Source organism: Tetrao urogallus (assembly GCF_951394365.1).
Source record: "Tetrao urogallus genome assembly, chromosome: 4".
NCBI lineage: Eukaryota > Metazoa > Chordata > Aves > Galliformes > Phasianidae > Tetrao > Tetrao urogallus.
The window spans coordinates 9984115-10089007 of NC_136817.1; the positions used below are offsets into that span (position 1 = coordinate 9984115).

General features: G+C 40.6%; 3 protein-coding genes across 3 annotated transcripts; 1 reads left to right on the forward strand and 2 right to left on the reverse strand.

Annotated features, from left to right (window-relative positions):
- Nucleotides 1-4838: 4838 nt before the first annotated feature.
- Nucleotides 4839-40523, reverse strand: MGAT4D (MGAT4 family member D; the record flags this gene model as incomplete). Its single annotated transcript, XM_079534062.1, has 15 exons — nt 4839-4865; nt 5336-5448; nt 6513-6591; nt 6713-6791; nt 7609-7802; nt 8629-8736; nt 11550-11680; nt 12568-12679; nt 16138-16213; nt 17575-17688; nt 18934-18980; nt 21432-21565; nt 28106-28240; nt 30989-31150; nt 40433-40523. 15 exons carry the CDS (start codon nt 40521-40523, stop codon nt 4839-4841), a joined length of 1602 nt encoding a protein of 533 aa, XP_079390188.1.
- Nucleotides 40524-46175: 5652 nt separating this feature from the next.
- ELMOD2 (ELMO domain containing 2) lies at nt 46176-52223 on the forward strand (the record flags this gene model as incomplete). The annotated part of the gene is made up of 8 exons (XM_079535148.1): nt 46176-46320; nt 46749-46777; nt 48281-48375; nt 49159-49288; nt 50158-50291; nt 50825-50893; nt 51520-51653; nt 52066-52223. The coding sequence occupies 8 exons, from the start codon at nt 46176-46178 to the stop codon at nt 52221-52223; spliced, it is 894 nt and encodes a 297-aa protein (XP_079391274.1).
- A 9155-nt stretch (nt 52224-61378) lies between these two features.
- TBC1D9 (TBC1 domain family member 9) lies at nt 61379-103114 on the reverse strand (the record flags this gene model as incomplete). Its single annotated transcript, XM_079534971.1, has 21 exons — nt 61379-62104; nt 63037-63137; nt 63274-63348; nt 64143-64229; nt 65488-65553; nt 69246-69486; nt 70593-70661; nt 70784-70882; nt 72164-72293; nt 73545-73830; nt 74711-74828; nt 76580-76794; nt 78195-78345; nt 78791-78961; nt 80583-80789; nt 82939-83146; nt 84417-84678; nt 85452-85680; nt 87198-87316; nt 91048-91158; nt 102988-103114. The coding sequence occupies 21 exons, from the start codon at nt 103112-103114 to the stop codon at nt 61379-61381; spliced, it is 3798 nt and encodes a 1265-aa protein (XP_079391097.1).
- Between the last annotated feature and the right edge of the window lie 1779 nt (nt 103115-104893).

Below are 104893 nucleotides of genomic sequence, written 5' to 3' on the forward strand. Positions count from 1 at the left end.
CTCAGCTCAATTACCACACCCGCTCCCCCTCCACCCATAGCCACAGAGCTCGGCTCCGCTCCGCCCGCAGTAACGCACGGGCAGCACAATTCCCGCCGCCGCCGCGCTGCCCCTCACCTAACGGCCAGCGCCCAGCAGCCCCGCCCGCCCGCCCGCCTTCCCCTCATGGCCGCCGTTCCCCCCCGCCCCAGTTATAAAACAGGCGACGCACTGCGCGCCGGCCCGACGCCGGCATCCAATCCCCGCGGGGCGAAAAGAGGCCGCCCCGCGCAGCCCCGTCCCCGCGGCGGTCGGATTACCGGCGGCGAGATCCCCTTTGCGCCCCGCCGGCGCTTAGCACGGATCCCGCTGCCGGCGCAGCTCTAGCCGCGCACGCGCTGGCAGAGCGCAGCGCGGCGGGCGCTAAGGAGCAGGTGCTCGCGCCGCTCCGCCCCGGCCAATCCGCGCGCGAATCGCGACCCGCACGAGCTCCGCGGGAGGGAGGGATGGGGGGCGGGCAGGTGGCTGCGCCAATCGCCGCTCGGCCCGCGGCGGGCTCCGCGCTGCCGCTGCGCTTCGCCGCGGCGACGGCGCTGGGCGCTGTGGGGCGGCGGGTGGAAGGCTGAGCGGCTGCGGGATGCGAGTGTCTCTTCCGCTGTTTGCTGGGTGCTTAAATGCTGTGCCTTGCATGAGGAAAAATTACTGAAGGAATGGCAAAATCCATTCAGTTAGGCTGGAAGTTGAAAGCAGCATGATTTTTTTTTTTCTTTTCCAGCCAAACGTTACCGTCATGGTTATTGGGAATTTAAATTGGCTTATCATGGCATTTCACAGAATCACAGAATGGCCAGAGTTGGAAGGGACCTCAAGGATCATGAAGCTCCAATCTCCTGCGACACACAGGGCCACCAACCTCCCCATTGAATACCAGACAGGGCTGCCCAGGGCCCCATCTGACCTGGCCTTGAGCACCTCCAGGGACGGGGCATCCACAGCCTCTCTGGGCAGCCTGTTCCAGCACCTCACCACTCTCTGTGAAGAACTTCCCGCTGACATCCAATTTAGATCTTCCCTCCTTCAACTTGGTATCATTTCCCCTTGTCCTGCTGCTATGTACCCTTTCCAAGAGTTGACTCCCCTCCTGTTTGTAGGCTGCCTTTAGGTACTGAAAGGCTGCTATGAGGTCACCCCACAGCCTTCTTTTCTCCAGGCTGAACAAACCCAGCTCCCTCAGCCCGTCTACATAGGGGCCGCGCTCCAGTGCCCTGATCATCTTTGTGGCTTTCCTCTGGACCCTCTCCAACAGCTCTCTGTCTTGTACCGGGGGCTCCAGACCTGGACACAGTACTCCACATGGGGCTCACAAGAGCAGAGTAGAGGGGGACAATCACCTCCCTGTCCCTGCTGGCCACCCCTCTTCTGATGGAGCTCAGGATCCCATTTGCTTTCCGAGCTGTGAGGGCACACTGCTGGCTCAAGTTAAACTTTTCATTCATTAAGACCCCCAGCTCCTTCTCTGCAGGGCTGCTCTCAAGGACCGCTCCTTCCAGTCTGTTTAGATGCCTAGGATTCCTCCGGCCCAAGTGCAAAACCTTGCACTTTGCTGTGTTGAACCTCATTAGGTTCACCCGGGCCCATCTTTCAAGCCTGTTGAGGTCCCTCTGAATGGCATTCCTTCCTTTCAATGTGTCAACCACACCACACACCTTCCATCATTTACCAGTCTGTACACAAGGCCTCTTTCTCCCCCACAAATTGAATCATCTTGCTCAGATGAACAAAACCCATTCCTCTAAGTAGAGACTGCCAAGCAATCCAACCCCATTTCAGCAGCAGCAAAGCTGTTGTATGAATGCCATTCAGCCCTCACCCGACTCTGCAGAACACCAGAGGTGTGGGGTTGCTGCCCCCACTGATGTTCTGGCTTGGCTCAGCTTGAACTCATGAATTCTGGCAGCAGTACTGGCTAAGCCAATTTAAATCATGAGGTACGGCAGGAATATCTTCAAATGTGCAGCATGAGGCACAGACAAAAGCAGTGCCTTGTGATATATGCTAACTCAGCAAAATCTTTCACTGTTTTGCTGGTTGAGCTGGATGTTGGCCTTTGATGCACAACGCTTGCTTTACTGTGGTTTATGCCTACCACATATTAGTTTGCTAAGTAGCCTAAATCCCTCAGAACTGTTGGGAGTTAACACGAGAGCATGCACAATGAACCATAAATGTAAATGCTTCTATTTATTTTTGTGACATTCTGCCTTCCAGGGCTGCTGTAAACTAATGCAGAAGCTTCAAACTTCATTTGATTCTATTTGTATTTTATAGAATCAAAACTTAAGAGTGCTGTGGGTTGTTTCAACTACAAGCTCCAAAAATGAATGTAAACATCACAGCTTAAACACAGTGTATTTATACAGTATTTATCACACAGAATCATAGAATCATAGAATGGCCTGGGTTGAAAAGGACTGCAATGATCTTCTGATTTCAACCCCCGTCCATGTGTAGGGTCTCCAACCAGCAGACCAGGCTGCCCAGAGCCACATCCAGTCTGGCCTTCAATGCCCCCAGGGATGGGGCATCCACAGCCTCCTTGGGCGACCTGTTCCAGTGTGTCAGCACCCTCTGTGTGGTGCACATAGAAAAGCCACGTACTTTCTTCTCTTAATAAGGAGTAGCTAATGTTCCAAAGGCTCTGTTAAACCTTAATTCAAATCCTTCTTTACTGTACTTTTCAAAAATGGCACCATACTCCTACACAAGCTTCACTCTTTAGACACCTCTAGCTAAAAAAAATACCCAAGGAATATTCTTGTGCAATCCATCATGAAAAAAAAGATGAAAACTGTCCTTGCAGCTTGAAGTACACATAAATCCTTTTGGAAGCATCTGGAGATTTCAAGAGTTCTGCTTATTGCAGGATTATCCTACTTGGATACTGTTACTGCTTGTTGTAAGGCATCTGTGAATTGTTCATCTGGAATAAGTAATATTTACGTAAAAAAACAATAAAGTTGAAAGAGGGGAACCTTAGTCTGTGTAACAGATCAGAGAGCCAACAAATGCATGGCTTAGAATAATAGAAAAAGTTAATTTTGAGGAGAATTGTACTTCTGTTACACTCCATTGCCTTAAACTTACTGGTGCTATAACATACACTACTTACTTATCAGTCAGTTTAGGTTATCCAACATTAGGTTGGATGTCATGGGGGGAAGCTCTTTACTATGAGAGAGGTGAGGTGCTGGAACAGCTGCCCAGAGAGGCTATGGATGCCCCGTCCCTGGAGGTGTTCAAGGCCAGGTTGGATGGGGCCCTGGGCAGCCTGGTCTGGTATTCAATGGGGAGGTTGGTGGCCCTGCGTGTGGCAGGGGGTTGGAGATTCGTGATCCTTGAGGTCCCTTCCAACCCCTTCCAAGCCATTCTGTAATTCAGTCCTTCACTGAAAATTCAGAGTCCTTCTCCTGAGGTTCCTTTCATCATACAGTTGAGCCATGGTTCCACAGACACTGCAAGAAATCTCTTGCTCCTTAAAGCACAGGAAAGCATAGGACTCAGCAAAATTTTACTAAACAGCGCGTGTGTAAGAATTAATTATTTACTTTTGAACATTTACAAGGCTCATGTACATTAAAGTAATGGGAAGCGTGTTCTGTGATTGCAGTGGCTGTAGTTTGACCACTGGTGTCACCAAACCCTTTTGAGTGTTTTTGGCTAACTAAGTCTCCCTCTGTGTACCTTTAAGTACTTGAAATTACTGCATTAATTGTTAAACTGCACTGAATTTTTAACCTAGTGAAGGCTGCAATACCTGGTCCACAAAATACATACGTACATGTGTGGAGCCAAAGACGTGTATGTGTACTCTCAAGAATATTGTAAGTTACCAAACTATTTTCAGAGGTTCAGGTGCTAAAAAAGTGATAAATGAAGTCTGCACATCACAGATGGATGTTCAAGGTGTCGTTTCCCAAAAACACCTCAAGTGAGACTACTGCAGTTTGCCATTTATTTTCAAGTTTGTGCCTAGTTTTGGCTTGTGACCAGCATAGAAGTATCAGGACATACTGATTATCAAATGGCAGGATACAAAATTTTATTTAAATAGATATTCTTCCTACAAAAATATAGTTACACGTGTTACACCAATTATTTCCTGTAGTTAATTCAATGCTCAATTCACAGAAAAGTTGTACGAGCCTCTGTACAATACCTCTTTGATTTTCAAGTTATTCAAATGGTAGCTAATAAGCGATTTCCATTTAAAAATAATAAAATTAAACATACCTTTTGCTACATTAAGGCTAAAACGTGGTAAGTTCGAGACCCACTTCCATATTGCTAAGTTAATCCTTTCTCTGGTGAAGTGTTGTAAGTACTTGCATGAAATACTGACAGTTTTTCCTTCAGTTCTAGTTTCCCTTCAAAACTGACCAGTGTTCTTAACGCAGTTGCAAACCACGTCCTTAATATTCCCCCCAAATGTTGATATATTTAGTTCTAGTGAACTAGAAATACACTGTCCTGTTTTGTCCCTGAGATTGCCTGTAATGCCTGTAATGTCAATTGCTTACAGTGATATGTAATGCTGTCCAACTGAGACAATTTTTGTACAGAACAGCTTAACAGCATTTTATGGAAGTTTCTAACATAATGAGGTTTTGCATAGCTTTTAATATTTCTAACATAAGGATTTAATAATTTTTACAAGTTTTTAACAATGATCTCCACGCTGCCAATACACAGTATTGGGTCTGGATTTTTTATGTATCCTCTCAGGTTTTTTTTGCTGCTAGATTAGTCTTCAAAACAAGCCTGTGACAAGTAACATGTCAACAGTATACTTTTTCCAGTTCTCAGTTTTCAGACATCTTGATAAGTACCTGAAAAAAACAACAAAAATCCAAAAGCCATAGACCATATTTTCTGAAGTGTATTTTTTCTTACTTCCAAGTATGACTACAGCAACTGTCAGTGATTGCATTCCACTGATAGGTTCAGACACATTCAGATATTTGGTTGAAACTTGCAGGAAAAACAACAACAAACCAACCACGTGGTCATCTGAAAATATTTGCATACAGTAATTATTAATATCCAAAATGGTGGAATCCTCTGGTTTGTCATCACCCAAATTCTAGTGGCTGTATTACAGCACTGCAAATAATGGTCAATTATTCCATTTCAGCACTTTCTCTATGAAATAAATTCTCATCCACTTAATAATTAATATAGTTCTCCACTTTTTTCACAGAGAATCCAGCTCCAAATTAGATAAAAACTAGTGACTATCAACTCTATGCCGTAAGAGAAATTGAAATCAATCTAATAAAGCTTTTATTAACAGACATACCTCACTCAGTATTGCCCATACAGGGGAATCAGAATGGACTAATAAACGAATAGCCAGTATTTCTCCTACTGATGGATCGATATTGCCTTCTGCAATTCCATTTTCAAAAGCCCCTAAACGAAAAATAAAGCATAATTACAAGTCCCTATTAGATTAAAATTTTCTTTTGTAATGTAATGTAGAACTTTGTGAAAGTTCTACATTAAGAAATAACTCTAGAACGTGAGAGGAAAATGTTTGGAAAAGGTCAAACTATAGCCACTGAAAGGCAATGCTTATAAATAACAAGAAAGAGCTTTCCTGAGGAGTTGTTCTAGAAAGAGATATAAGGAATCACGTATCAATTCTGATACACTCCTTCATCAGCTCTACACTTTTTAACTAACCTTGTCAAACTGGCAAATGAAACAGACAAATGAAAAACACTCGTTCCATGTGTGATACTCACATTCTGTGAACTGCACGTAGAACTGTGAATTGACAGCATTTGGTTCTGGATCTTTCATTAGATTGAAACAACCAAGGGGAGGTGAGGGCAAGATACAGATTAAAGCAAGCAAGAAGTGATGATGAACTGAAAATGGTTCATTAGGAAAAAACAGCAATTATGCGACAGAACAGACAAAAGAAAAGTGGAAGGAAATCATGTCTCCCAGTGGACCATTTTTATTCACATAATGGCATTTTAGTTCAGGTAACACTAGGCAACAAGCCTTGGCAGATACCTGGTGAATCTGCAGTTCAGTCAAGCACTGCTCTGAAGGGGAACTTTGTGTGCCAAAATGCAATGTGTTATGCTTCATCATAATCAATATGAACTCCTTTTTCTTTAGCTAAGGCTGCAAAATCCAAACCAGAAACACTTATCCTATTAAAAACTTTGCAGAGGCTGCGTTGTTCTCATTGTTGACGATTGCTATAGAGCCCTTCCGACATCAGTCGTTCTGTGATTAGATGCCCTGCCTTTGGGCACCGCAGCTACGGCCCTTCATTAATCAAAACAAAATAGGTGCAACATCTCATACTACAATACACAATAGCACAAAGGCTTCCTATCCCTTACGAATTTATACACTGGAAAGTTGCATTCCTTACAGAGCTAATGAAATTCTCAAGTGCAAACCATTTTATATGGAAGAAAAAACGTCTGTTTTTAAAGCAACAATGAACTATTTACCTATCTTTAAATATCCATCTTTGGTTGCAGTGTAGTTAAATTTACTTCTGTTGCCAACCAGTACTTTCCTTACAGCTTCCTATAAGAAACAAAAGAATAAAACCTCAGCAGCACTTTCTAGAACACGATCCTACAGGCCAAATATCATCTGTAAAATGAAATCATGTATTATATATTGCAGTTGGAAGTAAGAGACTTACATCAGCTGGCAACACTTCCACAGTAGTGTCATATAGTATATCACCAGGGTAATCCATATTTCCACTTCTAAAAAAGTATCTGATTAAAAACAAAAAGGCGTATTATTTGGAGTAACTTTAAACGTTAGACAAGTTCTAGAGAAGTAATATTTTCCTTCTCTGAAGAAACCTCTGAAATACCTTCACTTGAATTAGTTGTAGGCTAGAGAGAACAGAAACAGGCATTGAAACTTTCTGATGCGTCACCAAACCATACTAGGATATTTTCATTTTAAACAAAACAAGCATTAAAACCGTCTTTCTCTGGGAAAGAGGGAATACAAGCATTCCCTCTTTTCAGTGCTCAAAGTCTGAGTCGATTCATTTTTCCACGTTTAAATAGCTAAGGAAGTTCTGTCCTTGAATTCATTCCTATCATCCCAAGGCCTACGTAAGTTGGGGCTTCTGGAATACAGGGGCACAAAACATCTCAGAACTGCATATGCTAAATGCCAAGAGAACCCCCTCTTTATCGACACAGATCAGTTCAGGTGCTCTAAATAATCCTCAACACTTGTTATGGAGCAAAAGCACCGCCAAAGCCTAAAACAAGGATCTGCATATTGGGGTGGGAGGATCTCTCTGAATGAGAAAAAAACATTTAAGGTGAAACTTGGTTATTCATAGAGATGTCTTAAGTTACATGTCTGGCTGTGACCAAAGTGTTTTTATAGGCAGTACAGATGTATTCAGTACAGCCAACGAAACAAATCCTGGATTTCAAATCCTCAAGTTTTAAATCCTCAGTGATCAGGCTATGCTTTATGCAAACAGTTCAACTTTGGTGATTTTGAACGGACTCAGTACCCAAGCTGTATATATGCAGTCTGTCATAATCCATACCATGTAATACTCACTTTTCTACTTTTAGTGGCTTCAGAAAGGTGAAGCTGATATAGTCCCCAGCCATTGGAGATGAAGCCCAAAAATAGCCTTTTCCTTCATAAACATTTTCCAAGGTATATTGCTGGTATATTCTTAGACTTGTAGCCAGTTTTGCAGGCGGATTATTATGTGCTTTATGTAGCACACTTTTGCCAAAGTCTTTATCCTGTTGGATATAAGAAATGTAATTTCACCCCTAAAAGTGTGATGAAAACAGTGCTCCAAGTTCTTGAATTACCACGGGTAGCTATTCCAGAAAACACTTACTTTAAAAATATACTATCTTTTTTGTGATAGAAAAACAACATTCATTTCAAAGTTATCACTGTGATTCAATGTTATTTTGTAAACGGATCAGTAAAAGAAACTTCTCCAGCGTAGGCTATTTTGTGGTTATCTACTACGCCTTCTACCAGAACATTCAATAGCAGAGGCTACCTAAACATTTAGTCTGATCTAACACTGATCTTGTGAGCAGTCTAAATGGCACTAACAGAATGGCACCCACAATCCGGTGCTTCGCTGCTCATCCTTATCAAATACCTGGCAGATATACTTGTTTGCGCTCCAAACTCTCCATACAAATCTACTGCAATCAGTAGAATCATGCCTTTGTCCTACCAGTATACTTCTCTTATCAATAATCCTTTGTATTGGTAATGTTGACTATTAAGCCAAAACAGACCACCATAACCATTTATGTTTGTACAGCACATGAAAACTTATGCTGCGAACAGGGTTTCTACACATCAGGCTGCTCTGACTGATGCAGGTATTTAGACCAGAGACCAAGACTGTTTGTGCAGAAGCAGTATGCCCCATCTGCAATTCAGATGCCAGAACAATATTCTCCCCGAGAACTGTAAGCTAGCATTTCTAGGATATGGAGGTGCCACCTAATGCTGAAGGTGCAATGCTCGATACCAAACTGAGAAACAAACCAAAACATAAGCATATAACTTGGAACTATGGCAATCATTTCTTATGCTTACTTTCAAATTTTGTATCTTCCCAGACAGTGATGAATGAAATCCCATATGCTGGAAGAGAGATGGCTTAGCACGGATACGTAACTTTGCCTTTTCCTTTTCACAGTGTGCCTGGAAAAAAAAAAATAAAAGAGGGTGACATTTTATTTAAATAAAGGAGATGCTAGCTAACTTCCATAGGGCAATTTCATTACGTAGCTCAGTGTATGGGTTCAGGTCTTTTTTTACCTACATATACATGAGTAATCCTTAGATTAGTAGACATTTTATCTCAAATACACTTTCCAGACTTAAGCTCATCTTAATTCCACTTGTGGTGCAATGTAGATTTGCAGGCTCAACCACTATTAATTCAGGGATTTGTGCCCTGTGTATCACCAATCACACCTCAAGTGTAAAATACACCTCAGATAGAAAGCTGGTGGATTTTTCTAACTGCTTCTGGCAAATTTTCTTTCAACTCCTGGCTTTGCCATATGATTCTGCTTTGACCAAAACCAATCCTCTTGAGATAGATTCCACTTACGTTTCTGCTTTGGCTCTTTCTGCTATGTATGAGAATATTATAATATACTGTACTAAAGTCTATGTCACATATCTATTGTTTATTGTAGAACTACTTAAAGCCCCTAGATACTGTATTTGTATCCTTGTTTTCCAGTGTAGACACACTTTGTGACATGACATATACCAGGGAATTAAATAACCGTAACTGGTACCAGTTTCCGTGTTTCCTGCTTTTCGACTGACAGCTCATCATTTGTTTAAATGAAATTGCTGCACTCTATTCACAAAGCATCACGGTTAGATACAATGAAACATACATCTTACAATAATTAATAAAGCATAATGAGAAGGAACAGTGCAAAGAGTTAGAATTAGTGTCCCCAAGACTCTCAGTTCTGCCTCAAAATAATTGCATGAGTTCAGAAGATCATTTAACCCCTCTACATCACAGTCTTTACATACTTAGATGTGAGAGGATAATGTGTTTACCTCTTCAATAACGTGCTTCCAATTCTATAAAAGAAAACACGTGGCATAAATTACATCAATGCTAGACATTACAATCCTCACTCAACTGGCTTAAACAATAAAACACAAAGGGGATTTCTAGTTCTTAAAGAAGTACTAATTAAAAGTAAAAACTTAAAAAAAAAAAACAACAACACCTGGAAGGCTCTTAACAGAACCAAGTATTTTATGTGTGCCCACAGCAGACGTTCAGCAAGACAGTGTAAGAACACAGTATATGCTGACCCTCCCACGAGGAACAGTGTGATCAAGTAGCAACCACTCTCAGCTGCTCCAGAGTGGGAAAGTGTGAAGATTTCTGTCATCTTGCCTTTTCTTCACCTACAGGAAACCCTAGCTTTCAAATCGCTTTCAGATCAACTTCATTTATACAGGAGGAACAGCAGCTGGGATCCCTCTCATTCTCCCAGCCTCCATTTTCTGTATGCACGTGAATAGTCCTAGCTCGTTTCTAGCTTTGTTCCGTCACTGGTCATTCCTTTGCAGGGGCAGCACAAGACTAGTTTGACTCAACATTTTATTTTTGTTTTTTTGCTATGCACAGCAACTGAAATTGAAATGGCAATAACGAAGTTCACTAGAAATTCAATGACAGCTTCTCTGCTTTGGTTTGGCCAGGACAGGCTCACACTGCCTGCCTTTCAGGAACATAGCATTGTTTCACATATGATTTATACACAGTATAAGGGAGAAGAGTCATTTCAGAAATGAAAGCAAAATGTTTAATTAGTAGGAGTTGAGGTCGGTACACGTGAGGCGCATCTGGAATGGGTGGTATTAACATAACGATGTCTTTTTTCACTCTTACCAGAGTTAAAGCAAGAGCCTAAATTAGAGGTACTTAAGGATCTAGACCGACTCTAGAGTAGCATTTCAAAGCTTAATCCTATCTGCACAAACTGGGAATAGAGACTCCTCAGTGGCATTGCTGAAGTATAAAATCAGGTACCTTCTACTGTCCCCAAGTTACCTCTGCTATACAGTAAAACTGAAAGCCTGTTGTTCAGCTCTCCTTAGGCTCCTGTTCTGCACAACTGCCATCTGTCTCTTCTTCCTTACCAATACAAAAATAACATGTGTGCAAAGAGGTCATGTGGGGACTGACTACACTAATCAAACCAATCTTGAACCTTAAAAATACAATGGGAGAATTTCCAGTCATTTCTACGTGGCATAGTATTGTTGTACAGGAGAAGTGTGAGTAGTGACCAGCACCAAAGGCCAGTCAAAGAATGCAGAAGGACATAATACTTAACATATCATCAAATTCACCTGTCATGCTATAAGTGCTATCCTTTGCAATTCAACCAACACAACTGTTTCTTTCATTTTCAGTGAACAGTATAATTTCATCCTTTCAGTCTACGCATTTCCCTCAGTTTTGTCTCGTTTTCAGGCAAAGAATCAAGTTTTTTCCCAGGCAATTAAAAATTTCAAGTAAAACACTTATGCTCTGCTGCTGGAGAGAAAGGAAATTTTATGCAAAATTCAGAACTGCATTTTTAAGATTGTATGCTGTCCTGACTTGTGAAAACATCAGAAGTAATGTCATTGGAAAGTTATGAGAAATGACAGTCCTGTATTCAATGTCACGTATTCAAAATCATCTTTGATGCTGCAGGGTTGTTCTAAGTGAGCAGCTGCAGCAGACAGGAGTTTGCACTGGCCGTATTCTGACCTGACAGATGTAAAACAACTCTGATATGAAAAACTAAATTTCTACAAGTCATCCTCTTCCTACGCCCTAGTGGGCTCCAGCACAGAGCCATACTATGCAGACCTGTATCAGCTCTTGTACTGAGAGGTTTTCATGCTGCTTCTGGAAGCTAAATAGTGTCTTGACAGAGACTGAGTATTACTTCTGTTCATAAACGCATAGACATACTTACTGCATCCTTTTCTGGATTGCACACTTTGACCCAGAGCAGGTGGTCCAGAAGCCAGTCTATGGGCTTATCTTTATAGAACATCAGAAAAAATTCTACTATAAGTGGCAAGTCTTCTGATTTAAACAATTTTCCTGAAAGCAAGACAAGTTGGATATTTCAGTATTTTTATTGCTGCACAGTAAGCATTCAACAGCTTTATGATCTGGAGTACCCATGGCCTTAAACACACAGACGCAATCCTGACGTTTAATGGGAGTTTTACATAGGCTTCTGCTTTGGAACTTAACTCCATTCCATGCATGAAGACATTCTCACACAGTCAACCAGGTGAGTAGACAAGCATGCACTTATATCCTGGCTCCAACATAAATCTGCCAATTGTTTCTATCCATGTTTCAGATGAAAAAGTCTGAGCAACCTCTCAAATCGTTAGGCATACGATTTCAGGGGCAATTATATACTGACTATATTTAGGTTAAGACCTCAATAAAAGCCTTTAAAACTCTATCAATATTCATTTAGTATTCTTGCTGCTTTTATTAGCAGATTTTGTTAGATTTCCTTGTTTGACCTAACACTTACAGGTGTTATCACAAATAAATCATGTTGTAACCTAAGAAAAAAAATGTAAAACGGAACTTACTATTATAAAAACAGAAAAAGAAAAAAGAAAAAAAACTTTACCACAATATGGGCTGCATGTTCTGCTCCACAAAGGAAAGAAAATAGATGTTTTACAGACTGCAAATTCCATTTGTGAAAAGAAGGCTGAAGGAGCACACAGTGCCCTGATACAGAACAAACCGCTTCTTACAGGAACCCAACAACTAGACTCTGTGCTGCATTAGAAAGACAGAGGCAATGAGCACAGAAAGTAAATGGCTTCCAGTGGAAGCTTTCCTGAAGAGACAGTTAAGTTCTGATATCAAAGTCCTGACATATAAGAAACGTAATTCTGAATGAGATCTGCTTGAACAGCTCCAAACAAACTGACAACTGCTGAGGCCTTAATACTTACCAATAAATCCAAGCTGGGAGAACTCAAGAACCATCCACTCTTGGGACTGTTCAGCAGCAAAGTTTTCTATGCTTTGAATGTAATCAGGTTTGGCTACAATATCATCCTCCAGCTGGGAGAAACAAAAAGAACAAAGCCAACTGATGGTTTTATTGCTTGCAGAGGCGGTGGTGGAGTTGCCCCATGTGAGTGATAATCACACGATGACTGGCTGCTGCACAGGCTGTAGCGAAGCTGTGCCATACTGCAGTGGATTGCTGTTTTGCTTCTACATATCACTGTTTCGGTATCATTCATTAAATACTTACTTCTCATGATTGCTTCTCTTTCACTTACGAAAAAAAAAAAACCAAACAACCGTAACACAAAAAGATAGAGGTTAAGGAAAACAACAGAGAGTTTGTATCAAAGTTGTACAAGCAGCGTAAGTAAACTGGGAAGAAAAGCTTTTAAAGCAGATGGCCTGCAGCTTGACAGATTAGCCCAGGAAGACTCTGTTATACCTAAAAGGTGAGGGAGAAGTGGGGACACTTATTGACATGCTAGTGCAACACATTTCAGGGAGTACATTCTTCATCATGGAAGAAGAAACCTGCAGTAAAACAGCAGAAATACAGAGAACTTCCAACACATCGTGAGGGCTGAAACTGAACACAGCAGCAAAGCCAACTAAAGGACAGTCAAAAAAGGAAAATGGTACCCATCAAGGAAATGGGGAAAGACTTGGCAGTTTCTGCACTGTTTTCAGAGAAGAATGGGAGATATGAAAAATAGAAACTGTGCCAGTTACTAAATCTGCAGATAATGACTCTGAACAAAGAGATTAGAGGCAAAAAAAATAAAGGAATGTAAAAAAATAATTTAGGAGAAAGTAAATCAGGAGTTGAATGTGGTATGAATGAGAAAAACACAGGAAGAGAAGTCGAAGCCTTCAGGAAAAATATTGTTGGAGTGCAGCATATCGATACAATTCATTTGATCTAACTGCTGTACTTTATTGCTTCTGGTGTTCATCTGATAGCATTCGAATCTGGTTAACAGAGCTATATTGGTAGAAAATGAATGCTATGGGGAATAAAAGGTTTCCTGCTGGTTTTGCACATTCAACAAATGCAGCAACAGAAGCCTAAGGGAGCAGGTCCACAGCTTTAAACTGAATTTGGTCATTAGAAGTATACAAGCGTAAGGCTGGGGAGGGAGAAATGGGTCACCAACAGTGAAACAAGGAGGAAGTAGAACAAAATTTAAAGACAAGATGAAGAGATTTGCTTTGAGTCCTGCCAGCTTATGCTGATGCTAAGTTACAAAAATACAGGAGAACTGAGGTCAAAGTTAACTGTTAATAACAAGATCTGAGGTGGAGTGAAGGAGACAGTAATACGGAAGAGAAAACAACAACACAAAAAAACCCAAACCAACCAAACCCAAACCACCACTAACACTAAACGTAAAGTGAGGAGAGCAGGGAATCAAAGAGAGTTTCAAAGAATCCTCAAAGACAAACTGAGTGAACACAAATAACTAAAAGGCAGAGAAAAGTATCTCAAAAATACCTTCATATCTCACAAAAACCTCCTTACTGAGAAGCACCAGAAGAAAACACACAGAATAAAAATATAGAAGCTGGAATGCAAACTGGTTGTGAATGTAGCTTTGACTAGGGAGAGGTCTGAAACGGCCTCTTCCAGAGCTGACAGTTGACAGGGATCATTGTCATTATAATGTATATGACATTGTCATATGTCATTATAATATATAATGACAATTATATTGTCATTAGACAATATAATTTGATCTCCTATGTAGCACATGCTAAAAAAAGTAAATTAACTGTAATTTAACTGAGCCCATGATCTGTGTTCCACTAAGCATATCTGCTTGAAGAGCGTTTGCCATTGCGTAGGGATTTCAGTATCCATTATTCTTTACAGTAAGTCACATTCTACGCAATTACCTTTCATACACTGCATCTACATTCTACTTCAGATTTTTCTGGTTTCAGCTTACAGCCACTTGTTCTTCACATGCTCTTATCTGCAAAAGGAAGCTAAGAAGTGGCAATACAGAGCTTGATCAGGAAGTTGGAGATTAAAACTGTCTAGTTCATTTTGCCCAGTTGCCATCAAAGAGCTGCCTAAGAAAAGTTAGAATCAAGAAGCAACAAGAGCTGTAGCGTATAAGGGCAGTGCAGGCATCTGACAGGAATGCATCTTCCTTTCTAAATTATACTACTGTATTTTTCTGTTTGAATCACTGTTCAGCAAATCTGAAGACTGCTACGCTGAAAAAATCTCACTCTCTCATTTTGTACAGAAATAATTGATTTATTAAAATCCTGGGTTTGTAGTATGAAGAAAATGTCTGATAAAAATACACTTTTATGAAAGTTACTCAACTTAAAGCTCTACCAAATAGGCGGCTTGACTTACAGCCTACATATCTCTGTATGTTGTATGTAAAGACACAATGCAGCTCCCCAGTCTCCCTGAGGAAAACCTTATGAAGCAAAACAAACAAACAGACGAACACCTTAGCAATAATTCAATTAACTGAGTCCCAAGTTTATAACAGATTTTAACTAGGGATTCTAATTGTTCTAATGTTTTATGCTTGCTCACACAAATGTTGACAGAAAACACTTCCCTACAATTGCTGCAAAAATGCTTTCATATGTAAGATGTTTCAGAATGAACTCAGCCCACAGGAACATAAAGAACAAATACATCTCCTCACAACTAGCCCTGGATTTGGATGCCTGATTTTTAGCTATGCTAAAATCCCATGAATTTGGCTCTGATATTACTGAAGTGTCTCAACTGGCCCTGGTAAATTCCAGGAAATACAGTGAAAACCATTACTTCAAAATGTTCTTATTAAGAAAACGTCAGCATAATTTCACTACAATCAAACCAAGTAAGTCTTCATCTGCACTTTCTGGGTTGAAAACTCACTTCTCAGAATTGCCACTATTCCTGTTGTTTCTGTGGGTTTTTTTTATCTCATGGTTCTACAAAAGCTGCCTAAGTCACAACAGTGTTCTACAGCTCTGTCACTGTGGAACGCAGATCCAGGATAATGGCTAAACCTAAGTGCATGCATGGGGAACGTACGAATGCATGGGGATCTTATAATCTAACACTAAATCATCTGGTGAATTAAGGATTCATACAAACCTGCTGCATAACCTTGTCACTGGCGTCTCTACACTGCAATATTTCCTTATCTGGAAAAGTCATCTGAGGTCTTTTGGTTCTTCATGATTTGGGCTATAACCTGGACTTATTACCATTATTCTGCACCAAATGAAAATACTCTCAACTCTGCCTCTCTTTACCTAATGCTTCAGTTACCTTATCATCACATGTCATGGAGGTACAAAGGGATTTAATGAAATAATCAAATACGTAGCTGCAAGATATGTATGCAAACACAGAAATAGATAGATGTTTCTAAAGAACACAAAAAACACACAGGAAACGACATTTTTATTGAAGACTTAAGAAACAAGAAGTCAAAAGTTAATAATCAATAGAGATGTACTGTAGCTGCTTAATGATCATGTGAACATACCTGTAAATAAAATGTTCCCTTAGGTTGAGCATACAGCATTAAAAAGCTATAATCCAAATTCTGTTTCGTTCTCCACCTAAATATAAGCAGTACATTCTGAAAATCCTCTTGGGTAATTTCCAAAAGTTACTTGTATAGTAAAAGCATTAGAGCAATAAAATCGTAAGGTTGAGTATTCTAACTCACTGATAAGTGAACAAGAAGAAATCGAGTAGTATTTTTGATCTAAAAATTTTCTTTTAATTGGTGTAGATCAGCAAATAATTTGAATTCCCCATAGAAGTTGATGTTAACTAAGCAAAACATTTAAATCTGTATCAAGTCATGCTGAAAATAAACATTCTAGATGTTTAACCAGTAGATTCATTTCAAATGACTTAAGGAGCCTATTCACTGCATTATGAACAGTAGATGTCAATACACAGTTACTATTTAAAGATCATTCACAACATTATAAAACTGAGTGCTTTTACTGATTGAGAACAGAGAAGCAGGTAGGCAAAAATTTTTGATTCTGAAAATAAAAAAATAAAATAATTCATTTTCTGATTTAAATGCAAACACAGATTTTTCTCTGTGAAGTACAGCATCTCATTTCACCAAGGGAAGAAGCTGGTACTCAATATTCAATGCCAACTATCAGTACATAAAACAATTAACACCCAAGTGCACTCCCAGTGTACCTGATTCAAAACTAATCGTACCTGAAACTTAAGTACATAAGAATGCTTATGCTCTGGAAAACAGAAGGTTTATCTATAAATCCCTTACACTTGTTGAGTTCAACCAACCTAAACTCTAAGCACTGCACACCTCTTGATTATGTAGCTCTTAGGCACCCTACTGCTTTTTTGCATAAATTACAGTTATTCTTGGTCAAAAGAAAATTATTTTCCTCCAGTTGATCAATTTTGTTAGGTTATAATCCCAGCTTTAGTGAATTTGAACAAAATTCCCAGAAGTTAAATCATTAACAGTACTAAGAAACGTCCATCATCGCAAGTTAGATCATTAATTAAACCCACATTTATTGTTACTAGTTATTAAAGGAGTCACACGGGCTTTTCTTTGTGCATTCTCAGATCCTCTCCCTTGTTTGTTTTTCATTTATCACTTGATTATCTAGCCAGTCATCTCTTGGAATTATCAGCTTTAAAACCCAAGGGAAGCCCAGAGACAGGACACAAAGTAGAAGCCCTGGCTGTCACTATGGAGCCCATGTGCGGCATTAGCTCTTAACAAGAACTCCTTCTATAATGTTTCAAATAAATAAATAAGTACATAAATTGAGGGGGTAAAGGAGGGGGGAAGAGTACACTTGAGGTCCATTAGCTCTGAAATACAAAAACCATATCACCTCAAACAACACTGACTTGAATAGCTTTCCATTTCATACTCTTAGAGAAGAGTTCTTAGGTTTTACTGAAGCTGTCTTACCTTACTCTGTCCTCCGAATCCCCAAATGTTTTCTTCACGTTGGAAAGATCTGGATAATAAGAAGCAGGAGGAGAAATAATCTCTAGGACTCCAGACTGCACCTCTCTGGGGAAGCTATGAAGAAAAGTTTAGAGAGACTCCATTTTTCAAAAAGATTTTTGACTGTAACCACACACAGTGGCTCCCAAATATTGCATCTGCATCTCCAGAAGTGGAATTCACAAGTCTAGCAAAGAAAATAATCACACATATTGCCAGGTAGGGGCATTAGGAACCAAGATGAGATCCTTGACAACCATCAGAACAGGCAGTACAGTATCTTTTTCAAGTAACAGAAAACATGAAAGAAAATATTGAATTGAAAATCATATAAAAATATAGCAGTAATTAACAACAAAATTAACTACCTAGAATTACAGCAACTGTGCAAGAACTACCATGTTCCTTACTCTTCCTCAATCTACTTTTACATCCCAACCTAAATGACACTGTCTTTTATGGAGGTCTGGCATGGAGGTTTAGGTCTCAGCTCTGTTCTTCATCTTAAAAGTCACTGAAAAAGCATATATCATCTCTTGCTTTCTTTCAGATAACTGCAGTTCAGGGCTTTCAGCCTTACCTGTGTTGTGACTGTTAGCTACGCTACACCACTTCTTAGAAAGCCCCTTTCATCAGACCAAATGAATCTACCAATGAATGTGTTCTTCTATGCCAGCACTGCTTTCTAGTAGTGTTTTTCTCAAGCTGCTCTAAGGTTTTTCACAGCTGTAAATGTCTATGTGAAAGAATGCAAAGCAAAACTGCACTAGGATCCAAGCCTTCTTTTGTTAATGCTAATGTTAATTTTGCATGGCTAAGAAAATCCATCTCATGTTACCCATCATTTACTACTGCTTCACATCATGTTATAATCTGATTGCTGCCCCAAATCCACTGCCTTCATGAAATAGGGGCTAACAAGGAAACAAAACCACCAGAAAATATGATAAACATCAGGACTGTAGGGCTATGAAGTCAGGGGGGACTGAATACATGTAGCCCCAAGTGGTTACAATTGCATCATAATGTTTACAGAGAAAAGACTTAGGTTCAAGTAAATATTTGTCGAGAGACTTGAGCTGAGACCTCATTTGATTATTTAAAGCATATTTATGAACATAAAAAGGAAAATAAACTAATATATATCCTTGTGCTCTGAATTTATGATACACATGCTAAGACTGCACCTTTGTCTCATTTCTTAGCAGTTCTATTTCAGCATGGTAGTACTATAATTTACTGCTGAAATGCTCTAATTGTTCCCATAAAAGCTCACAACTTGTCTATCAGCTGCTGAATGTCGCACTGCACAGGACTTACCTGGTTTTAATACTTTCTGCAACACCGTTAACATATTCTGCATTCACCTAAAGAAAAGAGGAGGGCTTTCATTTCAACTCACTCATTTTTGCATTAAGCATTAAGCAACATTTTGAAGGAAATATTTACATGAAAGCACTTCATTTCTATTCTCTAATGTATTTCTTTAGATACGAGAGCAATGTGTTACAGTTTTATTTCCACTACAGGGCAGTATGACATTTTGTTTGTTCATTACTTCTGCAAACAGCCAAGCTATTTTCTGCAGAAACTGCTCTACAGCTTTCACTCACACCAGAAAAGCACAGCTGTGTAACTGTCACTAAAAGGAATTATTTGGGATCAATCATCCAAATATCATAAAAAAGGCCTGTGCCTGTTGAGAAAAGTTGCCTAAGTAAGATTTTATAAAGCTAACAACGCTTCAAATGTTTATTTAGTTTCTTCTCAGTATAACAAACTTATGGCTCTTAGTCTGAAAACTTTGAGGATATGCTCGTTCTGGTGCTCCTATTTCATGAAATTAACAGTTCTGGTATGGAAAACACATCTGTTAAATATGAGGCTGCTCCAAAAGTAGTGCCTCCCATTTTATTATGTTGGCCCATGGCATCAAAGACAGATGTTGGTGGTACGGCAGTAGAGCCATTACATGTTGTTGCTGTGCAACAGATGGCAGTAGAGAGGCGCTCTAACAAAACGGTGTCTGATACAGAAGGACGTACGAACCAAAAGGATGCTACCCAACTCCCCCGTAAGGAAAAAACTGCACATGCATCCGTGCCTGCTGAACGTTTATGGAAACCAAACAGTAGATGGTGGTGGGTGGTGCGTTCTCAGCAGTAGTGACAGCGGGTTGCCTCCACTGGTGCAGATTTTATGAGAATGCATAGCTAATGGTGGGTTCCGTGCTGAAAATCAGGGTTTTGTAGCTGAGAGTTTTCTCCATCAAATAGTGGTATTGAATTCTTTGTATCTGTTGAAGTTTCCATGGAAATAAATAGGAGGCATTACTTTTGGAGTGACCAACGTACATTACGCAGTGCCGAATTTAATGAATGTGTTCCCAAAGCCATACAATATCTGTCTTAGCAGTTAAGATAACTTTTTTTCTGTAATACAGAAATGATCATTACCGGCTATACAACAAAACTGTAGTAAGTGGGAAAAAAATGTGATAAGAAAAAAAAAAAAACACACACCAGCACTTGTAGGCAGTAAATTACTCTGAGTTAATCCAGGAGTGTAAACATTCACCTTGATCTTTGGAAGCTTTGTGGGAATAAGGAAGGTGTGCATTCATGATCAATGAACACACCTGCCCTTCTCCTGTAAGTACATGTTCTTATCACCTCTCATATCAGTACAGTTCACCTACTGAGATCTACTGCCTGGCTGAAAAATGAAAGTTACATGAACCTGACTTTGGGGATGAGAGAAAGGGGAGACACTGACTCTTGCAGCAGCAGTTTCATCTTCAATAAGCTGAACTGGACTGTTAGTAAAACCTAAGCTACAGTTTGTTAAAAAAAATGTACTTTTACAACTGTCCACAGAGAGAAACTGTATAATTTCAGAAGTTAACTCTTAAAAAAAAAAAAAACAAGTAACTCTCTGAAGGACTGTAATAGAAGGTTTATCTAAATGGCAGTTAAGATTTATCTAAAGCGTAGACTGCAGGGCAATTTCTGTTGACAGTATTACAGTTGCAAAAGCTATTGTAAATTGTTACTCAACTGAAAAATAAACTTTAACTCTTAATGAGTATCCACATGTATTCACTGAGAAGATGTTCATTATGAATACATTCAGTTCATTTGAGAAATGCAATGTCTTCTATGGAAGGACAAAGAACTATTAAGAATAACTTTCGAGTAACTGCAGCCTTTCACCTGCTGGCAAACGTCAACAGATCTCTTCTGTATTTCCTTCCTCTTTGCTCAAGACAAATTGAAATGAAAAAGCAAATCACTCGCCACTAGTACTTTACCTTGAGAACTGTTCACTTCTCCAAATCTGGATTATTCTTGTTTCTAAACAATTTAAAACAACTTTTTTTTTTAACAAAAAAAGTCTCCAACGTGCTAAGGTATATGCTAAGATATAAATATACATATGATGTCAAAACAGAAGATAAATAAGCTGTATTTTTTGTTACACAGAATAAATGTACTATCTTCCTGGAATCATCCTGTGAAGAACTTGTTTTTCATACTTTCAGTAGCCTACGATTTTCAGATAAAATAATAAGTTTGTATGATTTTTATACCAAACTTGATTGCATCAGCTGCGTTTATAAATGTAATATGAGCATTTTTCCCCCTTCAGACATCTGAGTTACAGTATTATCCACATATGAAGACTGCCTCATCCAGCACTGAAGAAATCCTTCACAAAGCTGAAGGCACTACTTAGCAATACCTTCTACACTTCCATACTAACACAACAATTTCCATGTTGTCTTTCTATTAGCACCCTGAAGCTTCTCACAAACTTACCTCTGCTACAAAGATGATGATTACACAGTCATTCTTCTGCTTTTCAGAAAGTCCATGCAATAGGGAACGAAGCGTGCTCATCAGGTAACTCTGTTTTTCCCTTTTCACAGTAGGAACACCCATCACCAGTGAGACTGCAAAGACAGAAATGAATAGTCAAGACATCTTATGTCAAGTGACTGTAAATTCTATTTTAATTCTGGTTTAGATAACTTTGGGTCATCTGACTGGAACTATAATGTTAGAAGATAATCACTACTGTGAACATTCATTGATTGGTTTATGTGGTGAGATTCAGTACTGCTATAGGAATATGACAGCATTTGTCTTGCTACCAGGAAGAAATATATCCACGTATGCTTAGGTTAGAGATACCTATGCCTGTGTTATAAGCACCAGTTGCTGCTACATAGATAATAAATATTTGGTAATACAAAGCTATTTCTGGCAAACACCTTTATCTGCTACTGAGTTTCAGAAGTGGGTACTGAAAAATAAATACCAATTTTTGGTATGGAGTTTGAGATCTGAGTAACAAGAATTAAAACTACACTGCTTCAGTGAGAAAGTTCTCACAGGTCACGAAGGTGGCTATCTCAAAAAGAAATCCACATTAAAAAAATCTTGAGTAGTTTAACTGTTACTAATTAATAGCTTTAATGTAGCGAGGAGAACAAAGAAATGTATGCATAATCATTATTAAGAAGAAAGGAACTTAAATTGACTCTGACAAAGACTGACCTTGTAGTGGAACAGTGTTATAACACTAGACTGTAAGAAGGACTTCTCCTTTTCTTATTGGTGAGGGTATTAGTGAGTTCAGTGGCCTAATACAGCTCAATAAACCTAGGGAATTCTTAGTCGTTGCAGAAAATTCCTTTTCACAAAAAAAAAAAAAAAAAAAAAAAAAAAAAAAAAAAAAAAAAGACAAAAAAAAACCCCCACAAACACAGGAGGTTGGTATGGAAGTTAAGGGTTCTGAAAGAAAGGAATAGGTTCTATTAGTGACCTGCTCCAGACTTCATCATCAGGGCCAGCATCAACTTAAAAACACAGATGTTCCATGTTCCTTCCCAGCACACATCTAGCTAAACACCAGGCTTTTCTTTGTTCTTACACTATGAAGGTCAACATGCACACAACAGCAAGACCTGACTGCAGTCTTGCTATTGTGATTTTCACTTACAAAGAACTAAAAATTCAAAGTAGAGCATTTTTTCACAGCTTACAGCTGAGTACTTCTGGCCTGCAGACTCACACAGATCTGTCAGCACTCCAGTAAGAACCACAGTACTAAACCATGCTGCTCCAACTACACCTTCTAGTGAGAAGACTGTAGAAAGTTATCCATTGTCAATGGGCCCTGCCAAGTCATTTCTGAATCAAGTTGGAAGTGCTGCCAAAGTTTCTTCGCATTAAATCTGCCCCACAGAAAAATCAAAATCAAAAATACAAAATAGTAAAATAGTTTGTTAATTCATTGCTTGCTTTCTGCCTTTGACTACCCTTTTTACTTACAGCTTAACTGTTAGAAGACGCAACTTAGAAATTTGTATTACAGTTCACTGCAACTCATCACAATTTGTGCAGTCATCAGTGGATTGCTCAGATGGATTAAACAGACTGAATTGTTGTCTCCATGTTGTCTACAGCATTCTGAGGGCACTGGGTCTGCTGTCTCAGGGTCTTTCATTCAGGTCCCACAGGGTTTCATACAGTCTTTTTGTCCACCCCTGCAGGGACTGGGAGTCTGTCTTCAGGGCAGCCTTAAGAATACCATTATTACATTCGATGAGGCCTGCCCCCGTTGGATTATACAGCAGTTGGAATCGCCCTTCATTGTTATTTTCTTCTGCCCAGAGCCGTATCGTCGCATCAATAAAATGAGTCCCTTGGTCACTCCCGATGACTTGAGGTGTCCCGTAGGCAGACATCAGTTTAGTGAGTACCTTGATGGTATATGCCTGGTTTGCTTTCGGTACTGGATAGGCCTACAGTAGCCCACTTGCAGTGACAACGCAGGTCAGGGCACATCTCGCCCCCTCGAAGCAAGGAAGGGGCCCGATGTAATCGACCTGCCATCGCTGGAGAGGATTGTGTCCTCTAGCAAGAAGGGCTGCTGTTTCAGGCAACGCTCTTGGTCCTATCTTGGAGCAAGGGCCACAGTCCTGGCATGCCTGGACGATGTCAGGTAGCTGTATGGGCAGCCCCCACGCTTTAGTAGCTGCCCACACTGTCTTTTGTCCAGCATGCCGTAGCTTCTGATGTAACCAGCGGGCGATGTTCTCAGATGGTGAATTCTCAATCCATCGAACTCGGGCCAGCATGTTGGCTTCATCATTTCCCGGTGACTGTAGGGGCTGATGAGCAGAAACATGGTAGACATGTACAGTCCTGTGTTTGACCGTATTCCATATGTCTAACCACATGTCCTTGCCCCAGATCAGCCACGCATGAATAGTCCACTCCTGGATAGCCCTCTGTGCAATCCAAAGAGTGAGCCCCCAGTACAAAGCCCAACTATCTGTGCAGACATTCAGGATACCATCACCAGGTTCCTTGGTTATAGCCATCTACACGACTCGCAGTTCTGCCCATTGGCTGCTCTGACCATCTCCCCTCATCAAACCAGATTGTCTCAGTAGAGGGATGGTACGTTATTGCTCTCCCCTTGCTCGGGTTGCCCTTGCTGGACCCATCTGTGTACCAGGCATCTTCAGGGATAGGATGCTTTCCCTCCTGAATGGGACTCTTCTCTGGTGGAGCGACCAGTATTTCTTTTGGTGTATCACTGTGATACGTTAATGGGCCTAGGATCTTCTGGAGTTCTTCTTTCAAGGGTGATGAAGACAGACTGCTCCTTTGGCTGAGGTAGGTGACCCATCATGCCACTGTTTGTGCTTGAGCCACCCCTGTCTTAGGAAGGTGGGTCAGATCTTTCACCCATCCCTGAATCGGTACAGTGATCTTGACTATAACTTCAGCCATTTGAGTTATTGGCTCTACTGCCTGTAATGCTGAATACGCAGCCAATAACTGTTTTTCAATCACACTGCATCTTCCTTCTGCTCCGTGCCAAACCTGAGACCAGAAACCAATGGGGTCTGAACAGAACTCTGGCGTTGCCACAGGCCCCAACCGAAGCTGTCTTGAGTAACCTGAACGTCCAACTCAGCTGGGAGGGTAGGATCGAATATACCCAATGCCTGGGCTTGTTTAACTGCCAGTTTCACCTGTTGGAAAGTGTCTTGTTCTGTTTTCCCCCAGTCCAATAGGTGCCCCTTTTTCGTGAGCCTATATAGTGGCCTTAGCAGCTGCGCTAGGTGGGGTATAAAGGAACGTCAATAACCCAATATACCTAGAAACTCTTGCAGCTGCTTCAATGTTGTAAGGACTGGGAACGCGTGAACCTTATCTATAACAGCACTGGGTAGTACTTAGGTCTTTCCTGACCAAACGACCCCCAGGAATTTTACAGATAGGCCCGGACGTTGCACCTTTTGGGGATTTATAGCCCATCCCTTCTGTTGTAAATAGGTGATTAACGACTCCGCTGCCTGTCCTATTGCCTCCAGTGAGTCGGATGTCAGCACGAGATCATCAATATAATGATATAAGTTAACATTATCAGGTTTTTTCCAATCAGCCAGGTCACGCGCCACTAGATTACAACAATATGTTGGTGAATGCACGTACCCCTGTGGCAGGACCTGAAAGGTCCACTGCCTGCCTCCCCACGTAAACGCAAACTGATCTTGTGATTCTTCAGCAATTCGGATATTGAAGAATGCATTTGCTAAATCTAGAACACAATAGTAGGCTTTTACCTCCCTTCTCAATGTGTACATTAGGGAGGCAATATTGGGTACGGCTGCATGAATAGGCGGCGTGACCTTATTTAATTCTCTGTAACCTACCATCATTCACCACGTGCCATCCGACTTCTGCACTGGCCGTATGGGGGAATTCTATGGGCTGTGAGTAGGTCTTATAATGCCCACTTTTTCTAATTCCTGCACTGTTTCTGATATCTCATCCTGCCCACCCAGGAGCCTACACTGTCTGACGTTAGTAAGCCAGCGCTTGTTGAAGTTTGAACTCTCCCATGGTTGTCTAGAGAGCCAAACCGTATAGAATATCTATGCCCAAGATGTATTCCTGAACTGGGGCAATAGATACCTTAAACTCCTGGGGTGGGAGACACTCAACTCCCAATTTTAGCCATGTTTGGGTGACAGGAATAGTTTGTCCCCCAAAACCACCAATGGTCACTCTGTCTCCATGAAATTTGTTTGGTTCTCCGTAAATAATTGATGTTTCTGCTCCAGTATCAACAAGTGCCATAACTCTACGGACATTTTTCTGGGACCAGAATATCATTAACTCTACACAGGGCCTCTGGTCCCGTCTGGAGGCACTAAGGGGACTAATATCCCTCGTCACACCATGAACTGGGCCAAAGTCAAGTCTTCTGCTTCGGGTGCCTCAGGCATTGTAGCCTGAAGCACCTGAGGGGACCTCTTTTTTCTATTGGGAATAATGAAATCCTCTAAATTCCACCTTGTTCTTGGCACAGTTCCTATAACTCTCACCCTCGGTTTCTTTGGGTAGTTTTGGCATCTCTGATTATCCTTCAGCTGTCTCCACAGCTGAAGGAGGATGTTATTGGGCTGGCAGTCGATCTTCGCAAATTGGACACCAGCCCAAATAAGGTTGTTAAACATTTGTTTTCACAAGACCCTTACAGGCCCCAACTGAAAGCTCTGCATGGGTGGCCTCTTGGTTTTAACTACTGGAAGCACTTCTGCTTCTTCCACTACTGGGATATTGCGCCGAGTGCGTAAACGCTCTGTCTCCCCCAGATCAGCTAACTGGGCAACCTGTTGAACCACAGCTTCTGAGGTCACCAGACAGTTTAATACAGAGACTAAGGTCCCATAAAGGTCAGAAGGAGCCTGCTGTAAAATTAAATCTCACATGCCTGCTGAAAACTTCACCATATCTGGGCTATCAAATGAGTCCTCGTATATAGCTTCTCTCATGCCTAATCATGAATATAATTTTGAAGATCCTCCACGGAGGACCATAATCCTGTGTTTAATAGAATATCTGTTTTGTTTGGCCAAACCATGCGGCATGCTGCTATTAACCAGTCTATTATTGAATGATTCTCATTGCTAAACTGGACAGCAGCGTATAGTCTCTGCCTGACAGCAGCGTGTACCGTTATGGTGGCCAGCTTTCATATTTCTGGTCCATTAACCATGACGCTTTCTGCTCCTGAATCCCATAACCTAAGCAACCATGCAGGTACACTCTCTCTTGGCCTCCGTCAAAATGGCTGTACCATATCCATCAGTTCTGTCGGTGCATATGGCCTAGCCGTTGCATGTAAATGCGTTTCGGCAGGGGGCCATTGGTCAGGCGGCATCCCTGCTGGTCTCTCTTGCACTTTTTTTGTCTTTTGGGTTATAATAGGACAGAGATCCAAGGAATCAACCCTAAGTGGAACCTCTAGATCTGACTTAGAGCTTTTGTTTTCCTGTTCAACCAAGTCCATTACTTCAGAGGTGTGGTTACTATCTACTGAAAGACTGCAGACCTGACCTAGGGACTGTAAAATTGTTTTTTATCCTGTTAATACATTAAGTTCCTGTTCCAATTTCTCGGTACGAGCTTTTAATAGCTGATTTTCACTTTCTAAGGTGTCTGATATTATCTCAGCTTGATTTAAGGCATTTAACAGTGGCCATGCCACTGTGGATGCAGCTAACTGCCATTCTTTTGTGGTTAGGATATCTCTATCTTACCCTTTAAAGTATTCTGCCAAGCGGAATGGGGAAATATTCCCTAAAGTACACAGGGGACCCCATTTCTCAACTGTGGTTGCTAACTGGTAACAAGAAGATGCCAGAAAGCCTAGGATCTGTGCAAGGATTATTTTATCTAGAGGAATGATGTTCTCCCCCTTGACCCATTTATAGATGTTCCACAAAAAAGCCATGAAAAAGAATATATTTGGCCTGCCTGGCTCGCCAATTGTACAATCAATGAAAACACAGATGATATAGTATATCCAGGAATTTGTCTGATGTAATTATGAAAACAGAGTAAGGAAAAAAAAACCAAACACTCACCCTATCCTGAGCTTGCGTAATAAACTCCAATGGAGCGGCTCTCCAGAAGAGATCCTTCCCCACTGACAGTCAGCTCTTAAATGGGCCTAGGAGGGGTGCAGCCAGGCTCCACCCCTTCCTGCAGCACAGGTGAATTGCCTTCACCTGTGCTCCCATGGCTGACTCAGTGCTCGCCTCAGGTGATCAATCAGAGGTTCAGGCCATGATGCAGCCCCATACATGCGGGGAAAAAAAATGTCCAGCAATGCTTCTCAGCTATATGAAAATGTGACTAAACATGAAAGAATATTGTTTATCAATTATGATTACTTTTGTCGACATTTTAAAAAGCTTACCAGAGTACTTTGGAGTAAGGACTTGAAATTAGGATGGGAGTGACAGAAGTCCTTTTGCCATTTCCATTTATTCAGTTTGGCAAGTTTATAAGATCTTCAGAGAAAAATCCCTCCCAACTTTGAGCATGTGTCATAGCTAGAATTTAGTACAAACTATGAATAGAATCTAAGTATAAAACACAAACTGAACTTTATTTCTTACCTCCAGTTCTCTGTTGTCCAATAACAACATTTGGAAAAATGGCATCTTCATATTCTTGGAGGTGAGGTAGGTAGTAGTACAGGTTTGTAAGATGCACAGGGAGTTTTCTGGTGTCATTTAATACTTTCATACCATCTTAAAGAAACAACAAATCCACAGGTAAATATAAAAAATAAAACTGGCAGCTATTATTTCACCTATCTGAACTAGCTGTTATTTTAGCTGATTACCACACACGAGTTTATTCCATCAGAATCATTTGTCAAAAACGATTATTTGTAACACACTGCACAATGATTAATAATTGCCCTGCCTGGTAGTCGAGTCCTGTTTTAGACTCATGGAACTTTTCCAGTTTCTGTGATCTATCTCAGAAATGGACGTGCCAAGATCCCACAGATGAGTGTGCAGTAGCATGCATCAGCACTCACGCACTGCAGTCACCATGAGCCCCTCCTGTGGCACACCAGTGGAGAACAGCACAGCACAACCCTCCCCACAGATACCATTCATTTCCTGGCTTCTTTTCCTTCATACGTGCATTCCTGAGTGATCCAGTGGTGGTAAACAGTCTTTAAAATAAATTGAATAAAGAGTGAACAACTGAATTCTAAAATCATTGCGGATGTACTTATAAGCTGACAGAAGAAAACTATGCTGACTGTAAGATATCCACAGGAGCTGACAGGATATGTATGATGCAATTAAAAAAATTAAAAAAAGAGGTATTTGAATGGACTGAAACAAAGACTACATTTCATCGTTGAAAGAAAAGTGAAAGAAAGCCCCTCCTATGAATTTATAGATGGTAGGTCTTACTTTCAGAGGCTGCCTCCTCAAGATACTTCAGCAGTTTTGCAGAGTGGCTGGTGCTCATGTGCTTCACAGTATCAGAGCAACACCTTCACTACTTTTTGTAAACAACATGACATTAGCACCCTTCCAAGCTGCAGAAGAACTGAAAACCTATAGAGTCTGCAGCAGGGCAACAGAAAGCTTATTGACTTAGAAAGTTATGAAAGAAATGCACCTAATGTAAGGCCTCAAATTTACCGGTGTTCAAAATTACTTAATACAAGCCCTACAAATCACCATAACCTGCTTTACTCATTCATCTTTGCTCAGTGAAGACTTCCCAAAGGGCCGAATGTTTGAAGTATTTCAATATTCAGAAGATAGTCCCACGTAAAGGTAGGAAATCAGCAGGGATTCCCTGTCTTACTGTTTAATTAAACAAAACAAAATCCAACAACAAAAGCAAAATAAGCAAACAACAACAACAGAACACCCCACAAACAACCACACAAACAGAAATATCTACCTCCAAGTATTTGGGTATGAAAAAGAGACCCACAAGTCCTTCACCTTGCTTCGCATTAAACATACCAGAATTTTGTGGCATATCAACTTCTTTTTGTCGCCGTGTAAATACCTTTGCAACTTCATAGGACTTTCCATTTCTATTAGGAATTAGTATCTATCAAGGGCTGCACAGGGGACTTCAGTTGGATTGTGTGCAATGAAAGAAAGAAATGAACTAAAATATCAGCAAAAAAGTAAAAATTAAGAACATTTGGCAATTTCAAGAAATTGCTGCTTTGAATACTATGAATGGACAACTTTAACACTTGCCTGTATTCAACAGGAATAAAGAACAAACGGAAGAGGGACTTGCATTTCCCTCTGCTGCTGCTGTGTGCATTAGGCAGTAGGTTTTTGTATGCAGTATGCTGTACTGTTAGTGGCTGACAAGGCAATTTCTAGTCTGACATTCTGATGGCTTACCCACAGTAAAGCATTTGCTTAGATGCATCTGAACAGTCCCTCTACATTAATATTGAAAAAACAACCAAAAAGAGACAGGGAATAACAAGATAAAAAAAAAGCAACAACAACAAAAATCAAGCTGACTCCACAAACCAGGAATGCATTTTGTTCTTTTTTCCTGTACCAGTCCTGGATAATTCTCTATTCTAATCAGATACCCATCTGTTGTACTGAATACAAACAAGGATCTTAAAGAAATAGTTTACAGCAGCACTCACACTCTTTTTCAAGCCAAAGCGTACTGTGGAATGCTTCCAGGGCAGAGACTCCCTTTGTGATTTTCCTTCTCTCCCCAGGGATGTAGCTTTTCTACCCCTGAACAGGGAGGAAAGCAGATCCTACAGCATTTCTTTTAGGGAAGAGAACTGATTTGTCTGATTGTTGTATGTAACTACCAGTTTGCAGATGGTGATGTACAATAGCCTGTAAGACAATGATCTAATATGTTTAATTAAACAATGGGAAGAAGCCAGGTAACTAGAGTCAACTTAATTTCATTTTGGTGTTGCTCTTCAAAAAGAAAAGCAAGAAAACATCAATGTACAGCATCGCCTCCTCAAAGGTTTTCCTTTCTTTTCTAAAACTGACTTCACTTCCAAGGATGGTGGAACACATGAGGGAGGAGGTGTACCTGCTTTCCAGGTTAGACACAGTCCCAGTACTATCAGAGTGTAGTTACATAATAAAAGCTGGAAGAAAACCAGCTTATTCAGTGCTCTGTAGTTGGCAGCAAGAGTTCATACACTGTAAAAAGCTAGATAACAATATTACAGGTTTGACTTGTGCTTTCCCATTACATCACTGCAGTCAGTTTCCTTTTTTTTCCTCCCTTGTTTAGTTACTTAGTTCCTTATTTGTTTAAATGCTCTACTTGTTAGATGCTATTTAAAGATAGGCTACAGGTTGCTTCACCACAGCTTTTCTTTTTGTTAGCTACTTTTCTCTGCTGATACCACTGATCGATGATTTTTCTTCTCATGCCAGTTTTAAAGATACACAAGCACACAAAATATCTGATTTTTAACATACAATACAGTTTTTTTTACACATACAAACCTGTATGATTGGTCGTCGAGTTAATTCTTTTTGCAACTATATGTTTTATTTCATTGAGGGCACTGCTCAGCTCACGTGATCTTTTCTTATTTTCTTTTTCAGCATACAATAGTCTTTGACGAAGTTCCAGGAACTGGTGTTGGTACATGTCTAGGTCATTTCCTGCAAACAGAACATAGTGTATTTGCAGAGCTGAGTTAATATTATAGTATAAAGCAAAAACTTAAGAACAGGAGACAGTCCAGAAGAAGACATGATGAGGGGTATAGAAACAAAGATGCTGCTCAAAGTGTACTCATAGAAGCCTGGAAGAAAATTCAGAAGTAGAATCTAAGGAGCACAGCTGGGTAAAGGCTTGGAACTGAAGCCACAAATTAGAGAATAATGCCACTAATAAGGAAAAAGTCAGTAAAGACTCTGAGTTACAAAGGAAGATGCTACCCAGTAAACCCAACATTTTCCATTAAGTGATGCATGCAGATGATTCCTTGTCACACTGAAGACTGTAATTACATAACATTCCTTTGTAGGAAATACTGGAGAACTGGATCTCACGACAACTCCATGAATAATAACATCAAGAGAACAGGCAGGATTCCAGAACACTGCTGTTCAAAACTACGTTGTTTCCTCAGGGAAGCTACCATACAAATCAAACATCACAGTAATAACCAACAAATATTTTACTGTTCATCAAATCAATGCAACATAATATGAAGAGATCGTCCCTCCTCCCAGAAACAAATTTCCAAGGTCAACTACTTAAAAATTTTTTTTTTTGCTAATGGAATGCATTAGAGGAAGCACCGAATTTCACAGAATCACAGAATGGCCAAAGTTGGAATGGACCTCAAGGATCATGAATCTCCAACCCCCTGCCACACCCAGGGCCACCAACCTCCGCATTTAATACCAGACCAGGCTACCCAGGGCCCCATCCCACCTGGCCTTGAACATGAGGTAAATAGTGGATTTTTAAAAAGTTTTAGTAAGGGAAAAAAAAAAAAAAAAAAAAAAAAAAAGCTTTGAAAAACAAAGGAGGGGATTCATTAAAATTGTTCTGTACTGCTGCTTTTTTTTTTTTTTTTTTTTGCCTGGGTCATGAGGCACCAGGCTACAGAGCCAGAATCCCAAGCAGCTAAATTATTGACACACCTAATTATTGGCACACATCTCATCAAATGCTATATAGAAATACATTATCTTCTTTTATGCTTTTCTTTTGCAATTGTGTTTCCACTGCCATAATCCAACCTTTTGCTTTCTGCTTCAGAATGAAGAGGAATAAAGTGGAAACAGGAGTTAGAAAATGATTTAGGTGACCGAAAGACACATGATCATAGTGTTTTAGAGCAAGAGATTCCAAACAGAGTATTAATACATGTAAACATGGTGAAGACTCAGCTGAAAATTTGAAGACGAATTCAGGAGTGTAAATTAAGCACACAGTAACTGAGGAGCAGCTTTCTTTAAATTGCTATTGCCTCTGTAGAAGCTAGATAGCATCGAGTGCCAAGAAAACAGTGGAGGTTTAACCTTCAGACCAACTTCTATGTGCCTTCTGGGAAGATGCAAGCAACAGAGAAAAAGCTCACAATCTTAAGATAAATAGACGTTATCCCAAGATGTAACTCAGTGCTTTTGACAGAGGGAATTAATCCTCTTCCAGTGATGGTGCTTCACAATTAAACTCTAGAAAGTGTCATCCCATTGGCATTTCCTAAGTGGTAATAGCATAAAATAAAATTCCTTCAGTACAACTACATTAGAGGAAAAGTCAGTGTGGAAAATGCAGGTGAATAAAAACATTGCAGTCTCTCTCGTTAATATTATTTTGGCTATCTACTGTCAGTGTGACTAAAACCACCAGTGTCACTGCCAGGATGACATTTTAGCCAGCACCAATTCATGGTATTTTTATTTGCTTACTCAGAGCTGGACTGATCAAAAAATCCTACATCTCTGGCAAATAAAATGTCAATACTCAGTTATCACCAAGTACAGCCACAGAAGTCAGCACTTGTAAATGCCCTTATCTATTTCTTCAGGCCAGAAGAGGGAAACCACATCTGGGTCTTTCAGAACTGAAGTCTCCGTTCAGTTCAGCCAATACAAGAGTCTTGACCTACTTACTCAATTTCGACAGTGGGGAAACATAGGTTTGACAAAAGGAATGTAGTATTTGCTCATCCTTAATGAGTATGTAATTGTACACAAATTGGAACATGATAATAACATGCCATTAGACTATTTATAAATAAGTAGTACAATGTATTAGTTATGTTTTGGGGGGAAAAAAAGTTTGGAAAGCAGCACTGAACTTTCTGTACTTTGCTGTGTAAGAAGACACTGTCATAATCAAAATTTATTATTGATATAAGTTTAGCAAACTATGAAGATAAAATCAGAAATACTGGGAAGCTAAAATACTCTAAGTACTAAAAGGTCATTAAGTTGAAATGAATTCTAGCATGCACGTGACAAGCATTGCTCTAGTCTTCTAAATATCCACATAGAACCAAAACAGTGTCTTCCAGTAGCTTGGTTGGAAACAACCACGGAGCATTTCCATGAATATAACTCAGGCAAGGCAAGAAGGGCCAGGAGGAGGAAGCTTCAGATATATCACGAAGCGCTACGTCTGTCCCCAGCAATAGTCTTGCATAGCAGGACCTCCTCCCTGAAGGCTTCTATCTCCAACTGGTTGGGACTGTGGGGTGAAAAAGACAAAGTAGCAAGAAATCTTTTATGATTTTTTTTGTTTTTATGATAAGGGTGGTGAGGCACTGGCACAGACTGCCCAGACAGGAGGTGGAAACCCCGTCCGTGGAGATTTTCAAGGTCAGGCTGGATGGAGCTCTGAGCAATTTGACTGAGCTAGGTGTCCCTGCTCATTGCGGGGGAGTTGGACTAAATGACCTTAAAGGGTCTCTTCCAACTCAAGTGATCCTATGATTCTTCTAAGAGGACCTACAGCAAAACTACAAAATAAACAAATAAATATAAATGTTTCCTCTCTCCTTGAGGAACTGGCAAAAACTTTGATGTGTTGAAGAAATCCCACTAGGAAATTCCAGTGAAGTTACATTGACTAAAAACCAGGGGAAAAAAAAAAGGAAAAAAAAAAATCAGCCAGATTCAGAGACAGCATTCAAATCTTTTAAATACATCTTCAACTCTACTACAGTATTTCTTCTGTTTACCATACTGTCATTGTCATACTGTACATTTATGAGTGCAGCAGATCTAAGAAGGTAATGCTCGAATTGGCTTAACTACAGTCTTGTGTTATCCCCCAGTACTTACATAAATATAACTTTCTGCACTGGCAACCAAAATTATATAGAAACAGTGCTAATCTTTAAACGTACTCACACTGAAAGTCTAATAATTATTTATCTCACCTCCATCCACACATAACTTCCTATCATCATAAATGCTTCCATTACTAACAATAGATTTCTTGGAATATATAAGAGCTCTGGAAGAATAACTAATCAACATTCCTTCCTACTCAAGAAAAAAAAAAAAAAGGAGTTAAAGGAAAATCAGGAGTGCCAGAGACGGTGGAAGAAAACACCCCCATATCCTAGCAGTTACTCTTCTTATTTTTAATTACAAGCTACACTCTTTGCCATACACACACACTTTCTTCTGGAGACTGCCTTCTTTGAAGAGAACTAAATATACGCACGAACTGCAAAAGATCTTGCCATTAGCTTCACTTGGAATCACTGCTCCCTGCTCAGGGTAATGAGGCACATTAAACCACTGAGGCATGCATGGCACTAATAACTGTGGCGGTTTATTGTCTTCCTGTAACTGATCTAAACTAGAACAGAATACCAAGATTTCTGAATCTTGCAAAGCGTGTAACAAGCTCAGTTTTGTTTTCCTAAAATTAGGAAGACAAATCCTGCAAACAATGCCTCTGTCTTAGCTTTGAACAGTCAGTTCTAGTACAAACACTCGATTCAATAATGTGCTAAAGTCCAAGGGCACATAAGCGGCCTTCCAGGTAAGGACACCTCCCTGAATTTGTGCATGAGATTTAAATATCTTTTTAATAGCACTACAACACGGTTATTGTAGGCTAGAGATAAGCACGGAAGTCTGCCATGGTATCAAAGGTATTTTCACCTGTGCTGGGTACGTTCATCCCTTATCTTTAACCTTGAACAGAACTGGGGTAGCTTCACACGTTTAGCTTTAGACACGGGACACAGCACATCTTAACGTACATCTTAGATCTTCAGGAGCTTCTGAAGTCAATCAGTGCTCATGGTGGTTTATTTTAAGCAGCTGAAAAGGGAAAGCTGATTGACTGGTGTTTCCAGTCATCTATGTGCTAATAGCAACTACACTGTAGAGGTTATCAGTATGGCAGGGTCCAGGAAGTAAAAGGAGAAAATGCAGACACATCCCAGTTGGCTGACAGAAACCTTCGTCCAGCTGTAATGCAGTAATGTCACACCTGTGACTTTAGCAGGCCAAACCATGTGGCTTAACACACCCCGAGGGTTCTCTCACCAGGTTCTACTGCTCGCTGTACAGAAACCCAGCTGAGCAAAGTAACTGGGAAGCAGCGTGCTGTCCCAGTGCATCCACTTGTCTTTGACTATATCCACATTGGGAGCTTCAGGACAGTGGAGGAACATTTTATTAGCACAGCGACAGCAGGTAAAAGCAGAGTGCCAGCAGTTTTGTGCGAGAAGTTAGGATTCCTCCATAGAGGATCTAGGAAGAGCATCAAAACCATTTTACAATACTAAAATGAACAAACAAGACAAAAGAAACTTGAAAAAGTAATAGGCAGATCAAGGTTAATTACTGAATTTTAAAAATCAAATGAGTAAAGACTTGCTGCTGTTTTTGGCAGGGAACACATTTTACTAAGCTCATTTACGTACTGTATCTAACTGAAAATAGAAAAGCAAACATTTCAAAGAAAACATGGGTATTGATAATACTTTCTAAGACATTAGTAAACAGTGTTCACTTCAGATCTGAGGGTTTTTTTTGCATAAAAGAAGGAATTTTAAAATAATCAAAACATTTCTGTGTAGGAAAGCAAGAGTGTTGAAATAAGTAGAAACATAAATCAAATGGATACAACGTGGTGTTTGCACATAATTTGTATGGTTTTAATATAGTGAGGTCAGCAACATAATAAAGGTTCTTAATAGCAGTGGAAAATTCTGATTTGAATATGGGCTTTATCAAATAAATAAGCAGCACTCATTACTTTGGATAATTAAAGTGGTTACTGCTTCATTCTGGTTACTATTTTAAATATTTGTACTGGTTTGCCTGATGCAGCAACAATCACCCATTTATACTCACTTCATTAAATGCATACCAACTAACTAAATTATTTTGGGATAAAACTGTTCCTCAAGATTGAGTGTGGAACATGAAGAAAGCATGAATGTCACATGTTTACACTTAAGTACACGTTGTGATGATACACACACAGCAAACGAGAAGTAGTCAGTCATCTTCCTTACACCTTCCTCTACAAATAATAACAGTAACTGGTTTAATTTTGTACTTGAACCTTTACAGAAGATATGACTGTACTCCTTCCTCTACTTTTAAGGACAAGGCAGCCACTATTTCACCTAAATTAATAGCAAAAAGCAGCAGACTATTAACTCAGTGAATCACACATTTCGAAGTCAGTTGAACTCTATACAACTTCAGTAAGTCTCGGATACAAATTTTGGAATAAACATGTGATCAGTAATACTGAGCCTCAAGTTCCACTTACGGTTTCTCTTTGTTTTTATTTTATTTTAAACACTTCAATGGAGAAACACACAGAGAAACTGAGTAAGCAGTCCAGGGACTGGAAGAGCACCTTTCCTTACTACACTGTGCATTTCAGTCACATGCTGACTGCATGCTGAGCAAACCTGTGTGTGCAATAACTTCTCTACACATAGGTAACTCTGAAAGTAACACCTCCTCTTCATTTCCACAGAAACTACAACAGATACGAGGAACACAGCAACACTATTTGACAGAGCCAATTCTCAGCTACGAAAACACTATTTTGCAACGCAGCCTCAGTGTTTGGTCTCCATAAACATTCAGTAAACGTCATTTTGCCACTGCTTAATTGAAGCTTTAAGCCAGAGCATGCCAGTTAGGTCTGGACAGGAAACCTGCAGCGAGCTCCATCACAATCCACAGAATCAGATGGGGAGCTCTGCTTGGGTGCACTGCAGGGGCCGGGCTGCAGAAGCCACGTGTCACATCAGGTAAAAAAGGTTATTGGAAATAAAAAGAAGAAACGTGTAATCTGCTGTTTGTACTAGCGTGTGCATTACATTACTTCAGCTGCAAACAAGTGACATTCAGCAGAAACATCTTTTTAACCCTTTGCACCTCTTCTCTCTCAAGTTGAGCTTTGTGAAATACTGAAACATTTAATATATTAAACTCTGGAAAACCCTAAGCATACTTCTGTGAATGTGCTTAAGTGTGAACAGTTCCTTCTTTTCTCTCCCTTATCTCAAAGGAATAACTATGGAAATCCAGGTTTTACAAAGTTTATCTCAACACACATATATTAACATGCTTGCACATATATTAATATGCTTATATGTGATATCATATCTTAGCATCACCTTCTCCTAACTTCCAGGCAAATATTAATGTACTTGGATTAATTATCCCACAAATTTAGGTGAAGAGGGTAGCAATACACTTTAAATCAATTCAAACTGATCTAATGCTGTTATTTTCACAAGTGCCTTTAAGAAGCACTGCCACTTGAGATGATTCTCTTCACCCCACTGCCATGACTTCTGTAAACCCCTTGTTACTTGTCACATCACTGAGGTTATTTCTAATTTGGAAATAGTCTTTTCAGAGAACAAACTTCCTGTGAGTTCATAATGAATTTATAATGTACTCTTGGCTTTCAAAAAAAATCCGTGACCTTCTTAGGCTTACTCTTCTACTTTGATGCACCTGTGGTATTCTATGCAAGACCCTAACTGAAACTGTACAAGAAAATCACTACATACATTGTTATTAACACACATACTATTTTCCATAACTATAAATTTTCACGAGTCTTTATATGAAGGAACATAATTCTGGCCAGGTGAATTAATAAGCAGGTTGTAACTAGGTTGTGTAACAGCAGAAACATCTGCATCATCCTGGTCACAGCCCTCCTTACCCTCAGATGCAAACTGCTTGCTTCACACAGGTCTTGCTTAGGGCCTTGGGAGGGACCAAAAAACACAGATCCAAACCACGCAGGATGTGGGACAGGTATTGCTCCACCAGTCAACAAGGCTGGTTGGTAATAGCAGCCCACATCTGCGAGCACTCTAGAGAATGCTAAAAGAATCACCATACAAGTTTGGACAGACAAACTGTAACATGATTTGCTGCAGATGTGGCCATTACCAAATGTCTTTGTAATGACTTTTATCATTTTCCTGCCACAAGAAGCAGTCAGCCTGCTGAAGCCGAAACCTCTGCTTGTACCTGTTTATAAAGTAAGGGAAAACTGAATGAGAAAACTTTTCAAGTATAGTTAAAATGTTTATAATATTAGAGGCAAGAATCAAAGTCCACTGAAGCTTAGTGACTCTGTCAGATCCTAAATGTTCATTTCTAAGGGTGGAACTGATGATGAACATTGTCCCTGCAATGCCAGTCTGTGTTACCTGTAGTCGCATTACACCTCACCCTTTCAATCAGAATCTCCCTAGGTAACTAGCACGTTAGTACGGGGCATTTTAAGGTCTCTACTTCTGAGCTGCACTGAAATCAGCACAGAGTCTGATTCACACTTCTATCTGATACCGAAGGGTTGGAATGCTACAAAGTGCACAACAGTATACAAGGCTATTAGATATCACTTGTATTATCAGAGTACATAGGATCACTATTTTTGAGCAGCGATGCCTTGTTAGACAACAAACCAGAAAGCTCATTTACAACCTCAGAGTTGTAACACCACAACTCAAGAAACCATGGATGACCAGAAAGCAAAGGGCATACTTCAGTGATACACACCCTTCAAAGACCAAGAACAGCCTAAATGGTTTAACAGGCACATCAGATAAGCAAAAAAAAGCAAGTGGAGGTTGGAAAAAAAAAAAAAAAAAAAAAAAAAAAAAAAGCTAAAGAAACACATTTGACAAACTGGTGAAAGAAATGGGAGCTGTGACAAGCAATCGGACAGCACCTGACCTCTCAGTAACAGGTGAGGTGAGTGAAAAGGGCATTAGGAAACAAACAAATCACCTTTGAGACCAGAGCAAAGCAGAACTCCTGCAGTGCTCTGGGTGTACCTCAAGAAGTAAAATGGGGGGAGCAGAGGTAAATGCTCGCTGCGGGAAGAAGCATTCATTTCAAGCCCATGCTTAGGCAGGTCCTCTGCTTTGACAGTGAGGCAGTGTTTGGTTTGCTCCCAATCTTTCTCGTATTGGGAAAAAAAAAAAAAGAAAAAAAGAAAAAAAGGAACAACACTTGGTGGTTTGTGGGGTTCCAGGTGGCATACATGGGAGACTGCTATCTTCTAGCAATGCTCAGGAGCACGAATGGCATCTTTCCAGTGAAATTACCAGCACAAACTAACTTACCATATGTTCCTTTAGATAAGATTATTAACTTTTTGCACATCTGTGAGATGTTTCAAGTTCAAGAGAGAATGCTTCTGAGCATTGTATTAACATTCAGAGCAATTAAAAGCTTGTTAACAACACCGGTGTTAAAATAACTAGCAAAGTTATATTATCTGAGAGGAGTTGGCTATGGAGAAGGAGCCATCTGCGGAGACCAATATACAGATAATAAAAGGAACAATAAACACACCCATAAAAAGGTACGAACCTAGCAACCCACAGCACACCAGCACAGAAGGGGCACAAAGGAAGCTGAATAAAAACGGCATTTTAGCAAAGGTGTCACAAAACATGCCACAACAGAACAGTGACAGGGATGTTAGCTTAGGACAAGCACTCTATCATCTCTTGGATCTTAGTTTCTTAAGAGATGTCTATTTGTGCTTTCTCTTACCCCACTGTTAGCACAATTGCCACTTCAAGTGTCAAGTGCCGTAAGGTTGACATGAAGTGACACAGGCAGGAAGATCAGCACTGCTCAGCAATATTCAGCGTTGCGTTGCAAGTCCACTTCTATTGCTCACAAAAACGATCAATATAAGCAAAACGGAGCAGAGGACAAGAGTTTTCTGTGTAATTAATTAATAATTGGCTTACTTTAAATCTTCTGCACCCGTAAATCCAGCCCACTTTGAAAACGTACAGCTCTTCAAGATTTACTCTTTCTCCCCATCCCAAACGAACTATCCCATAACAAGCCATCTACCGGCCCCGAGGGCATCAGGGAGAGATTTCCAGTTTATCAGCGGCAAACAGCATCGGCTTTCCTATTCCACCCGACGGCGGCTCTCACCTCGGCTCCCCTGCAGCGCCGCGTACCACAGCAGCGGGAAGGCGGCGCCCAGGCACAGCGCAGCCAGCAGCCGGCCGCTCCTCAGCCGCATCTCCCGGCGGGGCGCTCCCGCCTCCTGTGCCCGGCTACCCGCCGGCCGCCCGGCTTCGCCCGACGGGCGTGTCCGCTCCGAGCCGCCCGCCCCCGGTTCCCCCCACTCCCCTCAGGCAGCGAGGCACCCGCCCGGCCCGGGCGCTAACGGCCCCGCCGCTACTTCTCAGCCCCGGCTGCGGCACGGGTCGGCTGTCAGCTCGAATCCCGGCATCGACGTGGTTACGTTGCCGGTGGTTACGACGCCGCTTTGTCTGTAGGCGTTTAGAACCAACGGTGCAGGTGGCACGTTCCTTGTACGATCGTACCAAGAGGTCCAGCTGCAACGTACACGGTCAGTTGAGGAAACAAAGCCTTCCAGTTACCACCTCGTTGCAAAAGTGAGGTAAACTGTAACTGGATGACATCTAAAGCACACAGGTAAACCATTGGCAGCCATTAGGAGACACACACCTTTTTCTTCCCCTGCACGTCCTTGGCACTCCGTAAGCAAACCAGCAGACCCGTATGTAGTGGCTGGAATTCATCGTGTCGCTGTGTGGACGCACTGGATACCAAAGAAGATTCTGACTTTGGTGAAGGATGCACTTTCAGCTGAGGTCTGAACTCAATCAGTAGATTCAGACTAGATATTGGGAAGTTCTTTTCTGTGAGAGTGGAGAGACGCTGGAACAGGTTGCCAGTGAGGTTTTGGATGCTCCTACCTTGGAAGCTTCCAAGGGCAGCTGGATGGGGCTGTGAGCAACCCGCTCTAGTGGGAAGTGCTCCTGCCTACGGCAGGGGAATAGAACCAGATGGAGCTTTCCAACCCAAGCCAATCTACCATTCTGAGCAATTGGCAGCAGAACACATTTCCCATAACATAAAGGAAGGGCAATCCTGCTCACAGGGCCTCCCAGATCCTCCCTGCGGACATGGTTTTAACGGAGCCACTAGGTCTTATGAGAAAAAAAAAGTCATTTTCACACCTATCCGTGAGCAGTTTTTGGCTTTCACTATGACACGCTCAACAGCTGTTCACAGGCCTACCTCCCATGCAAATCAGTCATTTTTTGTTAGGTTACGGCAGCCTTCCTGTCTTAGAACATTTCTATGGACAGGTTTACTTCTCCATTTAATAGATACTTTGAGTTACAAATCTTATTATTCATTAATAGCACAGGGGACCATTAGGTAGCCTGTATCTGTGTAGAGAACTTCAGCTCTGAGCATGGCTCTGTGAATCACCTGGAAACCTGAAGCTAGACTTACTCTTCCTGATCTGTACTCAGTCACTACACTGCCCTCTTCCACCTGTTATCCTTCTGTTCCTTCACTGTATCTTGCTTTGATATTTGTACTGAGAAATCTTCCTGAAATTACAATTGCTTTAAGTGTCAGCAATTCTTGTTATTAACCGGTGTGACTACAACTCAGCACTCTTAGGCTCTGTTGCCTCCTCACTGCCACTTCTCTCCAAGTTAACACATGAGAAGCTCAGCACACTCTTTTGAATGGAAGATCAGTGCAGTTTTTGACATGTTATTAGTAAAATAGATGTGTAGTCCTATGAGAAACAGATAAACATTAACTATGTCATACACAATGAATTGAATGCCTATTAGCTGGCCGCCTGCTGTGCTTACATTACCAAGCCAAGGTGAACATGCATATCATGGAGGGATACTGAAGGCAAGAATAGCAGACATCTAACATATATTTTAGTTTCTTTTCAGAGCCAGTTAGAAAAGTATCACCATCACATAGCTACTGATCAGCCTGCATATTGTTCAGAGAACATTTGAATGCATTAGCTGTTATTTATAAGGACAACTCTAGAACAGATATTTAGCCATGCTGACTTGTAATGATCATACACTCTATGCTGACCAAGACTGGTGTATTAACTGTAGATGAGGTACTACATTAACTGCTTCTATAAAAAAGTAATAAACCCAAATACCTCATCAGTGGAAACATAAAATACTTCCACTGCCTCAGGACCTGCTTGCAACTGGCCTCTCCTACTTGCTTCATGTTTTCCTAACATCTTCCTCCCAGTGCTCTCTTTATACACTGCAGGTGTTCGAGAACTACTTGAGGCCAGTGTAAAATGTGCATTTTTATTTTCCTTTTCTTACCTCTGAGCAGCATTTTTGGCATACTGATAATTTAAAAAAAAACAACCACCACCCAACTGGTAAGAGCAGATAAGTAGAACATATTAGCACAGGGTAACCCTACCGCCTCTACTGAGCTAGCAGTTCAGCAGGCTGCTTCCACTGAGATGGTTTACCTGCCAGAAGGGGTTTCTAGGCTCGTCCTCATGTGCTTTAACTGAACGTCTCTTCTTATAAGTTGCATTTTCAGTACTATTTTCACATATCTCTGCGAAAGCAAGAATAGAGATAAGAAAGATTAAAATAAATATTTGACAAAACACGGGCTCACAGGTGAAACAACTAACAGGATTATTCTGCTTGCACGTTGCTGCCGTCCTTCATCTCCAAGGGTACACAAACAAAGAATAACTACCCGTAACAATAGGTAACAGTCACTGCCATGGAACACTTTCTGAATATAGAGATCCAGCTGATACTGCTGGCTAAAGTATTTGCCCTGCTGTCATTTAAGAAATGTAGTTTTAAAAGGTGAACAGTAGGTCATTATCCTTCCTGAAGCCCAAGTCTCTCTGAAGGTGGTAGCAGAAGGCACCGACTGAACACAAAAAGAAGAAATCAGGACTGTTTTCTTAAGCTACCTTTTACGTTGTTGAATGTCCTAACGTAACTGATGATGCAGACTGAACCAGAAGCATTTGTGTCGGCAGACATCCTCTGCTGGACCACTCAGTTGCAAAAAAGAACCAAATGAAGCTATGGGTTAACAGTTTGCACTTGCTTGTTAGACACTGAAAAAGGTTGGAACAGAAAGTGACATTAATGTGCATGAAATCCCTGACTTATAAATCATCACCTTGACCTTTCGCCATATTTACAGCAATTAGGCACTGCATCTTTTTAATAATTCATAAAAAGCTGTGGAAAAAAATATCAGAAATGCATGCTCTATTTTTAAAGTAATAATTGGTTACAGCTTGTGCTCCAAATGCAGATTTTAATATATTTTATGAGTAAAAAAAATAAGAAGTTAGATTAAAACTTGTTTCTTGCACACTTGGGCATTTCAGAAGCACTTCAAAATGAGACGTATGCATTTTTTATGCTTAATGCAACAGGTCTAATCATGTATCATCAACACCAGGTACTCTTTGCAGTCAGAACTGAGTGAGAAGACAACAGTAGCATGCTCTGAATGTCTATAGTTAAAGATTACCACACGACAAAACGAAACTATTTCCAAAACCTGAAGCACAAAAAGATGTGCCTTTGGTTCCTAATAATCCATACAAAAAGGGATTTCTATGTAAGCATAAATAACATAATTGAAAAGAAAGAACAAAGGAGTCATACTGATATGAAGATATTTCCGAGTAATTAAAAATACCCAACGGAAAGCTGAACTCCTAAACCAGATTGTAGGAAGGCTTTATTTTGGTACCCACCAACAAAACTGCCATCTGCTGAGATTCCCCTACACGTCGTTTGCACAGACCCACACTGTGAGGATGCACCTGCTGGACTTTCAAACTAAATCCAGCAGCTATTGCTCCTCATCAGCTATCTCAGAGCAATCAATGTGTGGGCATGGAGACTGACAGGAAGGACCAGACCACCCTTCAATTTCTTACCCGTGTTTCTTCACGTCGTTGCAACTCCTCCGTCTTCCCAAGCAGTAACACAGCACTGCTGCTGAAGCAAAGATTGTTCTGACAACAACCATCACACCCCCCTGCCACCAAATAAGAGAAATACTTTCTAGTTTATTTTTATCCTGTAGCACTCCAGTGTTTTAAGAGTCAGATGACTCATTTAAGAAGCAACACTGGAAAAAAATGAATGACCACCTGCCATCTCTTAAGACACATCACTTCTCATAGAACCATAAAATCCGTAGAGTTAGAAGAAACCTCTGAAGGCCCTCAAGTCCAACTCCCCTGCCATGAACAGGGACACCACAGCTGGATCAGGTTGCCCAGGGTCTTATCCAGACTTGCCTTGAAAGCCTCCAGGGACAGGGCATCAACCACAGCACTAGGTGATCTGTTTCAGAGCCTCACCACCCTCACTGTAAAAGACTTTTTCCTTGTACCTAAGGAGCTCTCCCCACAGAGAGGGAATCAGACCTGAAGTCACAGAATCACAGAATGGCCAGGGTTGGAAGGGACCTCAAGGATCACGAATCTCCAACCCCCTTCCATACGCAGGGCCACCAACCTCCCCATTTAATACCAGACCAGGCTGCCCAGGGCCCCATCCGACCTGGCCTGGAACACCTCCAGGGACGGGGCATCCACAGCCTCTCTGGGCAGCCTGTTCCAGCACCTCACCACTCTCTCTGTAAAGAATTTCCCCTGACATCCAACCTAAATTTCCCCTCCCACCCTCAACTTAAAACCATTTCCCCTTGTCCTGCTGTTATCTACCCTTTCAAGGAGTTGACTCCCCTCCTGTTTGTAGGCTCCCTTTAGGTACTAAAAGGCTGCAGTGAGGTTCACCCCGCAGCCTTCTTTTCTCCAGGCTGAACAAGCCCAGCTCCCTCAGCCTGTCTTCATAGGGGAGGTGCTCCAGTGCCCTGATCATCTTTGTGGCTCTCCTCTGGACCCTCTCCAACAGCTCTCTGTCTTGTACCGGGGGCTCCAGACCTGGACACAGTACTCTCTAGATGGGGCCTCATAAGAGCAGAGTAGAGGGGGACAATCACCTCCCTGTCCCTACTGGCCACCCCTCTTCTTGGAGCCCAGGATCCCATTTGCTTTCCGAGCTGCAAGGGCACACTGCAGGTTCATGTTAAGCCAAACAACTGAAATCAAACAACTGAAGCTGACTGACAGTGATTCCCCCACACGAAACTCTGCATCCCTGCGGTTGCAAAAATACAAAGGGCCAGATGCCAAATGTGTTGGTCCACCCTTGGAACCATCTCTGGGATGCAGGCCACCAGACCTGCCATGTGGCTTCCGATTGTGTGCAAAAGGTGCTTCTATTTCCACCCATTTATAAACATCTCAGAATGTGGCCAAGCAAGTCTGTCAGCTCCCATCCTGTTCTCCAATAAAGTTCTGCATACAATTTAGACGAACAGGAATTCTTTCCGCCACTCTTCAAGGTTCAGCCCATGTTTACTAAAATAACCATTCACAGGAAAACAACGGAGGCGCCTGCCAGTCCTAAACCAAACACATGGGCTGATGCTGTGGCAAAGAAAGCTCCACAGTATCATTAAGGTTGGAAAAGACCTCCAGGATCACCCAGTCCATCGTCAGCCCATCCCCACCATGCCTACGACTGACGGGCGGCCGCGCGGCCACTCAAGGCCCGCACCGCACCGCACCGCTACAGCGGCGGGAACCTCGCCGCCCTCCCCTCCTAGCCGCCGTTCCCCGGCAGCCCCGCAGCCGGCACTTCCGTCCCCCCCTTCCCGGCATCACTTCCAGGTCAGGAAGGCACCGGGCGGCTTCCGGCGGGAGGCTGCGGGGCGCCGAGCGCTGCCGGCCCGCGGGGCTGAGGGGCGCCGGCAGCTCCTCGGCGAGGGGAGCTCCCCGCGGGCAGAGATGTTGGCGCGCTTGTGGGGGTTGCTGTACAGCAGCTACTTCCGGTTCTGGCTGAAGTGGCTCTGGCGGCTGCTGACGGGGAAGTGCGAGCTGCAGCGCGTCTTTGAGGGCGCGAAGGAGGGCGCGCGGAGGACGCTGGGCATAGGTAAACTGGGGTGGGGGGGGCGGCCGCGGGAGCGCGTGCGGAGCCGTGTGCGTGCTGACGTCGCCGCGTACGTCCTGCGGGATGGACGAGTGGTGCCTGAGGGGAACCCGGCGCCGTTCGCTGATGTTGGTACCCTGACGCCGTTAAAAAAAGCCACGCAATAAAACAATGCACTTGATTCATTTCTGAGAGGAGGGAGGCGGGTCGCATGCCGCCAAATGCGAGTCCGATTTCAGTACCGCGACAACAAGCATCAGCAACAACCAGCGAATGGTTGAAGGCTTTCGGTTGCTCGGTACCGGTTGGTTTTAATGTCGCCCTACCCGTGTCATCCAAAAATTGCTCAGAATAATACAAGAATGCCTACTAGGAACTAATAAAACCAAACCAGTTCGGTATAAGTGACTTTTCTTGTGTTATCATTGCAGAGCATTCACTGGGATCATCAAAAAATAAGGTAATTATTAAAAATAATAAAATTGTGGAAAAGCGAGGTAACTGTTTGTTATTATCAACCTTATTACAGAGGCAGGTGCCTGAAAACGCTTTTTGAGGGAGGAAAAAAGTAGAGGAGAAGAGATGGAGGGAGAAGAACGCTGTTGTGGGTGCTGCATGCCAGCACCTACATCCCTCCATCGCTCCTCAGCAGCAGTCAGACAAGTCGTGGCACTGAGTTATTTGTCATGGAGAAAGTCGCCTCTCCCTGTCACAGCAGTCTGCCAGGCTGGTTTTGCAGAAACCAGCAATGGGACGTGGGCAGGTGATACAGAGAGAGCAGTTTTGTGCCACCTGTACTGTACATTCTCTAATCATTGGGAAAAGTGCAAGTTTGCAGGTAGGCTTTTAACTAACAGGCTCATGCTGAGTGTTCCTTAGCAGTTAGATACCGTAGTTAACACTCAACACCCTCAAATGTGTATCTCTTCAGATGGATGGGTCTTTGAGCATCTCTCAGTTCAGTTCTAAAGGACTTACCTCTGGCCTTGATGAAACAGAATGGTGTTGGTGTGAGTGCTAATGGTATTGAGAATGGACTGCGACCATGAGAAGTTCAGAAGAAGAAATAAAGTAGTCGCTAAGCGACTCAGATGGGCAGGGTGTAGTTATTGTTAGCGTTTGCCCTTTGTTCTAGAAGGCTGTAGAATGGCAGAAATTTGTATTGAGTTCTGCTGTTTCAGCTCAGGGTTTGTACCTCAATTTTATTAGTTTATTGTCTCCTAATTTTGAAGCACTGTTTCCTTATTGAAGTTTTGTCACTTTTGCTCCTTGACAGCTGCATTTGTTTAGATCGAGATTAGGAAGATCATCTTTCAGGTCAGCCTTTGAAGGCAAACATACGAAGGGAGCATGTAAACAGGAAGGGGAATGGCTGTTTACATGGGTGGATAGTGATAGAAAAAGGCGGAATGGTTTTAAACTGAGACAGGAGACGTTTAGGTTAGGTATTAGGAGGAAGTTTTTCACACAGAGGGTGGTGACGCACTGGAACAGGTCGCCCAAGGAGGTTGTGGATGCCCCATCCCTGGAGGCATTCAGGGCCAGGCTGGATGTGGCTCTGGGCAGCCTGGTCTGCTGGTTGGTGACCCTGCACACAGCAGGGGGTTGAAACTGGATGATCATTTTCAACCCAGGGGTCCTTTTCAACCCAGGCCTTTCTTTTCTATCATTCTATGAAACAAGAACCTAAACCTGGGTGTTTTATTTTTTGTGGGTCACCTACAAATTACATGTTTTTATTGAAATGAAATTTAATAATTAATTATTGAAGATCTTGCATGTGATTTGAGCACATTTATCATATACATTTTCAATTTATCGACTGTTCGCTTTTCATAGTTTTTAAAGAATACTTATGTGACAGGCATCCAGAGACTGAGAAGTAACAAGAGTAAAACAGGTGATAATTTTCTGCATAAATTTCTGCATTCCTCATGGGTCTTCTACTCTGTGAACTTCTTAGGTTCTAAGAAATGCTCTAAACGCTGATGAAACTGAAATAGAGAAGTGTGTCAGAGATGTAATGACAGAAAAGAAAATTGAACAGAAGGATGTCAGGTACGTTTGGAAGTCTGATGTGGGGTCTTCAAGCCCAACAGTTCTGACTTGTCACATTCCTGCTGTTGCTTAGTCTGATAGAATCAGTAGACAGTTCAGCACTTGCCTTTCTGTAGGGTTAGAAAATAAGGTACAGCTGTGTCCTGTTGAAGTTCTCGAAAATAAATTGCGAAGTTTAGTTTGACAGGAGTTGGTGATAACCACCTCTGCATCTCACAGGTCACTTGTGCTACTCCTTGCTGGTAAGTAGCGTTATCACAGAAGTTGTGACATGAACTTTGTAGTTGTTCAGATACATTTGAAAGAATATAATGATGCTGGATTATAGTTTGCATTCCTCTCCAGAAGTAATTAGGAGTGATTGAGGGCAAGGCCTGAACTAGAAGTTTGACTATTCAGAATGAAACTCGTCTTTGAAGTTGTAACATTTATATCATAGTTTGGATCGAGGCTTACAAAAAGCTTGGGGGTAGGTGCAGGTACAGTAGTCAGGATGATGTGTGGAGTTTTTGTGTCGCCAGAGATTTTAGCTGAGGGGCCTTACTTCCCTGCATGTCAGTGAAAAGGTCCTGACTGTGCAGCTCTCAAAACAGTTAGCAGTTTTATAAGTAGAAACAGGATCCAAATAGCAATACCAGGATGCTGAAGTATGAAATGTAAATGTAAAGCCCTTCCAAATTGTAACATTCATGTTGTGCTTAGGAATTCTCTTAACGTTGTTCAAGCAAGAATTTATGGCTGAGTATCCCTCTTAGTAGCTTCTGTTATTTGTTGTTATTCCAGGTTTAAGACAAATCTGCATATGTCCTTACTGCAAATAACAGGTTATAAAAAACTTTACTTGGATGTGGAAAACCTGAGGAAGATCACATATGATTCAGATAATGAAGAACACGAGGAACAGTTAATTGAGGTAAAAAAAAAACAACAAACCAAAAGCTGTACTCATCCCCCACCATCAAGTCCAGCAGTTGTAGTGAACTTGATTTAAAAGTAGCACTATGAGCAGCTGTCCTGATGGAAGCTCTTTTCCACTTGCAAACTTCTAAGCCGTTATAGACTCATCAAAATAAAATGCTGGAGTAAAACAAGCAAGGAAACAAAAGTTGCCTGCACTGGGATCATTTGCTGTAAAACCAGACAGAACACCAGCAGCAGACTAATTTTCCTAACAGGTCATTGAACAATCTTAACTGAAAAGATGTATAACTTCACCCACGCTTCTATAAATTTCCCAGCTAACAGTTACCTAATAACTAGAAAATCAACCCTCTTGGTCATTTCTTATTCCTGCATCAGTGTTGAAGAGGACAGTTCTGTCTTCCAGTATTCAATTATCAGTACAAGTAATAGCATACAAATGATATAATTCTGTTTAAGGCTTTTTAAAATAACTTCCAGCGTGCAGATACTTTAGCACGTCATTTTCTGAGTCATTCATAAGGACTCAACTTGTCATGGAAGTCCCAAATTCGTGCAGTGTGATTTGTGGTGAATTCGTATTTCAGTATGCTGCTGTCCTATCAGAGTGTGATTTTTGGAAATGTCACCAGTCTTTGCTTCTGTAGTGTCTGAGAAGGGAAATTAACACTTTGAAAGTTAAACGTAATCATTTTCATGCCTGCTTGTTACAGTACTGTTACAGTACGACTCCTGATCGCCACTAACAGAACAGCGTGCAGGCTGTGTGTGTCCTGTGCCATGGTCAGTGGTCTCTAACGTGCTCTGAATTACGAGTTATTATACTCTGGAGCGGCGCATAACATGGTAACGTTTGTGCAGCTCTGGAATTTGCTGATGCCTCATGAAAATCTGAAGGCCAGAATCACGAAGCAGTGGTGTGACATTGGCTTCCAAGGCGATGACCCCAAAACAGACTTCAGAGGAATGGGCCTGCTGGGATTAGTGAACCTGGTGTAAGTGAAACAAACTGCTGCAGTTCTACTGTAAGGATTCTGCAGTATCTCTGAGTTCGCACTGGTTAATTCTGTTTTCAATAAAGACTGAATGAAAGCAATTAGAAATGGTGCTTATATACAGACAAAACCAGTATTGTAAAATTAATTAGTGATTCTAGCAGCTGTACCTCTTCAAACATCTTGTTGGCTGAAGGTGAGGGGAGGGGAGAAACAAAGTTGCTGCAGACACCTTGTTTTTTGCACCATTTGATTGGTTATGCCTTCAAAATAATTTGCTGAAAGCTTTTTAAGTTTCTGAATTAATTACTGCAATGAAAAACGCATTTAATACCTTTGCTCAGTCAGATGGGCTTAGCTGAACTTCACATCTGTAGTGTTGCTTTTTTAAACTGTATTGGCTCGAACTGAATATAAGTTAATTTTGTGACATCTCCTTCGTTTTTGTTTTGTGATGTTTTTAGCTGATGTTGAACACAATCTTTTTAAATATGAACTTAAAAATAATGGAAGGTTTTGTTCCACACTGGCAGGTATTTTAGTAAGCATTACACCAGTGAAGCTCGACAGATCCTTTCTCATTCAAATCACCCAAAACTGGGGTAAGTCATAAGACTTTTTCTTGCTATTTTTTGTGGAAGAACATGTGAAGACTGTCAGGTACTTGTACTGAAAATGAAGAGGAAAATATTTGTGTTGCTTTCCATTTAAGTACAAGCCAAACTAGAAGTGTTTGAGAAACTGAACACAAATCATTTTCAGAACCAGAACTGTTTGCAGGTTTTTTTTTTATAACAGACTCAGTAGGACTAAAATGATGCAAAATAGTGGCTGTGGTTAACACTTGGAATATCAGCTGTATTTTTAATAGCCTTAGGTTAGATGTAGATATGAATACTTACTATTCACCTTCTTATTTATCCCACGTAGAGATGGTATAGATTCTAATCTTTTTTGCTGGACACTTGTTCTGTAATAAGTAAATAATGGAGGCATTTGCAAAACTAGTGTAGAGGAAATTAAATGTTTTTCAGTAGCTCACATTTATGTGGATAGATGAAATAGGGAAGTGAAAAAGGGCCTGTCGCTCTGAGTTGGCTTGTCAACAAGTATAGGAAAAATTGACTCTTACAGTTCTTGCAGTGTTATCTGCTTCTGGGAAACTTTTAAGTCCTTCAACACATAAGGTTAAAAAAAAACCCACAATGAACTGTGATTGCTGTTGCAGATATTCTTATGCAATAGTTGGAATTAATCTGACTGAAATGGCATACAGCTTACTGAAGAATGGTGCTTTGAAGGCTCATCTCTACAACGCGGTCCCTGGATTGCCACAGATGGAACACTTCCATCAGTTTTACTGTAAGTATCCACGGCTTTTTCAGTGCAGGTTACTGGAGGTAGACCTGAAACAGAGAGAATCTTATGTTTGATTTATTTTGAAGGGCGCTTATGCTTTTTTCCTCGTTGGCTGCAGCAAGATCAGGTATTGGAACTGCAACCAACACTGAGTCACCATGCTACAGAAATACACGCCTAAGGAATAGATTTAGGTGACTTTCTGTATCTGCAGGCTGAAAATTCAGTATTTGCAGATTTTTATTTATCTTTTATTCATTATTTCAGTGCCCTTGAGGTTGCAGTTAAAAGGGATGAGGCACTCAGCTATCTCAGGGGGTTGAAAAGAGTCTAAAGGATCACTGTTGGTCTAACAAGCTCAAGGCAGAAAATGGCAGAGCTCGTTTGCATAGATCTGTATTTATTTTCTTCACAGGTTATCTGGTTTATGAGTTTGACAAGTTTTGGTTTGAGGAAGAACCAGAAAGTATTATGCACTTCAACCAGTACAGAGAAAAATTCCATGACAAGATTAAGGGTCTTCTACTGGATTATGATGTGATATTAACCTTGCAGAACAAAAAGAAACCATAACTCCTCTGCAACACATCAGGTTCTACATCAACAAGGGAATTATGCATTTGGTTGCAAGTTTTGCAGGTTTCACTATGAACTGTGTAACAATAGAACTCTTTTGCATTCAAAAGAAAAAAAGCAAGCTAAATTAGGTTAACAAAGCTCGGACAATCAACCTCTGTTTACAGCTCTTATATGCTATTCTCCAAAGGACATTTTTGTATGTGTGTTTATCTCGTTGTTCAGTTTGGTTTTGTTTTTAACCTGGCTGTCTGATGGTCCTCCGGATCATTTGCTCTCAATTTCTTTTATACTTCTTGGCGCAAGAACTTGAAGCAGATATTTTTTCTGCACGGTGTTTCTCATTAATACGTTTATCTGATTATTGTACCTTAAAGCTTTTTTTAGGTGAAGTTTCTGGTTTTGGGCTCTTTGTGTTCTCATTCTGTACGTGTAGTCCATCATCTACTTGTCAGCGTTCTGTTTCTGCAATGAAAGGAATGCATTAAGTCATGTAGAGTCTCGGAGAAGGGGCTTAATTCAGCAACATACCTATGTACGTACTACAAATTCCTTCTGGCTAAGGAAGTTTTTTTGCTTGTGGATTTGTACCAGCAGATTTCTGTGCTTGCAAAAAGCTTCATTTGCAAACAAACAGAAAAAGAATCATAAATCAACAGTGCGAGGGTCAGGCCCTCTTTCTGAAAGCATTCCTGCTCTAAAACTTTTCCATTCTTTCTGATCTAAGATGTTTGACTTTGTTGCCAACCCTTTTTTTTTAGCAGATAACAGGGAATTCTGATTGGGAATACAAAGGAGTTAGAAAGTTCACTCATTTATGTAAAATAATAAAAAAACAACCAACCACCACAATTGCATCTTCCCTATCCTATGAAAATTAACTCCAACTTCTAATGAAAATGCATTTTCCATGTAAGGATGCAGCTGTGACACATTCCTTAACCTTGGCATCCCCAGACAATCTAATCAATAACAGTTCATGTGTGCATTTTGACTAACTGTTGCTTAAAGCAGCTTCAAACGGATTTGGTAAAACCATCACTTCTTTTCCTAAAACCTACTACTAATCAAGTGCCTTCTGCTTTATTCACTCAGTGTTTTATTTTTATTCTGTAACCAGACCGTAGCCGTAGAAGCTTGAGTTATTTGGGAAAAGCCCTGTCAGTCCATCCCTAACTAGCACACTGGCACCAAAGTTTGATGCTAACACAAGCTTTCCTGGTTATTTTTTCAATTTTTAAATCATCTCAGGTAAATTAATTAACAACTACGACTCATAATGATGAGGCTCCTGAAGAACGCAGATTTGGAGCAGGAGAAGAAAGAGACAAACCCCTTTATGTAACGAGTCATGCTACACTACAGAGACACTACATTTATTATTATATTCTGTAATATTACATGACCTTGGAGAGATTAAAAACCCGTGTGGACGAGGTCCTGAGCAGCCTGCTCAGGGTGACCCTGCTTAAAGCAGGGGGCAGATGGACCGTGGGGTCTCCACAGCTGCCTCCCCACATCAATAGCGATGTGATTCTCTATTGTAGAAACAGGGACTTTGTGCACTGCCTCCACGCAGCTGCTCTTGGTCCCTTCAACATTTCTGATCTTTGTATTAGTGGGAAAGCTCCTGGTCATGGTATACAATACATATCTATATGCAGGAGGTGTTCTGCCATCTTTTTGTGGTACTTCAGTTATTGATAACGGTTGAACAGTTCTTGAGTTTACCATGCGCAGGGAGGAAAGAGGTTCAACTCACCTGTGTTGGACTGATACTATTCTATTAAAAAATAAAACTAAGTACTGTTGGTAGTTACAAGTACGTATGGTTATACCTCTGCTTGTCAGCACAACAGCAGTTCTTTTGCTGCTCCCACGTACTTGGAGTCTTGTAACTGTCACCACTGAGAAAGCTGAGATCCTGTGGTGCCATTTCTCTCTGATCCCTGTGCAAATTGGACTTTCCCAAAGTCTGACAGAGGCAAGGAGCAGAAAGCGCACACTTTCAGCTAGGAAGTGAGCTGCCTGCTATGTTCTAGTCCCACCTTCTTTCATGTTATTCTTAATGATTTTTGCTATTGCTTGTAGATCTCATTTGCAAGTAAATGGGGCACATCTTTTGCAGTTCACAAGTGACCACAAGATTCCTGCTCTGCTGCCAGACACGGATATCCATTTTTTAATTTCATCTTGCACTTGCTAGACAGTGACAGAGTTATTACCGTCTCAAAAATCCCTCTGTAAAATGCATCTTCATTAGCTTTTTTCAATTACTAAATGTCAACCCAGCTGTCACCAGGTGAGTGGTACATATGGGAACGCATTAGTTTGTACGTAGTTTTTGTTTAAGATGAGTATTTGCTAGGCTCCACTGCAGTTACCCAGTAAATGGTTAGAACCTGCATGTATTTTGGTGTGATCAAGTACCCCAGTGCTTCTGAGAGTCCCTGTGTGTAGAATAGTAGCAGCTCTCCCTGTTTTGCACTGGTGGTGGGCTAAGTGTATTGTGGTAGCGACTAGTACATAGGGAGGGGGAGGTCTAACTGCATTTAGGGGAGGGAAGAAGAGTGTTTAGAACAGTGTTTTGCTAGTCACTGCATTTTATACCAACTCTGTTACAGAATGACAATCCTAAAGCTATAGAGAATTCAAAATTGCCTTTCTGCAAGTTGATAAAATCAATTTGTTTAACGTCAGAACTTGTTGCTCAGAGTTTATCCTAAGAGTCTTTCAAGTTAAAACTTGGTAAATTCTCTTGCTGTTATTTATTAACTGTCATGTATTATCCTACTGGAACTTGTAAGTATTGCTAGTTTGCTAACACGCTGCATCTTGCAAGCATTCACTACACCGTGGCTGATACGTAACAGTCACTTTAGGAAAAAAAAAAAGAGAGTGAACACAGAGCGGTTCCCTATTTTCTTTTTGTTCTTGTAGCATCTGTTTAGCAAACTGCCTCCCTTCCCCTTGTTCAAGCACATGCTTAAACGTGGTACCGCACCATGAACAGAGTAATCTGGAGATATGGAAAGATTACTATAAATCAAGGCAGCAGCTAGTCTTTCATTCACTGAACGCACTGCTTCATACATAACCAACATAATTAGAAAGCATGATTTGAAGACAGTGCTACCTAAGGAACAAAAAGTGTTTTCAAACTGCTGCTTCTGCCGTCTGACGGTGCAGACAATAGGATGCCCTGTCCTAAAAGGGCAATGGGAGAAGGGGCCAATTTAAGCACCTTGAGTCATTTTGGATTTTCACTCGTTGGTGTAAAACAAATGAAAAACAAACCCCAAGCATTCATTCCCTAGGTTTTTCCATCCTAGTTTAAACGTTTAAAAACAAGAACGTTAGTTAGCCTTGTCTTAGGAATTACTGTGATGGAAGAAGTTTGTGGGAATTCAGTAGTCACGGTTATTGACAATAGGACTAGTGAATTTTTTTGGTCATACCTGTTTGTTTTGTGTTGCTGTGGTGACCTATCTTGGGACTGATGTTTCCTGTGCCAGTCTGTATATCGTTTTTCACTTGGGAAGAGGGTGGTGGAGGGGGGGAAAAAGACACCTGAGAGTGCTGCCAGGGGGCAGTTTCTCCTGGTCACACTGTGCTTAGGTAACTGCATACTAATAGAAATTTACGTTTACCACAGTATAAAAGCAATAATGTAAACTGTGACGTCTGTAATGGAAACTTAAGTTTACAATGGTAGAAATAAAGAACAAGTTATTAAAAATACTGTCAGTATCGGTGTGTTCCGGCCTGCTGTCATTGTTAGAAAACCAACAGTTTGCAGTGAGCCATGCATTGATGTCTTTTTCCTAGTAGCTGTACAGCACAGCTGAGAGAAGCACTAGAGGCTGCAGAACGTGGATATGTATGAAAGCTGAAATGGAAAAAGCCCCAACAGCTAGAACAGCTGCCTCACCTACATTTCCTAGTTTTAAAATCAGCATCCAAGATACAGATCTAAAAATCAAATACGAGAGAAAGAAAGGAATTAGATTGAAATCCGACTGTGAGATCTACACAAAAAGGTGTTTATTTTTAACTCTCGAGATTCGTCTCGTGATGTAAAGCAATGCTTACATGCAGGTGTGCTTGAAATCTTACATCTGTTCTAACAGGAAATTTTAATATGGGAAAGTCAGTTTGACACATCTGATAATTTTTGTGTTTTGTGACATTTAACGCTTCCTCTCTCCACGAAGAAACATTTTTTCTTAACTAAACACACAACTACAGCAGCAGTCCAAAAATTTGGCTGTACAATCAAAGTTGCACAGGTAGGCTGCTGTGCACCACTGTCTGCTGCTGCAGGGGAAGGCGGTTAATACTGCTCCCTGACCGTCACTGTACTATATCTCTAGTATTGTTTGATCTTTGTTTACTAAAAGTAACCAAGAACGCATACATGTATATATCAATAAAATATACCAGGGACGTTGTTTTAATGGCTAGGAAGAGCCTTCTCATTGCTAATAAAGAGCAAAGCGCCAGGAGCAAACTGACAGCTGGAAGAACTCTGGCAAACTTCTAGAGAAACCCTAATTTATCTTGGTTGGTTTCTTTGCTCCCCAAACCTCTATCTTTCACCATGCAGTCAACTTCAGATAGGCTTTTGCTTTTTTTTCCTAATTTTCCACTTGGCCTTTGCTTTTACTTATAAATTTCGGAGACCAAAGGCTTCTTTCAACGTACAAAAGTACTACTATATAAGAATTTTACCCACTTCACCTCTCACTCTTTTTTCCCCTTTGTATTCAGAAGCATAGAACAGGCTCGGCACTCTCTCAGTCTCAAGATGAACAAAACCCCAACTGTCAACTGGTCAATCATGCAAATACCAGTTATTGCAGAAAATGGGATGAGGAAGCAGATACTCAGGAAATCCAGACAGATAGTGAGCACTCCAGAGAAGAGAAGCAGTGGTAAATCATCGTCTCACAGGACATGCTTTGGGAGGTTACCTGTCACCAATTACTGATTGCATCTTGCACTGTGATTAAAAATCACTTCCCACATTTCATGCCTTGTATACTCAGCACCAAAACACACTCCTGCAATGACATTACTGGTAGAAGCATGTACTGCTTTCTTTTCTTATTAGATATATTCCAATTTAGAGATTCACAGAGAAGGATACTAACAGAAACAGCACTGAAGCTCAACAACACTGACACAAGCTTGATGGGAAGAAATCTGCTGAGCCTGTATTACACCAATACAGCTCAGGTGCCTTTTTTGATCTACCACTTCTTCATTTAGGCATATTGTAGGCTTACTGTGCTTATGCACTACCTTAAATTAGCTGCTTTAAGTATCCCAAAGGAATTTAAACCCTTCCTATTTGTTTCTGTAGCACACCTACTGTCAAGAGACCCAATTACCCCAGGCTCAAAATATTGCTGCAGTCACTAATAACGGAGAAGCTGTGATAGGAGGGACACAGCAGCTTAGTGAGTACTCAGTATAGCACACAGCTTACCCAACACAAATATCGTCTCTCTGCTTGACCAGCTGCACCAAGGCTATTTCCTTTCTCTCCCACAGCCCTTTACACAACACGCCACACGCAGCATGCTGGCCTCTGCTATCTTCATCTGTGACACAGCACCTGGCAGCTAACATCCACTGTAACAGAAGTGCCGTCATGGTTATATCCAACCCCTGAAGGTGCTTTTCTCTTTAGAACCATTTTAATGTCTAGTTTCCAGTAGGTTTAATACATGAGGTGTCCATCTGCTTCTGCTTGCCAAAAGCACAGGGCAAGTGAACCTTCATGAGCCCCAACAAACACTGCCCTTACCTCCAACACCCAGAACTCACAAGGTGTACGTAAGAAGTTGCTATCAATACGTACCTTTAACTTGCATACACTATGAGTATCTGAGTAAGTTGAAGGACAGACTGGAAGAAAACTCGATGGAAAAGCATTTCTTTGCAGCTTCCCCTCCTCCTTTAAATAGAGCTACATGGAATGGAGTCCCACTCCCTCATGGCTCCACTGTCTGTCACTTGGCTGGCAGCATCCCCCCAATCAGGCTCCTACCAAACCAGACAGGCAGCTCAACAACATCCAGAAGTAAGTTTTAGTTCTCAAGAGAAAGGTGGTCTTCCTTTTTGTGCCGGCTGTGAGACCAACAGACCTAACTCAACTCCACTGCTCACAGACTCAGGAGGGTCTCTATCTCAAAATGCACGTCAAGAGACTTGCTTACACAACATGTCTAGGTATACAGAGACTTCAAATACACACTCACATTTTCTTGAAGGTCTTCACATGACTGCGTGCCGGTCAGCTGAACTTCAGTGACTTCCACCAACTTCCAACTTACACCCAGGTCACAGCAGCTCTTGCCATCAAACAAGCACCTATCAGGAGGCCATGGGAAGTGGCTTCATCAGGTGAGCAGCCTTACTAAAATCCTGGAGAACTCAGCTCACCTGGCTGCTTCCTGGCACAAAGCAGCTCTTAAAGATGACTCGGCTCACACTTTAAAGTCATTGCTGAGATGGTTGTGTTATTCAGAAAGGCAAGGAAGGCAATGCAGAAAGAAAATTGACCCTGTAAATGGCTATGGGGATAGGAGAGATCCTTGTGGATGCCTCCTCTTTTTATAAGAAAGCCATTTTACTGCTACACCGCCAGTCCTGGTGGGTAGAGCACAACTGGCAAACTCTCATAGGATGAAATGTACTTCATCTGTAATCCATACAGCTCTTGGGGTGTGTGGCAGATTGCTGATATGCGTAAGTACACTTGGACATGACAGACACTCATGGAAGTATTCTGGGGTTCTACAAACTGAAAAAGGCTGAGTATGTTTAAGGAAGTGTTGAAGACTTCCATAGCAATGTACTGGCTGCCAGGCCCTGTTCTGGCCTTAGCATGTGAAGTTAAAACATGAAGCCATGTTCTTCAAAATGGTCATTACAGCTTCATATGAATGTCATGATTTGATATGCATGCAAACCAACTTGCATGTTTTCATATACAATTTGTTTTTTTTATATTGTTATGTTTTTATGTTGTTATGTAGACTCTACAGAGCTAAAACAGAAACAACTCCAATTACTCCCAAAAGTAACGCTAAAATGGTCAAGATAAGGCTTACGTAAGCATTAATGCACTCAGAAATCAAGAGGCTTTACATACACACAAATGGCAAGATGATAAACTGCAAAAATAAATACGTATTTACAGAGCAGATATATATACTGCCTGTTTCTATTACTGCCACGGCTGTGAAGCTGACAGCTTACCCTGTGAAAAGCATTTTAATTCTGACAAACGTAAAAGCATGCCTAGCAAGCTATGGCAACATACAGATGCTTAACAAAACACCTGTGGGTCGTGATGAAGTATTAACAACTGTTGCCACCAACTGTGAGCCTAACATGGAAATGCGTTCCACGGAATGGCACAGTGTGAGAGACCCATGTGGACTGCTTGCTTGTTGCAGATAGATTTCAACACATGCAAGTGTTTAAGGAACAGAAGAAGCCAATGTTTTCCTTCTGAAACCTCGTGTTGGAGAATTCTTTTGCCTCTGTAGTAAAACCCAATCACCTACTTTCCCTCTAGCATGACTTAACATTAATATTAAAAATCAGATCTGTGCAGTGTATTTTATTTGTTTACATTACCTAGTTGTGGTTAAAAACCACTTTATCTGACAGTTTAAAAGCATTCTTTTAAAATAAAAAGAAAACAACTTTTGCTAAAAATTGGCAAGTTACATGGCTGCAATATACAGGAGTATAAAAAATTAACAGTATTCTACAGAAAATATTCTCAAAACAGCAAATAAAGATTAGGCATAGAAGCATGATCCTGAACTGAACAAGTATGAACTATAAAACAGCTAACGAAATTTAAAAAAATCCTGAATATCCGTATAAAAGAAGCAAGGATTGAAAGTGCAGGTGCTCCAGTTTGCATTTTAACATATTCAGTAAGCTGATACAGGATACTATTCGTTTTATATAAAGTGACAGTGTTCTCAGTAAGACTTAAACATTCAGTTACATTATCTTGCAGCTTTTTCATTACCTCTACTTTACACCGTTGTAAATGAAGACTTATGCAATACAGGTTTTTAACTTCTTAATCTAACAAGGATATAGTAAGTTGGTGGTAAAGGTTAGTTTTAAAAGCTAAGCTAAATATGCTGTAGATCCAACTAGATACTTTTGTGTTCTGGTTTTTAAAATTTATTTCTAAAAACATCTGTCAATTTTTAAGGGACTCCACCAAGCTGTTTTGGTACCTGCACACGCTGTCATTGGAGCTTAATGGCAGCAAGGCTTCCAAGTCCATTTGCTAGGAGCACAGCTCCAGGCAGGACCACGATGGAGATCTATTTTCCCTTGGTGGCCGAGGGCTGTTCCTCTGCTGGGTCTGGTCAAGCTGGAGGTGGCTGAACGGAGGCAAAGGCAAATGGATTCTGTGTTCTGTTGGAGCAGAAATCATCATACTTAAATGCGTGAGGTGCCAGCTCAACCTGGGACGCCCTTTCTACTTTTGAGCGTACCATTCTCAAGCAAGGGAAGTTAGGCCCCAGTCAGGAATCACTGAAGGGATCTTGCATGTATTCAGAAAATGAAAATGAAGCATACATTAAAAAATATTATCCCCTCTGGGAATAATAGTAAAAAAAAAAAAACACAAAACGAGTTATATGCAATAAAGTTATCCTGCAGGGATGGTGCCTGGAACATAACTTCACCCTGAAGTCCTATTCAGTTTGACAGTGTCCCTTTAAGTTTTAGGTACTTTTTTTTGTTGTTTTGTTTACTATTTCCCCTCAAGAATCAGACCTCTGCATTATGTCTGTTTTTAAAATGCACACAAATATCAGCATTAAGTTCACATTTAGAAGAACTAATCTTTACCATTTAAAATTGACAGCAAGGTTAATAATACACACACTTCACTGACAACTGATATTTTTTTTTTTCTGTATTTTGAATAAAATTTGCATTCGTGTAACATTTCCCACAGAAAGAGTGATTATACTTCAAGACATAGTTAAGTATGCACCCCAACCTTTTCACATTAGTGAAAACAATAATGTTTTGAAAATACCAAGGCCTGTGCCAGGTACTCATAAATACATAATAGAAAAAATAAAAAAACCTGCCCTTTATCCCGACATAGTAGAGATTTCGTAGTCACTGGCTGAGGTGATTGGTTTACCCATCATCCTGACATTTTTAGCGTTAGTGATCCTAGCCATCATGGACACAGGCTTATCAAAGTACCTAACCAGCGCCGGCTCAGTCAAAAGGGAGGCTAAAAACTGTTCAAAGGTGATGGCCCAGTCCCTGTCAATGCTAGTGCTTCTATGGAGAGAAGTGGTGTGGTTGCTCCGTACTAAAACAGTGTCTTCACCAATGTCCTCGCAGTGCAGCTTTTCTTCTTCATGCGAACCTGCACTCAGCACCGAGTAGGAGGACATGGAGCTATCGTCTTTTGTGTCATCGTCAGAAATGAGCATGGAAGAACAGGCTCCGTTGTCCCTGGGAGAAGAGTCTTCAAGTTTAATGTCCTCCATTTGCATGCCCAGGGTGCTCTCGCTGCAAATGGCCTCCTCGTCGTTGGTGACCAGGCTGCCTTGGAACGGCTTGTGCTGTTCAAGGGGGTACTGCTGGCTGTTCTTCTTCTGAAACAGCTCGCTCTGAATAGTTTTGCTGCAATTGTTACTGCTGCTGTCTGCCTCTTTTGTGGGCTGCACCGAGAAGAGCTTGCCAACTTCACCTATCTCCAAAAGCAAGCTCGTCACAGCAGCAGTAGCATGGTACAGATCTTGTTCATTGGGGTCTTCGCTGAACATGTTGTACATTGTCTTGCACAGTTCGATGAACTGTCCCTACAAACAGAAAAAGAAAACATTATCGAGAGAGCGGGAAACAAATTCAGCTGCTGAGACCTAGTAAATCAGTTTAAAAGAAGCTTGAAATAGAGGGATGACAATAGTTTATCTGATTAAACTGAAACTGAAATTACTCTGGGTAGAGTCTAGAAAGCATTTCCAATTATTGGACAGCCACATGTTGTCTCTCTCAAAGCTATCTCAAACAGTTTAACCTGGGCGTTCCTTCCAACAGATGACAAATTTCTCTCTGCAGCCAGAGGAGGGCAACAGAGGGCGAGCAGCGAGACACAGCACTCATCTGATGCCTCTTCTTACTGGAAGAACGCTTAGTGTAACTAGCAGTCTAACAAAACCAGTGGAAAGTAAGGAGAAATGAAAGAAGTGACCTTAGTGCTATTTTAATAGGCAGTGGTAACTCAGTTGAATGCATGCCTTTCAAAGTTCAAAACCGACTAACAGAAGGAGAAGGTTTGCTTAGGGCTACCTAAAGAAAGAAATCCTGCTCTACAGTGAACTTCCCGTATGAACTCTGGAAGGAACAGCTGTTCCAGTGTCTTTACCCTCCCTGGCTGCTATGGATTTGAGACTGACAGTCTAAATAAGAAAACACAAAAGGCTTCTTTCAGGTACCACGTATTCAGGGTTACGCAGTCGTTGCTAATAGTCAGCGTCGTATCACCCTTTGTCTACAAGCCTAATTAATAGGTTATCATTCCTCTATGTACGCATCTCGCATTCACGACGTTCTGGGAGCTGGACATGACTTGGTTGAAGACAACTAACTTATATATTCAGCTCACTGCTGTGCCAGTTAAAAAAAAAAAAAAAAAACCTGCCTCAAAACTTCTACTAATCTATTGAATATTTTCAAGTATGTTTAAAAGAAAAGTTTAAATTTAGTGAAAAATGAATGTCAGCAGAAGTACCTGGTTCAGCTTGGGCAAATCCTTGGAGTTTTTTGCTTTGGATTTATTCTCTTGGCTCCACATTCTCAGATAATTTCGATTCTCTTGTGAACTCTTCTTGCCTATTATCAATAAAATTACCCAGAGACGCAGGAAAAGTCCAAGAAGAAACCTCCAATTAATACCTTTTTCCATTTTCTAAAGGATTATCTTGTCAAGAAATTCAAGATGTAATTCAGAGGGAGACAACATGCATACCTTTGTCTGTTTTCAGACTCACTGTAACAAACCCATCATCTACTCCTTGTTTGTTCCTGCTGTCTAGACCAACAACTAGAAAATACAAGGGTGGGGAGAGAGACCATTGTGGCTTCACATCTATCAATAGATTTCAGGTGTACAGAATAAAATAAAGGCATTTTCACTCTACAGAAAATGAAGAGAAAAATTGCTAAAACTAAACCATGATTTTCATTTATTCTTAAGTCTCCTGACAAATCCCAAATAATCAGTTATTACTTACAATTAAACTCACTAATATAAACACTTATCTGCATTTTCAAACAAATTCCTTCCCTCTGTAATCTGGAGGATGGGTAATATTTTCTTAAATCAGAGAGAAGCTTAATATCATATATCTCTCCAAGGAAGAGAATGTCATTTAAGACAACACAGTTGAGAGAGATTGAGAGAGATATTCTTATTAAGCTACAAGAAGTTTTCAGACTAATGAACTGATTTTCATGTATCTGTTGGCTCAATTTTTATTTATTTATTTTTAGAATTTCCCATGTTCTGTGATCCAAATGCATCGTGAAAGACAATATACGTATTTTCATTTTCCATCAAGCCCTATATGCTCAATTTATCACAGAAATACTTCCCCAGTAAACACATCAATTACATTGTTCTCAGAGTATTTCTGCAGAGCACAATCCAGGGACCCCATGGGGTACACACACAAACCCAACTAAGGATGACAAAATAGGTACGCAGGCCACACAATACTTCTTTTTACAGTAGTTCACTCTCAGAGTTTGGTCCAGTGAAATGGTAGCTTTTTAAGAAGACACGGTGTTTGAAGTGCATTACCTTGTATTTTCATACTCAAGACAGAAGATGCCTACCATGCGTACATTCGGGTGTGATGTCTTCAAAGAAGTACTGCGTGGCTTCAAAAGCAGAGTCTGGTTCTTCTTGTTCAGGGGATGGATCTAAGCAATACCACAAAACTATTTCATTAAAAACTCTACACTTCCACTAAAAACTATAACATATCCCAATTGATACACTTAACATTTTGTTTTCTGGAAATAATAGTTTGAAGATGTGAAGGTTCAATTCATGGGAGCTCAAACAACTGGAGCTGGTACTACCTCTTTACTGTCACACCTTCCACCTCCAAAATTCACCTGTCTTTGGCTTCTCATAACTTCCTGCCTTCAGAAGCAGGCTTGTTTCCACGTCTAACTTCAGTTAATGTAACCATTACATTCTTCTGTGCAGGGTGTCCTAAGCAGGATGTGAACCTGTACTAGTTTGAAACAGCCTGTTACGACTTCATATGAGACCCCAGTTCTTCAATACCAGAACTTGCATTCTTGGAACTAATCTCTTCTTGTTCAGTAAAGTCAGCTGTTCTCCTTTCAGTTAAACTAGTGAATCACTCCAGCCGACCTCCAAATAAACCCAGCTGGGAGCCATCAAGGACACACGTTCAAAACACATGGAGGTGAATGCCCTCTCACCCATTTTAGATGCATTTACCAGAAGAATAAACATGCATGTTAATTAAAGCATCCAAACCACTGCAACGTAATTAAATCACAGACTCAGTGAGGACAGCAGTAGGTGCTTTATGATAGACTTCAGACAACTCAGAGAGGATACAGTTCCAGGACACTGTTTTCTTCAAGGGCAAAACTGTTCTGAGATGATGTTTCCATCCCCTCTCCACCCTAAACTTGCCTTCTCCACTGAGCTGAGTTCAATTTGTACAGCTCCCTGGAAACATCTGTAAAAGTTACCTGTATTTTACAAGAAAAAGTATCTTTCTGGAAATACCTGTACCACTCCAGTGAGGAACCTGAGAAGAAAGCCTGGAGACAGAACAGTAACCAGGTCACACAGGAACATTTTAAACCGGCTTTACTGCTAAATAAAATATGCTATGGTAACAAACCCTGAAGAACACTGTATTTGTTCTGCTTGGGGGAAGAACCAACCACAGCTCAACTGGAAAGAAACCCATATCAATGGCCTTTTGTGACAGGAGCAATAGAGAATCAGATGATGCTTTCAGATGTTCTAAATCATTTGGCTACGGCAAAAATCTCACTTATTTTATCACAGCATAAACATATAAAGTAGTTTCTACAAATTAATTTTAAATGGCACAACTACTTGTTTACAACTCTGGTCCAAAGTTCAGTTCTAGCCATAAAGACAGCTATTTTATTATAACTTACTTACCAGGCAAAACATGCATTTTATACAGTAGCTTTAGCTTCTCTGTAAGATCGCCATGGCATGCTGCACCTAAACAGCATTGTATATAACATGTTAATACTCAGCATTCAACACCATTCTATTTATTACTGCTAGAATACTGCATTTAGAAGCTGCTACATTATGTGGTTACGCCACTGTACCCCCTTTACAGCCCCAGATAGATCAGAAAGCAGTCATTTGACTTCTACAATCATACGGTTCTCAGCAGAGATGAATAAATAGCATGAGAACACAGAACAGTTCAAATTTTGTACTTCTGTGTTAGGTCCTTTATTACGTGTCTATTTCATTGCTCTCAAAAATAACCCATCATCACTGTGTTGCCACTGAACTTTTAGCGAGAGAAATTTTTTAAGATGACATGTTTGGGTGGACTTGAAACTTATCAGTCTGAAGAAACGATAAAAGCATCGCATGACTCAGAACATTTATCAGGAAGAAGAAAAAATAGTAATAGAAAAAGACATTTAAACACCAATACTATTCATCACCATTTAGCCAAGGGCTGAATTGTTATTTATGGAGTACCCTCTGACGATAGGTATCTACCTCAACTCCTTTCTGAAATCAGCTGTATGAAATCCAAGCTGCAGACCATTGTGGTAAGTAAACAAACGTTAGTTCATTTGAAAGCACCAAAATAACCTAAAACCAGACCTCTTCATGAATCATCTTCTTTATGACATATAACTCAGAAATAAATGAATTAACATTAATTAACTAGGTTGTACAGATTTATTTTACCTTACAGTGTCAACCTACCTATGCTATGCAAACAACAACAAAGTATGGGTTGGCAAATACTACCACAGTCCACTGTTAAGACTGCAATAAACACACATGTCAAGCCAAACAAATTGGAGCATCTACCTTAGTCATTTTACTTTTAACTTGGTCCCTTTTCCTTAAGTGTCATAGTAGTATCCAAATGCTTTCTTTTCTAGTGAAGTTTTGCCCTAGGTTATGCACCCAAGTACCATGTGATATGCCACACTGGTAAAAGCAACATGAAGTAACTGAAGCGTGGAATAAGGCTGCAGTTCTCAGACTTTCAGCAATGGCTATATATGCATTCATCAGAGTAGAATTCGGGGCATGGTGTATCTGGCTTGTTCTCATCCATATCCCCCGATGTAATGAATACTGAAAAAGCTTGAACAGCACTGCTTTTTGCTTTTTTTCCTGAAACGTGTCTGTGTGTTTCCCACTGAAAGGCTCTTTTTCTCCGCAAAACGTACAGGAATGAAGACAACAGAACTCAGGTCAAGCTGTCATCTGGATGCTTTCAGAGACAACCCTTGGGCCTCTCCCAAAAGAGGTCTGACAGTTTTGCAAAGGGACACACAGCTTACTGGTAACCTACAGGAACTGCTGGCAGTTGGCTGCACTGGGCTATTCCCAAATAACATTAGTCTACAGCCATAAAGACAAGAGACAGAAACAGACCTCTGGTAGACGTGTCCCTGTCATGGAATTAGGGAGACCTTTGCACAAGTGGGTGCCTCGGCTCAGGACATCATTCTGACCTGTACACTGTGGTGCGGGGTCATTCCACAAGACAGCCTAGAGAGCACAGTGCCTCCTGTCCAGCCTCTGCATCCCCAAACAGCAAAACAGATGCTGCGGCCAAAGGTCCATGAACAGCACTGAGGAGGTGGTAAGCCCATCCTTAGCTCCATTCAGGAACACCTCCTTCCTGGCAATCTGGAGGCACAGGCCTTACAACCCTCAACAGTGTTTAACAGATCTCGTGTTTTTGGGACACAATTCTCGTATGATACTCCTCCAGTTTTTATCCACAAGTTTTAAATGGGTGGTGCAAGCACAACACACACAATTCACTCATGTCTTATCCCAACAGCTTTTTGTGGCTCTAACTCACGCTTCCTGTAGCTTTTCCTAAACTCACCACATTCTGCTCCCAGCCCCACTTTCCTCTCATTGACTGACGTGCTTCCAAGCAGCAGCTGATGCTCCTGACTAGGTGCAGGCTACCAGCCCTAAAACCCAACTACTTGATGAAGGGCCAGCTCCTGCCTCATCTTGCTTACCCTTAACCCCGGGGCTCACCTGTTCCCTTTGTTGCAATATTGACTTCAAACTCTTGAAATTTTGCTTTGAGACTTGCATGAGCCACACTCTCCATTAATGACGTTTAACTTCCCCATCCAACCAGCATTATCATTTCTCCTTTCTTCAGTTTACTTATACTCTCTCTCTTAATCTGCAGGCCTGGTTATGGACTGCAGAAGTAATACAAGTAGGACCTCGCTGCACACATTGTGAGATGTGATACCTTCCTATCACATAGGGACATAAATATGAGCTGTCAGCAGACTTCTGAAGAGAAGCCCTTTTTATTCAGGGACAAACAAAACCAACACCCTGATACTATCCCTCCTGATTCCTCTTATGTGCATGTGAGCTTCTCAAAAGTCATCCTCTTGAACAGTGAAAAAGAAACACACGGATTACAAGTAACCAAACCACTAAGCATCCAATCTGTGTGCCACCTTCACGAGTCAGCAGTAAGGGAAATCTAGGCAGCTGTGCACAGCTGACAGCAGTGTTTTCAAGTGGAGAGTGTTTTTTTGTTTGTTTTAAATTTAACCGTAAAACGTAGCCAAACGTGAAGTTCTATAAAGTTAGAACCGCTCTCTAAGAATTAATCTTTCATACATAATCACCTCTTTCAGATGCTATCAACAAATCCTAGATCTTCTTTAGGACCATGCCCACCTATAGGAGATTGCATCAAGCTGTAATATAGCTATAGCAGCCAATTATTTGCACTGTGGACAAAGCTGTAAAGGGTTCAGAAAAGCTTTTTCTCATATAGAATTCTTTCAGGCTCACTTTCAGCACAATCCCAACACAGCCCTTGTTCTTCAGTAATGCTTGGTGAATGCTGGTTGTTCTGGCCTCAGCTGGGTTTCCAAAAAAAATGGAATCCTACCCTCAAAGTACTGCTTCCTACTACTGGTACAATGAAGTAACAATCACTGATAGACCATTTGGGAAGAGTAGGCCACATCATTTGTTAAGGTCTTGTGGAAGACAAACCACTATCTTCTTGTCCCTTTTAAAGGTCTTCAGCCAGATGCATGTGTTCATCGATACTAACACTGACAGCTGCCAGTAAAGCAGGAAAAAAAATAAGACTGCATCCTAATGTGATGATTTCTGGATGAGTTCATGTACACAGGTGTAAAGGAAGCAGGCTTTGCTTGGCCACATGAGAGGTGGGAAAGCATCAGTAGCAAAAGGAAGCACCATGACTTTAAGGGAGACCTACAGCTGGGCTCTCAGCTAGGCCCTCCTTGGACAGCTGTGAATATTGCTTCACACCACATCTGGGGTACAGGAATGAGGCCATGCCCATCACACTGCCACAGAGAACCACAGGTTCTCAGACTATAATTGATGAGTAGCTCACAAACAGTCCTTCTCCCACAGTGATCTAAAAATGCCTAGTGTAGGTGCACCTACTGACACCAACCTAAACCCCTGTGGGTACTACTGCCCTAGGTGTGATTAAATCAACTCATCAGTAGCTTGAAGAGCTCGTAAAATAAAAGATGACTTATGCCAATCTGCATACATCAAACTCAAACTCATAATTTGATAGCTGATAAAACATCTATGTTTGTGACAGAGTGCATCTCCTTTAGAAACGAGCTGTTTTAGATTATTTTAAGAGTGCTGTGAATTCTCCTTACTTAGCCCAGACACGAATTCACGGAAGTTGATGAGCAAGTCTCCATTTTCATCAAGAAGTCTGAATAAGCGTGCAGCTAATACATCTGAATGAGTTCCACACGCCCAAGGAAAGAGGAGAGCAAACATCCCCTTGAACTGCTCAAAATCAATACGGTACTGCTCCAGATAAGGCAGGCTGGGATCATGACGGTCAAGAGCATTGCTGTTTCCTCCCCAGTAGCAGCTAGTCAGATGTTCTGCCTGAAAAGAAGGCAAATGCTGTGATTGTCATCACCTCTGTTAATAACTCATGAGTTATCAATGATGAAGGAACAAAACTCTTCACACAGTCTTTAAACTACAGAGGAGTATCATATCTATTTCGATCTACCTAACCCTTGCAAATCTACGAAAGAGATTTCTCTACAGTCCAGCACAAAATCATCTCTATCTATCAAAGACTCAGAAAGGGGGAGGAGGGAGGAGGGGAGAATAGAATCTGTAATTTCAGGATGTATGAAAATAACTGTTTGGGTTTTTTTTTTACTTTATTGTTTCTAAAAAATCATATGTAGGCCTACTTTTTTATTCCTACTGAAGACAGTGGAAACCCTAGAGCTGATTTCTACTTCGAATCAACTCAGGAGCTTAGAGAAAGAAGTCTTAGCACTGTGCAGTGATCCGCTAGACTGGACTGTCTTAGTCTCGCTGCTTCCATAGTAGCCTGGAAGAAGGCAGTGCAGGATTTAGACAATCTTAGGCCCTGATATTACAGATGGGAAATTGAAATTCAATAACTACTTCATGGGATATCACAAAATCTTTTACAACAAACCAGAGGATTAAAGTACATTGTTTCACGGTACTGCAAATGGAAGTGAAGCCATATTGTTTTAATTATATCTGTGTATTGCTGTACACTTAACTAAGACATCACTTTGTGACACTATATTCCTACAGATTACATTAAGGCACTAACAACAGCAGAAATCAGCTGTTGCGATGTGACAAAGTAATGGAAATTATTTTTGTGTTCAACTCTAAAAATCAGGTATAGAGAGATGAGTTTATGAAGATTGATCAAAAGCCCCTCTATGTTAACTTCTACATAATATAAGCTTACTGTGTTTATGTATACTCACTTTTCCACGAAAAAATCACGTATTACATTACTTCTTCCCTTAGCTTTTAGAAATTGTTCAATTTCTTTTGTGTATTCAGTAACCCAGCAGCTAACTCAAGCTTGCATTAAGATACTGACAGAAAACTCAGACAGAACCTGGCCTTTAGTAAACAACACAATCCTGTATCATACATAAACTTGCTTCTCCTGCAGGCACGTGATCTTATCTTCACTTCAGCTTTACCTTGAAAAGAGCGTACAGTTCCTCCAATTCATCAATAGTGAAAGAAGTCTCTGTCACAATAGTGCGTACCTTTTGAAACATAACATTAACAGTGGTTACACATCTGAAATCCATGTCTCAAGAAAAGCTAAATTTTATTTCAGAAACAGATGGCCTTAGATCTTTGTAAAGAATATTATTCCAGTACTGACCACGTTGCGCTTTGTAGTGTCTTCAAGGGTTTGGATAACTTTCAGCCTTTGTTTGAATCTCATTTGTTCAATCAAATCTGCTCGGATACTTCCAAATTTCTTAAGTGAAAATAAAAAAAAAAAAAAAAAAAAGAGATAAAGGATAGTTTCTGTACTATGTATAGCTTAATGTACTCAAAAAATTCTATTTTGCGAAGGATCACAGCTAAAATACTAAAAGTAAACACGCTTGCTTCTTACACTCTCACTTGTACTTGTGCCAAAGCTAACACAGTGAGCTCACAGCCCCTGCTGCACTCAGCTAACTGATGAATGTAGTAGTCATTATATAACACATGTCTTGATCTTTTTTATTATTTTTATTTTTTTATTATTATTTTTTACTCTCAATGGTTTCTACAAAATTGTTGGGTGTTTTAATAAGTCAACCAACAACCACCACTACCTTCCTGGAACTAATTCTCTTTTTGCACCTGTCTACTGTTTCTGACACAATTCTTCACTCCCCATGCTTTTTTCTTTCTTTCTTTGCCTAATTATATAGGAGTACAGCTAGTTAGTTTTCTGTATGGAACAACAAAGTACTGCACGAGCACCAAACAGACAGACTGGCTTTCCACAGAGTCAGGTAATTCATCTCAATGCAGTTAAGGTTTAGGGAAAGAAAGCAGAAAGGTTTACGGGCACAGGAAGCAGCTCTGGAACAGCTATCATACTGCTAATAGGAACTTACACCTTGAGCTAAAATACTAGTTCACTCAGTATGCCATCAAAAGAAAATATGGAAACTAAGGAGAATTACTCCTTTAGTTACTCTCCTTAAAGTTACTCTTTATTTTTTTAATAAAAAATAATGTATCAGTGTAATCAACAGGGATATTTTAACTGATGGATATATATTTTATAATTTAAGAACAACAAGTTCTTTAGCAAGTTTTAGTTTAGCAAGTTTAGCAAGTTCTAGTTTTTTGTAAGCCTTCTTCTGTGCTTCACAGATATTCCCTGTTATCAATTCCCTTCACTTGAAAATATTTCAGCTTTGTGATCAGAGGCCACAGGCTTCTCTATCACTAATCAGCACCAGCTGTTAACTTAAAAGCAGCAAAGTCTGACCAAAAATGGAAAGGTCTTGTGAAATCATACTGACTCAGCTTCTTGACTGCATGCAGCTCTCTGTGATGCTGCATGCTTCCATATACAACAGCTGCAAAGTTAGAGTTTAAAAAAGACAGACTAGCTCCTCCCATCTGACTATTTTGGTTTTTTAAGGTGAGTGAATCTCTCTCTTCCTTCTACTTCCAATTCCAAGCAAAGCCAAACCACACAGTAAAGCAGAACTGAAGTGCACTGGCAAATTCCTGTTAAGAAATCCTATCTTACCTCATAGGAGCATCTGATCAATCTGAAGATATCCACCTCAGGATAAGGCTCTACATCATCACTGAGCAGTGAGTGAAGGTGAGGAATGGGTGGAAGAGTGCTGTCCTTATTAGTTACACTGTCCAAATACCTGGTGAGAACAAGAAAACAAAACGAGAAACCTAAGATTCAATTACACTCCCTCCCATCTTAGGGCTAATGGAATAAAGGTAACAAATAGATTAATTAAATGAAATGATGAATTTTTTTTTTTTTTTTTTTTATATCAGTACCCTGCCAAATTCTAGTCCCTGCCATTCCTTTTTCTCAGAGCTCTGGTAGCTCTCTGAATACATTATCAAGAAAAAGCTCAAATGTAGCTAGTCATACTTCACACGTAGCTCACTGAACTGATTTGGTCTTTGTGACTGTTTAAGTATGCAAAATTAAGTATGACACTTAGAATACCACTTGAACCAGGATCAGCATCCTCCAGTCTACATATCCCCATCTACTAACTGCCCAACCTTGCTGCAATGGGCTGTAAATGACTTGTCATTCCCCCGGGTACAATTGCTGTGAATGTTTTCTACGTGGCAGCTGCACAATGCTTACATCCTCAGTAAACAGTGGGGCTTTTACTTCAGAGGAAAGACAACCACATTTTTCTCTAATTCCAAATAAATTCAGTATGGATGCCTCATTCCTGGAGGTATTCAAGACCAGGTTGCTGGGGCCTCAGGCAATCAGATACAGTGCCTGTGTTAGTGGCTGTCAGCCCTGCCCATGGTAGAAGTCTGAAAACTAGGTGATTTCTGAGGTCCTTTCCAACCCAAGCCATTTTCTAATTCTATGATACTCACAAAACTTACTCAGGAAGACATTTAAAGTCTCAGCAGCACCTTGAAATCTTAACAGTACCAAATGACAGGAAATTGGACACTGCATACAGCACCATTACTTTGTATTACATGACTCCATCCAGTCTACGCACCAGCCTTCTCTAAACTCATTCATTTAAGAGTCTACCTAATTCTTCTGTTCAGTCCATTCCCAAAACAATTTCCATTGCTACCAAGGCTTTTTCTTAGAAGCAATTATAAAGCAGTAACTAAAAGCTGAAGTAATCAAAACTATTTCTGTCGATCAAATAAGTTTCTATGACAAGGTTTGGAAAATTTATTTGGATATCTTGAAAGAGTAACTTACAATTTTTGTTAGTCACTAAACATCACTGTAAGATGATACAAAGAGCATGAAGAAAGAACATGGGTGCAAAAGTACTACTATCACTAGAACATTTGCATTTAGTGAACTGGCTTAAACCTCATCACAACAGAATATAAATTAGAAAAGAAAGCAAAAACAAAAATGAAGATGCTTGATTTTCTATAATAAATACCTTCCCAAGACTGTCATGGCTTCTCCATCATCTTTGCAATTAAGCAGCTTGTCTACATTAGCATCGAGGACAGCAAGTGCTAACTGAAATATCACCTTTATTCCTTCACAGAAGAAACAATCCACAACCACCACAGCACTCTCAAATGGCATTACACTGAGGAAAAGAGTGAGGAACCAGGACAGGGAAATAGTGGATATTACACCCAAGTCCTGCATGCAGTCATAAAGCTGAGGAACATAGTCACGAGCCAACTCTTCAAAGACACCCTGATCCACCAGCGCTCCTGTTGAAAATAAAGTTCAACGTTCATTAATTTGGGAGCAACTGAACACATCATTTAGGGGAAAAAAAACGATCTTCTCTGTAGATAAACAGATACAAAAATTAAGAATATTTTACATGATTCTTATATGCACTTTCTCACTTCCATTGAAATAGATTCACTTTGATCGTAGTCAGTTTTTGTTGGTTTAATTACAGATTTCATAGGAGCTAATAAAGAGCTAAATCAGCTCTAGGACCTACAGAAGTTATACTGTGGTTTACTACTCAGTATTACTAACAGAATAGTATTTTTCAGCGTCAGTTATTGAAGGCAGCCAAGGTGACTTGCCTGTGAGGGTTTGGATTTATTCTAAGAGAACCCTTGGTTATAACTAGATCGTAACATCAGTATCTTAAGCAGTCCAAAAAGGAACATCTCAAGCATTTGTGAGTTACAGCAAAGACAGCCTCCCTGATAAGGCGAAGAGCCATTTACCTTCACTTACACAAGGAAACTGTCATCCAGCAGTAACAGCTTTCTGATAACATTTCTCTTGCAAATCAGAAGTGAAAATACACAAAGAACTCCACTGAAAATTCTCAGAGCTCCTATTTCTACCCTAATCAGATAACTGGATCTTCTGTAATTCCAATTTTAGCCTCCCACATCTTTCAGATGTTTTCCATTTAAGTCCTCTTTAGAATGCCACATGACCCTAAGTAGCTGAAAAAGCTTTTAACTAGCAAAGTATCTGCTTATGACAATTTCTCTATTCTCTCTGAGCAAGCTGTCTTGCTGTGAGCACTCACAATAGCTTCTATGCCACAAACAGTTCTTGTTACGAACTCAGCTGGGTCATTGTCTACTGCAACTTGAAGGAAAAAAATTCATAGCATACCAACAACTCTTGTATTATAGTAGTCAGGTAGCATACGTTCACACAGAGCCACCAGCAGCCAGAAAGCTTCCTCCTCTTTTGCGTAAAGGAGAAGTACTGAAGTGACAATATTCATAGCCTAAAAGAAGGACAAATATAAATTGCTTCACCCGTTTCTTTAACATCTAGCACAGTAAGTGGGCAGGCAAGTGCTTGTTACTCTTAGAAAATTAAGTAAAACCCCCCTGCAGACCTCAAACTTTTCCCAGTGCTCACAGAAAAGCCTCAAATAAGTGACAGAAGTTAATTAGTTCTAAGCTACGAAACTGTATATGTATATTTAAAAAAAACATGGTTTCTTTGCATAATCAAGGGCCTACAAAAATAAGCAAGCATCCAGTTTCACTGCTACCAACATTCTGTAAATAAGCACTGTTAGGGAATCCGAGTCCAACACAGACAAAATGCCTCCTAGTCCACTGATGATGACTGCTGATCTATTACTGCTTGTACAGGTAGTCTACATGCTCTTGGCCACTACAAGACACCGAGGCAAGTGCCTGTAACAGTGTTGGTCACAAGCAACCAAAGCTTAACAGTGAAACATAAGCCTCTCACTCTGCTTACTATCCATGTTCAACTGTTCTCTTGACAGCTTTTTTTGCAGACTGTTTTCATCCTTTTCAAATACCACAACATTGTATAATGACCTCTGAATTGTTTGCTTAGATCCTGTGACTAGACTTCTGTTAGTCTGAAGAAATGAAGCAATTCAGTGCAATTTTCTTCCCTCTTGATACCTTTAAGAATTAGCTGGTCATTTCAGATCCTGAGTCATTAACATTTCAGGGCTCCAGCTTGAACATTATCTACTCTGAAATAGCAATTAAGGTTTCAAATGAAACTCAACGTTGTAACTCAAAGTTATTTATTTTCTTTTGCCTTGTCGACCACATATGGAATATTTCAGGGCCTGAATTCTCACTGTAACCATGAATCAGCATTCTGAAAGCCATGAACCAAGTCTCAAATCTACATACAATGACCCTAACAGCTTTTTGAACTAGAAACACAGTGCCCTTCTTCTGTTAAGCAGCCTTTAAAAAGGTTATTTATCTAATGCTTCATGTCTTATTTGTTATCAAATAATTCATGATACTGTTACAATGGTTTGTATTTTCACTTACTCATGCTATATCTAAACTTCTAACAGTCAGAATTAATCAAGCTTCTTCACTAACACTCCTGATTTTGAGTTTCCTGAAACTTGAAAAAAATAGGTAAAATTTGGGTGGGAGGGAAGGGCCCAGGTGATTTGTTAAAATTATGTACCAAGAAATAATGATGTGACCAGAAACTACACATTTGAATCACAGGAATAACAACTCTGTTCAACATTAATTGTACCAGTACACCCACAGTAATATTTTGTACCTTTGTTTGTTTGTTTCCCCTGATTTAATTGTGTCAATGAGAATGTGGACTAATGTATTCAGTAAGTAGGCCAAAATTCAAAGATGAGCAATTAAAAGCCTTTTGCTGTTTAACAGCAGCTAAAGAACCTTTCTTGGGTTCATTTTCATTTTCTGTTCAGTCCTGCAGTGCACATTTGCCCAGTCTCCAGATTTACAGGCAGAAAACATATCTACAGAAAACCACGCGCAGCTCTGAGTGCGCACTGCAAATGCTTCTGCTGGTGCAGGTCCTTGCATCAAATCCCCCTGACCTCAGCACTGCTACAGTTCTGCAGCACTGGCACTTCACAGCATTTTAATGTTATCAGTGAACTTCCACGGCTAACTACTCAAGCGTGTGCAAATGAAGGAAAAGGAATAAAAAGAAAGAATTGGAATTCCAGAAACTGAAGGAGTGCTAAGATATTTCAGTTACCTGACAATATCCTATGTTTGGATTTCTAAAAGCATAAGCTGTCAACACTCTCCTTAGAGCAGCAATACCCATCTCATTCTGGAAAGCAGGGTGTTCTGGGAGGGAGCGGTGCAGATCCCTCTCTATTTCTTCTGTAGCAAGATTATACTTCCCCATTGATCTTTCCACTAGGTCCTCATAATAGCCAGGATGAGTGGCCATTTCATTAATGGCTCCTGAGTGTGGGAGAATAAAACCACAAGAAAAAACAAGGCTTAGAAGATAAAACATTCCATGATGACCATCGTCTGCTATCCTTTCATCTTGAACATCAACTTTAAAATTCAACAAGCAAATATGAAACGTTCGTTTGGAAAAGGTGATCTAAGAAAAAAAAAAAAAAAAAGGATAATGCAGACATGACTGAGAGTAGCTCTACTTGTCTTCTACTCTAGACATTTTAATATCAAAGTTTAGGAGAGGAGGAAAAAAAAAAAAACAAGTCCCTCTTTCACGTAAGATGAAAAGGCAAACACGAAGAACAAAAGAGCTGCTCCATCACTTGGTATCATGAGCTCTCTCTGCAGCTGGCTGTGGGGTTCATTATCCTAAACTCAAAACATGCCTGAGAAAGCTACTTGCCCTAAGGAGGGCATGCTCAGTTGCACAAAACACAGCATCTCAGCTGCATCCTCCAAAAAGGAGGAGAGAGGAACTGCTGAGCTTTAGTCCCCCTCCTGAGAATGTCTTGTCATTTGGAGCAGGGCACTCAACCTGTCTTAGGGACACAGTTACACACTCACAGGGCTGCTATGAGATTTCACTGGTGACTTCAACAGGACAGATGTGTCCATTCCTGCATGCATTTCCTGAAAACATCCCTTTCATGTCCATTAGTAAGGAGAAGATATCCAAGATCAGGCATTATTAGCAAAGAAATTTTTAAAAAAAGCTTAATTATGTCGTCATACAAAGTTCCTGGTGAGCTCATACTGTAAACATTTTCAAGTGTATGTGAAACTATCTCAGTAAAGGACAGAACTAGAGAAGGCATACAGAAAGTGTAAAGGTATGAAGGAAATCTGATGCATAGACAAATTTCCACGCAAGCAGTATTAGAACAAATTCCTTTAGCTTTGAAGAGAAATGCTTAAAGGGACACAGGTACAGAAAATCCTTGATGGCACAGAAAGTATGAATAGACAGAGAAAATTTTCTTCTCATTTCCCACATGGAGGCACAGCAACAAGTTCATATTTAGGAATTTCTTGCAAAAGCTTTCTGTGAAGGTCAGAAGTATAACTGGATTCAGAAATGATAACAAACACGAAGCAGGCCTGCAGATGGCTGTTAAACATCTGGAAGCCTCTAGATTATTGACTTCTGGTAGCAGAGTATACACTCTGCTTTTTTATATTCTTCATTAATTATCTGAGCCTTGTTTGAAAAAAGGATTATTTTCTTGTCTAAATAGAACGACTGCCTAAACCAGTCTGGTGCCTGTTAACAACTATGGCCTTACTTGCTCCAAACATTTTTGTTTTCTTTTTAACAACACTCTTAAATATCTTCAAAATCCTCTCTCCTCTCACGCTTTTGCTTATAGCCCACATTCCTCATCTGAACAAATACATACCTGAAAACAGCAGCCAGAGTTCCCCTCTCATGCTTTCTGGAATGCCCTTCAGCACAAGATCTCTAGTCTTCTCTGTACGATACATACACACTCCTTGACCATATTCAGCAAAGTGAATCTTCCAGGCCTGTTCTTTCAAAAATTCTTTAGCCTAACAGCAATGAAAGAAACGCATGAAGATGTCGCTCCTCCTTCTACCTGCCCCACTGAAATGCAAAGAGCTAAAAGTCTGTCATGTTTTAATTCATAAAGAAAGCAATAAATAACCTGATTACATTCACTTATTAACGAGCTGCCTTCTCCCTTTGCTTAATTCCTATCCTTCCACCCCTTGCTGTTAAAAGAACACTTTTGAAGCAGTTGTACTTCAGAACAGGCATGCAAACTCTCCTTGATTTACACCTAACTTTGTTTTTTTTTTGTAGCAAAGTAGTTTGTATTGGTAGAGCAACAGCACATGTAATGCTGTATTTCTGTGATTAATACTGCCTGTTGTAGAGACCTTACTGTGGCAGAATGAAACTTTCCTGGCTCAAATTTGTTTTAACGCAAACACAGCTTTTCTTAGACAAGCACAGGGCTCAAGATATTTTTACCAGTTTAGGGTTGAACTCTTCGGGTGACCTCCGTCGATACATAGTCATTAAAGCTTGAGTTGCTGTTGGAATGCCATTGCCATTGAGATTGAACTGTCGTTCTCCTTCTGACTCAGAGCTGAGGCTTTTATGAGTGCTGGCAGAAACAATACTATTTGATCTTGTAAACACCTGTAGAAACCAGTCACAAACAACACAGGCATGGGGTTTAAGCCTGAACTCAGGCTTTTTACCTTCTTTTACATCAGTTTCTATATGCTAAAAGCCAACTCCAAGTAAAGAAATCAAATCTCAACCAGCACAAAGCAGCACAGTTTATACCAGTATAGAATAATGTAACTGTTTCCAGTTTCCTCAACAACTCCATCCCCTGCCACCTCCATGAAAAAAAAAAAAAAAAAAGTATTCAAATCCTATTTAAGTAGTGTTAACTTTAAGTACACCCTGTCCATTACACTAGTTCCCCTGGTCTACTGTCAACATCACAGAAGTCCCCAGGTGGCTCCTTGGCTGTCCAGAATTGGCAGTACACAGACACATTTGTGTGCACGTACATATGCACTCAGATATGTTTATGCAGACAAATTATTTTGCAACCCTTACTTGAAGAAAAGTCATGTTACAGACTATTCAGCACAGAAAACAAGGACTGTTAGTTGAAAGAAAAATATCTGGCAGACAGAACTTTGACTTCCCAAACAGCTTTGAAAACTTTTACTACAGTAAGATCACATACTGCAGTTCACACTATACACCTAGAACTGCAATTAGTAGTCAGCCATGTCTATGTATGTAGACATATTAGTAATCATAATAATAATGACCATAACTACTCATTTGTTTTTACAATTCAGTAGGTAGAAAAAAAAGTTTCACCTAGGGCAAAACGCAAGCAAAATAGACACATACATGTATGTGCTTTGGAATATAACAACTATAACAATACACCAATCGTACCTCACCACTGATCAAGTGAGTAAAAAAACTGACTGAAGTTTTATACGGCAAACACAGTAGGGCTACTCAGTGCAAAACGCATACAGAGTTGTAACATGAGATCTACCTACCTAAAACCAACACGATACACCTTAAAGGCTTTTCTGCTTGCTAGGCCTTTCTGGGTTTAAAAGATTTAGTAAGTTTGTGATACTATGCACCTAAATTTCACACATAAAACCTAAGAATTCAGCAGCTACTCAGAGTGCCTAAGAAAAACTCATTAAACTACATCTTTTAAAAATTACTTTGCATAGGAATATAAGGAGGTAGTACAGAACATCGTTGCCCAGAAAAGAGTTATTTTGTTCATTTAAACATTGTGAAGTTCAGTAAGAATATACATGCCATCTCAAACATCTTTCTTCAGAATAATCAAAGTATCAGATCTAGCTGTTAGAGACCTGCATAACAACTTTAATATTAACTAGTATTTTCTTTGAAATACTGAAACTTCACCATTATTTCGACTTGGATAAGTCAAAGCAATACTCAGTTAAACAGTAAGATAACCACACTACTTTCTGAAGAGATGCACTGTGATAGTGTAGTGAAAGCAGGAGTTAAATTCGTTTCCACTTCAATGGTGAATTCTCTCACGTTGATCATGAACAAGATATTCCAGTCACAACATTTAATAGTACAGCCTATTAAAAGCAGTAGCACAGAGAAAGTAACATTTCCGTGTCCAAAAGTGTGGCCTTAGAGCAAGTTCAAGACTTTCGCCATCTTCCCTGTTAACCTGCACTGGTTAAAACCTCCTTGTAATCAGCTAGTCACGTTCCCCTCTACATACCTCGTCATCAGAGCTGATATAGCTTCCGGACATATTTTTTTCCAAGTATATTTTTGAAGTGGTTTGTTGCAGAAAATCTGAGATCCTCTGTACAAGAAAGTCTCGGTCTTTCAAGTTGGCAAACAGGAATGTCATTCTGTTTTTGGTGCTGATCGACAACGGGCTGGGCAACACACTGGAGCTATCTGCCTTTTCCACTATTGTCACCTAAGGAGAAACAGTTAGCTGCACCTTAACATCTTCTATCGTCAAGCTGCTTGCTTTAAGAAACAATTTAAGTACAATAAACCCAATGTCCTTTTCCCACTGTATCATCAGCATCCCTCTACTGCAAAACAGGACACATTAACAGACTCAGAAGCCTGAAGACAAAGACTGTTACTTCCCTACAACTGGCTTATGTACATTCTCCAGCAAAACTCCTTTTTTTTCTGCTTAATTTATTTTCCCCAGGCTTCATCTTACAAGAGGCAGCACAATAACATTTCTTTTATGAGCTTTCTGTAGGACCCTCAAAATCCTTCTCCTGGTCCCCAGCACTAGCATAGGCTGAATCAGCAGAAAAATTTACTTACTTTTTATTGCTAACATATCTATCTATCAACATCTTGCTATCTCTCTTCTCACATGGCAGCTTGTTTGGCCTTCAGCTGTTAGTAAGCTTGTCATTAATCTAACTGAATTCCAAACTGTGTGGGACAACAGTGCTGTAATATTAATATTTCTCTAGCTAAAAGGATAATGCTTTGTACAGTATTTTCTTGAAAATGGATTTAAAGGCTTCAATGCGCAGCTCAGATCCTAATTCACTTCTCTGTTCCGCCAACTTCAGTTTAATTTTGTGAACTACAAATCTCTTACAGCTCCTCATTAACACGAAGGAAGCCAGAAATTCCTCCCGCATTATATTTCCACGCTTCTTAAGAACTGCTTGAGCATAATCAGCAAATCAAATGAATTTATAGAAGCACAGGTCAAACATCATGGTAAGTAAACTCTGCTACAATGACAGCTGAAAACCCATGTTATGTACATTCAAGTAGACACAGATGCCTGAAGAGCTGATCTTGAAGACTATACATAGAGGGGCAGTGAACAGCACAGTGAATAACACTATTTAAAATCTTTTCCAATCACCATTTCTGAATCAATACTTTGCCACTGACTTCTGTATCAAAACCATTCCAGGTCATCACAGAACACTGGGTCTGAAGCAAAGCTTTAATGAAACAGAAAGCTTCCCTTTCAGCTGTTAACAAAACTGATTTATCATCTCAATGGTTGGCACTACCATATGTTACTGTTCTCCTTGCTGGTGCTGAGACCTTACATGTTCACAAAAAAAAAAAGCCAAAAAAAAAAAAAACCCAAAGCATTTCTTTCTTCAACTATTTGTTTAAGCTTTCGGGCTGCTTCAAATCACATGCTGCTGAGGTTGTGGTTATCAAATCAGTTGCTGAATACACTTACAGAAAAAGGGGCCCTGTCAAACGCAGACTTTGTTCCCTCTTCTACCCGGTTACTCAGAGGACTGTCGCTCCCTCAGAATTCCAGACAAACAGTGCAACCATAATCAAGTGCCTCTTCTCAAATAACCAAGGTCATTGCAACACACCATTTAGAAGTGGTACTTCAAGGTTTCCAAACAAATACGATTTGTTTTGGTTCCTCAGATCTGCTAACTGAACTTGTTTGGATAAGCTTTGCTAATACTCTCAAGACTACACATTTCTCCATCAACCCACAAAGCAAGTCAATTATACAAAACCTCCCCAGTCTGATTTTTTTTCCCCATTGCATCTAACTTGCATTATGTTTACTGAAAAACTACTTTACGCAATTCTCTTTAAAAAGAGCTTTACACTCATTTGTTAAACGTTTACAAATGCTTTCCAAGTACAGCAGTAAATGATTTCAAATTTGTCCATATTAAGAGATGACTGAATTCATTAGTATTACAAATATTTTGTAAATCTGACACAATCAGGTTTTACCTGATAGATTTGTTAGTAAGAAGTCCTACTCACCTATGTAGGAATTCTTATCCCACTCTATGAGACACAAGTATACCACAGAAACATAAAACAGAAAGCAAATTATGCAAGAGGATTGATTCTTGAAGATCATGGAAACTGACAAGGAAAACTCCCAGGGAATTTTAGTAGTAGGAACTTAGTTCTAAGATACATACAGTCATTAAGTATCACACAGAACACATCCGAATAGCATGCTCACAGGAAATTAATCAGATGAGATTTTCTCCAACAGTGGGGAAAAAAAAAAAAAAAAAGCTATGATGCAATTTCCAAAACAGTATTACTTGATTTTTTTGCCCCACTAATCTGCAAGTATTTACCTCTCGAAGAGGGATAATAAGGCTGCACAAGTTCTCTTCCTTACTAGTAAAGCAGATGTAGTTTGTAGAAACAAACATCTGACCCAAAATATGCATTTTGTTGAACGGAGTCCACAGAGTACAGTCCGTGTGCCCATCTAGTTTCTCATCCTTGGGAAGTCGGAACAAAGCACGGTATCTCTCACTCTTTGCTCTGGCATCAAGATCCCTAAAACAAACCAAAAAAACACACCATAAAAAAACTGTCTCTTGTTCTAAGAAATAGATAATACTTTTTAATTATATTTTACATAAGCTGTTGCATATTACCTACAACATACAACTCAGTTACTAATACTGAGCATACAGCAAATAGCATAAATAGTAAGCTTGTAAGGGGTATATAAGCTCCCTTGCTGGGAGATTCTAAGACTACATAAGAAGAAGAAACCTACTCCAAATGAGTTAGAAACAACGACCCTGACTTCTCAAAAGAAACAGACTAGGTGATCTTATGGCACTTGGTCCTATTTTCTATCTGCGCATGGAGTGAACCCAGTGGACGTGAGGCAACAGCTGCAAATTGTGACAAGGGTGGTCTGGATATTAGGTACAAGAAAAAGTTTCCTCAGAGAAAAGGTGGTTAGACACTGGAACAGACTGCCCAGGCAGGTCACCACCCCTGGAGGTACTGAAGAGATGTGGGGATGTGGTGCTTAGAGGTATGGTTCAGCATTGGACGTGTAGCACCAGGAGAATAGTCAGACTCAGCGATCTTAAAGGTCTTCTCCAACTCAAATGATTCTATGATTATTAAATAAGAGACCACATAACTCTATCCTAAAATTGTTACTCTGAGGTTGATTTATTAATACAATGGAGTCTGTAGGGCTATACTCAAATAATTTCAAGATTTAGTCTTGCTAACACATTTAGTGCAGAACACTGAAATATTACAGGTCTACACAACAAAAGAAACAGTAGGCAAATTTCAGAGATAAAATACATGTCAGATGTCACAAAACAATGAGAAATACAGCGAAAGACTGATTACAACTCCGTATGTTGACCATTTTAGTATACCACACAACATAAGAAGTTCAAGACAGAATTCATCACCCAACATAGTTTTTAAATTCCAGCTGTAGGACCAAGTATGAATGTTAGACATATTTTCTTGAACAGGTCTTACAACAGATTATCTAATGCAGCCTGTGTCAAGAGATACATAAAAGAGCTTCTGAACAAAGGAGAACACGACTCAAATATTTCTCCCATTCTGCATATTTGTATATTTTCCTGTTCCTATTTCAACAGGAGACCGACTAATTGTATCTAAACAACTCCACACCTTTTGCCACCATCTAGAATCAATCATTCCTTTCCTTTTTGAATAACACTACATAGCAGCATCATTAGAAAACTTAAAGCTTCTCTACAGAATGATGTAAGTAAAAAGAATGAGGCGAAACAAACGAGTAAGGGTCAGTGCTACGCACCGTTTCAGTGCAGATACTTTTTTGGGAGATTTCCTTTTCAGTTTGGGTAATGATCTGTCTTGTTCAAACCCTTCATTGTCCAAAAGTTGTCGCATAGCTATATTGGCAAGCTGTTCCATTAGTTTAAATGTCTCACTGATATTAAGGAATACTGAGAAGAAGTGTTCACTGGACCTGGTGCTCACTTTGATCATATCAGGGAAGAGCAGAGTAGCATTCTTCTCAAGTTGAGTGATATCAACCCAACGGATAACTAACTTTGCTGAACAGAAGCAAACAAAAATGCAGTCCAAAAAAGTTAGTATATTCCAAAGCATTCACCTTCCAGTTACTATAAAACGTATTCACTTGAAATTTTCTTGCATCTTGAGAAGTTAGAAGGGCAGCATAAATGACACAGCTAGTATAAACAAATCATATCACCTGACAAACAGTAGATAAAACAGTTTAAATATCATTTATTTCTGTACTGAACACCCACATGCAAAGCTGGGCTAACATAATTCGCACTGTCACAGCACTTGACCAAACTCCTGATGTTCTCTCTTTCAAGGAAAGCAAGGAAACTTATTTTGAACACATTAGACAGGCTTCCCACTACTCCTCAACAACTAAAGCAATTTAATATACTGTTTTAAATAAACTGTATTTACCACTGGATTTTGAAACGTCTTTAATTTAATCATAATACAGCGTCCTACTTAAAAACAGATAAGTACTTCAGTAGCTAGACAAGAATCATAAAAGATTTTGTGATTAAAAAAAAAAAAAAATAAATGAATCGCTGCATACAAGCATGATAGATTTAATACTGCCACTGTCCAAGTATTTAGTTAGCCTCTCCTAACATGCAACCAAGTACGGTAACAAGTGCACGGTTCAGCAATATAGACAACTAGGGAACTGCTTCTTGTTTCTACTTCACTCAGCATTGCTTTTGCATCCCATATATATCAGCAGCAAATAGTAACAAACCACAGAAGACTCCCTAACAATTCTGAGACACACAAGCCACCACTTCACTGTAAAACGTACCTTCCCGTCCCATTAGGAAAGAATAAAAGCAAAGGTGATTAATGCTGAGATACACCCAGCCCTGACGAGGAACTTTCCCCTTCCAGTAACTACAAGAGTAGTAGTTCACTAATTTCTCTTCTTCTGGCATGCCAAACAGCTTGTGAAACTTCACTATGGCCTCCTTAAACTTCTCGGTATCATCATCCTCCTTGATGCCGTTGATTTTGTTGTACTCAGCAATGATACCCTGGAAGGGAGTGAAAGAAGTTCACAGTATATTAAGTGCTGCGGGTTATCAGATAGCCTTATCAGCACTGCATGCAATGGTGAGGGCTACAAAAGTTAACTGTGAAAGCAATGAAGTATTTTACTTGTTTATTACTACTCTATTCATTCCTTCACTTACGTAGTTTTGTTGTGGCTTTTTTTTTTTTTTTTTAACCTTACTCAAGGCTGTCTTGATGATTACTTCGCTCCCTACCATGAATGTATCAAAAGTAACCAAACATCAACCACTCAGCTGCTGTGCCACTTTAAATCTGCAAACCCATCTCAAATACACTACTACCACTACAAACTACTACTTAAGGCACCTGTGATTTGTAAACTTTCTCCCTTCCACAAAAATAAGTACTGTGCACAATCCAATAGAATTTCACTAGAAAATCTTCTTCTAAAGAAAGGACAACTTCTATGCTCTCTTAGTGGATTTTAAGCAAAATAAAGTAGGAGAATAAGAAAAATATTGCATTTGATGCCTCAAAGACTACAGCAGTTTATTCTCTGTGCTGAAGTTCTGCTCTATTTGTTTTCCAATCTCTCACATCACTTTTTCTTATTGCTTTTTATGTTGTAGAAAGTAAAGATGCTTTGTGCCTTCAAACTGTCAGTTTGCACAGAAAGTACAGCAAACAACAGCAAAGCATCACTCATTCTAACCTAAACCATCCTGTGATTCTGTGATCTGTTGGACAAATATACAATATTTTAAAAAGTCTACAAAGCACTCTAAAAGTCTAGAAAGTAACAACTTCCTTAAGGACAATATTTCACGGAACAGATGACAGCTAGAACAGTCTGTTTCCATGAGCATCTGTAGCCTTCCTGTCTGATCCTCTGGTAAAACTCATTCTAACAACTAAGGAATTCCTAAGACAATGACTTACTATAGGAAATGGTAAAAGCAATGAGACAAAGCCGGTGCTTAGAATATACAAAAATTAAGTACAGTAACTTTGCTTACAATCAATATTCTAACAAATTACTTATTTAAGCACAGATGAAGCATCTTAAGAAGTGTATCTACTCTCTACTCCTTCAGGAGAGAAAGATGTATTGGCAAAACCAAAACCAAACCAAACTAACTAGTAACTCCACTGTCTCTATAAAAAGTGTGTGTCAACACTGTGCGATTTAACCACACAGAAAAGAGCAAGGAGCTTTATACAACAAGCACATGTAAAACTGCAATTAAGTACGAAAAGAGAAGTTACACAGAAAGCCACCTCAGCTTAAGACAGAAGCAAAACTTAATTTCAGACCCCTTAATGTTTGTAGACATGCATGTAATGTTTTCAATCACACTGCTGTAGTCATGTATGCTAATCACTATTCTCTTCATTTTTATATAAGTTGCCGTTCAAAATCTGGCCTAATTTCAAAGACGGAGCAGCCTTGGGAGCGTTACGCTGCATTTCTCTAGAATTCACAACAGTCTTCCTTTCAGTCATATCTGTCAGCATTTACAATAATATACATAACCACCTGTATTTTTCCTCTGACAAACGTATTTATGTCATTCTCATTTTCAAAGATTGACAGAGTTTGCAACAAATTCTGTTCAAGCCATTCCCAGTGTTCAGTGATTTCCTTCCTTGAGCAACCTGCATATATAAAAAAACAATAAAAAAAAAAAAAAATCAAATAATCACAAAATAACCAATGTCTACATTGTCTTAATCACAAAGGACTCAAATAAAACTTGCCATTAACTACAGATGTAATCTTTCACCATATAACACATGCTGTCTCCTTGGAAATTCAAAACTGCTCTCCCATAGGACTGCAATTTAAAAGGAAATAGGCAGCCCTCTTCAAGATGTATAAAGGGCTTATGTCAGTATGATGAGCAACAAAACTATAAAATATGAATTTTAACTGCACTAAATGACACCGTGCTAGCCAGCTGAAGAGCTGGCCAAGAAATCACCTGCACCTACCGGGACCAGCTCCTGGTATAAAGCTAGAACTAACGTGCAAATCTTTGCTTCTTAAGGCAGGGTTTTAATAAATGCAATTTTTATGTTGTCACTCTATTCTCAACACTTCACAGAATGAAGGCAATTGAGTCAAAAATTGTGATTTTCAGTATTTTTCAGAAAAGAAACATTACCTGTTCACATCTTTATGAAGATTAATTAAAAGGATGTAAATCCAACTAGGAAACAGAGACAATACTGCATCTCAGTTTTGTTCAAACACCACTTCAGTTTATTTTAATCAGAACAAGCAAGTGTATCTACCTGCTAATTAAAGCCTACAGAATACAAGAACATACAGCCATTTATGTGAAACGAGCATTAGGAAGAGGATGCAATACAACTAGCTGCTAATTATACATTTTGCAACTTACCTACAGGCACAAGTTGTCTATGCTGGTGCTTGCTATGACATTTTAACATAAATATTTCAGTCATTTGTACAAGAAATCATTGCGGCCTTCTTGGTTACATATCAAACACTTGTCTTCCTCATCATTCACCAATGATGATGAAAAAATATTTCCAGAAAACACCATCAGTGCTTTACACAACTCCAATGAAAGCAACACAGTGCAATGTTCCTGTGCGTTTTCCATGCTAAATTCAAATGTACAGCTTCAATATGGATTCATACATCACGTTGCACAATAGTCTGTATGCTTAAGCAAACCTATTTCAGATCCACAAGTGATTGCTATCACTGCTTCTCCTAAAAACTGCTGGATGCAACCAGATCTTTCTGGAACTCAAAAGGCACTCTAAAGATCAATTTATTTCTTGTTGGCTTTTGCATTGCTCTAAGAAGTAATGACTAAATACAAGAAAAACATATTTTAAACTAGACTCTCATCAGAACAGTGGCTCATCTCTTGAAGAGCTGTGGCAAGCAATGCAGACACTACCATGACTCTGCCTATCCCCTGTTTGTGGTCCATGGGTTACTATTAATGTAGTTATGGTCAATATCTTCAACCTGCAATCTCCCATCTCGCTGTTTTCATTGCTTTTTGTCTCTGTTATCTTAGAGTTCACTCTCCCAGACAGTGTCATCTACAGAAAACCATGCAAGCAGGCCAAAATCCAGACATGCTGTGGAGCAGTTCAAGCCAAATTCTCCTCACAGTCAAGACTTTTTTCTTTGCTTTATTTACTCAGGATTCAAGTAACACATTCACTGTGAGATTTTAAACTACTGTTCTACTGACTTTGCTACTGCCAAGTCTCTGCCTATCTCTGCATGTTATAAGCATTCATAATTTTACCACTGTTGGCCTTTCAGGTGAATCGATACCTCAAAATCTGAGGGAAGAAAAACAAACAAGCCTACTCAAAGCTGACCACCGCACTTTGGAACAGAGCCCTTCAAGATCAGTAGGGATTAAAAGGGAAAATAGCCACAATATTACTATATTCTACTAATCACTTCACTCCCTCCTCTAAAAGAATACTCATTTTAAAGCTTGCCCCACGGCTGAAATTATGATTGAACAACACCCTGGTAGACTGAGCCACTGTTCCTCATCTTTGGGGAGCAAACTGATCAGTGTGTTAAACATAAGCTGGAATGGTAAGGCATCTGCAGATGACAGGAGTTGCAGGAAGCATGCATGGTGCATGGAGAGAGCAAGAGAATGAGCAGCTGCCCTGCAGGTGAGGTAGAGTAACAGCACAAACAACATAGGGTCATCTCTGGGCATCAGGGTTAGCTTTCAAGCAGCTGGCTTCATTTGTCTATAGTAAGATATGGAGGCATAGAGGCAACAAGACTGAGTACAGGTCTGAAAAGAAAATTAACAAGTCATGGCCAGTTTTATCACCCAAACACTTAGCTGTAACGCCTGTTAGTCAACTTGAACTGCTGCCATTTACAGAAGGCACTATAAGAAAAGCTGAAATACCTCAGGGAGTCTACAATTGGTCTTTCCAGTAATGGCAGGTTCTGAAATTGAACAGCAAAGCCCTTAATCTGTGCATATACATATATGCACTCCAAAACTTGAAACACTTTGTTAACCAGAGAACACAGGCTTTCTTCAAAACCTTTTCCAAGGCATGTAGCAATTCCAACTACCCATGCTCACTTATCTACTTCATCTAGTCCAACCATCAACCCATCAGCACCATGCCCACTAACCATATCTCTCGGTGCCATACGCACATGCCTGTTGAGCACCTCCAGGGACAGTGACTCCACCTCCTCCCTGGGCAGCCTGTTCCAGGCACTCACCACTCTTTCCGATAAAGCTTTTCCTAATATCCAACCTGAACTTTCCCTAGCACAGCTTAAAAGCCAATATATCTCATTCCCTTGCTAGTTTCCTGGGAAAAGAGACCTCCTACTCTCCTGCCCTTCTCCTCACCTGCACATATTCAACACACCACCACACCGGAGACAATGCTGTTAAGAAATCTGCTTTACGGAGCTATAAAGCTGCAAATCTAATCAGTTAACATTCTCATACAGCCAAGATCCATACATCTAATCCCAAAGCAAATTCATATCCACATCAAAAAGTGAATTATAAACAGTCCTTGCATCTATACATAACTTAAGTAGTCATTTCAGAGCAAACAAAACCTCTAGGATTATTTTTTCCCCAGAGGAGCCTCATGCAGAAGGTCAAATGTCATACAGCATTTATGAAACAGGAAGCAATCACATTTCTTCCCATCATTCTGCATAGCTACTCACTGGAGATAGAGGTTACTGCTTTATGGAAGGCATGGGAGGATAAGACAAATCTGCAAAAATAAGAGACTACAAGCACCAAGTAAACAGTATTCTACCTATGGGGAAACAAGAGAGACAGCTATACAATGTAGAATTTTTAAAATAAAAAATAACCAAGCCAATCACCCAGCCTGATATTATATTGTTAAAATTCAAGAAAGAGTTTAAAAAAAAAAACTGGGAACAGGTATATGCATTAACTACTTTGTTAGCAATTTCAGTTGGAGTTCAGATTCAGAGCTGGGACTGTACTATCTTCCCAGTTTCCATTTCAAGAGAAGCCAGGTGCCCAGTCTGGGTAATTTTGGGGGCCACAGCACAGGGCCATAGCATATTACTTCTCCTCCCATGTTTCAAATGCTCTCATCAGTCAGGAATGCTGCACTTTCGAAGTGCTAAAGGAGTAAGCCATGGGCACATAGAAGAACATAAAGGTTGAGGGACCTTAGACTGCCTGCCTGGGAATCAGTTTGAGAGATGAAAAGCAGTAAGTAACATAAGCCTCTCTTCCCATTCCTGGCCTGGCCAGTTCTGTCTTTACTCAGCTGGCAGGATGCTCTCTTAGTTATGTAGCAAAGTACCCAGGAAGAAAAAATCTACACGTCATTATACTTGTCCTTACCACAGGCAATAGTCCAATAGACCAAGGAGTCTGGTGCTTGATAGAGGATTCGATACGGTGCCACTCTGGCACTGGAGTCCAACACAACATCAAGAGTACCCACAAGGAGACCTACGGAAAAGGAAATTCTCATAAATACAGAGTGATGAATCATCTGAATCCCCAAATAAAGAGGCTTCACATGCCCCAACCCCTCAATTCACCCTCCTCAGCAAAAGGCAGACGTATGTACTAATTACTATATCTGTTTTCTTGAGTTATAATGAGGAAGAGTGACTCAACAGGGAAAAATATCTTCGGTTTCAAGATGACTTCAATTTTAAACATACATCAACCCCAGGGTAAAGGGAGACAAATTGAAGCAAAGCATAAGGTAGCTATTTCATGAAGCTATTTACAAGTTCAGCTCTTTTCTGTTTCATATACTTTTGGAGCCCTAGAGGAAAGAACAAACAAATAAACAATAGTGGAAAAAAACAACAACCCGGACAATATAACCTGTAAGAGTTCAACATTCAGATGTCAGCTAGGAAAAAAACAGACTTCTGGCAAAGACAATTATGCTATTTAATGGTCTGATTCTTAGCACAGAAAAGATCAAAATGCTTTACAGTCAAACTGTTTTTCCGTTACAAGGATACTGCTGAAATACAAAGCCATACTGTTATTCTGCAGTAGCACAGAAAAGTCTTTGCTGCTGTGGGGCCATCAACAGTTGCATAATTCAGTAATTTTTAACTTTATTTTTACAATTTCCAGATGCTATTTTATTAAGAAATTGCACAGAAAACTAGCCCCAACAAAATCCTCATTCTCACAAAATGCTTATTTATTCTTAAAAAATGCCAAGGATTTTTCCCTTTTCATCTTCAAAAAGAATTTTCATCTTCCCCGCGGAGATCTGGATTATTAATTCTCATGTTTAAGTCCTCAGCAAACTCCTGCTCTTAAGAACAGATGAGATAACTTTCAAAGACTTGGTTGTTTCCCCCGCAAGTATTCACTGGGGCAGAAATCATCAGAAATCATTTATTTTTAATGGCTGAAATAAACTGCATGCACCAGAAGCCATTCAGAAACAATGCTGTTAAAATGCTCTTCTCAATTTCAACTAGCTGTTTTCCTCTTTTACTGTCACAGTTTTGTGAGTTCCCCATTCTGTACGGTCCTGACGGGTACAGAAGATTTCTCCCTAGCTGTTCCTCTTCCAGTTTAGCTGTATGCATTATAAAGACATAAAAGCACTACCCATTTTCTCTTCTTAGCAGACTTTTTAAATTAGAACTGCAAAAGACATCTGGAAATTACCCACGTATCAGTGATCTTGTATTCCCCCATTTTATGTATTCCACTGGTGTAGAGAAAGAAGTCTTATGCACAGATCTTTACAGGCCACATGAAAATACCACCTCTTCCTTCCTGATACGTTAATGCTCACCACCTTTTAATCCAAGAGTTCTGAAATACATGAGAAACAAGCCTACACATGCTATCATCATTCCCAGATAATGCTGGAAAGTTGTGTATTGTTACAGAATACAAACAGAAAATACTAATGTAAAATCTCTCAATGTTCTCAATGTTCAAGCTACCTTCAGTTCTTACTGCCGCCTATTTAGTTGTAGGTCTTTCATCTCTCCTGTCTATTACTTGTATATAGTGACAGGATACCTCTGATCAGTACACTGCCACCTTTCCTAGATACTCAACAGACTGAAGGAGATGAAAATATTCCTTTAAACTTCCAATACCTTGCCTTTTTTTTTTCCCCCCCTTTACATATCCTCTCCACTCAACTGCTACAGAAAGAGTACAGCTCTGACTCAGAAAGGAAACACACACGGGTACATAGTAACTTTCAACCACAGACCAAGCCAGACACTATGCTGAATTAATCTGGGTTTGCTGCTCACTTGCAAACATTATTCTTGTTTTGCTGCTTCACATTTGATACTGACAGTACCAAACATACAAAATGCATGAGACAGTATCTATAGAATCTTGTAGACTGGCCAATGTAATCTTCCCTGAGGAGCAGATACACTGTTAAGTCTCCATAATCTTTAAAAATACGCTTGTTCCTTTTGTTGTGTCATAACCCCCAACTGTGTTGACATATGGGTGGTCCTACCCAACAATTCTGGCACTAGTTCTAGGAGGGTGCTGCACCCAGAAAAAAAAAAGGGGGATGCTCAGCTGAGGTCAGAGAGCTGAAACAAACCTACTGACTTGGGCAGCAATACCAACGTAAGCAAACCTTCCCATCCCATCTCCTTCTTCATCATTTCCTGGAGATAGGGAATGACAGGCACAACCCCAGCTCCAAACAACAGGAACAACAGCATAAGGTAGAGCTATGTTTTCAAGAAAGGTGGTGAGAGACAAGGAAGAGTCGCCCAGTCTCTTCCCAGCAATCGGGTTGTAGAAATATCTCTGAAATACAGTTTAAGGAACAAACGCACAGAACTCAGAAGATCCCACAGAAAACTCAAACACCAGCAAAATCCAGCTTTACCAAATCTGCTGCAACAGAGTTTCTCTCATATAATGAAATAGCTTTGATGGATGATACACAGATATTTAGGATATAGTTCACACATTCTTATAGTATAAAGAAACTTAACATGTATACTCTCGTAATCATACAATTATGCCTTATCACCATCCTTCAGGAACTGTTCCATTTTGCACTGTAAGTCAGTTTTTATTTCTTTTCAGTGCAGACAGATGATGCCATCAGAATGAAGTCGCAGGAATTCCAATAACCACTGACCAATTTCTTTGTAAGTAATACAAAAATAAGAAGTTTGCTAAGTCCATATAAAAATGCAATAAGAAAAAAAAATATCATTGTTTGATTGGTCCTTGAACAGCCAGTGACTGATGCATACAACAATCACATAGCTATGCTGCTTGCAGATTTTTCACCCATTATTTCCATCAGGTTGCTGACTGCAACAAAACAAAATCAAACCTGCAAGTCCTTGTTCGAGTGAGCCTTTTTTATCAGTGAAGATGTAATGCGTGTGTTAAAAATTTGTGGGATTAGCATCTGACTAACACATGACAGCCCTAATCCTGAAGGCAGCCAAGCACGAGTAACCTTATACTGTGCAAAAGTCCAATCTCAAATGGCACACATCTAGAGTAACCATACCTAGATAGGGGAGCAGAAAGGGAAAGGTGAGGGATAACAGCCGGGCAAATGCTCTACCTCACACTACTAGAAGGATGTATGATGTACTAGAGGGTGGTACTGTCAAGTGCTTCAGTTATTCCACGCAATTTATAGAAAAACACAAAACAGTATTATGTTTTACTTATCTGACCGCTATGCCTCACATTTAAACTGAGCAGAGCTATAATCATAGAATGAAGTGTAAGAATCCATACACCAGCAATGACTTTTTCAGGTGTTTTTTACTAAAAGGGTCTACAATCACAGACAACCTGGCTTTGTCCACAACATGGACTCCCTCCCTGCCTTCCACCTGATACATCCTTTTCAGCTTTAGCCTTGGCAGTCCTCAAGTCTCAGGTGCTATCAGTGCATACCAATGATCTGCAACACCTCCATTCTTCCGTATCACAGGGAAATTGCATCAAGCCTTGCCTACAGCTGGAATGAGCTCACTGCAATTGCTGCAGCTGACACCTAGGAACACCCTCCTCTCCTCCTGTTTGCCAGATGACAAGCACGTGTTAATTGCCAGGCTCCAGAGAGCTGAATCCTGTCATGCCACCAGCACTGCTACATCCTCCCAGCTCTATGACTAGCCACGACTCCTGTAGAGAGCCCAAGAATCAGGCAGACACCAAGATGCTTGAAAGGGAGCAGTCAATAGCTCTTACAACTTGAGCAGAGGGGTGAACACAAGGCAGAAGAACTATGCAGGCCACAGCACTACGTATGTGTGCAATACAGAAGAACAGCAAATGTTTCTCACTTATTCTACTCCCCTTTTTTTTTCCTACTCCTTCAGCAGCCAACCTCCAGTGGCTCAGCCGGGGTGGGGACAGCAGAAATCACACATTTGATTCCGTGTGGCTTTACACTCTGTATATTGCCCTCACTAAATCTGTCAGAGATGTTTGATTTAGCATCTTGCCAGTGGCCTTCTTACTGTGCTAATACACCATCACATAAAGTTTTAAATAAAAAAGAAAAAAGAAAAAAAAGCATCACATCACTCATCATCATCACTGCAGAACATTTTAGACAAATTGTTTCCAGAAGACTGCTGACAAATCATTACCAATATAAACAACAGCCTGGCAGTCTCTTCTGGTTAAAAAAAAACACAAACAAATAGTTCTTTAAATGCCCAAGCAAACAGCATGCATTCATCTTTTCAGCACCCACAGCAAAATCACAACTTCTCATGTCTGACTCGTGGAGTCACACTCACGAGCTACCACTCCAATACTCACAAGGATGTCAGCAGCCTATCTGTATACAAGCTCAGCACCACTAACAAAAAGGAAAGCTTGCGAAGTCACATGCACAACTAGAAAGAATTTTTCAAAACAGGCATAGCAACATTCCGACAGCGAATGAAAGAAGTACTGCTCAAATGATTCTCCATCTTTAAAGCACACTGATGAGCCCTTCTTCTCTTTCCTCTAGCAGAAGGTGGACACGCAAATGAGCTCTGACCATAAGAGACCTGTTTGGTTTGTAAGACATTTTCACCCTGTTTCATACTCGTCTGTTGTCCATTAAACCAAATCTTTCTCAAGTTTAAACATTACTTTCTGGACTGTAGGAATAGTAACTCGTAACACTACACAGATAAGGTCTGCATTACAAGCTATTGTTTTTCTTAGACACTATACTGAATCATTTATTTTCTATCTTTTGAAGACAGTCCACGTGTGTATGTAATTAGCTTGCTCATTTGTTGTTACAGGAAGAGGTCATCCAATTACTTGTCTGAGAAACCTCCACCTAGAGCGACAACCTGAACTCTATGGCTAATACCATCAATCTTTTCATTTATGAGGCAACTATATTTGGTTTTATTTCATGAGACAGGTTAAAATAATAGCAAATATTATTAGTTATTTAGAAGTAACTATGAAGCTAAGCTTCCCATCCTAGAAATAACAGGATGCTTTTTTCAAAAGCATGAAGAACACCACCCTTGGAACTTTATGGAGGGTTCTGTACTATATGTGTTCACTCATGCAAACTAAAGCAAAATAAAACCTAAATACCTGATAAATATCTTCTCACATGGATTATACAGCAAAGGCTCTTATGGACACATATTATTACATTATGATAGGTAATGTAAAAAAAAATCAGTTTCCTCTGAAATCAAGATCTGTCTTCCTCAATACTTGTCTTTGTTGCTTTTCATTTTACAACCAAACTTCACGTAAGATTAATTTACTTGCCACATTTTCCTTCACACACAAGTGTTTGAACACCAGTTAAAGTGAGGCTGATGAAGTTCTGTCACTGATGACATTTAATAAGATAAAAGGCAAGCACATACATACAACAGCACATACTTTTCTTGTCTTCAAGTTGATGAAAGCACAATCTTCTAACATGACTATCTAGCTTGACCACTGTAGGATAAAATTGTAACAAAGGATAAAACTTTCATCCTCCTTCCTAGCTAACAAGTACGATTGAAACAGATAATCTTATAGATATCTTAATTTAAACGCGTACAGCTACTAGGTGTCTACTATGATACTGGTTCAAGGGGTCTAAATAACTGATGACCAACCAAAAGAAAACAAACAAAAGAAAACCAATCCTGTACCTTGCCTTCTAATCTAAATCAGACCAGAGTTAACCCTTGATTTCACAACCTTTTGTAACTTCAGCTGATAAGCTGAAGCTCCCTGAATCATTCTAAGATAGAACCACATTTATCAGTATAATCTACTAAGCACCATTTAAAATATTTTTGCATTGTAAAAATTTGCTGCTTTTCTCCTCCGAGACAAAAACCAAAACACCCCTTATAATCTAGATCGCTACATGTAAATATAGATGCATATACAATACAGCCAAAAAATATATTGCTTTTATTTCCACAGAGGCTAAGCTTACAGACTGTCCAAGTACAATAACTCACACGTAATATACCCAAATGATTAAGTTCCCCAAAACAAACCCTACCAAATTTAAACTGAAACAAAGCCAGGAAAGGTTTCACTAAAGGTTTCTAAGGAAAGAAATCATATGGCAGAGAAAATCCCAACAACTCTGGCTACTGACATACTGGAAAACACAAAGGGAAAGCACAAGATGAGACTGTGAGGAAAGAACCCGACTCATCTCAAGAATTCAGTTGCCAAAATTAAGGTTGCTGCCATGGTAGGAATTCACAGACCCCTACCTTGGAACTTTGGACCAACTCCAAAAAGAAAAAAATGTAACTGCAAGTCAGGTCTGGAAAATATTTACAACCTTCATGTTTGGAAAGGAAAATAAAAATACTGAAGATTTTCAAGTTGTCTCACAGAACCAGAGCCTGCCTCAGCAACAGTTCTGAAGGCAAAATGCAAGTGTATATTATTGAACATCAACATTAATTAGACATCAGAAGTATGGTAAGTAATCAGGGTACAAAAAAATTCCAATTAGATGCTTAAAGGATTCACACCACCGTGCTGTACTAATAGATTTCAGGACAAATAATAGGTCCAGAAAACAGTCTTGAATTTATTTGCCAAGCAAAAACATCATGTCAGAAGGCAAAAATGGCAAACGGAAGATCAGCGCAGAGACCTTTATGGCTCACATCAAGTGTTAAAGATGAAATAATGTCAGGGAATGTCTTGGGCCAACAAGCCTTCTGGTACAGAAACCTAAGCTACACCACACCAAGCAACGTTAAGAATTCTCATCTCAGGTGCTGCAGCCTTGCAAAGAGTGCCTTGTCTGTAAGAACCAGAGATAACAGAAGCATGAGACAAAAAACAACACACCTTCCAACAAAGCACCTGGGATTGAGTAGAAAGACTGGTGAGTCAATTCAGACAACTAGAACAAATTCAACACTTCGGCATCCAGATCCCTACAAGTGGAAGTCTACTACTGAAGAGTCGAACGTACCCACAGCAGATCCTATTAAGAAATCTCAGTAGAGACAGAGCACATCTGGTGCAACACAGAAATTCCACCAAATGGAAGACTTTCCACTGCACCAACCAAAACAGGCATGAAAAGCTAATGGACAGGTTGAACGGACAAGTAATTATACTAATAGCCTCAATTTTTATAACCACTGCATTTCAAGCATTAGAAAGCACATTTTCAACTGAAGTGCAAAAGTTTGACATATAAAACCCCAGCAGCTTGAGCTAATGAGTTTGTTAAAGCATGCACCACCTCCTAATCAGGTCAAACACTTATCTTAGGCATAAAAAGGTTTTTAAGTAATTTCTTCCTCAATTCTCTGACTTGAGAGCAAGATGAAAGTCTTCTCCCAATCTGAGCAACTGTACGTGATGCCCAAGAAGGCTGCACAAACGCACTGTTAGGACGCTGTCACAGTCTTAAAAACATCAGATTCGACATTATGGCATTATGGCATTAGTCAGCTGAGCTCAGAACTCCTTCCTGACTTTCCAATGCCAAAAATGTATGATAAACCGTTTTGCAAAAATAGCTGGTGAGAATGACAGTACTTCATCAATTTCTTTTATAGCCAGAAATCAGCAAATTTCCATCTGCTCTTTTCTGCTTCAGCATCTGAATCATCTTTGGCAACGTCTCATGGACTCACAAACTTGCACTGAATCTCACACACGCACTGTCTCAGCTGTAAGCATAAATGCCATATCTGCAAAATAATTCTTTCCTAAAAACACTTCTTTCAAAGAACAAGAATTTATTTGCCTTGGGATCTTCTAAGGGATCTTAAAATAACAACATTTAGAAGGAAATGAATTAGAATTTCATGTCTGTTTCATGTAGAAATTACATATGCAAAAGGAAAACAACAATTTCATAGAATGTATCATGCTCTGTAAACTGTGAATACACTGCTTTACTGTCAACTCCTAGTCTCACTAATTCCTTGTAATGTTGTCCCCAAGTAGCAGTCTTTGGTAAGCTTTACCAAGTTATAACTGAAAGCAGATACAGCAGTTTTTAACCTATGTGATGTATCAGAATGCAACATACACTAATAGAAAAAGTATAAGCCTTTTAGTTATTCATGGAGTTTATTGCATGTTCAAGATCCTTACATCCATCTAAGTCATACAGCATAGAGTGCTCAAATGATGCGAGAGGTCTGTGCTCACGTTCTCTCCAGCTGCCTCTGCATCAGCTGACACAAGCTGCCCTATTACACACTGGATCCTCTGAGAAGGAACTATCTCACACAGACCAAACCACCAACCTGAGCAGGGCAGGTAGCTGACAAACAGGAAATAGAGCAGTTATGAAGAAAAGAACCACCAGCATCTTTGAGAAATGGCTTTTTCCCCTGACAGCGAGCAAAAGCAAGATGACCTTCACTCAAGAGCTTCATGCAAACACAACATACAGGCTTATGTGCCTATCAAACACACTTACAGCACGAAAGTACATTTTTTTAGTCTAGTCTTTGGAAGAATTATGCAGTGATGCAAGACAAGGCAAGTTTGCAAGACAGCAATGACAAAATGACCAAAACTACTTAAAATAGAAATTGTGTCTCTTCCCCATTTTTCTTTTGCTAAAAATGGAAAAACCTAAATAGCCCTTGAGGAAAGGCATACTTACAAAGGAAAAATGCAGTGAAGTAACTGGTTCTGACAAAAACAGTCATTTAGAAGCATCCAGGACCTAATTTAATCTAAAATGGCTTCACATGATCTAGTAGAAAAGCTGTAGATCTTAAGCAAACCATTCATCAGACACATTTTGTTAGCAGAGATGACTTCTAGGGATTCATTAGACAATTAGGCACTGCCCTAATACAAACAAGATGATTGTCATGCTTCTAACAGGTTAAACTAACCTGTTGGTTAACTACTGAACTTGCAAAGAGTGCCTTGTCTGTAAGAACCAGTTAACTACTAAATTAAGTGTAAGAGTCTCTAATGTCCAAATGAGTAACGAAATTAGGCTCTCTCCTTTCTGCTAAGCTGTATAAACTGACGCCAACAGGAGAGACTCAATAGAGATGGGGCTGAGATTTCAGCCCTTCTCCAGAAGTTACTGATATTGTCTTTCCAGCAAAGGATTGCTGTGCTCACAGTAGATCCAAGAGAACAGGCAATGTGGGTACTGCTCCTTCTCAACATAAAGTCACAAGAATTACTTTCACTTGCTCCTAACGCTATACAAACTACTTGTTTTTCAGCTCAGATGTGTCTAAAGACCCAAAAGATCATTTTGTTTGGACTTTGCTATGGCAATAATAACACCCCTCTACTGGAGGGTGACAAGTAAATGATGAAAGACAGACAGACAGAGACACTAGCATCCACTGCAGTGACTGCCAGCCTTTAGGCACTTTTCCAGTCACAGCATCCAAGCACAGGAGAAGTCTGTACCCAACCTTCCCAAGCCACCACTTATGGGAAGGCACTCTACCTCTTCTTGTCAGCTACACCAACACATTGGCATTGCAGCGCAGCCTCAACTTGCATTCTGCAAAGTCTGAAACATCAACAGACAGAAGACAGAAATCATTACACTTAGCCCAGCTCAGACTGGTTAGTTCCACAGAAAACCTACATTTGAAGGGAATGCCAGAAAATCAATGTTTCTCATTGCTGAACCACGGTTTAAGTTACACACCAATGCCATCGCACGTCACCGAGCCCATATTCTCAACAACTAGAAAATCAATTATCATTCTAAGGTTTAAGACAAATGACTGGAAGAGTCAATAACAAAGGAAGACAAATCAGCAGAACTTAAATTGCAAGGAAAGAAAGGGTGACAAATGAACTTACATCGCCTTTTAAATAAACAAATTTTGATGACTCTCAGCCTCAGTGAGATCTTGCATTCAATGTTTCCAGCCAGCTTCAAGGATACATGTTCTGCTTTTTGTCAGAGCTGTTGTACCATGTTTTACACGTTAAAAGGCAGGTGTCTTTTTAGAGTGTTATCTGCACTGCCGCATCAGTAAAGAAAATTGAGAGGGGGGAAAAGATAAAAAGACCCTTTTTTCCTGTTTCTCTAATGTAGGCCTTATAACCTTCAAACTCTGTCACTAGAGAAACTACAGAACTTCCCAAAATACTATCCTAAATGCTATCGTTATTAGAAACCATGTACCCTGTTAATTGTTTCAGCCATTTTCTTTACTCTTGGAATCAGTTAGGAACCTCAGTACTTGGCGTTTAGCCACTCTCATCTGAGAAGAGTGGGCCACTGGTTTTCTTCACCTGTGTCAGCCCTCAACAGGCCATCCACAGCTATCAGAGCTACCAGCAAAGAATTCCAGTACTGATATTTCCAACAGAAACAACTCATCACAGGTTCCATTTCCTGCTGTGCCTACCAAGCTGGGAGCAGTCTGGATGCTCCACACTGCTTTATTTCTTCCTCGCTCACGCGCTCACCACTGCATCACAAATCCCTGCCTCTCACAAGTTGAGTACCGAGCGGGAAAAAAAGCACATAGATGGAATCGTTTCTATAGTCTGATCTCTTAAATGTTGTTGCCTTATCTGAGCTTCACAAAACAAGGATTTATGTATCCTATTCTCACTCAAAGGACAAACTCTTCCTAAGAGATCTCTCCATTTGTGGAGTGGTATCACCGATGGCACTACTGCACACACAGCTGCACGAAGGCAGAGATATACACTCTGCAAATAAGATGAAAACACAGAATTCTCAAAACATTTCTCCAATAACTGAGGAATATTTGGAAGGTTGTCTGGGTTTCTCATGAGATCTTTAATTCAAAGTTAAGAGAGGTATGAGAATGCCCACTCAAATCGCTTAGATAGAGGGAAGAGTCCCTTGGAGGCCAGTGGGTAAGCCGTGAGAGCCTGCAAGGAACCCCTCAACAAAAACAGCAGGGATGTAATCTTTCGAAGCAAAAAATATTCTAAATGGGTTTGTCAACACTGTGGACTTTCCTGTAACTTCAGGAATGAAAAACCAACAGAACACAGACAGCAAGAAAACAACGGACATTTAAAGCTGATGCGAAACATCTGCCCACCCCTTTCTCCGCAAGGATAAGGTGGACTTTGTTAACCTTCAACGCTAAGATCTCAAGGGCCTCCATACAAAAACAACACTTCACTGAGGCGTGTTAGCTGAGACTGCAAATTGTTTGCAAGTCCACAGAGCACTCAAGGGCTGAAGGAACGCTTAATCTGGTAAGCAAACACAGGACCTTGAATGCAGCCCGTGTGTTTATTTTGCTTAGCCTGCAGAGCCAGCATCAGTGTTAGCAGGGATGGGAAAGGCCACCTGCCTGCAGAGAGCACGCGTGCACATCTTCTGCCACATCAAGAGGGAGCGGTGCTAACGTCATCGGGCTGCTAACCTCCAGCTTTAGTAAAACGTATGTATGTTACCTGCAAATAATGGAAGGTTTTCACAGATGTGTACGCACGGTATTGTAGAGATCAATGCATGCGTGACTGCAGACACATTTCCAGCTGACAACGGCTAAAAACGAAGCACTCAGGACACAGGCTTCACAAGGACATCCCAGGGAAAGCAGAGAAGGCAAAACAAACCTGTTCGGATCGCACACGGCTGTGAATTACAGCCTGCTCGTATTTCCAGCAGCACGCCCCGGAGGCTCAAACCCCCAATCTTACCCCTGCAGGTCACACCCTCCCGTCGAGAGACATCAGGCACCGCCGACGGCTCACACAGCCTCAGCTTTCCGCGTGTAAACCCTAAGAGGAACCTGCGCGTTCCACGTCAAGCGCCTCAACGCCAAGAAACACCCGGCCACCCGCAGCGCCGCAGAGCGAACCGGGGCAGCTCCAACCCGCCCTTACCAGCCAGGCCCCCGCCGCCTCCATCGCCGCCGTGCCCCTTCCTGCGCTGCAGGATGAAGTAAGGGTTGGCCCGCTCCGTCACCCACAGCGCGTTGGCCAGCAGCACCTCCTCGGGGTTCACCCACATGCTCCCGGCGCGGACAAATGGCGGCCGCCCTGCCGCCCGCCTGCGGGGCGCGGGGACTCACGCACGCGGCGGCCGCATCAGACGCCACCGTACCCGGCCGCGGCCCACGGCACGGCCGGAGGGCGGAGGAGCGGCAGCCGCATGCCCCCGGCGCTGCGGCCGCTTAGTCTCGCGGCGCCGGCTGCGGAGGAGCAGCCACGGGCGGCGGCGCCCCCAGCAGCAGCAGCCGCAGCGCCGAAAACGACGGTGACATCAGCGGCGCCCGGCCCGCCCCGCGCACTGAAGCAGCCGCGCGCACGCCCCGCACCTGCGCGCCCCGTGCGGGAGGCCGCCGCGCGCCGGGGAGAGGGGCGGGACCGCTGCAGCGGCGCGAGCCGCCTGCAGGAGGCGCGGCGGCGACCGGCTGTGTTTGGCAGATCGCTGAGGGGGCGCGCACGGGCGCTTTTATGTGTATATATATCCGTACGTCTGAAATGTAAGATACGAAATAGAAAAACCACTCAAGGAATAAGTGCCGTGAGGGTTAAAGCTTCAACACAGCCCGTTCGGTTTTGGAAGAACGGATGAGAGAAGGGCTTAGATGAGCAGGTACCATTGCCAACCAGCTTAGAATGCTGGAGCTCTAGAGGGCAAAAATCAACACTTGGAATGTCATCAGACTAAGAGACAGTGTCACTTCCCAAGTAGGAAAAAGAAGAAATGAAGCACTGATAGGAAAAAGAAGAAACAAAGCACTGATCTTACCATTTATTCCTCCCAAAAAACTCTTTTTCAGTGCAGCTAACTGACATATGCCGACAGGGCAGGACAGCCATTTGGCTGGCAAGGACCAAAGTTAAAATAACATCACGTCAACACCTGGCTTAGTAAGAAATGCACACACTGCCCAGCCTGGAGCAATAGCCATCAAGGTCCCACTCAAGGGCTCGCCTAAGCATAGGAAAGCACCTAGCCATCATTATACAGAAGCTTAGAGCTTAGACTTGCTTAAATGAGCATCTTATTTGTACGTGGAGAGAGCAGGCCTTGAGCTTTGTGTGAGAAGTATTTGGTTTATAAATGGTACGGAAGGTTTGAAAGACCACAGGACGCTGTGTTAGGTGTGATGGGGAATGAAAGAGGGAGTAGAAAAAGAGTGTCTGAGGTTTCAAAGTGTGTGGTTAACTCAATGGCCACAACTCAGTGCTTCTATGCCCATAACACCTTTTAGCGAAGAGACAAGAAGCACTCAAAAATAATGATGTCAGTGTTACCATGCTCCTGCACGGACATATTACAGGCGCTGCTACAGATGAGCAAACTGAATCACAAAAAGCAATTCTTGCTTCAAGTCACCCAGCAAATCTGCTGTGACATTTCCAACGAAGGTACTCAAATCATAGCACCCACTGTCTGCAATTTTCCCACTTCCCAGCTCTAACCACAGCATCCTTCACAATCAGAACCACGCACTCTCAAGGCCTTTATCAGTCCACAGTAATTCCATAATACTTTCTAAAGTAGCCAGCCATCATTTGGATGTAACTGACATTCTTTACCTTACATTTGATTTATGGACTTGTGATCCCACCCAAGAAAAATAACAGCCCTTTCCAATACACCTTAGAGGGTTGCAGACAGTTGAGCTAATGTTACTAATGTAAGAGGAAAACAAACAAACCTTTGACAGCAGCTGGTATAAAAAGCAGCAGCCCTGAAAAAGGCAATATCATCATATTTCAGTGAGATGCTAGGAGAAAAAGGGAGGTATACAGTGTGACAACAGCACGATTTGCTGCA